Source organism: Cyprinodon tularosa, unplaced genomic scaffold (genome assembly GCF_016077235.1).
Source record: "Cyprinodon tularosa strain WSP-4 unplaced genomic scaffold, ASM1607723v1 ctg30, whole genome shotgun sequence".
NCBI lineage: Eukaryota > Metazoa > Chordata > Actinopteri > Cyprinodontiformes > Cyprinodontidae > Cyprinodon > Cyprinodon tularosa.
Window position 1 is genome coordinate 2492902 of NW_024039008.1, and position 130533 is coordinate 2623434.

Genomic DNA, 130533 nt, shown 5'->3' on the forward strand with positions numbered 1-130533 from the left:
CAAGGTTCTGGGGAATTGTCAACTGCCCAAGGAGAAATTTTTGATCAAATGCTAACCCAACTGTTTTTAATATTCTTTTTTGTTTCTGCATTTTTTTTATTTTTTTATTTATTTATTTATTTATTTATTTATTTATTTATTTATTTATTTATTTATTTATTTTTTATTTTATAAATTTTTTATTACTTGCTTTGATTCTGTTTTATCTTCCTGTATTTTAATCATGTAAAGCACTTTGCATTGTCTTTGTACTGAATTGTGCTATACAAATAAATTTGCCTTGCCTTGCCTTGGTAAGGGTGCACTTGTGCATGCAAAGTTTATCCATAGAAAAAAAAAAAAGCTCAATAGTGGTTGTGGAGAGCCGAAGAGGCCCCCCCCCCCCCCCCCCCCACCCCCACCCCCCCCCCCCCACCCCCCCCCCCACCCCCGAGCACTGAAAAAAAAAAAAAAAAAGAGAGAGATTTTATGACAACTCAGGGAAGATTTTATTTGTAGTTCATACACTTCATTAAGGCATTAGTTGGCTGTGTGGCTCCTTTGTTAAGTAGGAAGATTTCAAATCAAAGTTGTAGTTTCTCTGTGGTAATAGATCAAATTTAAACATCTATTTCATAGTGAAAGTCTGAGGAAAATCGAGACACTCGTGTTTTTTGGTTTGTTTTTAAATAAGAAATAATCAAAACAGCTGTCCTTTGGTTTTTGAGGCATTTGTATGCTGAAGTTCTTTACAGATTGTGCAGAGTAGCAGAGCGGTTCTACACATCAATACACCAGGTGGTTTCTGAAAGTTACAAGGCTATTTAAAATTATATAATTATACAGAAATGTACTGATATTTGAAAATTTGATTTGTACTTTTGAATACTTAAGTATTTTCAAAAATGAGTACTTTAATTTTAATTTAAGTAGATTATTGCATAACTAACTTTTACCTGTATTTGAGTAAGACTTGACATTGAGAATTAATACTTTTACAGAAGTACTACTGTTGAGTTAACAAAACATTGTTAGGAAAATGAGTCAGAATGACCATTTGTTTTTTTTTTCTCCTAAAACAGTTAAACATGGATTTAACAACAATTTCAGAACACTTGTAGCAGACATGGGCAATGTGGAGTCAACAAGTCATCTCCATGTCATGTATTGGTTCTACCCAGCCAATTAACCAGGTGAGTCCAATCTTCACTGTGAATTAACCTGTGCAGATTGGACTCACCTGGTTAATTAGCTGGGTAGAACCAATACATGACATGGAGATGACTTGTTGACTCCACATTGCCCATGTCTGACTTGTAGACATAAAATACTCAGCCATATGGTTCTACTAATGCTGTTTTGTGTTTTTTTTCTGTCCTTTTTTTGTTGAGGATAGTTTTATTTGTATCTTTTTCAATTTTCAGTTAGATATTCAGTTAACTTAGTTGTTTTTAACTCTACAGTTTTCTCTGTGTTTCTTCCACAGTTTAAAAACCTTATATATTGTGACCGTGTTGTCTCTGCTCTCTGCGGGGAGAACCCAATACCAGGTGAGATGGAAAAGCTGCATAGAATAGATGCTTAATCACTCTCACAGCATGAAGTTTTCCTTTCAGCAAGGACGGACTCTGTAACCAAATACATGTATTCATTGTGGGTCTTGAGAGATCAGGCAGTTTAAACATCTCAATATTTCATAGTAGAATAATTAACTGTAAAAACTGTGTAAAGGATCAAGAAGAATCAATGAATAGCAACATTACAATGATCGCACATGAAAGTTTTAATCGTAGATAGACTGGACTAAAATTCTCACTCAAGCAAAAGTGTGAAAAAACAGTGAACAAAAATGATAAGTCTCATACAAACTACAATGACAACCACATCAACAGCAGCAAAGGTAGAGAGCGTTTTCAGTTAGAGGAACAGCACAGCTGGCCCCAAACTGCCAGCATCTCTCCCCACAAAAAATAGCTCTAAATAAAAAGGCAACATGTCAGACAAGAAGCTTCTCTTTTCTGCTAACTTCCTTTACTTTTTTTCTGTATTTCTAAGTACCTCCTGTGCTGGAACTGTGACGGCTCTGTCACCCAACAGGGACTGCCATGACAGTTTGGGCGCTCCGTCTCCTCCGTATGCCAACGGCAGAGCTGACTCCGCACTCCTTCACCGCAGTCACTTCTTCATTCTCTTTACTGCTCCTCATCTTCATCTTCCAGATGCAGAACTCCTGTGCACCGTATTAAACAGGCTAAATAAGGACGAACGTTTAAAAGGCAAAGCCTTTGAATGTACCCCAGTTTAAGTCAAAAGGAACAGGAAAGACAATGTTGTACTGCTGCTTTCTGTTTCACCTGAAATCAGACGGTGTCTTTTCTCTTGTTGCTTTATTCTTTATTTCTTTGAGGAAAACTTCGGCAAACTTTAACCACAAACTTTCACACATGGTAGATGTTGGAGTTATTTTTGTCCATATTTATAATCATTTGTCTACCTGACAGCTGATTCCCAATACAATTGTTTAAAAGATGAAATAAATCTTAAATTGGAGATAGTAATCAAGTCCTGAGAAGATCTTCTTACTAACTGAACAGTTTAATTTGATATAATGACGTAAAAATACAATTTCCACTATTATCAACTTATATTATTTTGGATGAATCTTTATTTTGTATGTCATGGAGGTTTATAGTAACAATGATTGCATTCCTGTAGGCTAATTACACAGCAAGTCAGCTTCTGAGAAGTAAGTATGTGAGATTTGGAGGTAAAAGGGATCTCTGGTTGTTATCTAAACAGTCAAAAACAGTGGTAAAGAGTTCTCTGAACAGTTGCTTTTGAAGGAGAAAAAGCAAGCGTCATCATCCATTATTTGTTCTATCATTTGGGTAACATATAAAACTTAGTGTCTGCTCTGCTACATACATGAAATTTAAAGATGCAAATTTGTTGTGCAGACTCTGATCTGATCTTGAGTTTCACTGACCTGACTACAGTCCAGTTTGAATGAAATGAAATATATACAGAAAAGAAATACAGCTTGTTGAGTCCAAGATAATCCAAGATAAATGAACAACAATCAACGCATAATTCGTTTGCAAAACTGAAAATCTACTGTTTTTCTTTCCTAAACTACAACATCAGTTCATCATTAAATATATGATAAATGTCAGTTGATCATTTGATTTATTGCTTAGTGCTATTTAGCTCTATACTATAATTATAATATTTGCTCTTTTTTACAGTAACAGACAAGGGACCTAGTCTGAGCAGAAGTAGAGTTGCTCTTTTGGTTTCATGGTTTAGGAACCAGACTGCTTGTCATATCAGAATGATAAACATGACAAAACCCTGTTAACAATCAGCACACTGACACTCTGACTTGGTCAGCATAGACTGTGTATGTCTGCCTCCAGGTCTTAGTCCTCACTGTGTGTGTCAGGCTCAGTGACAACTCAGTCACTTTAGGTTTTAGCTGCAGTGTTTGCCACATGACTGCCCGGCCAGTCCTTCATGTATGAGGACATGACACAGGACAGCAAGAGGTGTTTTTTTTCTCTTTCTCCTTCTTTAAATGGACTATTTTACAGGCCTAATGGGACACTTTGCTATGGAGGGTGATTAAGTTGAGTAGTTATGAGAAGCAAGTATTTAACCTTGATGTAAATCAGAAGCAGTTCTTCATGAAGAATCACAGTAACATTTTCACAAAGGAGTTAAGGCAGATAATGGGGCAAAAACAAGCAACGTTTAAAACCGCACATCTTCAGAACCTTACCTTCAGTTTTAAAATGATCATATTTAGTCATCAGTGTATTGATTGATTGACTTTATTGATCTCACAGTGGAGAAATGTATTTATTTTTTTTATTTTTTTATTGATTGATTGATATGAAACATTTTTTGTATATTTGCTATTACCTTGAAATAAAAAGGCCTAATTTGCTGTAATATAGCGGTTTAGGAAATCCTGTGGTATTTATTATGGGACTCACAGTTCCTGAAACAACTACCTCAATAAAACTAGTAACTACAAAAACATAGAATTTTTGTCATTTTGACGAGGAATAGACATGTTTATCTGACAGATGTTACAGAGGAAGAAGTGTTAAAGGTTATCATCCTGCTGTTAGCTCCTGGTAAACAAAAACAGGATGTTTGGAGGAGCAAAATAAGGAAGGGTACATTAGACACATAGCCTGTATTTTCACTGTCTGAAATAAAACCATAGTACATGTTTGCTGTTTTAGTTCCGTTCAGTTGACCTTAATGAGCTTTCAGAAGTTTACATGGGCCACTTCTTCCACCGAAAGTTGGCCGACAAGGATTTAAAGCCCTGAGCTTTTTTTCTTTTTATCTTAACAAAAACAAAAATAATAGAATTTGTTTTCTTCTCTGTTTTACTAATCTGAAAGGCAACAGTGTTTTTTAATAATATCAGCCTTTATGATAACTGATATATAGAGAAGTATAGCTCCAGTCCAATGGGCAGAGGTAAGAAACAGAAGGTATTACTTATTTCCTGCACCTACCTCAGCGTAACTTTCACCCCGTTGCAACTTTAACAGCAAGAAGCACAGAGCTAAGGGGCAGAAATAAATCATAATAAATAAACCGTGACTAAATAAATAAACTGTGCATTCCAATCCTGGGAAAACAGTCCTACCTCCAGAACAGGACCTTTTATCATTGGGAAACCCGAGCGGATGAAGTCATATCTTTGTAAGCTTTAATGCACAACATAGGAGTAAAAATAGAGGCCCACCTGTGAATACATTTAAGGGCGGCATCATGATCAGGTACATGATGTCATGTTAAAATAAAACAATAATCAGCCAGAAATGTAGACATTCTATAACTCTGGCTCATCCTAGGCAACAGTGTCCAAATGTCAAACTTTCAACTATTCCCACTATTTGTCCACCTATAAACAGCATGAGCTTCAGTCATCAAAGAGTTTTATTTAAGTCTAATCAGGTCACAATTCGAGACTCTGCATCACTCTTGAAAACATCATATTTGCACTAAATGGAGAATTTCCAAATCCTTTTAAATAAAACTCAGTGTTCTATTGCATTTTGCAATATACTGATTTATTTATTTTGCACTGCTATGAACCTTCCATATCAATGCCTTTTGCATTTTGATCACTGTTACACTTTTTAAATGGAAATGTTAATTTCACTGCTAAGCTGCTAATTCACTGTTGAACAGCTGTATGCATTGAAATTTCGTTTTGTATAAACTCTGTGTATACAAAATAACAATAAAGTTTGTCTAAGTCTGTCTAAGTGTGTTTGGTCTGAAATAAGTGTGCAGGCCCAAACAAAAGATGCTGTATATGCTGTCTGGAACTACAGGGTATGTGTTATTATTCTTCTTAACATGGGTCTTTACCAATACGGGCTTAAACCGTCACTCAAAAGTCCATTAATTCAAAAGCAACATAAAATATAATGCACTCAGTGGCCGAATCTTAAATAGGAGACATTCTATTATATTGTTTGATGAAACTAAAACTGAAGTGTTTAACCCATCCAGGAATGAGAGCTGTGAATAAGCTTCTCTATAAGCTCTATGATACAGGCAACAGACTTCTGTTCAACAGTTTGTCTGTCTGTCCCTATCAAATAAACGGGGAAGCTCGAAGGGCAGCTGTTAAGTCGGAGGGGCAGTATCATGATGTTTGGACATGTGCAGCAGGAGGGAATGGGGCACTTCACAAAATGAATGGCATCGTGAACATTATGTGGGAATGATAGACAACATACATCAATGTTAAGGATTGGCCATAACTGAATACTGAGTTTGGATTAAAAGAAAACGTGGATAGGAGCTGAAAAAGGGAGTGTGAGTAAACACCACCACACCACTAACCCCTATCCCTGAGGCCTGTTTTCTTTTGGCTTTTGCTCTAAATTGGACTGTGGACTGGTGCAAAGATACTGTAACAGCCTAATCGTGAACGTGGAGAAGACAAACGAGATCATCTTGGACTTCAGGAAGAACCGGCCTAACCACGCTCCACTGGTCATCAACAGCTCAGCTGTAAAGGTGGTCAACAGCACCAAATTCCTAGGGGTGAACATCACAGACACTCTCACCTAGACTGGAAACACCACCTCACTGATCAAAAGAGCACAAAAGTGCTTGTACTTCTTGTGGAAGATGAGCAGAGCCCACCTGCCCCCACCCATCCTCACCACCTTCTACAGAAGCACCATAGGGAGCGTTCTGACCAGCTGTCTCACTGTGTGGTGTGGAGGCTGCAGCTCCTCAGACTGGAAGAAGGTGAGAAGAGTAATGAGAACAGCAGAGAAGATCATCAGGGTTCCTCTTCCCTCCATTAAAGACATTTCATCCCAGCTCTGCGTGTCCCGAGCCCGTAACATTATAAATGACCCCTCACACCCCCACCATGGACTGTTCTCCCTGGAAAGAGACTTCGAAGCATTCGATGCAGGTCCAGCAGATTCCATAAAAGTTTCTTCCCCACTGCCATTAGACTGCTGAATGTTGTGTAAAATGGGATATTTTATTTATTTAAAAAATAAAAATTATGTTATAACTGTAAATATACAGTCATATGTTTATATTACTTTTTTTAAATGTATTTATTGCTATTTTTCAAGGCTGCATTTAAAAAAAAAAAATTGTCTAGAGCTGTTTTAAACAAAACTTTTTTTGTGAACACTCGTATACAAAATGACAAATAAATCTGTCTAAATTAAAAAATAAAGCAATAAGTTCATATATATTATTCTAAATTTAAAGTGTTTCTTGATATCATTTTGATTTTCTTGCTTGAAAAACATAAAAAATTAAGAGCAATGATTACTCTTAAGATTTATAGGTAGAACGCCAAGCACTGAGGTTTACATTAGTTACTCTAAATTAAGCTGTTCTTTGAAGACCTCACCACAACTATCAGAGAGAAGGTCTTTCTATATGGTAAACTTTCACCTGTATTTATAAAAGATTTTGGTTGAAATGTGATTGATGTATAAAAGTTAAAATACAGTTATTAGAATCAACTGTGTTCACCAACTTTGGTCACAAAAACAAGGAAGTTCAAAGAAGTTCAGCTCTGCTACTAAATGTTAGACATTTCTCCATTGGGGTAAGGTGGGGATACATTTGTTGCATTTCAAGCACTGATCGCCTACAGGGGTCCCAAAATAAAAACAAGGAACTCCCTTGTGGCTTTTTATTTCTATACATTTTCACTTCCAAGAACAGAGCTAGGCTCAGCACGCTGTAAGCACTTTGTCTGAGGCTTCTTAATACTTAGAATCTGGACTGAAAAGTGCCCTTTTGAGTTTTCTTCCAACATTGCTGTCTTATTACATTAACCCTGTGGGTTCTGTGGGCTGTGTTTCCAGTCAAGACTGAGTGGATCCACCGTGTGTAAGTGCTCCGGGTGCAGGAAGGCAGTCTGTGGTGTGGCTGCGGGCCAGGCCGAGTGGAATAATTGATTGCCCATTGACCCTCCACTGCCACTGCGGACAGTCCTCTCCACTGCATTACTGCACAGACTGAACAGCTTCTTGACTTTGTGCACCTGAGAAGACAAAGTATTCAAAGGAGTTATAAACAACAGAAGTTTGATTTAAAACCACTTTTATGTATTTTGAATGTGATATGTTAGAAAAATGGAATACCGGTGTCATGTACAAAGTATAAAATCTCCTGAAAAGCTGTTTACCTACGATTTTTTTTTACGTGTTTCTAAGGTTCTTTTAGATGTTTTCTTGACTACATATAAAAAATAAATCTATATGTTTATTGGTGGGATTCCTGCAGTGATGCCACTCAATATGGACTTGAGATTAAAGCCTTCAGAGATTTACATCTGTGCATTAAATTAAGATGTTATAATCGGAGAGCTGTCATTATCTTGGAGCTGATGACTGGCTTAATTATCCATTTCATTCACCTGTCTAATTCTGCCCAGTTCCCAATCACTGCTCATCTGATCCACCTGCTCCTGCCTCTATTTAGGTGCTTGCTCCCAGTCAGCAGGGCCAGATTATTCTTGTTCTCTTTAACCAGTGGTGAGTGTTTTTAGAGTGCGTTAGTGTTTCTTATTTTCTGACCCTGACCTGTTCTGCCTCCCAACCGCTGAGCCTGCCTGTTTCCATCTGAACGGTTTATATGAACTGTCTTCGGGCTCATGGACCTCCGAGCCTTCCTGCTCCTGGCTTGGCTTTGAATTCCTGGACCTCTGAGCCTTTCTGTTCCTGCTCTGACCTGGCTTTGGAGTCCTGCATGTTCTCTGGGGCCTTGAGAGATATTATTGTTCTGCAAGCAAACTCTGGGTCTACTGATTTAAAACATCTGCAAGACCCTCAAAACAGAGATCTAGACACCATCTATTTCTGGTTCCACCAGGTCAATAAAGAAAGTATTTTTTGGTGTTGATACTATTACTGTGGTTTATTTGTGCATATGGTACATAAAACTACAAACCACAACTGTAACCAATGACTGGCTGATTGCTGAATCACTGGCACTTAGAGACAAAAAGAAAGGAAGTGAAACATGAAGGGAAACGACAGTGGCAGATTGAGAGATTCAGCAGGAATTGAACCACTCCCTAAAAGCTTGACTAAGTAAATCTTCTGGCGCTTAACTGACAATAAAATAAGGCAAGCAAGACATCTGCAAAGGGAGTTAATATAAGCAGATGAGACCCTGAAAACAAGCAGAACATCACAAACAGAAAATTAAATATCTATAGTAAAATACTTTTTTATTTTTCTCTCACCAGCCTCAGAATCTGGACAAGATTCCTCTTTTGAGGGATAAATCAAATGTTTAATTTTAAACTCTTAGGTGAGAAATAGGATCTTTTTCTTTCATTTAAACCCCTCATTCTGATTGTTTTCCAGTGCATCATTTGTTTAGTTTGTTTGTTGGTTTATTACAGTATTTTCAAAGCATGGGACAAGGTTAGATTTGCTGTTTGGGCATATTTTCTCCTGTGATAGCATGTTTAAATTTGTCCACTCAGCATGCAGCATGTCAGTGTGTTTGAATGTGTGTGTGTTCTCAGTATGGAGGCAGGGTACACAGCTCAGTCAGGGGGTCGCAGCGCCAGCGGTGCCAAATTGCTTTTCTTGGACGTGTATGGTGGGGACCACTATAGTGAACCCCCCCCCCCCCCCCCCCCCCCCGCACCCCCACCCTTCCCGTTCTAAGTGGGGGGGGGGGGGGGGCTCCAGGCCCCTGGGTCACTAACTCTATCACCAGATCAAGAGTAATAATTATTAATACCCCACGAGTGTTAACAGCACGCAGGTGATTTATCAAAAATGTCGATTACGTTTTGCACAGGGTGACAACTTTTTATAGCTGAGCACGTCCCAAAGGAGCCGTTCTAAATGGAGCACGTGGCTTCAAGAGGAAACTCACAGGTTTCTAATAAATAAATACAAAATCTGGACACAAACAGCTCAGAATCCCTGCTGCTGTCAAAAGTCTCAGATCTACATGAATCCAGATGAGGATCAAGATCAGAAACGACATTGAACAGAAATTAAAAGTTAATGAAAGTTTAAAAATTAAAGATTTTGAGATAAAATGTTCAACTTACAGGTCAAGTTATAAAAACTTTTTTATGATTTATAAACTGGGGAACTGCTTCTTTAAAATACATGATAACGTATTATTGTCTGTATACAGTGGCTTGAAAAAGTATTCATACCACATTAACTTTTTCCCATTTTGTCACATTACAACCACAAATAAACATATTTTGTTGGACTTTTTCATAGATTTCATAAGGTGGAATATAAATATGAAGTAGAAACGAAATTATACATGATCTGTTTTTATTATTTTATACATAAAAAAAACTGAAAAGGGCACTGGGCAAATGTAATCACCCCCTCTATGTCAAAGCCTTGTGGAACCATCGGTTACAGATATTACGGCTCAGAATAGAGCTCTGCAGATCTTTTAGGGCCTCTGCCAGCTTGGCTCATCTAGACTGGCATTTTCCCATTCTTCTTAGCAAAACAACTCAAGCTCAGTCAAATTAGATGGAACAAACGTTTCCAGGTTTTGCTACTCTTTCTCGATTGGGTTTAGTTCTGGACTTTGGCACATTTTAAAGTGTCTGTTTTGTTGTAAATCATTCCACTGAAGCGCTGGCTTTATTTTTAGGGTTGTGCCCTAATCCCATCCCAGCCTCAAGGCTTTTGCAGAATCCAACAGGTTTTCTTCCAAGCTTATCCTGCATTTGGCTCACTGTATCCTTTCATTAACTCAGACCACCTTCCTGTCCCTACTGAAGACAAGCATGCCCAGACCATGACGTCTCCCGTCTGTGGTCACCTACAATTTTGGAGAGGTGCAGCAGAGTGTCTGCGGCAGGGGCGGGGGCACATTTGCATTCACTGTGACACACACAACCTGGTTTCCTAGTATAAAGCAGCCTTAAGCCTATAGCAGCATAACTATAGAGATATAGGGTAACTTGAGCCACTCTAACTATAAGCTTTATCAAAAAGGAAAGTTTTAAGCCTAACCTTAAAAGTAGACAGGGTGTCTGCCTCACGGACTAAAACTGGTAGTTGGTTCCACAGAAGAGGAGCCTGATAATAAAAAGTTCTGCCTCCCATTTTACTTTTAGAAATTCTAGGAACCACTAGTAAACCTGAAGATTGAGAGCGAAGTGCTCTGTTAGGAACATAAGGAGCAATCAGCTTTATGTGAGAAGGAGGATTTTAGATTCTATTCTAGATTTAACAACAAGTCAATCAAGCTAGGATAGGAGAGATATGATCTCTCTCTTTAATTTTCATCAGAACTCTGGCTGCAGCATTTTGGATCAGTTGAAGGCTATAGCTTAAGGACTTCTCGATAGTAAAGAATTACAATAGTCCAGCCTTGAAGTAACAAATGCATGGACTAGTTTCTCAGCATCACCCTGGACAGTATATTTCTAATTTTTGCAATACTCCAGGAGGAAATTCTAGAAACCTTCAGTGTCTGATTAATAGCTCTTCTGTGGAGAGACTCCCCTTAAGCTGTGGGTCTCTGCAGTTCATCCAGAGTAACTATGGGTCTCTTAGCTACATTTCAAAACGTTTTTTTGTGTGGAAGTTTAGCAGGAGGGCGTTGTCTATGTAGATTAATTCTATTTTCAGATGATGGATTGAACAATGCTCTGTGAGATTTTCAAAGCTTGGGAAAGTTTTTCACACCTTTAAACATCTCCATAACTTTATCCCTGACCTGTCTGGTGTTCTCCTTTGACTTTATGGTGCTGTTTGACCAAAATCAACCAACATCTGAGGCCGTCTCAGGGCAGCTGTATTTGTACTGAGGTTAGATTACACACAGGTGGACTCTTGACTATTTATCATTAGCAATCATCAAGCAACTTCTGAAGGCAATTTGTTGCATTCAGGGAGAGAAGGGATGCATTTTTGCACTTTTGCAAACCACACCAATAAATATTTTATCAGTAAAAAATCAATTTCAATAAAAATCACTGCAAAAAATTAAAATCTCGGTGAGTCATTTTTTTCTTAAAATAAGTGCCCTTTTTCTTTAACTTTAGGCTTTGCTTATGGAACACGACAATTTACAATTAAAATAAGAAAGAACAATGCCATTGCCTTATTTCAATAGCATATTATCTGATTATCCTATTTTAAGAGTAAAAATACTCATGCCATTGGCAAATCATCATATTGACCCCTTAGGGATCTATACGAACACTGGAAAAACAATCTAGAAATAAGTAACATTTTCTTAAATTACGGGTATTTACCCTTAATTCAGAAAACATTTCCTTATTTCTAAATACTAATAATTTACACTGCTTCTTATTGTTTGACAGATAATTATCTAATTTTCCATACAATAGGTTGAAAAGTTGAAAGACGATCATTTCACACCTAAAATGTTAAGGTGTGTGAATAAATTTGAGGTTTCACTATAAATGCTAAAATTATTTTCTCATTATCAAAAACAAACAGATGTAATTTGCCAAACTGTTTGCTGTGTGTTTTTATTAGTCAGTTGTAAAAGTGGATGAATGTGAATAAAATAATTTAATTATCTTTGTTGGGTATAGGTGAGCAGATTTTTGCTAGGTTGCTAGGTTTTTTTGCAGCATAGGCCTACTGCAAAAATCTACTTTTATGTTTACATAATTGCATCTTATCCCCTTATGTTTGAGATGGAACCATTTAGTAGTGATAGATGATGGGGACACAATCGGAGAGAAAGTTTGAGGTTTCCGACTGTCCAATCGGTCTGTTCACCTTTTATTGATCTGCTGAGTTGGAATCTAAAGTGAAATAGACTGATTAAAAACAAGTGTCTCAAAACAAGGATCCATCCATCATCTGACACGCTTGTCCCGAGTGGGGTTGCGAGGGGTGCTGGTGCCTATCTCCAGCAGTCAACGGGTGAGAGGCAGGTCACACCCTGGACAGGTTGCCAGTCCATTGCAGGGCAACACAGGACAAACAACCATTCACACACACACACACCTAAGGACAATTTAGAGAAGCCAATTTACCTAAGGACAATTTAGAGAAGCCAATTAACCCAACAGTCATGTTTTTGGACTGTGGGAGGAAGCCAGAGTACCCGGAGAGAACCCATGCATGCTCAGGGAGAACATGCAAACTCCATGCAGAAAGACCCTGAGCCAGGAAACGAACCCAGAACCTTCGAGCCGCAGGGCAGCAGTGCTAACCACTGCTCCACGGAGCAGCCCAAAAACAAGGATATGCTATGAAAATATAATATCAAAATAAATATGTCTTCCACCAGAAATGGTGCTATTTCCCAAGGAATATTTAAAACTGAAAAGCTGATCTTTTGTTTCATCTTAATTATTTGCTCATCCTTAATGCAGACACAGCTGTGTTGCTCAGATTTGGGTGGGAACTTGTAGAGAAATGCTAAAAACTCTCAAAGGGTGAAGCAGTGGAGAGCAGTGGCCTATAGAGAGCATGGTGTGTGCCTACTGGAGTGACCGCAATGTTCACCTGTTCTGAGGTCAGACTCATTCTGCAGTCCCTGAGCAAGATCCCTAAACCCAGAATGCCCCCTGAGTTCAACTCAGGATAGCAGCTCACTGTTCCACCAAATGCAGAGGACAGATTTCTCCACTATAAAGACATGTTTCCTTTCTCCTTGTCTTTGCTTTCCACAGACATAACATCTGGTTAGGCTACCTAATTGTATTTGAATGAAGATTCCGCCTATCATTAACCCAGCCTGGCTTTAGAATGTATAGCAGTATTTCTTTCTTTTTTATTTGGAGTTTTGGATGCTCAAGCAAATTATACAGCCATAGAATACATTTTAAACCCTTGTTTTTTTTCAGTTCCTTGATCTAAAAGAGAACAAGGGTGGTTTAATCATATTTCCATGGTTGTATGCCAGTACCTGTGTTTTGGAAAGTTGCTCAGCTCAGTGGAAAGAGGTATCTCTGGTTAAACTGACCTTAAAGTCGTCGAACTGGTTGTTTTCATAGATGACAGGAGTTGGATATTTACTAGTACTTCTCTTTGATATTCAGCACTGAATAAAAAGGGTATACCAACGAATCGGCTTAATGCATGTGCTAGTATGAAGGTAAAAAAAAAAAGACTCTTCCAGGATTCTGGAAATCATCAAACAAACTTTGTGAAAATAAATTCCCCAAAGCTTCTACCTGCTGAAGTGTTCAGCAGCAATGCAATGGTGAGGGGAAGGAGGTCATTATCAGGTTGATTAAAAGGATGTGAATCCATCAGCTGCTGTTTGTCTGCACTCTGTTTATGACGCGCAGATGCAAGTGTGTGTGTGTGTGTGTAGGTATACTGTAGGTAAGCTGAGCCGAAGAGACGCTGACTGTGTCAAATCTCAGCAGCAGCAGACGCCAGAGACGCACCACAGCCGCCCCCCCTGCTTCCATCTCTGTTTCCCTCCATCCCTCCTCAGTCGCTTTGTTTGAGCTCAGATGGACTCTGCCCTGATTTATAGAAAGAAAAGCCCTCAGAGTAGTCACAGTGATATCTCTCTCTACCACACACACACACACACAGTGAGCCCCCTTCAGTCTACAGCATACCACCACATCCTGCCTCAGGTACACACAGACAGACACACACACGCTTCCCATCTCAGTGCGAGGTGACGGCTGTCACACAGCTCAGCGTTTCCTCTGAGTCAGCAAAACCAGGAAGAGGAGCGGAGTGATGGAGAGGCTGAAGAGGAAAAAAAAAGAGACCAAGAAAAGAGATATAAGGAGAAAATTAAGATTTCAACTCAAAGCTGAATGTTCAACCCATAAAAAGACTCAGCAAATTTTAGTTAATTTGGAAAGTTGGATTGCAGAGATAAGAAAGATGCATGCACTCTTATCAGCTAAAAACATCCATCCTTATTATTGCTCTATTAAAAGATGATGATAAATGAACACTGACTAATTTTGAACTGAAAAATGCTGCTTTTCAATTTCGACCAATCAGCTAAAGGATGTAATTAAATTCATTAAACAAAATATCTTAAAGATAATGATTTGGCAATTATGTTATGTCATATCAAAGGTGTGAAAGCTTGCACAGCAAATTAAACAGAAAAAAGCTGTAACAGAGAAAGGAAGTTTTATCTATTAGAATGTAAAAGTCATCACCAAATCCACAGACTTTTTACCGTCTAACATTTGAATTTAGTTTTATGATATCATATTGGAGCTCGATCGAACACAAATGATGCATGAATTATTTCTTATTTAAATCGGTTGTGTTAAATAACATTATTTGATTTTTGTGCTTGTTTGTTCTATATGTGACCTAAAATAAATTTCTCTTCTCGATTTTCACAAAGAGAAATAGTAATAATGATGCAGAATAAGGGTTTGGCTCAGTGATAACAGCTGACTACATTCATACATACATACAGATATATATATATATATATATATATATATATATATATATATATATATATATATATATATATATATATATATATATATATATATATATATATATATATATATATATATATATATATATATATATATATATATATATATATATATATGCATTCTAAAAATAAGAAAAATTCTAAACAAATCAACAACAAACAAACTCTAATGCCAAACTACAGTTTTTAATAACGATATATAAAGTTTGGCATTAAAAGCCACACCAGAGGGTCAAACAGAAAGCAGCTGTAGCTTCAGTGACGCATCACTGACCTGCACCCATCCCGCGGTCTCCACACACAGACAGACACACACAATTACACACACCGTTTCCTAATCACACACTCCGTCACGGCGGGTTATGATCCGTGTTTGAAGTGAGCCACAAGCCGCCGGACCTGACGGCGGTGTCACATCAGCACCAACCCTGGATGGCGCTTGTCTCCAGCTTTGCGCCCCATCTTACGGCCATAAACAGACCCATTTAGGGCAGGCACGGGCACGAGAACGCGTGCACGCTACCCTCCCAGCACAGAACAACAAGATGTCACGAAGTTATCCCGAGGTGAACAGGGAAGTTTAATGGTTCAGAGGGAAGCAGTGAGCTTCACACAGCCGTCTGACTTGGAAGTTGCGCGCAGAGGCCCGCAGTCAAGCAGCCGGAGTTTGGACAGGGCAGGGAGGGTTCGGTCCTTCTGTCTTTCAAAGACAGAAACACGCGCAAACAGAGATCTGAAAATGAAAGCAGGGATGCAAAAGGTCAGATCATCCTCTGCCCAAACATCCTGCGCTCTGATGCGGGGCGACAAACCAAACGCGGCCCTCTGAGAAAAGCTCCGGGTTCAGGCTTCACCGGGTAGAGCCTCTCTTGAAAACAAAAACGAGGGGGAAAAAACGTCTAAAAAATAAATAATACGATATGAGAGTAGGTTTTATGATAAATTAAATATACGTTGATATTATTAACATAGTTGATATTGATATATGTAAATTATCTAAATAATAAAGCATGTTTTATATGCGCGCAAAACCCGTATCACTAATTTCCCCCCCCATTTTTATTAGATAAATCAATTAGAGATATAGGCCTATATTATGAATATCAAATCAGCTGTAATATGGATTAATTTAGAACGAATAGCCTATTTTAAGTTGCGCATTTATTTTATTTTCATAACTTTTTTATTATTATTTTCTTCTAACAGGAACATCTTAGGCTGCATATCATTTCGGAAATTTCTATTTTCGTTTTTTGTAATTGTTGCAAATCCAAACCAAGTTCCGATGTCGCTTATAGGCAAAAAATAATAAATAAATAAAATAAATAAATAAATAAATAAATAAAATTGATTAAAAAAGATAAGTACAAAAAGTAGCACCGATAATCTCTGATAGAATGTTCTAAATAATTTTATTTCTATTCAATTAATTTATTCTTCTTAAAATATTATTGATAATATTTAACTTTTTGAAGAAAACCCTTTGTTGTAACAAGCAGACAGCAGCAGTGTCACAGATTTGGGACAGAACTTTTTATTAAACAATATGAAAACAAGAGTTTCTCAAACACTTTTTTTCCACTTTGCAGATGTTTCCACTTGCTAACAGATCAGGACAGGTCCGTTAGATAAATATAGAAATCATATGTACAGATATACATCCACAGCACTGTGCAGAAGTCTGAGTCCAAATACCGATCCAATTATACTGATTTTCAAAGGTCTATTAAAAATGATTTATTTAATTGGTCGGAAATTACTGTAAATTCTATGATAGATTTTTGACATGAAAAAAACGATTTTATTTTATTCAAACACCAGAACGCTTCTGCACAATATTGCACATATATCTAGGCAGCAGATGACACACGAACTTGTTGACAGAGTAATGATGGCAAAATGTCCCGTTAGTTTTTCTAACAATCAAGCATCCTCCCCTTCTTAAGACACCGGGCTGCAAGGGAAGCCCCGCAGGCCCAACAACTCATTATCTAAAATGAAAATTAAAAAACACAGAGAGAGAAAATAAATCATTAAATCTTTTTAATCTTCAGATTGGTGCATAGAGTTTTAGCAGCAGTCCTTTCCCATCCTTTAAATCAAATTTACATCCAGGTTAAAAACAAAACATATCTCCAGTTTGCTCTTTAGTGCAGGTTCAACATGTTCAGCAGGAGGAGGAGGATACCACAGACAATTTGCATGCTGTAACATACAAACATTTGGATTAAGACATTTCGAAGAATCCAAGCAACAAAAGCCTTAAAAAGAGCAAAGATAAAACAACACAGATCACTGCTTGTTTTTTTCTCTACATAATATATACAGGTGGAAATAAATACAGTCTAAAATCTGGCTCAGGTAATCTCTTTTTGTCGTTTTTCTTTTCCTTTTAAAACAATAGAAAAAACTGATTGAAAAAAGCAAGTAGAGACGCATCCATAAGTTTTGCAGTGAAGCAGATTGTTTTTTGTTTTTTTTGTTTTGTTTTTTTGCACTTCAGTTCACACCTCTCGGGGGGGCTTTTCTGCATACCCAGACCTTACAGATGGCAGAGGAAGGGATGCATGGATGGGGGAGAACCCATGGGTCATGCTTTCCATACATATGTGGAGGGGATTTGGCTGAAGGTTACCATACATGTCCTGCATGCAGGGTTGCAAAAGGATGAGAGGACTATTACACTTGCATTACTGAGAGTCTCTGCGTCACAGCGCATTCTCCTCCAGCGGTCTGTGCTGATGCTTCTGCCTTCTTCTACCACAAACGCAGCGCTTTCTCTGGATTAAGACAGTCATTGGTTTATAAGACTTCTGACAGGAAAAGGGTCTGCAGACTGAAAGTGATCCCGTGTGCCGACCTGACTGGTTTGTTGTGGACTTGCAGAAGTTTAACAACTTTAAGACTCACAGATGTGACGCTTGTGCGCACCTAACCTTTATTTGTTAAGAAGATGAGATTAAACGTCTTTTTTTGTTGAGGAATAACCGTAAACACAAATCAGAAAAGATCTTTAGAGTCAGAAGAGGGTAGAGGCAAGGGCTGTAATGTCTTTCACATGAAGTAGTCGGTGCTGGCCTGTTTCCCAGACGGATCTCTTGTGTTCGCGGGCCCACCGGAGTTGTAGGTCCGGCTGGCCAGCTTCTCGTACTTCTCCTTGTACAGATCCCGCTCTTTGACAAGGCGCGCCACGTCCTGCTTCAGCTGCTCCACCTGATTCTGCAGGGTGCACTTCTCGGTCTCCAACATGTGCCGCTGCTGGACGCGCTTGAAGCGACAGGACTGCGCGTAGCCGCGGTTCTTCAGGGTGCGTCGCTTCTGCTTCAGGCGGATCACCTCCTCCTTGCTGAAGCCCCGCAGCTGCCGATTCAGCTCCCGCACAGTCATGCTCACTAGCTGCTCGTCCGAGAATCGGTCCTCCAGGCGGCTGTGGTGGCCGTGGTGGTGGTGATGGTGATGGTGGTGGGCCTGATGGTGGTGCGCGGCCGAGGTCGCGGACAGGTCCTCTCCGACGTACTGCTGCCCGCGGAAGCCGTCGTAGGCCTGGTGATGATGGTGGTGATGGTGAGCGTTGCCTATCAGGGCCTCCACTGCGTCCTCCGGGGTCAGATTCAGCGCCTCTGGGTTGATGTGGTGCTGGTAGCTGGGGATCCAGTACAGGTCCTCCAGCTGAGGCTTGCCCGTGTTGTTGTGATTGTTGTTGCCGCTGCTGTTGTTGCTGTTGCTGCCACCGTTCACGCCACCGGGTAGGCCCTGGTTGGGCTGCGCGCCCGGGCTCGGAGCGCAGAAGCTGGGCGAGGAAGGCACGGAGGAGCAGGGGGTGCTGATTGGCGTGGAGGACAGTGAGCCGGAGGGCAGGCGATGACAGAAGCGGTCGGCCTCCAGCGGCTCCTTCTTCACCTCAAACTTCATCAGATCGAAGTCGTTGACGTACTCAATGGCCAGAGGGCTGTTAGGCAGCTCCGCGCTCATGGCGAGGTCGGTGGCCATGTCAGTCCATGCGACGACACCTGGCCTCACAGCCAAACCGACAGCGGGCAGATTGCGAAGGGAATTAAAAGCCTGTATGGTGTATATAGGCACACGCACACGCCCGGTGCGTGGAAGTGCTGCAGGCCCGGTGGGTGGGAGGAGAAACTTATAAAGGCTGCGCGTTCGACAGGCCGCTTCTATATATAGCGGAGCGAATATACGTCCGCATGTAAATGAACTTGTACACCTGCCAGTTCGCCTCCGCTCGCAGCTCTTGTTGACAACTTATCCCAGGTCAGATGAAGGCTTTAATAGCAGGAGCCCCTGAAGCGGCTGTAACTGGAGCCCGCTGACTTTGGAGACACCGGCTTGTGTTGTCCTCTCTTCACTTTGCAGAGCGCTCTCTTCCTGATTTACTGCCCCCCTGTTCTCTCCCGCTCTCTTTTTTTGTTTGTTGTTGTTGGTCAGAAGTATATTCCAACCATCAGTCGTCTCCCTCTGCTGTTTTAGTCACAACAGCATGACCAGGCTTCGAAAGTTTCTCACTTAGTGCACATCGACCGGTGCGCAGGCGTGCGTAAAAGTGTGTGGAAAAAGTCCCAGGAATCAAAACTGTCATCTGCAGGCACCCCTGTTTTCGAAGTTCATAAAAGTCTTAGATGAAACATGAAAGTTGGAGGTCTTACTTGGAGACAGGAGCTGTTCCTCGTTATTGTCCTTAGTCCATATTTCTAATGGAAGCTCGCATCTCGCCCTCTCCGGGTCGCGCTCCTGACCTTAACGTGTTGATTGTGTGTAAAATCTTACTTAAGAGGTGATAAATTCCACTGTTTTGTCTCTAACTATCCTCTAAAAGCACCCCAAGGCTTCCAAGTGAGAACCAAGCAGTATCAGCGAGGCGCTGAGAGGCAGCCTCTTATAAACAGTGCGCCCCCTTCGCGTACACCCGACCCTCCCACTCAGAGGGGCGACGGGCCAATGGGAGGACAACACAGGCGCGTGGTTTAAGTGAGGCTGTTTGCTCCGTCCGAGGAGACCAGAGCGGAGCCGAAGTAGGCGAGGGAAGCGGAGCGCGCATCAATGCATGCATGCAGGCAAAACAGGTGCTGCAGATCCCCCCCTCTAGTGACCAAGCCTGCGCTACTGCACGGCGGAGCTCAGGGAAACAGACTCTATGGGAGATCCTCCGGGATAAAAACAAACAAACAAACTTTACTTTGAGCAGAAATTATTTTTGCATACAGCAAAGCGAGGTATTGCTCATAAATATGTCTCCAATTAGAATGAAATTAAAAGAAAACTTATATGATTTTGTTAATCCACGTTGGAGTCAGTGGAACTCCATATATGGTGCAAAAAAAGGCTTAAAGGTATAAATTGGGAAATTTCAAACATATAAAAAACATCTGCTGTAGTTCAACGTTCAATTTTCTCTGTGATGCAGTATTATACTGATTATCTTGGTGTACTGTACACAATGCAAAGTCTTGTACTAAATTTTATTGTACTGCAAACCAAATTTTGGGTTTGGTGATTTCAACCAAAATAACATAATTGTCAGTCATTGCACTCGGATTCTGTAAATTGATTCTTTAATAGAAAGAAGTTTTCCACAAAATCAGCTGAGTGATTTTGTTTGCCTTTTACTAAACCAGTAGTTTTCAGCTTAAAGACCACCTGAAAAGTTTAGAAAAGTGCTAATATTTATTTTTATTTATTTGTGAGAACCGGAAAAATAGTTTTTTGTCCTAAACGCCTCCCCATATTTTTCTATAATTGTTATGGCACACTGTTCAGGGCAGCATTGAGCGGGGGCGGCTAAGTGTGGTGGACAAATATTTTTCTATTTTCTACTCTTTGACTGTACAGGAATCGTCTCTGGTTCCAGATTTTAAACACATAAAACCCTCTATATCTCCTCCTTTCCTCTCCAGGTCTTTATCTTTTCATAGAATATGTGTAGATTTGTCTGTGCATATTTACTTTTATAAAGTGCAAAACAATGAATAGGGATTCATCTTTACGGTTTAAAAAGTGCGACTTACCCACCCGATAGAAACCACCGGAATCGTAGCAGTTAATTAAAACTGAAACATCCAAGTTATGAAGAGCAACTAACGAGTTTATGGCATTGACTAGATGTAATAACTTTGTTTTCATTGGTTATTTGGAAACTGATTCAGCAGCTTAGTTTGTTAATGCCTTGAGACAGCTTGGCTTTAAGGAGCATTAATTAGAAGAGATTTTATTTAAATAAACTCAGCTTAGACATAATCAAATGCTGAGTTGGATAACTTTTAATATTAACCTTGTTTAATTTAAGCAATCAAATTCAAAAAGGGAAACTATATTAGATTCATCATAGAGGGATTATAGACCTATCCATCCATCCATCCATCCATCCATCCATCCATCCATCCATCCATCCATCCATCCATCCATCACGTGACAGACATGTCACCAGTCTGTCACGCAACACAGAGACACACAACCATGCACACACACGCTCACACCTACTGTAAAGACAATTTAGAGAAGCCAATTAACGGTCAATTTTTTTGGGCTGTGGGACCTAGAGAAAACCCACATACTGTATGCACAGGGAGAACATGCAAACTCCATGCAGAAAGACCCCGGGCAAGAATTGAACCCAGAACCTTCTTGGTGCAGGGCAGTATCTTATAGAAAATTAAAACCTAAAGTTCACTTTCTCAGATATCAAAATAACTCCAATAAAAACATAAAAATGATTTTAATGGAAAAATGTTGTCCTACATAACACATGTAAAGAACTGTAGTATTGGCACTGAATACATGGTTTTGGTGCCATTTGCATAAATCACTGCATTGATGCGGAGCAACATGTCAAGGTCTTCAGGAAGCATTAAACTCATCTTTATTGGTTCCGGTATTTTCTTATCTTCCTCCTGACAATACTGCATGGATTCCGCGAGGGATTCAGGTCAGGCCAGACTGCTGGCCAGACAACAGTGATCCAATTTGGCAGAGTGGGCAGGTACCAGGCTATGTAGGAAAATAAAATCGCTATACAGTTTGTCAGCATCTCCACTTGATGGAAATTTAACACTGAACCTATAACAACTTGAGTTCTTTTCCTCTTTACCCTTTGGCTCTAGGGTGTATATTTTCAAAATATAAAGTTGAAGTGATAACTCAGGAATACAATTTAGTTATGTTTCTACTTAGATAATTCTTATGTAGTGTCTGCTTTAAGAATATTTTACCAAGAAATATTACTATTTTAGCCCATGTCATGAGTTTGAGATACTAAGTTTAATTTACACTTTTTCCTTCCACCGAACTATATAAATATAAAGAACACTCTGTGAACAGCCAGCTTGCTTTACTAAAACCTTTTGTGCATTAGGTTATACACTACTGTTCAAAAGTTTGGGGTCACCCAAACAATTTTGTGTTTTCCTGAAAAGTCCCACTTATTCACTACCATACGTTGTGAAATGAATAGAATGAATTGATGCTCCAGAAACTCAATCTGCTCAAAGGAGGGTCAGTTTTGTAGCTTCTGTAACGAGCTAAACTGTTTTCAGATGTGTGAACATGATTGCACAAGGGTTTTCTAATCATCAATTAGCCTTCTGAGCCAATGAGCAAACACATTGTACCATTAGAACACTGAAGTGATAGTTGCTGGAAATGGGCCTCTATACACCTATTGCACCAAAAACCAGATATTTGCAGCTAGAATCATCATTTACCACATTAGCAATGTAGGCTATAGAGTGTATTTCTTTAAAGTTAAGACTAGTTTAAAGTTATCCTCATTGAACAGTACAGTGCTTTTCCTTCAAAAATAAGGACATTTCAATATGGCCCCAAACTTTTAAATGCAATAATTCTCTATAGGGCATAAAACAGCTCTCTATCAAAAATAGGTTTATTGGCTTTTGTAATATTTTTATTCTGTGATAAGCTGGATTGTTGAACTTCATTAAGTCATGCTATCAACATGAATAGAAAAAATATGGCTTGGTGTAAGAAAGTTTATGGATTGTATGAAGATACATTTTAACTATGTTGTTGAGATACACTTCTGTGTGTGTTTATAGAGCACGGGTTTTGAGTTCTCTGTTTTGTTGCATTTAATATTAAGATAAAAAGATCAGGTTTAACACAAGGCTAATTGATCTTCTTATTACAAACTTAGGCTGAAATAAGAAAACACACAGTATTAGGATTCCTATCCTAATCCCACACAGAATTAGTGTGGGATCAAAAAACACTGCAGCATTTACTGTGTTTCAGGATAGCAGAACTCAGAATTAAAACTCCTTATTTATACATTTCAAAGCAATGATCTTTTGAATTGACTGCACCTGCTTTTTGTTCTCTAACTGTAGGGTATAAATCTCTGCTTTTTATATCCACTTATCTCCTTTAGGGCCTTTGATACCACAAACCAGCAAATCTATCAATCACTGATCGATCAGCCTCTGCCACAGGAATCCAAAAATCAATCTGCATTTCCGCAGGTCTGCTTGGCGCCGTGGGTGTGCGTGGGTTAAGTATGATTGGGCAATCCCGGCAGGTTTTCATTCCCAATTAACTACATCTCATCCAATCGAGCCGCAGCGGCCCCATCAGGAGCAGATATCTCACTATGTTTTTTTTTTTTTTGTTTTTTTTTTTATTCCTGGGTCTGGGCAGCTTTCAGGTGAGGAGGTGGCGGGGAAAGATGTCGATATCGCTGATAAGCATCAAAAGGAGCAGGACTTAAACAGGGACCTGCCTTTTCAGCAGCGCCGCGGGGCCCCCAGGGGGCCCATCTGCGGCGCGCGCCCTGGTCTCCATCCGCGGAGGAAAAATGCCGATGAGTGTAAAAAAGAAACAGGTGGCAGTAAGTTTAAATTGGTCAGATGTGGAGAGGAAAGCCTTGCGCAGCTGCTGAGCTTCATTTCCAGTCCGAAGCGGTCATGAAATATACCCCCCCACCCCATTCAAACCTGCTGGCAGAGACGAAAAGGAGGATATGAGATGAAGAGGCGGAAATCATATCAAAGTATTTCAAGTTTAGGTGCGCTAAGTCATTAGAATAGGCTTTTTCTGAGCTGGCCATCAAACGGCGAACTAAGCAGTCTGCATTGAAAAGGCGCAGCTAAGAAGATCCAGGGGCCCCTTTCATTGTGAGGGGAGGGAGGGGGGGTCCGCGGCCGAAGCTTGGGACAGAAATATTAGAAGTCAGGCTTTTTCTTTGTGCTTTTTACATATTACTTCGCTGCAAATGCACTTCATGGCGACTTAAGCAAAAACGGACATCAGCAAGGTGGAGGATCTTTGCTGGGCTTTAGAGCCAAGGTGGCCCCGCATCACAGCTACTGGAGGGGGCCCAGGGTTATCACAGGCCTGGATGGATGGATGGGGGGTGGGGGGGGCGTCACTAATGCTGCAGAGCAGGAATCAGCTTTAATTTAAAGTTAAGGATCATCTTTCTTAATAGAGCAGGAGTTCAGGCTTTGCTTGGTGTCTCTCACACCCGTTTAAAAGTTTTGGTGTTGTTGATTAAAAACATGTCATTTTAAGAACTTATTTTAATCTTTATTGAACTTCAATCAATCCAAGGACAGACCTCCTAAAGTCAAATAAGAGCCAATTGGAAACAGGTGTCTCAGGTCAAACATACACTGATTTATTAATATTCCAGTTAAAAAGATGCTCAGACAGAGCGGGAATAGAGAGCATGGCAAATCACTTCAACACAACTTAAACAGCAAGGCATACACTGGAAAAATACATTTAGTCATATCTGAACTGAATATTTCTTTAGCAGCAAGAAGGTTCTTGGTTTCAATCGTTAAAAGAGGCTTTGTGTGAAAAGTCTGCATGTTCTCCCTGCATACACGTGGATCCTCTCTGGGTACTGTGTTCTTCACACAGTCCAAAAATATGCACACTTTTAGGTTAATTAGCCCTTTGGTGTGTATGTGCTTGTCAATCCTGTGTCGCCATATAAAAAGAGACAAATAAAGTTTTACTTAGTGATAAATAAACACCAACCATTGGTCACTCAAAAGTGCCTTTGGGGGTGAGTGGTCAAGCTCTCCTTATAGATCCAAGTCTATCAGAGAAAAACAAAACAAAAAACAAAACAAACAAAAATAAATGTCAGAATGGCACACGGATTATCAGACATAAGTATGTCAGGTCAGGAGACAGATCACAGGCTCATGTGGATTGTATCCCACAGGGCACAAACCAAGTACAATTCAATTCAATAACAAACTTCCAATTTAAACGACTTTCAATCTCTTAACTTAATTAACCTAAATGTTTGTCTGGATCGATTAAGCAGGTTGTATAAATCAATTTATGGGATATTTATAAAGGCCTCCGAAGTTTAAGTTTCTCCTGATTAGTTATTCGTAAATTCAACAACTAATTTTGTTTTCTTATTTTATTACTTTAACAGTACAAACAACAGTTACCGTATTTGCAGAGGCCAGGAGGGTTTTAGTGTTATGTCGGACAACATTCTGCCGGAGGTTTCTTCCTGTTAAAATGGAGTTTTCCTCACCACTGTCGCTACATGCATGCTTGAGGTGAGGGATTGCTGTTGAGTCAATAAGTCGATGCGATCAGCTGGTTTTCCTTAGAAAACTAATCTGACAGCATGATTGACATGAATTTAATTGATATTTTGAGGTGGCGGAAACTGGAATCTAAACAAAAACTTTGGAATGGAAGACTGCTTCTGCATAGAGTGCCCATCAAGCCTGGAAACAGTGCTGCAAAACTCAGTCTCCTTACCAAAAATAAATTGTGTCAGTATTTCATAGCTCCTGTGAAGAATTTATATCAACCTGTCATGGGCAAGTGTGCCTCACTGATTTGTAGTTTTAAATGACTTAGTCGAGCCATTGTTTTGCAAGGTTGAGACTGCTTTGCAACTTGCAACAATAGATAACTTTACAGACAAGAGCTTGATGCACAACCTGTTTGATCGCTTCTCTTGGTAGAATTGGGAGACATGGTTAAAAGTGGTTATAGCAGTATAACAATCCCAAACACACATCCTGCCTGCCTTTGGAACAAAGTATTGCAAACAGGAAGCTTCTTGACTGAGCATCCCCTATAGCTTGTTAAAAACTTCTGGACTAAAGCGTAGAAGCCATAGACCTTTAAATAGGCTTTAAATTCAACCATCCATAACAAGTGAAAATAAACTTTTAAGTGAGCGAAGGTGAGTTGAAGAAACAGTGAAAAACTAAGAGGCATATGAACGCAAATCACACACATTCAGCCAAAACGACTGTCCAGCACACACTCACACACCATGAAGGATCACAGTTGACCTTTCTTTTCGTCTTTCCGACTCTCGGAGGACAGATGATTTCTCTCCCTCCGACTCCTCTCCATCTCGTGCGCTTTTACTAAAAATTGAAATATTGATCTTAATTAGAGTTTGCCGAGCTCAGCAGCTTGCGTTGAGGGTTTTAGACACGAGGCAGCAGACATCTGTCCAAGGCACTTACATCTTCAGCGCAGGAGTAGAGCCACGTGGGTGAGGAGGAGGAGGAGGAAGGGAAAAGAACGGGTGGCAAGGAGAGAAGAGTGATGGCTCCCTGTCTCCTGCCTTTTCTAAGGAACATGTCCAGCTCTCCATCTCTGCTCGCTGCTGTCGATACATCTGAGAGAGAAACGAGCTAAAAGTGACACACGCACACATACAAAGACGGGCACACACAAATCCATCCTGTCAAAATGGATTCAACATGGTTTAGAGGTGTATGACAACCTGTTCAAGAACAAAAGTTTTACCAGTCAGCTGTTTTAAAGATGGCACTCCAGATTTTACAGTTTTCAATGTTTGCTGCAAAGTTACATCATTCTATAACGGTCTGAAACCACAAGCCTAAAAAACAGCATTTCTACTGTTAAGCTGAGCATTGTAACACTGCGATAAGTTTCCAGTTACAAATATGCTTCGGAGTGCATTGTTTAGTTTATTGATGACCTTTTAAATCCCAGGCTTGACATAAGGATGTTATGCTGACAAGAAATCATGAGTGGATGGAAAAAATTCTTAATATCTGTCCGAACAGCAAAGGATTAAAACCTCAAATGACTCTTAATCAGTCCAAACAGACACCGGCAGGTTTTCATCTCCAGCTCTGGTCATCAAGAAAGTTCAGTTCAATATATATATAAAAAAAATTTAATCCATCCCAAAGGGAAATAAATGCTTTAATTTATTTGTTTCTTTTTTTTTCTACAAGTTGCAGATGCTAACAGCTGTAAGCTTGAAGGCTCTTCTGTAGCCGTCTGTCGGATCTGGAGAAGTATTTGACCTAAGACACTAAAAAGGATGTAAAAACTGTTATTATGTCTCATAGTTATTTATTACATATCCGTGATGAAGTGTTATTTAAAGTGTTTGTTCCAAGTGATCTCTTCTTAGGAAAGAACTGATGAGAGAAAACTTAAGGATGTAAACCCAGAATTTTCCTTTACAAAATGGTGTTTTTGCCCTGACCTGAAGATAGTATCACTCATGGAGAGCCACTGATCGACCAACACAACAGCTTATTTCAAGAAAGTGGGTACATGTTTATAGCCTGGGTGCCATTCTTAAGTGCCAACTTAGTCCCGCCCACAAGGTTTGAGGTCGGGAAGTTCGGTCTGGCATTGCTCCATAGTAGCGCGAGTATGATCGCCCACTCTCTGGCGATCCAATCAAATTGTCAGGGCGGGCTTTATACGATGATGGACAGATGATCAACAGTAACGTAATCAACCACGTGACCAATGCGCGCTTGGGTGACAACAATAATGGCTGCCGCTGGAGAGTTTAGGTGAGTAGATTCTGCTATTAGGTCTGTTCTAGAAGATATCGACAGCAAATTAATTTTAAAAGAGGAACAGAGAAACGCGATCAAGGCTCATCTTCTTATTCTAGGCGTGCAACTGCACGCTTTGATTTTTGTTGACAACAACTATGCGTCGCTTAACATACGTCACGCACGTCATGCTCTTATTGGTTGTAGGTCTATCCAATTGAGTGCAGAGGCATTTTTTTCCTGGTTCGTTCAAAACACGCCCCATAATCACAGCTCTATGGAGCAGTATCAGACTCATATTCTGACTAGGGGTGGGTATTGCCAAAGAAGTCATGATTCGATTCTTATCACGATTCACAGGCCACGATGCGATTCTATCACGATGCATCACGATACTTGAATTATTGCGATGCATTGCAATATTTTCTCCTCCATGTTTTGTTTTTTAATGACTCGGCGCAGTATCCCGCGGCCGGAAATGCTTGTGACACAATGCAGTGTGCGTCAACACATCCGCAGCGACATCTACTGGACTGGAAGTTGTATTACACTTGTTTTTGGCTGATGTTCGTCAAACATTCATGCAATTTTATTTATTAATTTTTTTTAATTAATAATCGATACTTGGCGTCAAGAATCGATGCAGTAGATCACGAAAATTAGAATCACGATACATCATCATTACGATTATTTTGCACATCCCTAATTCTGACTAGAATTGAGTAGGACTACGTCAGGCTAACATGTTTATTCGACTAACCTCAATGCCTGAACAACTAAATACAAAAAACAATTTTTAGATATTTGTATTTTATATTGCATGAAAACTGATATTTTCAATTCACTTTTTAAAAATACTTTTTGTGGTTTACTTTATGGGAGAGGTAAGCCTGTTGGGTGCAGGGGGTGCTGGATTAAAGGTGTAATCCAGAAGCACTTTGGTTGTGCTGTTGGTTCTAAAGTGAGATTAGTTTTTATACCTTTTAAAGACAGAGAAATTGCTCAGAGTGGATTTTTGTGAATGTGTGGATTAAATAAGGAACAGAGAAGAGTGCAGTCATTGAACACAACAGCTTTGAATTTGGTGATCAAAACTCTAGAAGGAGATGTGCGTACAAGTGAGGAGTTTCCTTGAGGGAAAAACCTGAAAAGTTCAGAGGTTACTGGGACCAAACACCATCACTACAGTTTTTTTCTTTGTGAATATTTTCACGAGGAAAAAACAGGCTTTAATGCCCTTAAGGCATGCCAGTAGTGGTGCAAGGGAGAAGGCTTTCTTTTTTTAATGGGCATAAATATCTGACTATCATCAGCATAGAAATGACAATAGATACGTACCATACCTTGTCAGGATGGAGCCATGGGGCAGCAAATGTAATGAAAAGAGAAGGTATCCTAAAACTGAACCCTGTGGAACCCCATAAGGAAGAGGAGCGGAGCCCAAGGCTCATTCTCACACTTCTATTGAAGAGATAAGGCTTAAACCAGTCCAGTGCAGTACCACGAATGCCAACAAGGTGGTTCATTTCCAACCACTAAAGTGACATTAGAGTCACTCTAGTGGTTGGGAAGACATTAGAGTGTTTTGGTCCAGAGTGTCAAAGATTGTTGTCAAATCTAAGAGGACAGGAATTATATGGTCCCCAGAGTCATTTTCCAAGAGGATGTCATTACCAATCTTAACAAAGCTGACTCAGTGCTATGCATAGATTTTAAAGCACACTCAAACACCTCCAGGACACCATGTTTATCTAAAAATGACTTGAGTGTAAACAACATTCTCTAAGATTTAACTAATAAAACGCAGCTTAGAGATGGGCGTGGAGTTAGCCATGGTGCTGCCATCAAGACCAGGTTTTAGCAGGGATTAGAACACGCATGCATGTTTCAAACTCAAAGGTACAACTCCAGAGGAAAGACTACTGTTTATAATGTCCAAAACTGACTGTCCATTAACAGAGAACACTGATTTCAGGAAACTGGGGGGAGAGCGTCATGGGGAGAACCTGGTGGCTTACTGTGGCCAATCAGATCTTCTACAAATAGATGTTTATACTTAGACAAGTTTTATTGTCATTTTGTATAAACTGTGTATAGAAAACAAAATTTCAGTTAATGAGCAGCAGCCTAGCAGTTAAATGAACATTCCAATGATAGAGATAGAGGCTGAATTATAAAGATATTGGCTCAGACTCCTCCAGAGCTGCAGAAAAAGTAATATGAATAGATGGGTCAGATGCAGGAGCAGTCCTCCTAGCAGTAGCCACTTTATAAAAAAAAGTTCAGGAAGCTACCACAAGCCCGAGAAGATGCCTCCCATCTGACAGGCTGGGGGGATTAAAAAGAGCAAAAATTTCGCTGCAGAGGAGAGAGAGACATAATTTTTACACCTGGACATCATAAGGAGGGATTGTTTTTGTACACTGCAAAAACAATCTAGAAATAAATCAACATTTCTTAAATTAAGTGTATTTTCCCCTCATTTGAGCTGGTAAATAAGATGATCTGCCAATGGAAAATGTATTTTATTATTAGATAATATGCATTTTAAATGTAAATTGTCTTGTTCCATTGGCAAAGTGTATCACCTCCTCAATTCAAGAACAAATTCACTTATTTTTAAGGAAAATTGACTTATTTAGATTTTGATTTTTTTCTAGTGCACAGCTGTTGATATGCAGACATCTAGATGGGGACAGGATGCCGTCTGCCTCAGAGATTTACATTTTAAAACATTTTAGAGTATTTTACTATTTAAACTCTATATCATCGGGGCTTAAGTTAATCGTAAACAATTGAGATAACGGTACCTGAACATGTTTTACTACATTATAAACTAGACTGGGTTTTTGATAAATGGTCTGGTCAGTTTTAATTAGCATAACATAAAATGAGAATAATCTGAAACTGCATGATTGCTTAAAAATACTGCATAGAAGGCACATCTGTCTAAAAAGTTTAAAGGTCAGAAAAAATGTAAAAAATAAAATTTTGGGTAATTGTTTGAAGTAAAAGTGAAATTTAGCGTAAACAATAGTGATAAAGTATACTTGTCCTATGACAATATTAACTAATGTATATCTAAAAGTTAATGAACTACACTACAAAAATGATCTAAAAATAAGTAGAAACTTCTTAAATTAAGTGTATTTACCTTTAATTTGAGTCGGTAAATAAGATGATTTGCCAAATGAATTAGTATTTTTACTCTTAAAATAAGATAATTAGATAATATGTACTGGAAATAAGATGTTTTATTTTCTTATTTTAAATGTAAATCATCTTGTTCCATTGGCAAAGTGTCTCACTTACCTCTAAATTTAAGAAAAAAAATTCACTTATTTTTAGAAAAAATAACTTTAGATTTGTCAATATCAGGGCACAGAATCTAAAACATCACCATTTTTAACTACCAGCTGATTTAAAAATAAGCATTACAGAAACTATGTCTTTTCATCATGGAGATGGGTTACCACACATAAAATGCTCAAGTAATGAGAATACCTGCATTCACTTCACCTGCAGCTGTGATCAATACCACATTAGATGGAATTTCATTTTGTACAGCTCTCGTGACATTTCCATTTCTTAAAGTGAAGCAGTGATTAAATGTTAACATTGGAGGAAAAAAACATGGTTAAAAAAAAATATTGATGCAGAGGCTGGCATCATTTAGATTTCTGTTTCTCTTTTTTAACATTCTGCTTTTTTTTCCAGTTTTTCTTTTACAATTTTTTTTTTTTTACATTCATTCTGATTACGATGGGGAAGAAGTTGTTTTGGGACCTGCTGGACCTGCATTGAATGCTGCGAAGCCTCTTCACAGAGTACAGCAGGGAGGGATCATTGATAAAGTTACGGGCTCAGAACATGCAACGCTGGGATGAAATGTCTTTTATGAAAGAAAGAGGATCCCCGATGTTCCTCTCTGCAGTTCTCACTGATTCCTCAGCTTCTTCCAGTCTGCGGTGCTGCAGCATCCATACCATAGAGTGAGACAGCAGGCAGAACGCTCTCTATGGTGCTTCTATAGAAGGTCGTGAGGATGGATGTAGGCAGGTGGGCTCTCCTCATTCCTCCACAAGCACTTTTGACCAGTGAGGTGGTGTTTACAGTCCAGGTGAGGTTATCTGTGATGTGCACCCCCAGGAATTTGGTGCCGCTGACCACCTCTACAGCTGAGCTGTGGATGAGTAGTGGAGCTCGGTTAGGTCGGTTCTTCCTGAAGTCGACAATGATCTCGAGATCAACTCGACTCTGATTACTTTGAGGAGTGATACACTGAAAGAATTTTGGGAACAGACAACTTTAATCTCAGCTATGTTTATCATTTGCCTTTAACTCAGACCAGGATAATTCTTGATTTTGAGCTCATTGTGATTTTAGTCGTTTGATTTATTTTTATTAGATTTTATGAAGAAAAATTTAAACTTTTTGCATCAGACCATATGAAGATCAGGTTTTAATCAACTTTTGCTTTGAATATAGAAAGACTCAAGACCTGATTGGCTTCCAAGCTCCTTACATTAGAATGTTACGGTAATTATTGGATTCAAAACGGGTCTTCTTGCTCAGATTGGCCGAGAGCAGGATTTTCCTGGGTTCACCCAAGTTTTTACTACCTTTTAGAGAAGGTTGTTTTTTTTTGGTGGAGAACGGCTCAACCTGTCCTGTGACTTCCCCTACTGTGACTGAATGATTGGTAACTTTGGATGGATGGTTTATCCATGATAAGCAGTTACACTTAGGAGGCCCTCCAGGTGGGTATGAGAGTAGATGAACTTGAACATATTAGAATATAGGCTTAGGTTACCTTGTCAAATGTAAATTAAATGCTGAAACCGTGGTCTTGAGTGAAAACAATTGATATATGTTTTATTGTGACTGTAATTGATCCGTGATTAATGTGACTATTTCATCATCAGGGTGACTGCTGATTGTTTATTGCATGGTTCTATGATATTGAGAGATTTTTTTCACATATTGCTTCAGGTTTTTCCTTCTCTTTTGATGTCCTGATTTGAACATACAGAAATGGGTTATGGACATACCAATGCTTGTTTTAAAGTAACTGTAAAAACCCTAAAAATACCTGCCTGTTAGGTGTTAAGGCTAATGTTTTCCAAGGAAGTTTATCTAATAAGGACAGTTCTTTCAGGATAAAACGTTATCATCTTTATTATGTACATATCAAAGATTTGGGATTGAAATGGGATCACAGTGGATAATTTTGAACAGCGCGCTCTCTGTCACTGGGCATTCAGAATGTCCCTTATCTAGAACACTGCATAATATCTAATACATAACCATTATAAAGTGTTATTTAAAGTTTTTTTCCCCCAAAGATCTCTTCTTAGGAAAAAAATCGAGTAGAGAATGCTTATAGCTGGAAACACAGAGCTTTCCTTTACAGTCAGAACACCTGTTGTAAGACATCCTTGTTATTTCTTCAGTTGATAACATCTATGGCAAAAAATTTACTAAACAGACTGAATTTGTAAACTTTTCCACTAAATAACAGGTATGGCATGTTTTAAAAAAATTTCTAAATATTATATTATAAAAAAAATGGACCTTGGATCGCTATCATTGACCTCCCCATTTTATGTAGTCCATATGTTGGCCCCGAACACTGAATTCTTTCCTTTTCTTTATCAATCTACAATTTTAAAACCAGTGAATCCTAATGGGCTTGTCCGTCATCTTTTTTTATACTTGACTGAGGATAAAGTTTTCTTTTTAAAGAAATTAATCTCAAATGCAATTTTTTTTTAGCATTTTTTTTTATCTGGATCATATCATTTTTCCTTGTGCAACTACTAAACACTAAGGTCTTTATTAGAGTTATGCTTTAAATCTATTTTGTAACTGTAGAACATGCAAACACTGCATTCTTTACTATTTGGGAACTTGTTAACCACCAGTTTTATAACATCTGTTTAATTTTGTAACATTTAATATGGTGTGCAGATTGTGATATGTTAATCCAGGCTGAATGGGGCTTTGGTGTTGATGGAAATGTGCGGCTGCTGCATATGTCTGGAATATAACTGTAATTTTAACACATGAGGATGAAGAGAGACGGATTCCAGTCTGCAGAGAGGCTCTCCTCCAGCCGGTCGAGGGGTGAAGTCACTCCACGCTCATATGTCCCCTCTGCACCGGCTACTTCTGTCACCTCTTCACGGATGGAAGTTTTCACAAACACGCTCGGATCATGTGACGCAGAAACGCAGACTGCCCCAATCATTAACACCGCCACACTCCGGCTTACATGGAAATGTGGGGAAGAAGCATGAAGCATAAGTTCATATTTTATTTCACTTTATTTCAAAGCTACACTGAAGGGAAAAAATTAAAATTAGACAAGAGACAATAATATAGGAAACATCTGTGTACAGAGTAAATAAAACTTTCTGGCCCTGAGTTAAAGGGATTGGCACTCATAAAATCTCAGATCAGCAAGACATCTCCAGCTTCAGTCTTTCTGGTCTCCAAGTCGAGGTTTGATCTGCAGCTTTCTCTCTGTGGGAGAACACAGAAATGAAAAAAAAAAGAAGCTTTAGTAAAGATGAAATGCTGTATTGTGTGACTGCCGCTGATCCAGTTCTTGTTGGATCCTGTTGAAACACTGAGCGATGATGTCTTAGCTGATGAGTAAATGAAGAAGAGAGCGGGACAGCGGGATGGATGGAGGAGCGTGCAGTGATACATCACGCCTGAGCTCATTTAAGCAAAGTGAAGAGGAGCTTGCTTGGCCAAGTTCTACCTTTGATGAGGCTCTGGGTGGTGCAATGTGTTACTCATGGAGCACACAGTCATTAGTAATACTTAAGAGCCTAAAGCAGCTGGACCGCAGGCGCAGAGGGACGAGCAGGAAATTTCTGCTCTCTGTCTACATGCAGTGATGTTTAGCTGGTTTGGGGGGTAGGTGTACAAACCCATGATCAGAGAGTGTGGATGAAAAACAAGAAACAAGAGAAGTCCCCAATTTTCCTTCCATTCAAGCACATATTACAGTCATGGTCCAGATGAAGAAGGACCAATAAAAAAAATAAATAATAAAGATGTAAAAACTAAAGAGTTTGGTTTATAGATGCTTTATACGTCTGAACGGTTCCAATAGTTCTTTCACAAGAAACGATGAGTGATACACATAAGTAACATGCACACACTCGAAGGGAAACATGTTTCAAATCTTAAAAATCCTACTGAATGCATGTTGTTATCCGTGAAAAAAGCACCTCTCCATAAAATCCTGAAATTCACACCAAGCAGCACAATGGACAGATCCATTGTGGAAAAATATCAGGGACAAAACTTTGGACATGCACAAGGATGAATGGCTTCCAACATCAACAATAACTCTGGTGAGAAGGAAGCCATTCTCTGTGAGATTATTAAGATGTACGTTAAATATAAAATAACCATTAGGGGTCGTTGTTCTGGAGCTCCATGAAGGCTCTTACTTTGGGGAAACAATGAGCAGGAGTAAAGCTAGGAAATGATCTACTACTACAAGGAAGGAGCTTGATGCAGAGTCGACTAGAGTTAGGTAACACTCTATGTCCCGCAGACCTTTGCTATAGAAGGTATCTTAGGTTTACCAGTAAAGATCCTAATGATTCCGCAAAAGGCTTAGAGATTAAATGCTCTGGGAAGCTAAGAGTGAAATCTAGCTAAAGAAAACTCTCCATGTTTAGAGCAGTCATATCTCCACACTCATGCAAACAAGGTGAAGGCATCATGCTTTAGAGCATTTAGCCATTAATGAGTCAGATGACATCACCTTATGCAGAGGCTAAAAGACTTTACAATTTACCCTAAACTCTTGAAAAAGAATCTTCTGCAGTCAGTATAATAAACATCGACATCTTTAAAGATGACAGTGGCGTAAGACCCACAGAGGAGGGAGCAGAGGAAACATGGAATAACAGCAGCAGCTGAAAACTAGCAACCAAGAAGCATCCAGAAAACTTAAAGGATTCTGAGAGTTTCTGGACAAATAAAATGCGAATCAGACCTGTACTGTGTAGAGGATGGTGACCAAATATCTAGGCTGTTTAATGTTCTTGATCATGTTTTGATATTTTTTCATAGTAATTAATCGTTTCAATACTGGGTTCATATTTATTGCCTTCTTAGATGAAACAAACCTAGTTGGGTCCTAGTTTTTGGTTTGTTTTTAGTTTGTCCGCCTTTTAAGACCACAAAGAATTTCTTATATTATAATAAATGTCCTCTTAATGTAAAAGTAACTGACTAAGAAAAGAAGAAAAAATGTTTGAATAAATTTCATTTTAAAGACATCGGAACAAATATAAACTATAAGAACTCTGCTTCGCTTCTGTTTAATTTTATGTCCTGGATGACTGCTAATCTACACCACTGTGTTTGCATTACAGTGAAATGAATTCTATCAATTTGAAAAGAATTTGTATCAATACAAGTAGTTATTGTTCAGACCAGTGTCTCTTGCAAAAAGCCAGATGAGAATATTTGTTGTAACTTGAAGCAAAAAATAAATTAATAAAACAAGACAAAAAATTAGGTTAAAAATATTTATTTTATAGAAAAACAGCCCCTGACACCTCCATGGATTTGAAATAGGCTGATGTGGTTAGTGGGTCGGATTTTGTTTCTTTTAAAAACCTAATTGAAATAAATAAAATATCTGTGGGTCCTAGAAGTAAAAGCAGAGTACAGCTGATTTTGTGGATCCTCTGGATTCATTACACATTTTCAGTCCTATTTATAACACAATATAACATTTTTCTTTCCTCATTTCTTACGGGAAAGGTCCTGCTGTGGCTCATGTTTGTTTAGCTTCCGTCGGATGATGGTATGAGCATGTGCGTGCCTGCCCTGAGCAGATGGACGGTTTGATCCCAATGTTAGAGAGGTGAGAGTGATCGGGCCAAAGCGGCCTCTCCCCCAATCCTCTATCTGTCAAATCTGTCAGCAGAGAGCCCAGCCGAGCTTTGGTTGAGTCCAAAAGCTAAATATTATTACCTCTGTGCTTCGTCCACAGAGGAACATCACACTGCCTGATCTGACTGACCCCAGCTTCTGTTTTAAGCTCAGTGGGAAAACCAAAAGATTTTAGGCTGATTATGACTTAAAATATTTAAATGTGTTCAGTCCTCATTAAAGACTAAAGGTCTCATGCAATAACTCCTTCTATGAACAAATCCATTCTTAAATTGTTCTAACAAGTTATTTAGGATAAAAATGTTCTCCTATTTCTAATCTTCTCTCAGGTAAGAACATTTAAGGAGTGCTCTAAACTTCATGTAGGAGTCTTGCACAGTCCAAGCCCAGTTTTTCCCTAATTGACTATATTTGCTTTATTTAGAAGCAATTGTCTATTTTATTAGTCTACACTATATAGTATGCAACTCTGCAATTATAAATTACATTTTAGATGCTGTTGACAGAAATATTGGTCACTACACTTGCAGATGCTAATGGATTAGATATACTTTATGGATCCCTGCTGGAAATTAAAGTGCAGCAGCAAGGCAAGGAACACGAAAAATAACAATAAATTGGTTCAATATGTTGTACTTTTGTCCAAAGAAAGAACAGTCAGAGATCAAGCTAAAACTGATATAACATCTGGAACAGAGAAATGATGGAACATTTAGCAAAACTCCACTAACAGTAAGACTTGCATTCATTTCCCTCAATGACAGCTCCTTGGTTTTATTATTTCAATAAATGCAGAGCGTTTGGGTCTGTGTTCATCAAAGTAGAGTTTCACTTGTTTATGTTTATGTATGAAAGAGATGGACAATACAATGAAGGGATGGCAGATGTACGGTATAGGTGTGTGTGTTTATTGAAAGGAGATTTTGTAGAATAATGTGTCGTATTGGTTGATGGTGAACTCATATTAAAAATGTACAACATAGGTTGCACCTTGCCTCCATCAGAAGTTTTCAGAGACTGTTTTTGGATCAAATAAGCTTTTTTATTATATCATTTTTATTTTATTTTTTATTTTATGTTTACCTCTCCAACAGCTGTATTCACAGCTATTTCAAATAATTTGTCACTTCTTTGCTTTTTACTGATTCTTAAATGCTGCTGCTCAGCTCTTAGTCAGTAGATCCTCAATCTTCAACCCACTAAAGTCTTTATTCTTCGTCTTAAGGCCATTTCTTTGAATGAAAACCTGACAGTATGGGAAGCATGCCTTATATGGCATTATGGGGGTGGAACAAACGCTCACGGACAGGTAGTATACATCAGGTTTATGAAGATCCTTGATGATCATTTACTGAATCAAAGACAATGTTGGCATGTTCGTAAAAGATACAGAGATAAAGTACGAGAAATTTACAAGAATACGAAAATGTTGCTGCATGAGGCCCATTTTTTCTAAAACTAGTACCTGTAGACACACCCTGATGTTAGTCAGGTTTAATAGATGTAAAGAATCTTTTATTCTAAAATATTAATTATGATGTGGATAAATTAAGATACACCATTAGAAAATTTGTTTTAAAAACAAAAAATAAAAGTTTAAAAGTGATGTTTAATCTCAATCTCCTTTGTGGAAAATAAGGTGATTATTTACTTAACCCATTTCCAGAGATCTCACAGCATCTCAGTGAGATGACGGCCTTGCCTTTGGCTCTGCCCAGAACTCTGCTATATTCTCTCTGGGTACTCATTCAATTTACTGTAAAGTTTTAGGCCAGAGTCGTATTTGTTTGAATCCGCTTCAGCTTTATTAACTCTTACAGATGGTCAAAACTATTCCTCAAGCAACCACTGATGATACACGGTAGAACGTTGATGAGTCTAGTATGGCTAGTTGGCCTGGTCCTACTGCTGCAGATCATTAATGTCACCACCAGCTCTATGGAATGTTATGTTTGATTTACATAAAATATCCGTCGTCGGAGTGTCAAAAAAAGTAAACCTATCTTTCTAAAGAACGTTCTTCTAGAAGTCCTAATCTTGATCCGTGCTCTCAAGGGAAAACACTGCTCTGGCTTACATGTGTTTTTTACTCTCATTGAAGTTAAACTTGGGCATTCTCCATCTGCAGTGATTCACTGATATATGAATAGTTGATAAAACCCTCATGTAGCACCTCTTGTGGTGGTTTTGATTTTTAGACTTCTTTAAACATCTTACAGCCTTGAAGAAGCTGCTTGGACAGCAAGAGCCAGGCATGTTCTTTGCTTGAAATGTCTTCCTAATTTTTGTATAGTTTCTATATACTTAAAAAAATATTCTACAAATTATTATTTTGAGACCTCTTTATATCCCTTAATACAGATCAGCAGCTACAGTCTTTTATTAGGATCATCAGTCTGCTCTGCATGACTGTTTCTTTATCGTTCAGCTTGGTGGTAGACTTACCTTTTTTTAATGGCATTGTGTTTGATTCTGAATGACAATGTATTTGTTAGTTAGCAGTGTTATATACCTTTGACTTGTGTTGCATTGTTAAGTGGTGAATGCGGTGCATCTGCTTCCTCTGGTGAGCTGGAGAGAGAGATGAAGGATGGCAGAGCTAGAGGACCTGCAATGGGTGTTCCTGGAGCTGCCTGAACGTCCTGCGGCATTACAACAGAGAGATGAGGCCTAGAAGAAAGAAAAACAGATTTGTAGGAACCACAAAACAAAATAAAGAGTTCATTGGTTACAATGGGCCAGGTGTAAGATCAATCTCGTTTTCTAACCTCTGCATTGGCTCCTTAGAGCGAACTTTCTTGCTCGGAGTGGCGGAGGTGCTCCCTGCGTTTCGTTTGAGCCGCTGGCGGTGCTGCAGTTTACAGCGAGAGCCTCGTGGACAGGAGCCGTTCTTAGAGAAGTCCGGACACACTAGAGTGTGTTTCTTCTTACACTAATGAAGGAAAACACCCAAAGTTATGTTATTTTTCAGCATTTAAAAACACTGGCAAACCAATACAGATTGGTTACTATGGCCAAAATACTGGTTAACTAGTATAGCAACTTTCAGTAGTTTAAACCAGGTCTCGTACAAACAACCACTAGATTGGAAGGCAAAGTCTTACAGCAAACGCCATTTGCCATTATAACTGAAAGCAGTGCCCCGCTCATATTCTGATCATGATATTGTTTAATATAACCAAATTGCTTTAAAACAATCAATCTATTCTTAGAATATATCCAAACGTTATCCAAATGACAGCAGCTCTCCTAGAACCTCTCACATCTTGACTGAATACTGAGGCTGTTTAAATGCCTGTTGAAGCTCTAGGGTGAGCTGAACCCCTTGCCGAAGCGGTTACATGATACGGCAGTGTAGCGAGGCTTCGAAAGTAATCAATTTTGGCTCCTCCCTGAAATGAAGCAAAACTTGATACGTGCTTCGCGGAAACACACCTTCCACTGCTCGATACACGCCTCGAGGCCTCGGCTCATTTCATAACATCAATAGTTTGTTCAATTCTTTCCAGACAGTGATCTCTGGTCAGAGCGTTTTGAGCGTTTTTTTATTTTGCCAAATTTCATACACAAGACACATTAGCTTCAGCTGTTTATGTACTTGAGACACATGTCCTTGTCTAAATCTACTCGCGTTAATTTTATACAGCTAATGAAGCCCTTGATTGATTGCATAGGGAGTAGAACAACACAGAATTTGGAAATGTTTGCTTTTAAGCACAGTCATGACAAGGGGTTGAATAATTGTAAAACTGCATCACTTTTTTAAAGCAGGACTTCGTGTTGATTCCGGATAAAACTTGTAAAAATTAATGTTATTTAACTGTGTATACCGTTCTTCTTTAAAATGCCTATTGCAAACAAATTTATTAAACTTTGCCTAATCTAAAGTGGGGTTCGAATAACTTTAGATGCGATATCAGTTCAAATTTAGCAATGTGCCATCTACCCATAGGGTGGCACACAGCAATTTTTATTTAGCCTTACATCACTAATTTACGACTTTACTGCAAAACATGATCACTGAAGCTTAACCCAGTGAATATAAGACACACTTGCTGGCAGAGTTTAATCAGTAAAACTAAACAGTAACTTTATTACAGAGTGACTCAATCAAAAACACAAACATCATCATTGAGACTGTAAGTTTTTTTTTTTTTTTCCTTTCTCCCAGGTTGGGCTCTAAATTGCACCCTATCCCAAACACATCTCAAGTCTCCGCTAAGTGCGGAGCCCATTCCCCCCATGTCCTGCTCTCCCTCCGCTGGCTGGCGTCGGGGCTCGCCGGTGCACTGGTGGAGCACAAGGTTTGGGGGTGGATGCCCGAGTGGCTGCTGGCTCATTCCTGGCGGCCTCTCCGCAGGCCCCGGCCGGCCGGGGCCTTCGGGGCTCCTGTCTGGGGGCCCCTGGGGCCTCGAATCCCTGGGGCCCAGGGCCGGATTCACTTCAGGCTGGCTGGCTGCCGGCGGAGCCCGCGGACTCGTCCCCGCGGCTCCCCGGGGCACCGGCATTGCGTTGGCTGGGGGGCTTCCTCAGGGCTGTCTCTCCTCCTCCCTTGGTGGGGGTCTGATTTCCTGGCCCCTCCTTGGTGCCTTCACTCTTGGGGTCCCTTTGGGCGTCTGGGGCTTTGGGTCTCCCGGCGCTGGACTCAGTGCTCTGGGGGGGCACCTCTTCGGCTCTCCACAACCAATATTGAGCATTTTCTCTATCAATAAACTTTACATGCACAAGTGCACAAACAACTACAGGTAGTTGGTTCCAGGTACTCAGAGATTCACTTCCATTCAGAAAGCCCACATTCATATCTTCAGGTAACATAGAGTACATGTCAGACTAAATAATACTACCTTAGCGATAGTTTCAAGGTGTTGCTTTATTGTATGTCTCGTACCATGTCTTGTGCTACCATGTGCTGTTTTTTTTACATCTCTTTGCAGGTGATGAAGCAGACTGAAAATGTTTTGTCATTGTCTCCTTTCTATCTCCTCTTTCCTTCATCTTTTCTTTTTTTTCTTTTTCTTCTTCTGTTTTTCCTATTCTGCTCTATTTACATTGCATTGTCCATATAAACTGTAAAACTCCCTGCATAATTATAATAAAGTAATTTATATGAATGAAACAATTGGAACACTATGGCAATTGCCATACTGCTACACTTGTGAAAGTAAAATCTGTTGGGCTCCTTTTGGCATCAAGACAATTATTCTTACCACATTGCCAGACAGGACACTGTTTAAAAAAAACAAAAACAAAACACAAACATCTCATCTCATGCACCTAAAATATGAAGTGTTCCTTTTTAAACATTCTTTCTGCAAAGCTGGTTCAATTTAAAGAGATTAACATAATCTTACTACAAGACTGTCTAAAGTGGACAGTTTTTGGTAGGCCTACAGTTGCACGGGAGATTATGCAGATTGACTGGGGGCCTCTTTCTGTGAAGAAACGACCATTAACAGGGTTTTACACTCTGTGGAATCTTGGAGATAGTTGATCATTATTTGCTGCAATGTGTTTGTGAGTAATTCCAATCAAAACACAAAGAAAATATATAACTTTTAGGATGAGATTGTGACCAAATCAAGTCAAACAATGAAGATGATTTTTTGTCCTTTTACAGTGTAAACCGACCAACTCTTAAATCTTAAAACGAATCTTGAATTTTTCTTGAAAGTTTATCCATTTTGAAACCAACAAATCAAAAACACAAAACATGTAAGCAGATCTATATTTTGCATTAAACTTAAAGCATTCTTGTGAAGCCCTTGATGATTTGTTGGCCCCAAACGGCAGCTTAGTTTATTGGCCTTGGGCCAGCTAAGTATTTTGGAGATATTTCATGGAGTAAACCACAGATTTTATTCTGACTCAGCAGAATTTGTTGTTACAAGGCAAGTGAGATACAAGACAAGAAGCTGAATGAATAATAATAATAATACAGATTTGAAAATTGCACACTGAAACAATATGCACTGAAGTTTATATTGGGGGCAAGGAAGTGTAGGTCCAATAAAGAGTAGGTCCAATAAAGGTTTCAAAGTAATTACATTTTAAACCTGAACAAGATTTACTTCATATTAATCATTGTTGAAAAATTAACAGGTGATGGCATGCTAAAAGAGTCTGTATTCTAAGTAACTGCTTTTATAGTCACATCACCTTTTAATGTATAATTAGAATAAGTTGTTTTAATTTAATAACATTCAGAAGAGGGCAGTGCATGGGAGTGTGAGCGTTCGCACACATGTTTGCAGCTGAGTGTGTCCGAGTGTGTAATACGGGTGTAAATTGGTAGCTTCATTCTCCAAGAGATCTGATCCCTCCCACCTGTCAGAGAAGCTAATTATATTCACTCCGGAGTGCAGGCTGCCCAGTGTGTGTGTAGGGAAGAGAGATCGATTTTCCAGGAACATTGTGGACTCTGGGTCCACTCCCTCTGGAGAGTTTTGGGGGCCCCAGACTCTGCTATCAGAGCCCCTCTCACCACCCTCACACCCATGTTCCTGTGCCCCTCTGGGAGACAGGGCGGGCAGGGATCAGCTCGCTGTCAAATGTTTCTCCGGATCATCTTATATCCCTTATAGCCTGCGGTTTTGACGCAACATTTCACTGAACAAATCATTGCTGCCGCAGGTGTCAGAGATGACAATCGTGCTCTGTTTGGTTCAGACGTCACTACTCAGCCCACTGAAGGCTCAGATGTTGTGAAACATTTTATGGCTTTGGCTAAAGAGATTTCTAAAAATAATATCTAAAACTCACCAGTGATGTTGCTGTAGATGTAAATGAAAAAATATATTGTTCACAGCCATGCACAGATTTGTGCAACTAAATCTTAAGATGGCCATCAGCTTTTGAACTGCAGCTGCAGGTTTGATGCGTTATGTCATAAAGAGCTTTTTTTCATGCAAAGTTTCAAGCATCTGATACCTGCCTTTTTATTTAGACATGAGTAAACAAATAATATAATATATAATATATTATAATTATATAATAACAATAATAATAATAATGATATATTTTCATATATTTGGACAATTTAACTCATACAGCCAGGGTAAGCTGTTTTTTTTTAAAAGCATTGTAAAGCATTTTTCCCTTTGGACAACTTTTGGAATGCATTCTACGGAGCCCCTAAAGGGACATAGAGGGAAAAAAAGAACTTTTGCGAGATCCCACAATAGTTTTGCAAAAAGTTATTTTTTCCCTCCATGTCCCCTTAGGGGCTCCGTAGGATTGCATACTGACCTTGTCTCTCTTCATTCATGTAATGTCGTGTTTTGGGACTTCTCTAGAAATTAAGAACCTCTCCAACTCATCCTCCATTGTTGTAGCTGACACATGGGCGTATTATCTTCCCATAGCAGTACACTGTTGTGTGTCTGTTTTACTTCCGGTTCAGTGACATGGCAAAACGTTTTGCGAGATCTCGCAAAAGTATTGTGGGATCTCGCAAAAGTTTATTTTTTTTCTCCATGTCCCTTTAGGGGCTCCGTAGCATTCAATAAAATATGTTGTCTTTTTTCCATTATAAGGCAAAGCATCCTCCACAATTATATGTAACCACTGGGGATATTGTTCAGAGCATATGGCATATGAAAGTCCTTGATAATAATGATATTGATAATTACAGAAGGAGATTGTTTACCTATTTGAAATGAGGACAAAGGGAAAAAAAGATTAGCTCTAACACCTTGCTTGGTTTAAGAGTGAGAGATTGACAGGTTAAATCCCTTCCTCCTCCTATATCCCCCCAATATCATGTGGTTGTAAATAGGTGTTCAGTAGAATAATTACATCATTTAAATAAATATAAATTTATATTTATGCCAGCCCTAATAGTTTCTGGGTCAATTTTGCAGGAAAATAATATCAAAATAAAGAATCAAACGAACAGAGAAATAGTTCAAGCAGAATTCAAATCTACATTCTTTCACGGCTCTTTTAGCCTCCACACCTAAGCAGAAAACATGCAAGTAGAAAAAGAGCACAAGTGAAGACCCATGACTTCTGAGGATCTAAAGGTTAAGTGCAAGAACAATGGCCAAGTATCTCTTTCAGTTTGTCCTGGTATTGTTAGATGTTACAGGAGTAGTACAGCGGCTATCCTGTTGGCAAAAGGGCAATGTGCAAAGTATTAGTAGGGAGGCTGTCCATACAGTCAGTGGAGATTTTGCTGTAATAACTGTGTAAAATGTGGGGTTATTACATCCAGTTTCTTGGTAGGTTTCACACCACCAAAAAGTAAAGAGTTTTCATAGGTTTGGACTGTGATGGGTTAAAGCTGAAAGAGCGTGACAAACAGAAAGTGTCTCAGTCCACTATTCACAGCTCCATACATCTTCATTTTCATAAAAAGACAGAGTGGGAGGAAATGGGAGGAAAAAAGGCTAAAGTGAACAGAACATCTTTATTCCACACCAAGTTAACAATTTTCCACTTGATTTAAGGAATGCTGGGATGTCTCTGGGGCCTATTAGAGGGCTCTCTGCTGGGCCAAAACCAGGAGGAGTCAGCACATTCACTAAAGGAAAGAGAGAGCGAGTAAAAGTAGCAAGAAAATGAGAAGGAGGGAGGCTGAGAGATGGCAAAGACCGTAAAATAAAAAAGGGACCCCACATGCATTTACAACTCAGGCATTTAGCCAACACTCATTGCGAGCTGCTCACAGAGAGTGGCTGCAACAATAAATGAGCCCAGATTGATACATGATCATGCCGACCACAGTGAAACACGCAGAAAAATGGAGGTTCATTGTGTCACTGCACTTCAGGTTGTGATCAGCGGGAAATTAGCTTCATCTACATTCATTGAAATGAAACCATAGCTTTGATGCAGTGGACGTGCCAAAGCAGAGAACAGAAAGAAAAACTGTTGAACAGTGCTGCTGCCAAAAAGGGAAACTGATCTTTGTTTTTACTGCACTTTCAAGTTCTATCAAACGCGAGGCAGCACGCGGTTTAATTTAGCATCCTTAATGGATTTACCTGTCAATTACTAAATGCTCTTTAAACTTAGAAAAAATAATGTTGCAGCAATAACAACCTCGTTAGAACTTTCACTAGTGCTCAGCACAATGCTATCTTGGTGTTGATGTATTTGTGTCCTGAAGAATGCAGTGGAATATTTAGAATAGTGAAGAGCAATGCAACAGAGATCAGAGCTAACAATGCAGATGAGCTGAAATGTGCTTTCAGAGGAACCTGGGCTGCTAGATGTCAGCAAACCCGGAGTTTATGAAGTAAATAGTGATATATATATACACACACACAATATATACAGGTAGAACAGTCAGTTTCTTCAAAATTTTTCCATCTATGTAAACCAGCTTATTGCCAGGACTCATTGACTCTCTGCAATCCTCACACCGAGCATGCATGTAGCGAGTGTGGAGAGAAAAACTCCCTTTTAACAGGAAGAAACCTCCAGCAGAACCATGCTCAGTGTCAAGAGCCATCTGCCAAAGCCGACTGGGGTTTAAGGAGATGGAGGCAGTTAATGACATAAATTAAACAAGTTATTTGGCGCTTGGGCCCTGGCAGAAGACTTTAATGCTGTGAATCAACATTTGCTTGGATGAGTAACCCAGGAAAAGAATTAGAGTAGTCTTTCCCCCTGAAGGCCTAGATACTGGTGGTAGAAAAAGCCAAAGGGTGAGTTGGATTGAAAATAATCTGAGTGAGGGAGGACATGGGGTGAAGGGATTCGAAAGTTAGCTTGCGTACAGGAGCGAGAGGCTAGGCCAGGAACTAAATAAAAGGGATTGTGAAAGATGATTGGCTTCGGAGAAGCCAAGTTGATTGGCTGGAGCTCATCAGTGGACATCACAGATGGTTCAGGTGACGTTGATAATAGTCTTCCAGATTGAATTTTTGCTTAAGCTTAATTAGTTTGATATAATATTGTAATTTTCTGAGAAAGTGAATATTGCGATTTCATTAGCTGTAGGCAAGAATTATCTTAAGCTAACTGAAACAAAAGCTGAAAACGTTTTCCAAATCACTGAGTCTAATGAACGTTTTCAATATACACCTACCCACCCATATACACCCCACCCACCTACACTTTACTAAGCTTACCTGTCTATCTGCTCGTTAACACAAATTTCAATTTAGCCATTCACATGGCAGCAACTAAATGCATATAGGCATCTAGACATGGTCAAGGAGATCTGCTGCAGTTCAAATCGAGAATCATATTGGGGAAGAAAAGTGAATTAAGGGACTTTGAATGCAGCATGGTTCCAAACGGGCTGTTTGGAGTATTTTAGAAACATCTGATCTACTGGGATTTGCATGCACAACCCTCTCTAGGGATTACAGAGAATGGTCTGAAAAAAAGAAAATGTCCAGTGAGCCAAAGTTCTGTTGGAGCAAACGCCTTGCTGATGCTAGAGGTCACAGGAGACAGGTCCAAGCTGATAGAAGACAACAGTAACCCAAACAACCACTCGTTACAACCAAGGTATGCAGAAGTGCATCTATGCACAACATGTCAAACCTTGAGGCAGATGGGCTACAGCAGCAGAAGACCACCGCTTCTGTAAGCTAAGAACAAGAAACTGAGGCTACAGAATTGCAAAAATTGCAAACTAGAAGATTTAAATGCTGCCTGGTCTGGTGAGTCTGCAACATTTAGATGGTAAAAAGGTTCAGTTTGGTGGTGTGATGGTGTCTGGGATATTTTCTTGGTACAATTTAGTACCAATTTACCATTGTGTCAACGTCACAGCCTACGGAAACTTTAGTTAGCCTAAAGTAAAGTCAAATGCCTTAAAAAGAACTGTTATGTATAGAGGTATGAAAGCATGGAATTTACTGCCGAATTACATTAAACTGATAACTGATTTAAGGAAATTTAAAAAATCATTGAAAGAACATTTATTAAATATAGAGGTAAAACACGATTAGGACTGTCTTCTTCACTTGCTGTGCTTTGTAGTTTGTTTTGATTAGTTTGGATTGTTTCTGTTTATGTATATGGGTATATATGTATATGTATATATGTATGTGTATATGTATATATGTATATGTATAGATTATGGGAGATGTTGTTTTAATGTCCACATAATTTTATTTCATTTGTAATTTTTTTATTTCATGTTTTGTTGTTGGACCCCAGGAAGAATAGCTGTAGCTTGCTACAGCTAATGGGGATCCTAAATAAACTAAACTAAACTAAACCTAAGTATTGTTGCAGACCATATCCATCGTTTTATGACCACAGTGCACCCATCTCCTTTTGCTTCTTCCAGGAGGATAACGTGGCGTGTCATAAAGTGTGAATCATTTCAGACTGATTTCTTAAACAAGTTCACTGCACTCAAATGGCCTCCACAGTCTCCAAATCTCAATGCAATAGAGCACTTAGAGAGATTCCCACCATCGATGTGCAGCCGACAAATCTGCAGCAACTGTGACATGCTACCATGTTAATATAGGCTAAAATCTAAGGAATGTTTCCAGTACTTTGTTGAATCTATGGCACAAAGGATTAAGGCAGATCTGGAGGCAAAATGGGGTCCAACACGGTACTAGCAAGGTGTACCTAATACCATGGATGGTAAGTTTATTAATCAATTTAATCAATGAATCAATTTCATTAGGATGCGCTGTAGAAAAAATTGAAATACACAATAAATACAAGCTAAATATAGAAGCTTTTAGTAATTATTAGGAGGAGCATTAAAACTTTAAGCCACATTGCAAAAAGAAACAAGCTGGTTTAATACTCAGACTATCTGCCTGAGTTGAGCCCTCAGTCAGCTGCCTGTCTGACCTTTATGTGGAAACTCTATCATGAAGGCCTGATTGGTGAAGGTGATGGCTGACCCTCTGTATGACCTTTCCTGTCCCCAGAAGGTAAGAAATCTGCCTTTTTGACTTTTGGGTTCTTTCTCATCTCTCTCACCAAGACCTAGCTTGAAAACTCTTAAGTTTAGTCCAGATCAGAGGAGGATCCTTGTGTTTCCTCTTCTTGCATACATTCAACTTCCCATATATCAAAACAATGGAGACCAAAGAGCTACATGCAATGAACAGGGCTGTAAACTAAGGATGCAAGTCATGGATTAATGAGTTAATTAAAAATTGACTGATCTTACTGATTAACGATTAAGTGATAAGCTGTAATAAATACAGACTGAAAAAAAAACAAATAGATGTTTTCTTAGTCATTATTACATTTATGTATAAGAAATAACAAAACAGGAGCCTATTAGGTAGCTAAATAAAACAAAGATGACTAAAATAGGTGAAACGCTTTGATTTGATTTTCAAGGTAAAGACTATTATCAAAAGACAGATTATGTCGCTCTAACATGCTGTCAGATTTTTTTTTTTTTACGGCACTAGTGGCTCGTTTTTTTGACAGTAGGCTGACAGAAAAGATGAGTATGAGAGAGGGAGAGAGACATGCAGGAAAGGACCACAGGTCGGATTCAAACTCGGGTCACCCGCGTTGAGGTCTAAGGCCACCGTATATGGGTCATGCATGCTAACCACTGCACCACCTGCACGCCCGAGAGCAGGGTTTCTTTCAGCATGATAATCTCAAAGATTTTAGATTAAAACTGATATATCTGATATTAGCTTTTTTGCTGAAATCAGACTGTTTCCCGATATGAATATCAAAAATTGGTTATCCCTAGTAATAACATCTGATCCATTTTCAGAGGAATTAGGATTTACCAGTGTTCAACTTTGTGTGTTATATCTAATGGTGTAAATACTGATGCACTAGTTAATTTTTAAATATTTCTATTTAAAAAAAAGTCTAAAACCAGATTTTCACGTTGTCAATATGGAACGTAAATTGTTTCATGGACAACTTGGATCAGCTTTATCCTGTAAGACAACATTTGAAAAACGTGAAGAAGCTATAAATGCTTTCAGGATGCAATATTTTTTTTAAAGAAAATAGTTCTTCACAAGTTTAATGCTGCTTCACAGAATTTTACAACACATACATTGTTTTTATAATTAGTAACACTAAAAAATGGTTTGTAGATCTCTCTTTAAGAGCTCAGCTAAAGTTACCTGAGGTGATTTTATTTTAATCAATGAAAACTTCACTCAGCATCCTAAATGCTGTGAGTGACGCATTCCTTTTTAAACTAAAACATTTAGAGAAAGAAAGTTAACATTTGAGAGAGAAAACAAAAAGTAACAAACTACAGTCAGAATTATTGCAGTACAGAGTTTAGGGAGATGTGGTTAGGATAGAGGATGAGACAAAGCCAGAATCAGGCAGGATGAAAGAGGAGGAGGAACGAAGCCGAAAAGCAGACTTAACCCCTGAGCTGCTGTGGTGTCTGCCTGCTCGGCTCAGAGTGCCATCCTCAGCAGTTTTCCCATCTATAATTACTGCCTGCTATCCATCATGCAGCCGCCAGTGGCTCACAGCGAAGCGCTCCGTAAACACACACACAGAAGCACTCAGGCACAAACACACACAGGGGAAAATCACAGAGCTAAGCACTTCAGCTAATAGAATAAATATTAATATCCCTTTTGTTTTCTATACCCTCATTTCCCCACGCACCATTTAAATGAAGTCTGACAGTGTGAAAAAGCATCTGTTTCACACTCAAAGATGAGCAGAGAGGGAGGGCAGAAGGGGGAGACAAAGGGAGTTAAAGCCTGGGAGGGGGAGTAGCAGAGGGGATGCTTGAGGAGGACAGGGGGATGCCGTGTGTGAGACAGAGACAGTGTGTGTTTGAAGGATGACTCGGCCATCTCGAGTCATGTGTAAGTGGCTTTCTGTTACCCATCAGGCCCTAAATATGTCACTCAGACACTACAGTCATGCCATTATGGACCAGCACCCCCTGCAGCTGTTGCTGCCAGTGTGTCCCTGCATGTGTGTTGGTTACCAGAACACTTGTTTACCTAAGTCTCATTTTAACTTCAGTGGAACCTAATATCTGTTACACAATAAACCTGTTTGTTCATCTGAAGAGCGCAGCCTAAAGGAAGAGCTCTGAAATTATATATCAAGTATTCAGAAGTGAGGGAAATGATCCAATGATCATTTGAAACAAGGAAAAAGCTGAAAACAAAACAAACTAATTTCACCTGACTAAAGAAAACAGTAAAGGTGCTGGTCCCTGTGCAACATTATAACTTCAGGCGAACTGGAATCACTTGATGAAGACTCTCAAATAAAAATGTTTTAATGTACAAAAATGTGTATGCACATTATCTAGCCAAGACTTGAGTAAATATCGTTTGAATCCTATAATCAAATTCTGCCAATCTAGTTCAGCTCTTATATGGCAGACCTGGATATCTTTGTGCCATTCAGTTGGCCATTGATTTTAATATTTAAAGTCTCACCAACAATTCAATTTGAGGTCATTTCAGTTTCTATGTGTGAAATTAAACTTAATAAGGTTTTTGATATTGTTTTGATTTACTGGGTTTTTACCTTCTCTCCTTCGGGACAGTAGCCTTTGACAAAGTCTTCGCACACTTCAGCTTTACGAGACACGTAGACATGGCTATAGGGACAGTCGCTGTTGTTACAGATTCCCTTCAAAAAGTATGAACACACTGGCATCTGTGGATACATGAAGACAAGAGGTAAGCAATAACAATCCAAGATAGAGTGACATAAATCACTTCATATTTCACCATGCTTTACAAAAGTACACATACTCTTTGAACATCTTTTGTGATGTTAGAGCATCCTTCTCTACAGTTCAAGCAGCAAGACTTTCGGGGAATGTCTCCACCAGCTTTCCAAATCAGAAGCTGCAGGCTTTGCCTCTCTTTATTTTTTTGACAAACCAGTTTCAGATCCGTGAGATTAGATGGGATATTACCTTTTTAAGTCTTGTCAAAATTCTCAATAGTATTTATGTCTCTACTATGACTGGGCAGTTCTAAAACATGGTTATGTCTGATCTGCAGCATCCCATTGTATTTTTTGGTTTTAGGTCATTGTCTAACTAAATACGTAGCCTCTACCAAGCATCAAGTCTTCAGGATTTCCGTGTATCAAGCTCTACCTAGTTATCATAAACTCAAGACAGACCCCGTCTCTAACTATAAAAACACAGGAGGCTCTGTTTTAAAAAGGGTTTAAAGTGTATTTTACAAAATCTGTTTAATCCACACATATTTGCACATATGCAGAAGAACTTTTACTCCGACCTTATTCTCCTTTATCTTTCTGTGTCCCCTTTGAGTAAACTTCAGACTTCTTATTGCTAGATATGAAGAGTACACAACTTATAACTGTCCTAAACACGACATCTCCATCATGAGCTGTAGATCTCTGTAGCTGCTCCAAAGATACCAGGGGCCTGTTGGCCACTTGTCAGATTAAAGGTCATCCTACCGAGGAGGGCAGTTTAAATGGACAGTCATCGTATGGTAGATGTACAGTTGTCATTTTTTACCTTTTGTATGACAGCTTTTCCAGAGCTCTGTGTGATGTCCTGCTCTAAGCTTCACAACTTTTTTCCATATGTGTCTATTTTACTACTTGATCTTCATGATGCTATTTGCCCACTATTGACCCCTTAAATACAGCTGAGGTTCCAAAAAACAACTGCATTTCTAGCTGGAATTGAATCATAGACAAAAAAAAAAGTGTTTATGTTTTATAGGACATCTAAAGATAATTATTTGCTCTTGAATTTGTCTGGAGGTATCCAATCATAAGGAGTTTAGGAAGTTAGGGGATTGGTGGCTAGTGGTTAGGGCACTGCTCCCCGGGCGCCGCACAGTGGCAGCCCACTGCTCCCCAAAGGGATGGGATAGATCACGGGTGTCAAAGTGGTTCCAGTAAGGGCCGTGTGGCTGCAGGTTTTCTTTCCAACCAAGCAATAGCTCACCAGACTCCAGTATCTCATCAAGTCATCATGTTCAGATTGGACTCACTTGATGGGATGACTGGAGTCTGGTGTGCTATTGCTTGCTTGGAAAGAAAACCTGCAGCCACACAGCCCTTTCTGGAACCACTTTGACACCCCTGGGTGAGATGCAGAAAGTTCATTTCGTTGCTTTGTACTTGTGACAATGTAATGACAATAAAGTTTAATTCTAATCTATTCTATTCTATTAAAGATATGTGCATTATTACAGGGGGACAGCTTGGTGTTCTTTTTTTTCCACAATAGGGCTTGCATGTGGGTTGGCTGGTGCATGATAGAAAAGCAAATTGTTTTGATCTTAATCTTTCAGAAGGAAAACTTGGCTGCAGTGATTTGCTAAACAGTTTCATGAAGACAGAAATGAAACATAAAGCAAATGACCGGAGTAATAGAGGGTGAAATTACATGACTTTGTAAACATACATGCGGTTCTGAAACCACACCACTGTCCAGTTCCCTACAGATGAGTCCCACGAGCTGGCCAATCTGTCACACTGAGCAGCTAAATAACCTTAATTGCAGCTGACAGGAGCAGCAGGAAAGTGGATGTGCGTCTTGACAGCATGTGTGTCTGTGTGCAGAGAGATGTCCTGTTTGACATGCAGGGGGAGGAGGGGGGCTAGCTCTAAATATACCACAGAGGGAGTTCAGTGCAGGGAGATGGGTGTGAGAGAGGCTCCACCTCACTGAGATGGGATCTCTTTTACCTAATTAACTGCTACAGAAATATTTATTCAGGCTGCAGCTCGGCCAGCCCTCATGATGTGTTTATGTGTCCTGGATGCGTGGACAGACCAGGGCCAGGGGTGGACAGGCGGGTAGCGTTCCCTGCTGTGGAGGGAGGGTGCGAGGGGAGTTGGCCGGAATGTATTTGGTTTCCAAGTATTTGTGGCAGCTGGAAGGGATCTTGGTAAGATAGTGTGGATATACAAGCCTGGATATCCACACTAGTGCCTGGATCAAGTTTGGAGAGGTGCAGGATGCATCACCCTAGAGCTGCCCCCACTCTTCCTATGCCCACATACAATTACCCCGTCTACTTTAGCCGTGTACAGCCCCACTTAGGGGCTCTGCATGAAATAAGAGTGGGTGTATCCCCTGGAGGGAGGGACGGGCATTTGCAGGTGAGGGGGGCATTGCAAACAGACAGCTGGGCTCTCAGCACATACAGACAGCGGGCTGACAACCAACACAGGTGCTCTGCATTGTGGGACTGTGTGTGAGACGGGTGAGGCCAGCAGGGCACCTGTTGTGGGTTGTTTGTCAACACAAAGAAAGCTTTCACTTTCTTGGAGTAGCTACACTTTCTCAAAGAGGCCAAATAAACATGCTTATGCTTTTAAAAATCAGAAGACAATGATATAATTACTATTTGATTATAAAACAAATGTAATAAATAAGGTGATACTAAATAAGCAGATAACAAAAAAACAACAAAATTATTTAATTCTCTAACTTCTAACATGAATTTTTAGGAATGTTGGACCCTTGTTTTATTCCAACATTGCCTCAGTTCACTTCTGTTTGCAGAGATTTTTTTTTTGTACTGAACTCCAAAGTTCCAACCACATTTTTTTTTTGTGAGGTCTAAACTTTGACGGTACAGTTTCAAAAGCTAGATTCTCTTCTTTTTCTGATTACTTAGGTTTAAGGAGGAGTTTATAGTCCACTTAATGACTCCAGGGTGCCCAGGTCCCATGGCTGCAAAACCTAAACAATCACAACCTACAGAGCTTACTAAGCATTGTAGGACATGTGATGAGACCTGTGCAAATGCATACTGGTAAAAAAAAAAGTATCCCCCAATTAATAAATGTTTTGCATGAGATAAAATTAATTGTTACCATGCAACAACATAGCACATTAAAAATATGTATGCATCAAAATCCAAACAGCTTTGATGATGTTCTCTCTTCAGCTCCAATCCACCACTGGGTCATGCCTTCCTAACTCCACACCGTCCATGGAAACAGGAGCTGTGCCAAGAGACCAAATACGATCCACGACGACTGTACCCAGCAGCTTGTCATCTTACACCGTCACAGTGCACCAAAGCCTGGCCTTCGCCATGAAAAGCTATAAAACACTAAGTTGTCTGACATGTAGGCCATGATGTGGGTGTATATATTACCTTCTCTTTGGCAACCTTGTGGGAGAATGGGCATGTCCCATCCGCCTGCTTGCATGTCCCTCTCAGAAACCTGCAGGAGGGAAACCATAAAATGAAGTTTAAAAAAGGAAAGTTGTTATGTAATGAGGCAGAAGGTGTTGACTTTCCCAATCTTTTACTCAAAATAAATCAGTAACTTGTTGATTTAAAAAGAAACTATCCCACAAAACTTTAGGCAGCTAAGTCAGTTGCCTAGAGTCATTGACTTTTCAGCAAGTTCTCCTCCTCCTGAGTAATCAAACGTGGCTTCAATGTGCATAAGATTTTTTGTACCTACCTGCGCTTAACAAATCGCACATGTGATTTAAATTAACACCTAAAAAGGAGAATTAAACATTCAACTAGGGGATTTGGATTGAGCTCAATTGGTGTCAATTCTTTCCTTCACTTCCTATAAACTTATAATTTACCTAGCAAATAAAAAAAAAATAAGTAAAGCATATACTTTCAAAGGAGGAGATAAACAAAGGCAGCATTTGGCTCTATTCAGTCAGTCTTGAACCTTATTGTTACCTGGTGCAGACAGCCACTTTGTCCGGATCATGTATGAAGGGACAGCTTGTGCCACGGTTGCACTTGCCAAAGCGGTTGTAATACATGCAGAACTGCTTTTGGTCCTTTTTCTGACGAGCGTGTCTGATGATGGCAATGCTTCGCTGGACTGCACGACTGGAGACATTGACAAACCACAAAAATCCATAATAAACTCAACGTTTGAGGTAATGTGAGACGAGAACATTTATCAACCGAGTTTCTGTTTCAGCTTTGAACCATGTGAGTGTTTCTGGGTACCAGTGTTCCCCATATACTAATTTTAAAGGATTACTTCTGGACTCATAGTCCTGAGCCGGTGGTGATGAAAGGCAGTTAATACTGTGGGAGAGTGAGGAGGATCAGATGCAAACATGTTGGCTGGATTTAGTTTCATGAAGTTGCCGTCATTTTAAGAGCACTAACAGAATGACCCACATTTAACTCTTGATCATTTCAAACTTTGATTAACTTTCTCAAGCTGGTGCTGTGTAGGTAAAACAACAGGCTAAACAAGTGCTGTGGGCGTTACCTGGCTAAATGACGGGTCAGGGCAGGAGACGTGTGTGGACTGGAGGACTTTCCTGAGGAGGAAGGGAAGAAACAGATTTATGTTTCCACACAAAACACAAGAAACTATTTAGCACAAGAGATATGCAAATCTGTATTGCTCTCCTTTCTTTCTTTTCTTTGTAAAGCCAATTTGTTTTTTTCTCTCTACTACCAACAGTTCTTAAAATGGGAATATTATTATGCCATTTCCAAATGTAAACTCTCATTAGTCCATAGAGGATCATTTCCAAGGCCAATCACAGAGATGTAATAATGTAGCCAATGCAACAAGGACTTCTTGAGTTTTCAAAGTTTTAAAATGTAAAACCTTCACAACAGAAACCCCAGAAGGTTTCAGTAAAAAGAATTAGGTAAAAATCTTCAAATCTGATCATAAACAAATGTACTTAAAACTAAGAATCTGAAGTGTAATGACCGGCACTTTATCACAATACTAGCTTAACACCAGCTATGGAGGATGGTCAGCAGAGGAAACAATGTAGACAGTATGGAAAGCATGGTCTTATATGTTATTTTTGCAATTGTCTAGTTTTCCAAAAGTTTTAGTCTTCAATATTTGTAAAACTAGATCATTGAAATGAAATAAAAGCTTGAAATAATACTGGTTGAATTCTTCAGTTACTTACTGGGAAAAAAACAAACAAACAAAATAATACGAAAAATTATGGTATAATACGAAATAGAACATTTTCACAAGCACCATGAAGAAAGTTAAAGGATATCCAAAAGAAAAGTTTCCATCAAATAAATTCCTATATAATGTTTTGGTTAGAGTTGATTTCTTCTGGCTGTCATCTCAAACCCCATCACCTTGCAGGAGACCAAAACATCTCAGTTGGTTAGCCTGGCCAACAATGACCCTGACGACTCCCTTTTCAGAGGAATAGGCCAGTATCAGGTATTGCAGGCCAACAAAGAGCCCAATGACTCCCCATTACTAAGTGGTGGACTTGCAAATTGGACCTTTTTGGTTCAATTTGCAAGTTTTGTAAGCCATAACAAGGCTTTTACTTGTGCCACTCTATAAGCCTGGAACTCAAACATTCCTCCAGACAATTTGAATTGAGAAAGCTTCCTGGATTGAAAGCCAAACGTCTTCAAACTTGGGAAAAAAAGTCCAGTGTTTTTTTTTTTTTTTTTTACTTTTTTAACTTTGTTGGAATGACTATGACATGGATGGCTGAGAATCTTTACCACGTTCTATCTCAATAAATACTGAGAAATGTTTTATTTATTTAAACATAACCCTTAGAAGCCAACATACGAGCAATTTAAGCATTAAGAGATTATCCAGAATTTACAGCCTGACAGTCACACCAGTTCATAAACTCCTTCAAACTAACATACTGTATGTTGTGAAATATTAGCGCAATATTATAGGCAAGTACATCCACATGGTGACAAAACATGGCTGCATATCTGGATGACTTAAAAAGAAAAGTTCTTATTTATTTGTTTTATTTAAATACAATCTTCTGCAGTTTGAACCTCCACATGTCAGGTTCTCTTAAAGAAAGCGACCATCATTTAGTCACATCAGATGGAGCCTGCAATGTGTGTTTGTGTGTGTGCAGACCCATGCAATAAGAACTTGATAGGTGACGGGTTATTTATACTGTGGTGGATTGACACATTGGAGCCAAGACGAATCGTGATGTCCCTTTTAGTCTGAAGACATCATAAATACCAGGCAGAGAAGAAGGTGAGGGTTGGTGGAGGCTATGAAAGGACGGAGAAGGTGAGGATGTAAAGGCTAAAGTTTATCTTAATCATGCTTCTAAATTTGGGACCTTATAGCTCACAACGCTGCCCTCAAGGATGGGCACTTTAGGGTTGCTCAGGCACAGCATGGGGAGATTTCAAGACGTGAAACTGCAGCTCCTGTTGCACAGAAACCTGATGCATGTTCTGGAGGATGCAGGAACAGAGCGGGAGAGCACGTTGGGATGCCGGTCACGAGTTGAACAGCACACGGCTCTTCAATTTCACCTGAAGGTTTAGTAGAACAAGAATGTGGAAAAGAGAGGCAGGGAAGTGAAGTGGGGAAAGGCCGATCCGGGCTTTAATCTAAACCATGCACTTCTCCGGGCCCTCCCCCTCGCCGCTCTGACAGATGACAACTTTATTATTTCAGATGGCAAATACAGCCTGCTCACATAAGTCTGTTATAAAGTATGTGGACGAAGCTCCAGCCACAAACATGAATAAACACGGCCATACCACCTCAGGGTGTACAAACACTTACAGTCCTGGACCTCTGACAGCGGTCCAGAACAGAACTGGCTGTAAAACCCAAACAGGCTGTGATTTTTAATACCAACTGAAATGTGTCCAAATCACTATATTAAAGCTAAAAGAACTACAAACAGATGCTGAACCAGCAGCAAAGATTTGTGGTCCAGTTCACTTTTTCTTTTCTCTGACTGCTCCTGATTCACAGCTAAAACTGCAGCAATCGTTAATATACAAAGCAACAATGTTCTACTTAACTCTTACACTTTAAGTCTGCTTTGTTACCCACAAAGTCTGGCTATGATCATCTGAAATATTTGTTTGCGAGAGGGGTGGTTTAAAAAAAACAAAAAGTGGGTACAGACCTTCGTTCCACTGACTGGTTTCAAAGCAGAGGCCATGAATCATTGCTCACTATCTTGGGTACGGCTGTTCAAATGCTTCCTTTTTTTAAATTTTTTTTTTAATTATTATTACTTTTATTTTATTTTATTTATTTACTTATTTTTTTTATTAAATGCTTCCTCACACACAAACAGCAAACTGGTCGGTCTCACGGCAGCAACTCGGGGCTATTAGGTGTCCAGATGTGATCAACACAACTTTTTGAAATTTAAACCAAGCATCAGAATGAGAGGAAAATGCAATTGAACAGACTTTGAATGAGGTGCAGTTGATATTTCCAAATCAGCCATGGTTTCAAAATAGGGAAAGTCTATTATTTACTAATAACACAATATAATGGATTCGGAAATACATTAGAAAGAAGAGAAGACGTCGACATGACGGCTCCTGTGTGGATAAGAATTTTTCACTAATGTCAGACAACAGGTTTGTTCAAGATGTCAGAAAAGCAAAGAGTACATAAAAAATGTAAGAAACAAGGTATTAGAAGTAGAATATCATCTCTAAATGATGTCAAACCTCTATGCTGATGGACTAAAACACTTTGGGCCCCTTAGGACCAATAAAGCTCAATTTAAACATCAGATCTTTATCATCATGTCACAAATATCTATTAATCTCAGATGAATCTCTTTTGACAGTGAGCATACTGTACATCAGTGGCCCCCATAGTAATCATACCTCAATCAATATAGAAGCACTGAGATGTGGTGGAAAAAGGAGACTCCCATCATGCATTTCTCTGAGGCTAATATGTCAATCTAAGATACAGTCAAACCTGTTTAAAAAAAGTCTCTCAATCGCTAAAAAATCTATACAGCAACATCTGTGAAGAGTTTCAGTATGTTTGAAACCCGTAGAAGACGAGTTGATTTAATAAAAAAACAGAAGAAAAGAATATAGACTGCTTAATATATCAAGTATTTTTTGACACAAGACTTGGAAAAAAAACATCTCAACACTTGTGTGAGACTCTTGACCACCTGTACCTCTCCGGTCAATCGATGTGTGTGGCGCCACTGTTCGGGAAAGCTTATTGGCAGACACCCGGTACAGAGAGCCTCGGATCCAGCACATTTCGGGCCCAGTCCAGCGTCGCCCGGATGCCTGGTGCCTGTCGTGGGGACCTCGGAGGCGGTTTTGGAGGAAAGTCCTGAAAGAAAGAAGTAGAAAAACAAAAAGTGTTGCTTTTATATGATTTAGTTTAAGGGAAGAAGTGTGTAGTGTTCAGATCTGACTTTTTTTTTTTTTTAAATGTTAAAGAACGTTATCCGCTCATCGCCCTGTTAATTCCACACCTCTTTGTGCCCTCCCACCCCCACCTCCAGCTCTTCCACAATACCTCCCCTCTTTACTTTATGTTTCCCATCCTGTAGTCCCCCCTCCCCTCCTTTTCCTCCCATGTCACAGCACTCTGTTAAATTGCTCCTCTAATGGAAAGGACGGCAGTGTGGAAATGGAGAGAATTGAAAAGAGGAGAGGAGGAAATCAATGAGATAATAGGCAGGGCAGGGGGCCAGAGCAGCGAGGTTGGCCCCTACGCTGGAGTGTACAGACCTCACACACACACTCCAGCTACAGTATGTACAATGCACACAATCACAGCTCTCTGCATCCAGGATTCAGTCAGTGGGCTGCTACATGTGTGCGGGCGGTTGGACATGAGAAGCTGCTGGGTGGTGGTGGGGCGGTGCAGGGGTTATAGCGATAAATTGCGCTGTCCTGTCACTTCTATTTGGGGTGGATTGGGGCTGGTGTGCAGGGCGCCGTTGGTGGTAATTTGCTGCCGTATTTCAGATGGGCTGGAAATGGGTTTAGAGCGAGAGTTCACGCCTCCCATTACGGAGAAAAGAGAGGGTTACCCCAAACGCACGTCGTGCACAAAACAACCTGCATGGACGGCTGACACGTGCACAGCTGCTGCAATGCTGCAAATAACAGAGAAAAAAGTAAATATCAACTCTCAGCTGCGTTCACGTCCATGAAGCACCTGAGTGTGAGCCATAACTCAGCAGCACAGACACTCAGCTTCACTGCTACAAGATCAGTGGCTGCCCTACACGGGGCAACTGCAGCCAGGGGAGCCATAATCAGGGCTAATGTTGAAGCTCTTACTGCCACCTAGGGAGGCTTAAACAAGAACAGGGTGGCCCCCACAACCACAGCGGAGGTTAATGAGGATATGACATGAGTAGTTAACACAGGCAGCAGTTAACCCTGACACCAGGCTCTAGTCAGGGGGTGACCAGGGGTGTTAATGCTCAGTGTGTTCCAAATGTTTATTCACCAACTTTGAACATCAGAGTGAGAAAAACACTAATCTCACTGCAATCTGTGGTGGATTTACGCTTCATGTCATTTCAGAAGAATCTTTTCCCATTCCTCATCGAATCATCTCTGATGCAACTTCTGAAACAGGAATGTGATATTTGGACTACATGACACACGTCTCCCCTGCTTCCTGTTTACATCACTCACCCTGAACCTGCAACGGCTATGTAACCATGAATATAGAAGAGTAAAACGCTGGGTTGGATGGATGGATGAAACCTTTGACATAAGGACATTTCCTACAGAAAACATTTACTACAGTCAGTATAAAAGATAAAAGAGACGGAACATACTGTACAACAGCCGTATACTTAGCAACATATCTAGATAAATCTGTAGATTATTTATTTTGGAATAATAATCGGATAACCAATGGTTTCCAAAATAATTTTTACGAAAGTAAACCAGGTGAAACTAAAACTTTTCCATTTGACGAGTTCTGGATTTAGCATATTGATAGAGAATGCAAATTTTTTTTATACCTTTTTATTTTTTACAACCTTGTTATAACTACTGCTCTAAGTGAGTTTATCTGTCAATTAAAAGCATGTTTCTATTTTCCAGTTAACAATTAATCAATATCTAAATTAACTGACGATTTTTTCAATAATTGATTAATAATTACTAATCCGATCAATCATTTAAACCCTAAATATATCACAGAGCATTACTTTTAGCCTAATTAGTATATGGCTCTATAATTACAAAAAAATACTCCGTATTAGTACATAAGAAAATACTAGACCATATATACAAATCCAATTTTTTTGTTTTTCCTGAAGATGTTATGCGATATATACTTACATATGTGTATATATATATATATATATATATATATATATATATATATATATATATATATATATATATATATATATATATATATATATATATATATATATATATATATATATATACACATATGTAAGTGGTGGGCATAGAAATTTTTTTTTACCTAGACTGATCTAACTGGAATTAATCTAGATTAAAATTGCTAATTTCAATTCTGCCAAAGGGCTCAGTGAATCAGAATTAAAATTACTTTATTCATCCCTTGCAGGAAATTCTTTTTTTTTTGCAGTGCAACTGTTTACAGAAGAGAAAAAAATAAGACTGTAAGTACAAATAAGATGTAAGAATAAAATAAGAGAAGGGTAAGATTAAAATAAGATGAGGATGATATGTGTGTGCTACCTAAATAATAAGTAAAAGTAAAAAGTATTTGAACAGGTTCCTTAAGCCAGGTGGCGCATTAGACTAGGGGCTCATCTCCTGTTTCCAAAATGAATCACAAACTGCTAGAGAAAGCTTTTCTACTATGATAACTGGCGATGAAAATGAATAATATTCAATAAGATGTATTTGTGTTTAATAACTGTTTATTCAGATAAACATGAATTGTGAGCTGTAGGTCTATATAACAGGTCATATATCAGCATTCCTTACATTATGCTCATAGCTGTCTAAACTGTTATATGTTTCGATTGGCAGTAACAGAAATAAAGAGCTAGTGTTCTAGTGTCGGCACGTCTCTGCATTTCGCTAACGGCCAGTTAGAATTGGAAACTGTTGAAGGATTACATGTAAACCATTGTCAATGATAAAAAGCAGGGATTTGATTTGATACAACACCCTGTTTTCATCTCAGCTCCAAATATAACAATGATCTTAAAATGCTGCTCGAATACAGAACTTTAAAACAGCAATTTAAGAGTGAGTCCAAAGTTTGAAACCTCCAGCTATGCAAGGGTAAGGCAGCTGCTCCAAGGACAGCAAGAGGCAGAGTCCCTTCATTGTGTCCTCGGTCACCCTCTAGGCCACCTCCTGGTGGGACATGCCTGGAACAGCTCCCCAGGGAGGCGACCAGGGAGAATCCGAAAAAGATGCCTGCACCACCTTAGCTGACTCTTGTCAATGTGGAGGAGAAGATGCTCTAATCCAAGCCTCTCCTGGATGACCAAGCTCCTTTTGAAGGGCGAGCCATATGAAGAAGCTCATTTCAGCTGCTTGTGTCCGGGATTTCATTCTTTCTGTCACAATCCAGATTTCATGAGCATCGGTGAAGTTAGGAACCTAGACCGACCAGAAAATTGAGAGCTTGGCCTTTTGGCTCAGCTCTTTCTTTACCACAGCAGACAGTGTCCACATTATAGCTGCAGCCGCACTGATATGTCTATTGATGCCCTGACTCCTGAACAGGACCCCAAGATACTTGAACTCCTCCACTGGAGGCAGGAACTTTTATCCACCTAAAGGGGACAAAGCCACCTTTATCCAATCGAGAACCATGGCCTCAGAGTTGATTCTCATCCTGGCTGTTTCACACTGTGCAGCAAACCAGTGCATTCTGTAGGTCTTGGCAGAAGGGAGCCGACAGAAAAACCAGATTCTGAGTTGTGCTTCTAAAATGTTTATGTTCATGTATCATTGACAAAAGATTTTCAATAGAAAAAAATATCATTTTGTATGATCAAACTAATAAAATAATTTGTATTTAATAATTCTATATGTTAGTGTAAGGGTCTTCAATATTAACTCCTTTAAACTCACTGTCCTGCATGTCTTAGCTATGTCTCTGGTCCATGACACCTGAATTAAATGACTGCATTACCTCTTCAGCCACCGTCTAAAACCAGGAAGGAAAAAAAAACTAGAACATGAAGGATAGTCAGTACTGAAAATCAGGATTAAAGCCCACTAACTTAGACGATATTTCTAGTAACAAGCTATTACTTAATAGGGTCTCTAAAGTGTTAGTGATGCTTCACAGGTTTGTTGCCCTGTCAAGTTTGTACACCTCACAAACTTTCGGTCTCTTAAAAAAACAGGACGATGATGTCTGGAGGTCAAAGCAAAAGAACCTAAACTCATAATAAATGAACAGTGAGTAAAACCCGAGGAAAATAAAGGAAGAAACAGAGGACGGAGGAAAGGGCGTAAAAAGAGTTCCCTTGAGACAAGTGTGCTTGTGTGGGCAGGTGTGAGTGCGCTCAGCTCCGATCGGCGCGATGCACAAATAAAGGAGAGCACGATTCAGCACTACGGGAGCTGTTGATGAATGATCCGACTTTTGTTTTAGTGACAGGGAAGAATTTGGAGGGTCGCGCGACTGCTCAGAATAATGCTGCCCTTGTCTATTTGTCTGCAACCCAAGCATTAGTGAGCTCATATCGGGAAACAGTTACCCTTGAAAGAAAGCGCAGCAAAAACAGTCACCTGGATAACTCTGAATACAAGGACTCTTCTCCAGGTGCTTATCGGATACCAAGAGATGAACCTACCAGGAGGAGACTGGTGAAAGGAGCAGCTGAGGGAATAGCAGGGGGACTGTAAGCGACAGACAAATGACTAATGTGATAAGTAATGAGTAAATGAGTGAAGTGGGGGATAAAAGAGGATGTACAGGAATGAGAATGCGGGAAAAGGAGGAGAGAAGTGAAGAAGAGGGAGCGCGGCTTCACTTTATTGCCCAGTCTCTTACATCCTGTGCTGATCGATACTGAAGCACTAAAGAAGATGAGCGTTGAGGCCAAGCATGTGTGTACGGAACAGATGTACAGCATACACACTCAAACAGACTACACTTATGGAACCGTTGCCATGTCGCTAGCTTTGACGTATACATAAATGAAATGATGTGGAAACTGTGTGATAAAAATTTCCCAAAAGAAGCCAGAGAAAAAAAGCCAGAAGAAAAAAAAAATCTCTAGGAGTATTTAAGACAGCAGTGGATTTAAACAGGGAGGCTATGAGAGGGATGAGGAGACGCCTGGCTTGTAATTTATCCTCCAGAGTGCATGCTTTACGGCTTTCTTAATTCAACTCCTGATACTATTAATGGAGTTAATGTTGAGATTATATCTATTTTCTGGTGGCAGGGCCTGAAATACTGCAGCTAACCCTCCTCCTCCTCCTCCTCCACTTTCCCCTTTCAAACTGCCACCCAGCAGTAAATCACCCCCCGGCTCCACTATCTTCATACTAAAACTAGGTAACAGCATAGAATACTCGGTGGAGAGGCTCACCTCTGGTGACTTAAAGGAAATTCAATGGTTCCATCCAAAAAAAGAATGGACCTTCTGGTTTTTTTGTTTGGTTCATTCTTTTCAAAGTTTTCATTTGACTCTGGTACGGTATTAAGACACATAAATTATGTGCATAAAATTTCCAAGAGAGAACCATTTGAAGCATTCAAAACATGTAATATTAATTAAAATACCTTTAAAATTATAATCATAAGATTATCAATAGTTGAATTACTGAATCAGATGTAACATATCAATTTTATTTATGTATTATAGTCATGTTCTTCTTTTCATTAAGTGCAATTTATGTCCGTAAAAAAAGTATAGAGTTTTATTTAAAGAGACTAATATGGTTTCTAATGCATATTTAGGTTTAGTGAGACATTATTATCCATGTTTAATCATTTGCTTTCTGTTGTTGTTAAAGTTTAAAAGTGTTTTAAAATAGATGACGTTTCCTGTTGTTCTGTATCATTGATGATTGTGATGGGCCTCATGAAAGAAGCTTTCGTACAAACAAATTAATTCTTTACTAGTTTGAATGAGTGATTTAGGAGAAAATATTGCATTCACCATTTTCTCCTATTCTATTCTAGATTGACTTTATGCTTGGCTGTTACAAACAGGAAGTGGAGGTAGCAAACTATTGCTGACAACAGATAATGGACTGAAGTGTTAATGAATGTGCAGGAATCAGGCAAGTTGTAGATGCTTTATCATGTCAGCATGTATTAGCAATGGTATATAAGCCATTAAGAGAGGTAGAGATAGAAGTGCGATTCTAATCGTTGCATTCAGGATGCCGACACAGATGACAGTCATGTGAGGCAAATATTTGCTACGTCAGAATTTACTTGACAAATGTGTTTCTATCTTTGTGGAGAAAAAAAAAAAGTTCAAGCGAGCCTCATTTGCATTTGAAGAGACTCATCAAAATGCGTAATTATGCAGTGCCTGTGAGTGCTCTAGCCTCGATCAATGCCCCAGGCCCTAGAACTGGCGGGCCATTCACAACGCAGAGATTTGTTTTGAATTTTTGGATGCAACGCGGGCAGGGTTTTGAGGGCGTGACGACAAATTTGCACAATGCTGGAGAAAGCACAAGGAAGATGGCAACAGTTATTGAACTATTAGCATGCACTCCGGCATCAGCTGCTTTCAATGGAGCGCTCCATTGAAAGTTAAAAGTTCTCTTTTCTGTTGCAGTTGTTCAATAAAAGTACATTTTAAGATCATTTGAGGTGAGAATATTATACTAATTGTAATATAATAATTATATTAAAGCGTCACTATATGGTCTATTTAACGATTAAATGAGTAATGAAAAAAAAAATTCCGAAGTTGAGAGGACCGCGGCAACCAGTGGACCTCCGAGGCTAACGGCAGCCAGGGCTAACGGCAGCCCGTCCGCAGCGGCCTTCTCTCGGCATAGTCGTGAGTGAAAGACTGCTGGATCTAATGGCGATTTTTGACTTAGCTTTGGACTCAGTTTTAGAAGGATTAGACTTGGGGTTTTCCTTGAAACGTGAGCAGGAAGAGGCTCTTCGCTCATTCATTTTTGAGAAGGATGTATTCGCTGTTTTAACCACAGGCTGTTTGTTTACACTCCCCCACCAGCTTCCTGTCACACTTACCACATCACAGTCAGTTGTGCTCATTGGTCAGAGCATTGGCCAATAAGCACAGACATGGTTTGAAAAACAACGGTTTGTTCTCAACAATCTTCCATTGTGTCATTCATTGGGGCCAGACTAAATTACACATTTAATCTCACATTTAGTCTGGTTTATCAGGCTAGCTTGAAGAGGCATTACTGAGTTTTCAAAGGTTTCTGCCACCTGTGGTGAAAACACAGAACTGCAGCACTATCCTGCTTGTTCTCATAACGTGCAATTGTACTTAACAATGTTTTTTTTTTTTTCTGGTTTCTTTTTTCCACCCTACATGGAGATAGCATTGGTGTCTTAAGTTGAGCTCGATGCTGTTCGCTTCTTAGTATCGGCAAACTTCATCTTGAATATAACGCTTTGATTGTTTGCTAGGTCAGACACATCTTCACTCACATCCTTAGAACAGCGTGCGAATTTCCAAACCAAAGTAAATTCGTGAAAATAGGTTACAGGCTTATAGATACATGGCCACCGAACCACTGAGGTATCAGTCTGCTGATCAAAAGAGGTTTAAATTCTAAAGGGTCATATAAAAAGGCTATTGTATAGATATTTTTCATTGTAAGCTTACAGAATGTCTCTTTACAAATATATTAAAATGTATAGCTGTGAGAAGGTACAAAAGTATAAAAAGGACAAATTCATAATATATCTTTGCATGTGGTGAATATTGGGTTTTAAATAGAATTTTAACTACGTGGAAGCACATAAGTAATTCATAGCAATTTAATAGCTTTTTTACAACATTAGGTAAGACCTTACATGATGCCGTTTTAGTCCACTTTAAAAGAAACCCATTTGAAGTAAAAATACATCACCTTCAAAGAAAACGTTAGACACAAGGTGAAAAAAAGGAAAAACAATACAAGTTTTAGGATTATTTGAAAAACTGGTGAGTGAATTGAATATATTACACTTGAACAATATCTTTAACTGTAAACTATTTTTCATTAAAGTTCTGAAAGTGCCAACAAAGAGATTGCAGTTATAGCAACTGGATTTCAAACTATATGTCTTGTTGATTTTAGGCTGCTTTCACCTATAAATTAGTTTGGGTCAATAAAACTTTACAAGTAGCTTGTTTGGACCGCTGTTAATTTGCAAGTTAATGGCGTTCCAAAGTGTTATTGTGGAAGCCTGTAGCTGAAGAAGTTAAAAGTCTCATTAATTTTCTTCTCATAGTCAATGTGATCTGGCTTTGAGTTGCCATTAATTCACTGAGGCGTTGATCAGCAACAGAGTTATTTGTTAGATTATATTCACAAATGATTCATAGCTGCATTTAAAAATATTTGGCTGACTAATTAAAAGCACTGGCACAATATTGATGCAGGCATTAAAGATAACTTTAAACTTGCATTTGGCAGGTAAGCTGATGTTTTGCTAATTTAAATGTCAGCAATAACAGCGCTATATATTTGACCACATGTAACTACGATCAGGCACTGGGAGTATTGCAACCTGCTGACTTCAGAATGAAGACTCCTGAAAACTGAAAAAAGTGGTATCCAAAACTTGTAGCCACATATGAAACCACTGATACATTACACAGTAGGTCTTTACGGTTCAGGACTTGCTTCCTGAAATAATCCAAGTATCAGACAATATAACTGCTGACATGTGATGCTGACAATAATACTGAAGGATTTTTAGCTTTGAAAAGTATGTGATTTCTTTCAAAAAACGTTTAGGTTAACAGGTGGTTTAAAAAATATAAAATAAATAGACGCTGGAATTGGCGTAAAAATATCAGAGAATTTTATGAACAGATTATCACTACAAAACAATTATAACCTCTTTTAAGAGATTGAAAACCATTTTTTTGTTAATTAACTGAATAGTAAGATCATTTCTTCAACATGAAATAAAAAATCCAGTGCCCCGATTTATTTTTTAACTACTTATTCCTTGTTTTAAGTCGCAGCTGCTCTTTTTAAAGCAGAATGGGATGCAGTGGTGATCACCCACAGAGATAAGACCTGAGGACCTATGAGGAGGGATCAGTAGGTGTGATAGGCCAAAGATATAGAGCAGCACTCCGTAGTTAAGAGCAAAGAATATGAGCTCATGCACCACTCAATAGCATCAAACTGATAAAAGGAGCTGCTGCTCTTTGGAGTTTAACTGATAGATAAGCTTGAGAGATGAACGAGTAGAGTGGCCCCATCCCAGGGGACCCGACCTGTCCCCCCTCCCACCCTATCTCTCCCTTCACTTGTACACACATGGTGATATTTCACAGCATGTCAACGGGCTCAAATTGAAAATCCCTTGATGAATCAATATTTACTGCAGCAGCTAAATGAATAGTAATAAGTCACCAGAGGCTGCGGCCAGCCACGCTCCAAGCCCCTCTGTCTCACCAAATCTAGATTAAACAAATGATCACCCCTCCCTCACTTCCCTTAAAACCCAAAACTGAATCATGGAATAAACAAGCAAATGAAAAAGTTAGTAGAGAAGTACCTTTAAAAACAGTCGCCAACTTCAAAAATATCCGCAGATCTTTAATTGTGAATGGAGACACATTAAGCTGCAAAGGATAGTGTAGGTTATCTTAAGACCTTAAGATCTCATACTGAAATTTTAAATAAATCATTCAAGATTGTTGTTAAACTGAGGAAATATTTGTGTCACAAATTAATGATTTAAGGCTAATTGACTAGGTGGGAAATAGGGCTGGGTAATTAACTGAAATGCAATGCAATTGCAATTTAAAAAAAACTAAAAAAATTTTAATCGCAGCGCCATGCAATTTTGTTCATATAAGAGTAAGGCGCATACTATTACACTCAGCCCTTTAGGTGGTGGTAATTAGGGCTGGGCGATAATTCAATAACGATATATATCGATCGATAGACGTGTGGCGCAATAGAAAAAAAGAGGGTCGATAAAAGTTCGATAAAAAAGAAACGCAGTTTTCCTTCCTTCTCATTGTAGCCTAGCATGTAGGTTTATGCTAGTCACTGCTTCCTCCCAACCAATCACAATCGCGGACCCAGGCACGCCGTCACCAAGCGCCGCCCTCTCAAACCACAACATGGAGCACATGAAGCTGTGCAGCAAGGAGAGGCGGAGGAAATTGTTTCAAAGAAAGGTTTTTGTAGTTCGGCAGTCTGGCAGTATTTCGGTCATGGCAAGTCGGACCAAAAACAAACCACAGTCATCTAGAAAATGTGTCGGGAACCAGTGAAAACCAGTCTGATAACGAAACCAACTTTTTTTTATCATCTCAGCCGCTCACAGCCGAAGGAGTACCAGCTGTGTAGGCCCCGCCGCGGCTCTCCTCCGAGGAATCTTCGGAAAATATATATATATTTTCAGTTCTGGGCAGTTTCCCACGTAGTTCTAACAATTGAGATAAAAATGCTGAGGGGCCAGAAACTTCAAAGTAATAACTCAGATTAAAGCCGGAAACGGGGGCGGCGGTGGGGGGGCATTTATTTATTTGTTATATTTATTTTGGTCACTTTTCTGGTCACTTAAGTTTATTCTTTGTCAGTATTTAATAACATAACTCAGGTCTCTTAAGTTATTTTTCTTTAAAACAATTCTGTTATGGTTAAAAAAGTTGGTTAAATAAAGATTTAATTCGAAGTCTGTGTTTGTGTTTTTTATTAAAATTAAATCATTTAGCAATATTATAAAAAGTCCAGGCAGAGCTGCACATAAAATATGGTTTCAAATCTTTTCAATAATTATCGATATCGATCAATATGCATTTTTTTTATCGATAAGCTTTTTTTCTATATCGCCCAGCCCTAGTGGTAATACCCTTTAAGCGGGTGTGTCACCAAGCAGAAGTGATGAATGCATTGCAGCTAGCATGTAGAACTATGCATACGAATAGAAGTGAGCACTTTTCCCACAACAGGCAACATTTTAGCTCAAAGCAAGAGCAAAGTCTTGCGATGCTGGGCTCTGAAAAAGTACATTTACAAGGTCAAACATCCTGAAGACAAACATCTATATGTTTATGGCTAGCGCAAGGGAAAAAATGATATTTTGTTATTTGGCAAAATCTGTCAACCCTTGCCTTTTTAAGGAATCATAGCTCATGTTCCAGGCAACAAGTTGAAATTAACCAGAGTTGTACCAGAGGATAGGAAAAGAGGAAAAGCAGTGCAGTCTGCTGCTTTGCATAAATGGGTATTTTATTTTATTTTATTTTATATGGATAATGTCTTTTGAAGTACGAAAGTTATAAATACTAAAGTCATTCTGACACAGCATCTTATTTATTTAGCAAACACAGGAAGGGTTAAGTAGAGGAAAACTTATTTTACATGTCAAACCGTTTTAAGGGGATTTATGAAAAAGAAGAATAAATACTTAACTGTTAAACCTGCACAGTATATCTTTAAGTCAAAATAAACAAAAGGAGTAAAAACAAAGAAAGATATTAATGTAAAATAACACAGAAATATTTTTATTGTATCAATCAAGTAATTATGAAAAGCTAAAACTAGCTAAGACCTGCAAACTGCAGTCAAAAAAAAAACAAAAAACTTTTTAGTTCCTGAAAAAAACAGGAAATGCTGACAAAAATCACATGCTAGGTACGCCAATAATGCTAAAGCACCTGTGTTGGCAGACTTTGACCATCTTTGACCCACGTGTTGTTTGTCTTAGCTCCTTTGTTAAGATGCAATTCTTAGGTGCACAGTTTCAAACCCTGAAATGGTCCATTCTAATCACACAGTACTCTACTGCAGTATCAACAGCTGAAAGCGTTAAATAGCTAATGGCTCAGCCATTATTAAATAGTGAAGCATCAAAACAGAGCAGCACACCCTCGTGGTTACTTCTACAGCGCTTGACACTATTAATGCTACGGACGAGGCTCCCCTCTTAAAAAATCGACTATGTAATTTGGGATAAAACGTGCCGTCATTGGCCAGGTCACCTGACCTGGAAGAACGTATCGCTTTATGGCCACAGGATCTTCTTTAGCCATGGAACTAAGGCTTTTGCGCTACTATTTTCTGCCTGCTGGACTAATGGTCATGGCTGAGGCACAGAAAAAGTTTAACGGAATCGTGCACGCCGAAAAACAAGAGTCGACCTTGGAAAGGAGTTGGAGCAGGCTGAAAGAAGAAGCCAGATGTAAAACTGATTCTCTTTTCTCAACTTTATTATAAGACTGGTGAGTAAAAGCTTTGCTCCAAGTATACAGTTATATATCTTTGTTATTATTTTCAATGTTTAGTAGAAACAAAGCCAGCCTGCCCTAGCAGTGCTCTCCAGAGAGCAGCAGGGTTTCTCACGTCCCCCAAGGCAAACCAAGACACCTAGGTCTCCAATCAAAAGACATGGGAGGCTGGCCGGCTGACTTTTTGTTGACTTTTGCGACAGCACTGTGGCGCTTGTGGCCACAAGGATTGCTAGACGCAAACGTTAAAGGTCTAGCGTCCCTACTGGTCAAAATTTACATGGTGTGCCTTTAAGGAGGCTAACTAGAACACAAGTCAACGTAAACAAATGTTGGAGCCAAAATTAAACTGTCCATTAAGAGCAGTAAAACAGTAGTACCTCGAAGCAACCTAAGAAGCTGCTGTTATTGATCACTTAAGTAATTATAAAGGAAAATTATTTTAAAGAAATAAATTGTATAAGGCTGCTGCTGAATCCATTTTCATGGGCAAGATATTTATTTAGATTGTGAGAACTAGGATAAACCAGCCATTAGAAGGGTGCCCTGACTTTTTTTCTCAGCTAAAAACACATTAGTGTTGATATCCTTGTTTAATGTGGTCAATTTCAGTTTTTTTTTTTTTTTTTAAGAGCAATTCAAACAGTTTTTATTTAGATACAGGGGGAAATATACATTCTGGTCTTCTGAGCACAGCTTCAAAAAACTCTATAATTACTTTGACACCTGACATGTCACAGTACTTATAGAGAAGTGTGGCTGTAATGAGATTCAGGAGAAGATCCACCCATTGTGGGTGGTGCATACCTAAATAGCCATTTTCTACTCTTGGTTACTATAAATGTCCGGCCCCTGCTGCAGACGACTCGGATATAACATCATAGATTACCTTGCTGACTGAATCTTCCTTGCTCGCCAGGTGAGCGCTGGGTTGTACTGCGGAGTCTGCACACCACTGGTACCCGGACGGGTCACTATCTTGTAGCGTGTCCTGAACACTCGCTTGGAGGCGGGGCTTAGATGGGATGTAGAGACAGTATCTGTGGACAGCAGTAATAAGGAATGGATGAGTCTGACCACACACAAAAACAGAGGCCGCAGTAAAATGTATCCAGTCAGCACATCAACAAATGCACATTCCCATCATTTCAAACACACACACATACACACATACATATACACACAGATTTGAAGACTCTGGCAGGTGTGCTCTTTAATAAGCTTCACATATAAAAATGAAAGGGAATAACAGAGGCAGAATTTTTATGAGTCTAATAAATCATTTGCTCTGTCTTTCTGTGCTGTGCCTTCATCCCTCCTGCCCTGCCTCCCTCCTTCCTTCTCACTTTAAGTCTCATTTGTTATATCATTTTACAAATCCATCAGTGGAGAAGCAGAGGACTAGAGCGATTGGAATCGGGGGAAAAGAGGGGCCCCATGTGTTTTTATTTATTTATTTGTATGCATATCCATCATGTTGTTTTATGAAAGCCTGGCCTGGATGACACACTGAGACAAAAAAATGAATTTGCATTGTGGATAATCTGAGGTCCTGTGTACATTAGTTTACCAACAGAGAAGACTTCCCAGAAACAGTGAGTCTAGTGGAGTCCAAAATGTAAAGCTGGTAAAAGAAAGCAATTGGTTTTGTTCTTTTTAGTTACTGACACCTTTCTTTGCATTTGGTTGCTTCTGGTGTATGAAACATAACACTGCAGCAACCCACAAGTTCTATAAACTGTTTAGTCAGAACATGCTGGACTTTGTCCAACATGATCAAGTTAATTTTTTCTAAACATTTAAACAACTTAGATTGAATCAGGTTTAAGTAAAGTAAAACTGAAGTATTTATATACTAAAACATCCTGTATGAGTTAAAATCACCTGTAGCCCCAATTGTAGCACTAAAACTCCATGAACATAAGGCTTAATAATGCAGTAATTGAAATTTGAAAATTTAAAATAGCTATTTTAACTTCAACTACTTTAAAATTCTTTAAGTTATTCATCTTCTAAACATTGATCCCCAACCTCCTAGACAGACCTGCTTCTTGACTTGCTTGTAATTCTGAGATTAGGCAAGATCCAAAGGCTAACATTTGACAGATTTGAGTGTGTTTAATTATTACAGAGGTTCTGTGCTTGGTATAAAGTATCTTGCTTTCATACATGGAGACTGGCTTTCCAAAATGCAATGATAAACTCCAATAAAAAGGTAAAATTTCTACTTTCAAACCCTGTTTATGTAATTCTCCTGCTTGCCTTTACTCATTCTGAGCAGCAGTTAGAGAAAACATTGGTTCTTCTAATAAGCAAAGCCCGCAGTATTTTCTGAGTGATAAAAGAGGGATAACAGATGAGTTTTTGCACCTGATGACAAGCCCACTTTGTATTCACTTTTGCACAAGTTGTTCATAAACAACACAATCTTAATTATTGCCCAATAACAAAGCATGAAGTTCAGAGCTGTGATAAACAGGCACTAGTTTCATCTGCCAGATAATCCATCTCAGGTTAACGTTTAGCTTTGAACAAACAACAGTCAGGAGCTTTAACCGTCTCCAACACAAGCACATATAAAAGCTTTAAATAAATGTGTTAATATACCATAATCACACCTCTGTGATTCAGGCAGCACTAAAATAACCACCAGTATTAAATAAAGAGTGATCCTGGATTGACATTCAAAAGGTGAGAAAAAAGCTGGCAGCCTTACCGAAGCATTCAGTTGCCAGTGTGAAGGTTTCTTTTAGGCCAAATATAGAAAATAACAATTTTGGCTAATCAGATTTTTTTTTCTTCAAGCAGAAAAAAAAGCAGTGAAATTTTCAATAAGAGTTCAGTTATAGAGCGAGTAGATTCTCTGACATAAACACAATAACAGAAATAGATAAAGACCTTTGGATTTAGTAAATTTGACCAAAGATGATAAAATCGAAAACTTACTTAATTCAGATTGTTTATATTTTAAACCCATTCAAAACATTTTAAAGCTAAATATTTTTCTACTTTAAGAATTTCAGATGTTTTTTATTAAAATCTGGACTATAATCAAATAAAATGCCATACTGTGGCGGAGTTTAAAGACTCCATAGGAACTGTGTCGTAAACTTCATTGTAATTGCAAGAGTTAAAGGTAATGTGTTTGTTCATCAAAGGCAAGCACAGTGAAGGAAAAGAGGGCAGTGCTGCTGGTTTGTACGGGATTAGTTGCCAGGCTTGGGGTCCCTTTTTCTCCCACAATCCATCTCTACAACAGTGGGTTTGCTTTGGATGTAAAGCCAGATGACAAATAGGGCTTGTCAAAGGTATTGCCATGATTCCCACCTTGCAACATAGTACATGCCCACCCTTAACTTTCTTAACCTGCACTTCAATCTGTCTCTAAAACCTCCCTGAAGACATAATGATGGTTGCCCTCTTTACTCTGTGGACACATAGCTATTCTACAATGGCTGCTCCTTAATAGCATCTGGATGTAGTGTTTGTCCTATGTTATATATTTGTGTGTGTGACTTTATGTGTGTGTGCATCTGTCTGCTCCTGTTTTGGCTGTTTTGGAGTAAGGACTATTTTTCCAATTTCTCTATCAAATTGAGGACCGTATGCACCAAAACAAGACGTTTTTCTGGTCTTCAATTCCTATTTTGCTAACAGTTATATTTAGGACTAATGTGTGAACTGAGTTTAGGGTAACGTCTAGGTATGGTCTACAGTGCCTTGCGAAATTATTCAACTTTTTGACCTTTTTCCAGATTTGAAGTTTCAGACATAAATATATAAAATTGTATTTCTTTGTGTAGAATCAACAACACGTGGGACACAAACATGAAGTGGGATGAAATTTATTGGATATTTTAACCATCTTCCCTGTCTCTGCCGAATAAAAGGCCCAAACCATGATGCTGCCACCACCACCATATTTGACAGTGGGGATGGTGTGTTTAGGGTGATGAGATGTGTTGCTTTTTGTATTGTAGATTTTGCTTTTGTCTGACCAGAGGCCCTTCTTCCACATGTCTGCTGTGTCTCCCATGTGACTCGTGGCAAACTTAAAATAGGATTTTTTATGGATATCTTTAAGAAATGGCTTTCTTCCATAAAGGCCAGATTTGTGCAGTATATGACTGATTGTTGTCCTATGGAAAGAATCTCCCGACTCAGCTGTAGATCTCTGTAGGTCATCTATAGTGATCATTGGCCTTTTAAGTGCATCTTTGATCAGTCTTCTCCTCTTTTGAGTTGAAAGTTTAGGCAGGCGACCAGGTCTTTGTAGATTTGCAGTGGTCTCCATTTCAATATTATTGCTTCCATAGTGCTCCTTGGGATGTTTAAAGCTTAGGAAATCTTTTGGTATCAAAATCTGGCTTTAAACTTCTCTACAACAGTATCTTGAACCTGCCTGGTGTGTTCCTTTTTCTTCACGATACTCTACATGCTTTAAACATACCCCTAAGACTATCACAGAGCAGGTGCATTATACTGAGATCTGATTACAAACAGGGGGATTCTGAACTTCTGGCGAGAGTTTGCAGCACTGAAAGAAAAGGGGCTGATTCAAGTTGTATGCCCCATTCTTCTGTTTTTTTATTCAAAATGTCTCATAAATTTCGTTACACTTCATGATTGCGTCCCACTTGTTGATTCTTCACAATAGATAACATTTTAATATCTTTATGTTTATGTGGCGAAAGGCAAACACTTTAAGTGGGCTGAATACTTTTGTAAGGTGCTACTATGAGAGATTTGAGATGCAGGGTGATAGAGCCAGTATTTATTTTTTAGCTGAGATCAGACTGATTGTAATATTAATATCATATCTGGACATCCCTAGTCAAAACGTGGTCCTCAATACATATTGCAAGATTTGAGTTTACTGGTTTGTGGGAACCAAAGGCTAGTCCTAATGTGGTGGAAGCCCATTTTTAATGTCATGGTGTCAGTTTAGAGGTATGGTGTGAATTAACTTTAGGTTAAGCTTAGGGTTTGAAATATGCTGCTTATAGTTAGGGTTAGGGGTAATGAAATCGTTAGGCATAAATACAGTAAGTAAAACAAATATGAGTCAATGTAAAGTCTTAATATGGATAGAAATACAAACTGGTGTGTGTGCCTGTATGTGTGTGTTTGAATGCGAACGTGGATGGATGGACAGTGCTGCGCTGATTGTAAACCACTGCAGGTTGTGTTGGTTGAGTGGCTCTGGGGGCACTGGGGTCTCAATCTTCCACTGAAGGACCATGACCAATGAGCATGTGAACACAAACTCACACACACACATACACCTAGGGTCTCAATCTTCCCTTAATAGACCTTTGACAGTGGATTGCCTTGCAAGTGGCACTTGGCTCTGGGAAGACGCATGCAGCTTGCACGCCATCCATCTATCTCCCCTGATGCACCGTGGAGAATCCCCAGATAATCTACTCTTGCTGCCTCACCATGCACTCATTGCTCTGTCTGCAACCAGTCTGCCATGCAGTCTAAAAAAACCCGGCAGTTTCTAAATGTTATCCAACTAATCCCTCTACAGGAGGTTTTCTGCCACAGTCCAAGTAAGGGGAACATGGTTTCCCTAGGGACTTAATTTGTTTTTTTTGATTGATAAATATGTTGTCACTAACAAACACAAAATGCTATATTAGCAGTTTCCATGTTTTCTTCTACCCATGCAATTTCTGAAGGGTTAAAACCTTTATTAACCTAGGAGGCAACATTCTAATGCAACACAAATAAAACCATCACAATCTGCACAAACCTACATGAACCCCCATGATTACAGGTCTGATCCTCTTCCATGAAACCAGCTTAAAATCAAGTCAAATGTCTTTAAAAAGATAGTCAAGTGTTTCTTTGTCACCACATAAAAAAAATAGATAAAATAAAATAAAAAACAGAGCATCACATAAATGGATCTAAATGTGATAAACTATGTAGTTCCCAAAGATGAATGAATCTAATTCAAATGTTTTGGCCTTGGCTTTGAAAAAAGTTCTGCCTCGGGATCCTTCAGCCCTCTGACTGAGGCGGCTGACAGGTCAAAACTCTCAACATTCAATCCTCCATCCTCTTATGAATCTTCAAGAAGTGCCTTCTCCTGTACCTGACGGCTGATACCAGCAAACAGCGTTCTCTCTGTACCCCCTTCCTGGGACATGGCGATGGATAATAAATCTTATTATTGACAGCGTCTGTTCCCGCTGCCATTCCATGCGCCCCTCCCCTGGGGCTCATCTTCTGACTCCCACAGCTCCACGCTCTCACAGAAGACAGCCGTGTCATGCTTACATCAGATTTAACAAGGGAGTTACCACGATTTAATAACTCAGTGTGAGCCAGCACACAGATGATAACATGTTCTCTGCATGTTTGACATTCAGTGATGCTTTCCGACAGACTATCTGAAGGTGTCAGGAGAGTTTAAAGCCAGACCGCACCAACAGAGAACTTCATTCCTTGAAAAGCCTAGCTGGCTCATGGTGTATTAAATGTGTGAGCCATTGCTGTTTTTTTTAACACATGGGCTATATATTTGCATAGGTACTAAACTCACCTTACACATTTAAGAATGTATTTAGCTGTATTTGGTCAATACCCTGTATAAATTGTTTTAGAGAAATAACAGCCATCCCTCTTCTTTTTACACATCTGGCTATATGCGAAGGATTGTTATCTTGCCGGCCATCTCATCTGAATAGCTTCCCTACCCCTGGTGAAAAAATACCATCCTACAGCATAATGCTGCCACAACCGTGTTTCATTAGTAGGATGCTGTCTCTAGGGCAATGTATAGTACCATATTGCATCACACTTTGCTTTTTTATAGGCTATGATCTTCAGTATTGCTTTTACATGACCAAGCCATCTTTCATATGTTTGCCATGTCACCACCATGGCCTTTGACCAACTATAACAACTATATGAGATTTCTCATTGCTTTTACTCAATCTATTTCTCTACATGCCACTCTTCCTTCAATATATTACGTTAAATACTCAGTTGACAAAGTCACAACTTTGTGAGCAACTGCAATTTCAAAGGACCGGATTTTTCGAATCATAAAATGAGGCTCAAAGGGACATAGTATTTCCAAAAATAGAGGTCTCACAGAGAATATTCATTCAAGTAGACAAAAAGATATATAAGTGGTTTGAGGCAACCAGCATAAGTGTAAATTAGATGACTGACAGATGGTTCCGCTGCTTTTGGCTTCCTTGCTAAATTAACATGACTGCAAGTTAGTTAACACTCTAAGTTGAACTAAACATTTGTCTCTATCCAGCAACTCCACTTCAGGATTTGAGAGAAATACCTGAGGGTTTCAAAACCATGTATGCAGAGGACATAAGTTAGCACACACCGACAGGTAGACGAGGCCACCCACAGAAATAGAAGACCCCTGGCGTTTGCTGTGAGCAGATGATACCAGTCATGGTGGTAGTGATGTAATGTCATCTCACAGGGGCGTGTTTAAAAACAGAGAAGAGGGTGGGGGAGACACTAAGTGTGTGTCTGTATGTGGGTGTGTGGGAGGGCTAATCGTCCATCATCACAGTGAAACCATCAGCTGTAAACGACACCAGCTGACCTGGAAAACCTCAGGCAGACGAGGGAGAGGAGGGCAGGAAAAGTCCTCCACTTAAAGGGCTGTTGCACGAACTAAACAGCAAGAAACTGTGCAAGATAGAAGGAAAATACAATCTGGATGCATCTTTAGTTAATTTTTCAGTTGCATTATTTACATGTTTTTAGTATGACCAGGAGGTTATTAGCATGAAAATATGACGGTAAATACTGTAAAAGAAGTTTTAGCCAGATTTTAAGCAGATGTGAAAAGCTCGGAGAGCTTTTTTTTGGTGTTTTTTTAAGGAACTGATTTTTACTAAGTGCATTGACCCTCATAAAACTGAAAATCCCAACAAGAAAAAAAATCAACAAGGTTAAACATTCCCATTTAATAAGAGCACTTTATTACTAATTATTGGTTAATCTCACAACTTCAGTTACATACTGTATACATTTGTGTAAATATTGGATCTCATAAGTTCTGTCATAAGTCGAGGGAGAGATAACCAAAAGTATTCAAATTTGCTTAAGAAATGCAGTGATTTTACATTTAATTTAAGTTAAACTGACATGGTTCATCTGTGATTTTCCACATTGCAATCTGATTTTTTAAAATTTACCCATGGCCATTGGACCATGTTATCTGTTTGATGTCTTGAAAACTCTTAACTCAAGCTGGATCTGGGGTTCTTAAACTGAGTGTAATTAGCCATCCAAACCACTACAACAGATTCAGATTTTGCAAACAATGTTTAAACAGCACTTTAAGGAATCTGTATTTAGTCTTAAAAAAAACTATTTGTCGGTTCTTAAATTTATGCCACGAAGGCAGACAAACCCAAACTATAAGAAATAGGAAGCTTGTTTTAGTGTTGTGTTTCAGTTTTCATTGAACCCAGAATCAGTAAAACTAAACCACATTCATGTTTTTCTTTATTTGTTTTTTTTTTTTACTTAACCTTCAAAAGAAAAGATGAAGTTGTTCATTCAGTTATTTATTCAAAAATGCTCCACACACTCAAAGTCCTTTCCTGGCAATATTTTGGATTCAGAAACAGGACAAAATGCTCAACTTTTGGGAAACAAAAAAAGTCAGGGTTGTTCTCATTAAATACACATTTGAATAAACATTTTCATGCTCAAAATACATTAAGTTGTGATATTGCCTATTTTTGTCAGGTGTTTTCTAAAAAAATAACCTATGAACGGTAATGTTATTAATATGTTAGATATCAAACATTGGATAACATTTCACTGCACAGTTAGAAAGTCTACATTTGGCAAAAATTGCAAAAAAAAATATTTAGAACAATCTAAAACAATAATTAGAGTTAAGTATTGATGTTATGTATGGAAGGAAGGGTTAGGTTTAACTAAGTTTCCTAGCTCCAGCAGAAGGTCCGGTTAGTTTTTCTGTGTTTTTCTGAAATGAACCTGTCCAGCTCGATTTAGAAATATTTTAAAAAGATGAATGACTGTTTAGTCTTTATGTGTACTCCAACTGCATGAAATCAAACAGAAGAGTAAGAACATTTCTATAGGTAAAAGTGGGTTGAACAAAGTATCAACAACAGTGGGAGTAATGGCTGTGTGCACAACTTTAAACCATGACAAAAAAAAGGTATTTAACAAACAGATTTCTGCGGACATGAAAAAAGTCAGCAGTGTCTTTAGAGTAAGTAACCTTTAAAAAATATAAGTGTGTCCACTTCATTGAGCTTAGGTGCAATCGGCCTAAAATGTTACATAATATTATTATTTAGTACAATTTGAATCTATAGTCTTTTGAAAAATAGTCTCAAAATATCAAAAACACGATCATCAAGTATTTTTCCCTAATGTTGAGCAAAATGCAAGGAGACAGCATCCTTGATGAATAATTGAATACCAGATTTCATATGTACTTTTCCAGAGCAGCTGTATGTTCCTAAAGCCATAAAGAACATCAATACCGTAAATAAGAGATGATGAAAACATGCTTTACCTGTGAACTCAACCTTGACCCCGACCTGACCCTCAGACCTGCCAAAATCTCTAGCCTTGATCAACATTCAGTCACTTTATGATCTCGTCAAGCGGTCCCAGTTGGGTCCTGTGATGTTTGTGTGGCACAAGTAAGAGTCATGTCTGTTTAAAAGGATGATGCTGGCTGCCAATCAGCAGTCCCATTAGACACATCAAGAGGAAGAGCCTGAGGCTTTGTCCACTTAAGAACAACCATTATTACATAAGTTCCAAGTGCATCTATTTATGAGGACACTGGGTATGGATGTAGGTATTTGTGAATGGAAGGATAAGTGCGGCTCGTAAAGTGTTTTCAAGGAAAAGGCTAGACCACTTGGAGGTTAAGTGAAAGCATCCCGAAAGGACAGGACAATATTTCACTTGAGGTGTGAACTTCATCCCTAAGAGAAACGTGGCAAGATCTTACAGCACCGAACAGCCCTGGCAGGGACAGCAGTGACCAATGAAATCCTCCATATACAGATAGGTGGACGGATACTTTTCTGTTGAAAATTGGAGATTTAGAGAGGCTTAAAGCTGCATTTCTGAAAAATAGTGCCAATAAAGTAGCATTGTTTCCCCCTAATGTATTAAGCTTAACAATATCTAATTACAATTTTTCAAAATGGTTTTGAATGTTGAATAAACTCTATTTTTTCTACCATTTAAATGTTTGTTTCTTTTGATGAAAAATATTTTGGCGACTTAACAAAACCATGCAAACAGCATTGCATGAACTGTAGTATGTTTTCCATCAACATTTTAAGTGTTGTATATTCCTCAAAAGAGACTAATAATTACATAGGTAGGAAACAGATTAAAAGAAACTGAGAACAAGGCTGGGGATAGAATTTCCAAAGGTAATTTTTTCTTTCAATTTCAAAAAATAATTTCTATTACTGCAGCCCTAACTCTGTATCATTTATATGAAAATATCCCAATCCAAGCAAAATAATCCGGTGTTAGTTTTGGCCGTCCAGAAACTTTTTGTCATTTCTGTATTGTATTTTTTATTTATTTTTTTGCTGCAAACAGAAAAGGTCGGTGACATGTTGGAAATGTTGGCTGATGAGACCATTGCCCAGGAATGAAGCAATACTGAAAAGAAAGGACGCTGGTTTGACTCCATCATAATGAGTGATGGGTTGAAGACACATGTAGGACCCTGCAGATCGTCAGTCACCACACACACACACACACACCCAGACAGACAGACACACAAGGAGCAGTGGTGAATCACTAGTGTAGAGTTAAAGCAGAACTGAGCTTCTGGTTGCAGACGCCAGCATGATGCACATCCATCACGCTGCTGATTCTTTTGGATTAGTGAGTGATGAGCCCTGGTCAGCCGGTTGGACATTAGGTCTGAACTTCGGTTTTTGCCACATTGTGAGAGACAAGGACGTGATCTACAAGGCTAATGGGAGGATCTCTGGCATCATTCATTTGTCAAAGACAGAATGGAAACTGGCAACAGGTTTGAGAAAAGCAGAAGGAAGGATGTTTAAGCAGAGACACCATAGGATGCTGCTGCATTATATTTGTGGTGTTTCTTCCCGAGTTTTGAATTAAAGGAAGATAAATGTGAGAAACACAATAACTAAAAATGCCCTGTTTTTACAGGATCAATGTTTTTTTCAAAACACAACCAGAACAAAAATATATATATATATCAAAGACCTAACATCTTTTGCTTAAAAAAAACATCCTACTGATACTAAAATAGTTTAACATTATGATTAGTGCTACTTATAAATCTATTACCAGACAATTTTATCTTGATATGTAGACTTTGTAAATAAATATTAGCTACATTACTAGTTTTTGAGTGCTTATCTCCTGTTGATTTTCTGCTTTTTATATTGTTACATTAAAATATTATACCTACTGTTGGTTATTTAATTTCTCTCTGTAGCCTGCCTGAGATCTCTGCTCAATGTGGGCGACTGTTGCAATTTTTCCTTTTACCGCTTCAGGTGTAAATACAGTACAACACAAATACAAAAGGCTCTGTATGTTTCTCATTAATGTGTGTTTTGTGTTGGAGGTTGTGGATGAGTCTCCTCAGTCATACATTTTTTTTTAGAGGAGGAAAGCGGGGACGAAGATGTTGTGGAAGAGGACACCAGGGCGGCAGAAGCTTGGTTTGGTGTAGAAGGCTTACAGCCGTATGTTTGAGCCCTTGCCTCGGAGCGCTGCCAATTCTGTTAGCTCTACGCCTGCCGAAGACACAGACGTCCATCCCCGTGAACACTGGGACATAACTCAATGGGAAAGTAAATGATTCTTATTTCTTATTTCAACTGTTGCATATATTAGCTGCGACATATGAATCAAGATGCTATGACCGAAAAAATTTGCCATATGATTAGCCGAATTAAGGTGTACAAGCTGACTTATAACTAACTGACCTGCATAAGATAACAAAAAAACCCCACAGATTTTAAGACAGGATATTTTTTTTAAATAGAACTTTTCAAACATATTGTCTGATAAAGAATAGATTTATATACATGTTTAAGCCTGAATGATTTGAAATTTAAATATGACTTCCCTACGACTTTAAGCTCTGTAGTTCACTATAATTGGAATTTAAAACTACATTACTGGTTTGTTGAAGTAATCCCCATCTAAACTGATCCAACTAGTGACCTGGACATTATGAAATGTATAAACAACACTGAAACCAATGCAGGAAAAGGAGAAGTGAATCATATAAAATCACACCTTGAATAGTGAGGGGTTCTGCACCAATCAAGAATCATTTCAGAAAGTCCATCATGAATGTTAGGGGTCTATAAGGAGGTTCTACAACCAGTCCAAAGCATGTGTACACTAAGAATATGTGGCCTCCATGTGTTAATGTAAAGGTTTGCATGTCAAAAAATCCAAAACGTATATCTTTCCAGATGACCGGGGTCAATGAGGCTGATATCTGACCTCTGAGTCTGTGTGTAATGAAGAGGCCCGACTGGAATACCTAAAGAACTCATGTCTAATAGTTCTCTTTGGCCCATGGTCTTGATTAGCTCTAAGAGGAGAGGTCAGGTTCCTGACACTACAGAGGTGAAAAATGAGGGTTCATGGGTTAAAGGTCAGTAGGGACAAAAGGGGAAAACGAGGAAGACTCTGGCCAGGCTTTGGTGCTAATTTGGTAAGGGCATTGAGGTCAATGAGCTTCACTCTCCCCTTTCTGATTCTGAAAAACAGCAACAGACGCACTGAGCAGGGCTGTCTAAGAATAAACAGGCTGCTTTTAGACTTTTTCTTTAGCTAATTCTCTCTCTAGGAATTTGCTTGTTATTTGCTCACCCACTGCAGCTCAAATAATCGACTATTTTGCAGGTAGTTACGTTGCGTTGTTACGTTGTATGTCTACATATGTGTCCTTAGCACTTTTTGCCCTTGTCTTGTGCAGCATCCTCACCCAGCCATTGCCCTCTCTTCCCACGGTGGCACTCTGGGTGCAGCTGCCAGGGCCTAATTGGTCCCTTTGGGCCCAGAGGGAGCTGCCAGCGGTCCACTAAAGTGCTGATCACAACCAAGAGCACTGGGCATCTGCTAAGAAACACTACTGCTGAACCGCTGGCATGAATACCCAACAAACTCACACGCACAGAGATTCTTATACACATGTATGTAGCCATATAAACAGTGAAAGGTCTTTGAAAGTCACCGCAGGCTACAGTATAACAAGACTTGATCCAGCAAAAACATAAATAAATAGTTTTATGATTAAAAACAGGATATTAAAAAATAAATTATATTTATACATTTTTATCTTGCTTTTTATCAGATTATACAACTTTAAGAAGCAAAGGTGGACCTTATGAGAATCTATGGTATACTTCATAATATAGAATCCATTTTCACCCTTTTACTTTTAGGTTTAGTGAGGTAACTTTCTTACAGGTGACTTTATCAACCTTAATGTAAACACATAAGATACTAGTCAACAGTTCATAACTATTTTTTAATCTTTAAAGGCTATTCCTAATTTTACGGCAACATTTGCTCTGTTATATTGTAAAAAAACAGGATATCTCTGAATACGTACAGTACAAAGAGTGGATTTACAAGTCTAACCTCAGAAATGTAGCATTTATTTGAGTTTTTTCATCATAGTTTTCAAAATACAAAAATAAGAATTGTATACACTAATGATTTCAACCGTGTACACTTATTATTTTCTGAAATAAGAACCAAAGCACTACAAACATTTCTTTATGGAAAAATCCTCCTTGTCACAGTTTTGGTTCCGTTTAAGTTTCCTTTTTGAGATTCATTTGGATCCAAGTTTTTCTTTGTTTTCTACTTTTATTAGTTTAAATCCTATTTTGTGGTGTTTCCTGGATGTATTTGAGTTCTTGTGTATTCCTTATTTGCCCTGTTGTGTCAGTCTAATTTTCCCTAGCTCCCTTCAAGACTCCAATGCCAACACCTGCTCCCAATCTCCTGATTAGCCTGGTCTTTGCTTTTCTCTTCCATATGTACACCTCCTGTTCAGTCACTTTTGGCTGGTTTGTCTTAATTTCTTTTTGTGAATATTCCTGTTCTCAGTTTTTTTGGATTTATGTTTTTGGATTTTAATTCTGTTGAACTTTTTGGGATAATAAATCTGCTAGTAACCTCCTTCAGCTTCAGTCTGCATTTGGGTCCTCCTGTCAAACCTCCACCCCACTGTGACACTCCTGAGGGCCCCTGGATTGTTATCTATCAGGTTTAAAAGGTACTGCCAATGGTCAACATTCCAGTTTGATTGGTTTAGTAATGTGGAATTTATTTTACTTTCTGCTTGACTCTAGACAGAGTGTCTGATGTTACATATCAGGGGTTGTTAATAGGGTGAACTAGAAGTAAACACATGATGTGTCTGCTACATATTTTGTCTGATGGCTCACAATGATGATTGCAATTTATCAAAGCTATGTTCTTGTCTTCCCTTGTTTTACAATAAGTTTAATTTTCTTTCTCTAAATTGGAGTTTATATTATTAATGAGGGCTGTTTGGGTAATGAGTCCAACATTACTGTCACTGAACAAGATGATCAATAATATCCGCTCGTGTCCCTGCAGAGACAGAGTGAAGTATTTAACAACTGAGACCCCCAAAGACATGACACAGATTAACCAAACACACATCAGGTGTATGCACACACAGGCACAGAAGCTCTGTGGACAGGAGACAAATTAACCACTTCCAAGAGAGCAATTCACAAAGGAGCAAAGGACAATAAATGGTCAATGATCGATACTTCCTACTTCACGAGAGCGCCCACACAATAACATAAACCCAAGTACATGAACAACAAAACATCCAAACAAGTGCTTTAGATCCTAGTATAAAGTACAAATTTCTCCATTAGAAGATCTTTAGTGATGATATTCTAATCTTTCAATGATATGTGACAATGTTTTTCCCACCTCCTCCATTTATAAAATCCTTTTTAAAACTGAAGCTACAATGACAGGAGACAAAGTAGCCACTTCCCCCTGAGCAACTCACCACGAACCACAGAAAATGAACTACTCCAGATCAATACTGTACTCTCTCATACAGTTTATGCTGTCTTCTCCACAACTGTGTAGCTAAACAAGGCACGCTGCATAAAAATATACTAAGTTTACAATAGGTATAAAATAAGAGAACATCTGTTTGCATTAACTAGAATTTAAAAGCTAACTAGACTTTTATGTTCATCCACAGAAAGATGTGGTTGATCCAGGTTGATCTCTGCTTAAGATTACCCACAACGTCTAAGATGGATTTTAGAATAACTAAACAGAAATAAGAAACTGAAAATAAAAAAAAATTGGCATGGCTATCACGATTTATATTACCAGTTCATAGTCTAGGTTCATATTTGTCTTTACATGATTGGCCAATACCAAAGCATAAAAACTTTCAACCCTTCTTAACTATTTCTTTGTCCTCATTACTTTAGTTCTTCAACTTCAAAATGTTCAAGCCAATTTAAGCTCCTTTCAAGGGATGTATGTCTCCAACCGTGGGTCCTTGTAATTGGGATCTCACTCATTGGTAGGGTTGCTTCAATAAAAATGATGGTCTTGCCAAAAATAAATTGCCTATTTTCAATGATTCGAAGCAAACATTCCCAGAGTGGTTTCAAACTTTAGATTCTTCCATTACCACATTTCTCTGGAAAGATAAACCTTATTATTAGACAAAGGAGGATTAGATCTGCCTAAAGTCTAGCATTACTTCTTAGCAAATAGGCTAAATTGCTAAAAAACAGCTCACAAGATGAGTCCTGATTAGATGTTGAACAATTTATATCATCTAATATTAGTGTGGCAGATCTTCCATTCATTAGTTTGAATATATAAAGGCATTCAAGTTTGACATCTTTAACAGCTGCCGTTTGTTGACCAGTGTCTGCTGCGGTGCCCAGCTTACTCTGGGTCTGTCTGGACCCTGCTGGCCCTGGGGCCATTGAAATGGCAGGAAACATCCTTTTTACATCGTTTTGCAGGTGCTCTCCATAGAGGGGCACACTGTCAATGAGGAGGTGGAGGGAGGATGGGGAGGGGGACCGTGTAAACAACTCAACCGGTTTGTCCCAGTCTTATGTGTTCTGAAAGCTGTCTCCCCACCCAGCATTGCATTTAGGAAGCTTTCAGAGGTGCCTGAATGCAATGGTGGGTGGGGAGATCTCCTCACGTGGTGGAGGGAGGATTGGCTGCCTCTTGGTGGGATGCTCCTCCAGTTGCTTCCCCACTGGAGTCCTGGATGGGCAGGCAGGGGGTTGGCTGGGGGCCCCCGGTCTAGGTTGTGGTCTGCCCCAGGTGCTTGGCACCTTGCTCGCCTGGTGGAGGGTGTCTATTAGAACAGGGTGCCTATTGGGGTCAGTAGGAGAGCTGGCTCCCAGGAAGAACTCTGTTCCCCAGTTCTTTGTTCCCCATCCCAGATGCTTCTCCTCAACTGCTCAATCACACCACCACACATTTGGAGCTTTGGGATGAGATCATGACCAGGGTGGGTCCTCCCATGCTGGTGGTGGCCTATGCCCCAATTTTAATAAACACCTTAGTCAGCATAATTTATAATATTTCCAAAACATAAATATGTCTTAAATATGTATATGGCACTGGAGGTGGGTCAGGCTTTCTGGCTTTGCTTCTTGTGCTCACAACCAACTGTGATATTTGGAATGCATTTAGACACTTAGGGTTTAGGATGGGTTTTAAACACACAGTAGTCCAACTACATCCGAGCAAGAGGGGGGCTGGAATGGGGTATTTTCACACCTCTGTTCTTTCGCTCCACCTGGGGATGGGAATGGGTCCTTGGGGTTGGTCATGGCTTGGCTGTGGTTTCTGGTTCTCCCTTGGCTCTCGGCCTTTGGCTCCTGTTCTAAGGCTTCAGTATCTTGTCCGTCTACTGGGATGGGGAGAAACCTCTGTTTCATAGAGGTTAGGTTCAACCATTTGCATTTCCATCTCCATAACACTGTGTAGGGGCTAATCACCTGGTTAGCCAAAAAAGAATTAAGGAAAACTAGGCAGGGTTTTTACATCATTTCACTTTAGTATCCTAAAGTTGCCTAAAGTTAATTCCCTTGATTAAATTTAGCCAAAACATTAGATATAAAACCCCCAGCAAATTAAGATCAGTTTTTCTTTCACAACAAGATACACTCAGAGAAAAGAAAAACAACAACAAAAACAACAACAAAAAAGCTAATAACTTTCAAGTTTACCTAGAGACCCCGTCTACCGCCATTTTGAAAATATTCAGAAAGCAATATCTGCTGGTACATGTGTAAATAGTTGCTCTATGTAGACTGTGCAAATGTATCTCAGACCTGGCTGAACATCCTGACCTACTCAAAGCTAAAAACTCATAGCTCATGCAAGACCTTCAGACTTTCCTGCCAAGTTTCCTTTGGACATGCAAGTTGCAACAAAATCCTAACCTCTCATCTTCGGTAACTGACCGGTGTTTCCTGTTGAAGTTATAAAGACCACCAACAGTTAAACTAAAAATAAGAACCAAAAACCTGCCAGGTTTTTAATTACAATCTGACTTCATTTCATCTTTATATCTTTTCAGCTGATAAAACAGTTTTGATAGCTAATAAGAAATACAACCAGATTAACAAACACAAGTTATTAGTAAAATAATGGGAAACATGCAAAAACCTACAGACTCTTAAAAAAATTGTTTCAAATCGAATCTGCCTATGTCATCAACAATTAAATCAAATAAAAGGAATTGCACCTCTCTTTTCTTAAAATAAAACCTTGAATTTAATTGAAATTTGTGAGATGTTATGAGCACACTGTCTAAGTTTGAATTAATATACCTTAATATGTATGTAAATAAAAGTGACTGGAATAATGCCAAACTACTCCTATAAATAATAATTGATTGCAAATCATAAATTCATCCAGGAAGACAGGTGGTCTTCTAAATGTTGTTACTTTATCTTCTTACTGCTCTGAACAATGAAGCAGTATCATTAGAAATCAGTTTCAACAGGTTAATGACCAGCGATAAGAAATCAGCTTTGAAATTCCAGATAAAAAGAAAAAAAAAACTCTAAAGGAAGCCTTCCAGGAAGCATATCGTATCACTGCTAAACTACTTTCAATGTGGATAAACAGAAGCTTTCTGAAGCTGAGCCCGACTACCTTCTTGAGTGCTTGTATCCTGGATCTGATTATTTTAGAAACTGTCTTTCATGATCCAAGGTGAAGCACTTCAATTAAAATGATCCCTTTTCAGCTGAGCTCTTTTCTCACAAAAAAGATTGATGCGTTGTCTCTCTCTGTAATTACTTTTTAACAGCACACATAGAGCCCTCATTCTGATCATTCTACACTTGGCCACAAATTGCCTGAACAGCATGGTCACTTAGTTAAGATACCTATGAGGTCACATAAAATGTGTATTTTTATCACAAGCTTAGTAAAATCAAGCTTTTATTTGAGGTGGGAAAGCTACCAAATAAGATGCCTTGTCCATATCTTTGCCAAAATAGGGTTTAAAATTAAATCTGGAACCAAAATACTTGACTTTTCACCAATACCTAACTATACATGTTTTCTGTGTTTAGGCCTTTTGGCAGGTGAACAAATCTTAATTGTTATAGTTTGCTGTAGCTGTTATTATTATGACGACTGTAGCTCTTATTCCAAATCTGACCCAGACCCATTTTTCAATGCCAAACCCGCTGGCTAGCCAGGGGTAGGGAGCTGCAGCATCCAGCCCTGCCCTCACCATGCCGGAGTGGTTACTCTACTACCAGAGATACCACCAGCGCTAATGCCAACTCACTGACAGCCATGCCCAAGAGAGTAAAAGTAATTCTTAGGATTAGCATTCAGCAGGGGAATGAGCTGCTCCAATGTGCATTCAACAGTTACAAAAGGAGCTGCAGACTCAATTACTCTGCTTCTGTTTAGAGCAATCCCAACTAATTAAATACCCCGAACATTAATTATTCAGCTAGAGAAATGGAAGTACTCCTGACGAGAGGGGAAGGAAATGAAGGTGCTTAGGAGAAGAATAATTGGAGGGGGGGTCTTCTGTTCATTTCTGGCTATAAAACAATCTGCACTCAGCATGGTTAATCAATAGAACCTAAAAGGAATAAACAAATGCATACATTATTTAATAAATACAACAAAAATGTTGTACATGAACAAAGCAGAGGGTAAACAGAAGGAGATGCACAAAACTGTGATTTAAGAAAAAGAAAATCTATCAGTGGAATATAACAAAGCAAGCCAGCTCTACTTTCTTCAACCAAAGACAATCAATTCATGATACTTTCTTATCAGCTAATCTTTAGACTAAACAATAAATGTCAACTAAAACTACACAAGCAGGCCCACTTTGGCATTGGACTCGGGGTTTTGCCATTTTCGATAATCCTTCATTAAAGATAGCACCCAGGCCAATCTTTTTGGTCCTTTCTCAGTTGGAAAACAACAGCAAGATGGTTTATCTACCTCCCAGAATCCATAAGCAGCACAAGACTTCTGTATCAGGATGGATCTTACAGCAGGCCTATCTATATAAAGTCTGAACTAGTCGTGACCACGTAGTTGTTTAATCGCCCTGTAATGTTTGGCACACAGCCGTCAGGTGTAATATCCAGGATATGACATCACTAATGCTACCCCTAAGTCAGGGGTGGGCAATTCCAGTTCCTGAGGGCCGGTATCCTGCAACTTTTAGATGTGCCTTTGGTTCAACACACCTGAATCAGGTAATTAGATGATTGAGATGACTGGAGGAACTGACTGCATACTGAGGAGGTAACACAGCCATTTCATTCAGGTGTGTTGGACCAAAGAGGGATCTAAAAGTTACAGGAAACTGGCCCCCAGGAACGGGAATTGCCCACCCCTGCCCTAAGTAAAAGTATTCAGCTTATTTTTTAAAGCTATGTTTACATGCGCAAAATATCCCAGATCCAATATGAACCTTGGTTGATCTGAAATTTGAAATTTCTGTTTACATGGACATCGAATAGAACGATTTGATCATGATGTGTGTATACATTAATATTCAATCACACTAAATAATTTAAGAATGCACAGAACCGTCTAATTTTCTTTAAAAACGGCACACTGACTTTGCAAACATGTGCAGTGGAGAGTATTCTATTACAAAGGTGTACATGGATACCAAGCAAAATGGTGATCAGCAAAATCCAAATCTGCCTCTTGGAAGTTTATTTCCAATCGTACAGAATTGGATTAGAATCTTAAGTCTCACATGTTTACATGAAATATTTTTGATCTGATCAGGACTTCAAGCTGAATATTTTTGTCCTTGTAAGCGTAGCTATAATAAGTTTTCTGAAGTTTGCATACAATTTTAGCTTGTGGAATGTGTACTACCATAAAACACTGTTCTGTCCAAGTCCAGTCCCTGAGAGGCTTCCTCCTGCAACTTTCAGAGGCATTTCTTCTCCAACACACTTGAATCAAATGAGTGGCTCTTTACCAGGCCTCTGCTGAGCTAAATAATCTACTGAGACAATTCAGCCATTCACTTCATGTGAATCAGAGAAGAAATGCATCTAAGAGTTGCAGGAAGATAACATTCAAGGACTGGGCTTAGACAACCCCTGGGAAACATTTGATACTCAATGCTATTTTTAGATACCATAGAGATCTAAAAATTCAAAATAAAGGCCTGGTAAATATTTTTTACTTTGACATGGAACATGCTTTCTCGAGACAGTTATGATGTGAGTGAAACAACTGAGCAAACAAATAACCTCTATGTAAACAAAATTAAGGTTGTCTTTTTTAATGGGAAAATAATCCAGAAATTGAAATCCAACAATAGCAAAAAATAAAGACTTTCATTGATATCGATACTATGACAAATGAGTATTGTATTCAGACACAGCGTTCAAGTATTGATCTTTTTGTCAACCCTGCTAAGATGAAAATAAAAGACAATAGAATGTATGTATTTTTGAAGCATGGTCTGCGTATGTTATTCCACGCCACCACACAAGAGGAACAATCACGATCTAGCTGTGGGTCTAGATCTAGCTGAGGCAGTACGGAAGTGGAAAAACGCAAGGGGTAAGTTTGTGCGACAATGGAGGGGTGAAAAAGTGCAGGGATCCAAGTCGAAAGGCTGGTCCATCTTCATGAGTTGTTTCCACAATGCCGGTTATACAAACAAAACAAGCCTGTTTAGAGCGGAGGTAATTTTGACCAATCAGAGGCCTTCTGTCTGCAGTCACCTCAATTTTGGAGAGGTGCACCAGAGTGTCTATGGAAGGGGCAGGAGCATATTTGCGTTAACTACAACACACAAGCAGACAACCTGGTTTCTGAGTATAAATCAGCCTTAAGGCCTCCATACAAGGTCCGTGTGCGCTAACCACTGCTCCACCGAAGCACACCCTTTTATATTTCTTTTTTAGGCATACAGATCCAGGTAATGCAAAATCAAATCAAGAGAAGGCATTAACACAGCAGCAAAGACTGGCCAGTTGAGCCTTGGCTTAAGGACTTGTTGCTTAGACATAACAGCAATACTTCTGATTGTTCCAAAGTGGGTGGTTGTGTATGTAGGTGCAGGGTCTGAAGGAAGATTACACCATGCTTTGTGACTCAATCAGTCTGCCTGCAAATAAAAGGTCATGCATGTAAGGGGGGCTTGAAGTATCAAGTTCATGAGGTTAAAATGCTACTAAAGGTTGCAGGGACAAGTTAAATACCAATGTAGCTTTTAAAGAAGAAAAAACATAAATGGGAATCATAAGTTTCACAGAGATACTTGGGAAGATGGGAATGTAGGATTGATAGGGGAGCTGTCTGGTTGGTTCAGTGAATAACTCAACCAGACAAGAATAGTATCAGTGGGGGAATGAGGGGGGGATTTGGATATCCAGGCCAGCATGACAGAAATGGAAAGTTGGATAGGTTGAAAAAAACAAAAAGCTCAAGATGATGAAGCGTCCGGTTTCTTCACAGGCTGGGGTTATGACCTGCAGCCTGGCTCTGCGACTGGGCTGGAGAGCCAGGCTGAGCAGAAGAATTATTGAAGGGCATGCAACTGAGACGGGCACACAGAAGTTATGAAATAGTTAGGATAATTTGGGTCTTGCACTTATTAATGCTTCAATGAGTGACTCCAGAGGATCAAAACGAGAGATACACCACTGGAGTCTGATCAAAGAATGGCTGTTTAACCTTTTTTAGAAAAAGGTGTGAGGAAATGTCTGCATGCAGTATGTATGCAACTACTCTGTGGGAATCTTTGCACAGCCTAGGGAACCTTTATTGTACATCTTGATCCTTTTCATAGGGTAGGGAAGTGTGATTTGAGGTCCAAGCTGACAAACACAGTCAACACCTGAAGTAATAAAAGAGCTAAATCTATTTCAACATTTAATAGCTGAGACTGAAAAAGAAATACCCAATTCATGCAGTTAGCTGTAATAAAAGAATGTATTACCCAGATAAAAAAAAAAACCTCTCCTAAAAACTGAAGCTAGATCAATTTGGCAGTATTTAGGAGATATATGATGAAATTAAATCCTGTTGACGTAATGTCATGCAGACTCTCGTCCCTTTTTTTGTCCCTGCAATGTTGTTAACAAGTCATCAGCTACAAGATACAGTTAATCCCTGCTATGGTTTGAAGGTGGGGTTTCTGGAATAATTTCAATACTTAACATGATCAGGTAACCGGAAGACTCCTGTTAATTTGCCTGGAGGTTGACGCGCTGTTGTTTATCACCAGGCAGTGCTGATCATAGTTTGGTTGTACAGCACCAAAACAAGGTTTGGCTCTAACAGATGCAGCACGCACATTGTTGGCATTAGTTCTGTAATATTATACACCCTGTGTACCCTGTTAAAAACTTCACTCATTAATTTAAAGAGCAATTTTTACGCCTGGTTTGTATTGTGACCAGCAAGGAAACAAAGTCACTGTGCTAAGTCACTGTACTCTATATACTTAGAACGATCCAGTCAGTGATTAACATAATAACTGAGACTGTTGCATCAAACATTTTCAGTTCATTACTTGTAGAAATTAATGCATTTATTTTGACAACTGTATTCTAGTATTTTTTTGAGGAATTTAGTATTTTATATTGCAGCAATCTCAAATTTCTGAGAGTTTAGGAGTTTAGGTTGCCATAAGCCATAAACCTGCTGCACTGTGCATATAGATTTATATGGAGTCACTTTGTTTTATTTCACTTTGAAACCATATTTTGATTACAATTGATTGATTTAGCTGTGACTAATTTTCTCTGATATGCCTTTTCCTTGAAGATTTCCTTGAAAGTTTTTGACCTCACTAATCACGGATAATGTTATCTGTGCTTATATGTACTTGTTTGGCGTGAGCGACCAGAATAAAATGCCAAGAGCTCCTTCCCATGTGAACACCCACTGCCCCGGATGATTATTATGGAAACACATCAGTGTGTGCAGACATATGGAGGAGAGCTCGCTCAGATTAGGTTACTGTCACAGGGTCGCCAGAAGAGGGGCTGAGCAGCAGTACCAGCAGGCTCTACAGCTGACAAAAGGTAGATTTATGAAGCTGCAACTTATGGCCTCTGACTTTCCCCTCCCCATTACCAGAACAAACACACACACCCTGATGTAACACAGTGAGTAGCATTTACTCAGGAAATCTAAAGAGTTAGTCATTTTCAGTCCTCCATAAATGGCGTTTGCAAACATTTTGTTTTTCAGTTTATGTAAATATGTTATTTAATATGATACACTTTCTGCAAAAATCAACCCCAACTCTGTTTGCAATGGAACGTCAACCCAACATTTAAAACAACTTATGTTTAAGTAAAATCAGAAGTCAGCTGTGCTGGCAAATTATATTAACATACTGTGCGTCTGCATGTCAGCACATTTACATTAACTACTAGCCTTTAAGTGTAAGTAAAATACATTAAAGAGAAATGCATTGGATGAGTTAAGAGTAGTTGACTTGTAATAAAATAAAAACACTCACATGACATTCAAGTGTTTAACAAGCCTTCTGGTAACGAAAGGGTAAACTTGATTCAAGATTTCTGTCTATTAAGTCCTCCTTTATAGCCAAGAACTAATTACCAGTATGCCACCAGAATTAACCTGACTCTGGATTTGCTCCGCATATCCATCTGGAAACCTGCCGTAGAAGTCATTTTGGGAAGGGGCGAAAATACTGGTTAGCTGATTGGCCTATGTTGGTGATAGACGGGCCAAATAAACCAATCCGATCAACGAAGCATATGACGTACTAGCAGAGCTAAGAGGAACCAATTGATAGATCAAACTCTTGCCGAAACCAGTCGGGAGAAGAGCAAAAACATCTTTTCCTCTGAGAAAAGCCTCCAGAGCAGTGTTTTGCTCTTCTTTCAGTGAAGAAATACTCTGTAATTCCGATAAAACTTGCTCGATAGCCACGCTAACGCTGGTTTCATCGGCTGAAGCCGCCATGTTCTTTAGACTGAACTGTCGCGCTTCTCGTTGCGTCACACCTACACTCGCCTGAAAGCCAACGCTGATTGGACATTCGTTTGGTGAACGGCTCCAAATTTTTCTCAACGGAAAGTCTCCAGACTGATTAGCGAGTGAAATCTTGAAAGCTCGTGAGATCAGGATGGTCTCACGAGGCTAACCAGATATGCCACCAGATTGCCTTATGGATTGGATAACAATTTGATACAATAAAAAGAATCATGAAAAAAAAGCTCTAGACACAGAATTCAAAGTCATGATTAAGCTTTATAAAAAAAACTTGTCTATAAACTGCTAGATCTAGGGGTCAGCCCCCCGTGACCCTGATAAGCAGCAAAAGTTGGATGCATGGCTTTATTATTAAAGAGATCATTATTCTTTCTTTTTTTTTTCCCATCATCATTATTGTTTCTAATGGGTCATATTTAGTGAAGCATGCCAATGTACAACAGTGGCATTCAATCAATATAATTATAACTAGATTTACATTTAAAGCATTTAAATCTGTCTTAAGTTAGATTTCATAGCTGTTGGGCTCTTCAGATTAGAAATGTAAAAAGAATGGTTTAGTTAATTAAATGAATCTCTGGCAAAAAAAAAAGAAACAAAAAAACAAAACAAAATAAAAAACAGAGGATGTCCAGTAGTGAAGATTTTAGGAACCGTGGATTCACCAGTTCAATGGGAAGTTCTCGCTAGCCGAGTCGTTTACCAATAAGTGACACATGTTGCCTGCCATGTGTTCTCAAATAATTAGAGGCCTCTGCCTGCATCCTGTTAGGTTTCTGATTTATACAGACAGCCTGACTTGTGGGTCACTCCTCTAGATACCAAGAAAACATTTACCTCCTTAACTGGGAACGAGTCACTATCATCCCAGGGTCAAGTTTCTGGACTCAATAGTATTGATTACACATTTCAACACATACCAGTCACTCCCCTCAACATACAGCGTGCTATTTCCCCTCATGAAGACGCGTTAGATGATCTGAGATTTTATTCAAAAAGACCCACATAAGCAGTGAAACAAAAAAAAAAGACAGACTTAGACAATTTTCATTTTCTTTTTGTATACACAGAGTGTATACAATACAAAATTTTAATGTGCACAGCACTCATGACATTTCCATTTCTTAAAGTGCAGAAGTGATCAAATGTAAACTATTTCTGTACTTATTTAAAATCAGCAAGCTAAACCAATGCTTTAAGTGTTCTCCACAGTCTGGGTTCACAATGGAAGGCCAGGGTGTTGGGCTCAAATGAGTAAAATTTTAATTATGGCCAACTGACAGTTTAAAAGCTGCCCAGAGTTGAGAAGGTACAGTGTTCAGATCACTGGCATGCATAGCCCCTCCAGTCTTGAGAGGTTAATCAAAATGCCAAATGTTACAGTGTACCAGCGCAGAGAGCTATACTAAGCTCATCCTTCACAACACATCATCTTACATGACAAACAGAATCATTCAAGCAACATAAGAGCCTACAGGATTAATGCATGCAGAAGTTTGTGCTCTGATCCGCTGAAATATGTGAAAGTTAAAAATGTAAGGTCTGCACAACCTCTTTCTGCAGAGACAACTGCAGTTCCTCCCTAAATCATTATGGCAATGCAACAAAACTGGATATGTGGTTTGTCGCGTGTGTGGGCGCACATGTCAGGGGGAGCATGTGCGAGAGAGACAAATGGTGACAGACACAAAGAGAAAGGAAGCGGCTAAAGGCCATGGACAGAAAGAGAAGACAGAGATCCACCTGTTTGACACAGGGAGCCTGAGAAAGTGAGCAGGAATGAGCAGAATGTGTGCGAGTGTTTTCGACCGGCCGATAATATGATCAGGATTGGCATTTAGGGAACTGTGTCAAAAAACAGCTGATGGGATCATTATTCACACAAACTATCACTATTATTTGACTTATAAAGGACCTGAGAGAATAAACTGATTCTTAAAGCAAGCTTATAGCAACTGCAGTTATGTGCAACAGGTTCACACAAACAGCCTTTAAGTCCTCTATAAGCTGCCTCAGTATGTATGAGGGGAACATGCACGGACATGCGCGGAGTGTAAATGTGGGACAGTGAGTCAGTGAAACCAGACTACAGGACAAGTGGTCGTAGTGTGAAGGAAAAGTGGGAGAAACTGGATCAAGTGTGAACCAGAGAGTGATGCAAATAAACAAGCAAAAATAAACAAATGGCTGCCGAGCCAAGATGAGGTCAAAAAAGGAAACGGTGGATAGATGCACAAGTCACAGACTTAGAAACATACCGGCTGCCAGGACGTTTAATAATCAGTCCGTAAAGGCATGTAATAGCGGCTGCTGCAGGAACTCCTGTAAGCCCTCTCTGCTTCAGTTACATGTTTTTTTTAATAGTTCATGAAACTTTACAACAGAAGTGGCGACTGGGAGGTGAGAGACACACTGAGGTTCATAATAGGTTTTAACTAGAGGTACATCCATAAGGCTTTCCCAGGCCACTGCAATTTATAGTGTTCTATTAAAGTCTGCCATGACAGTTTTAAATTTGCCAAACTTTTACTCTTCTAAAGCGATAAAGTTTAAAAATAATCCACTGCAATTTCTTTAGCATGCATGGTTGATTTAAATCCAACAAGATTGAACAATTTCCAAGATTATTGTAAATTATGCATCAAAGTCGATGTCCTATCTGATAACAAATTTAAAAAAAAATGCTGTTTTTAGATGGGTTCAAAGTTCAGAACTGTAAAGGGTTTTAAGTTTTATAACCTTAACTAAATAAATGGTCTAATTAACAATTTGTTGCTGATTAACCAGCACAGCCCCTGTTTAAAAACACTCAATGATTACTACAAAAAGTCATTGGTTTTTGCAAATCAATGTGATGTCAATGATGCAAAATAATTACCATGAAATTTTAACTCCGTTTGGACTTAAATGACTTATAACAATGACAATCAAAGGCAACATCAAACTTGCTGTCGGATACAGAGTTAGAAAAATGTCCATACGAAATTCAGCATAAAAACATATAGATACAAAAGAATGGAGGAAAAAAAAGTAGTCCAAACATGTTTCTTAACATCTGCATCATGCAACAGAGAAATGCTGCTATGAATATTCTGACATCTAATTTATGCACAGAACACCCTGAAAAATGTAAAATGTAAAGTCATAACTGTCGGTGAAATGCTCATAACTCAGTTTAAACTTGATCAATTTAGCAGAAAACATCAAGTTCAGTGAGGACTATCAGATGTGATGCAAAATGTCTGCTGACTGTCCAGCATGTTTGCATTTAGCCTTTGCCAGCCAGACTAATTTACGTCATGTACAAAGCATATTCGTCTGGAAAGGACAAGGTAGCGCCTGATTTCATAGGCAAGGCTATCAGAGTCAGTGCAAACAGTTTAGAACAAATCAAATAATGGCATATGTGATGCAAAAACATCTTTTCTTTTAAGATTTTTTTTTAAATCATCCAGATGTTAAAATTTTAATAAAAAGCAATTTCAGGGCCTAATAAGGGGCATCAATAAAACATTGCTCTGTTGCAGTTGATATCTTGACTGCAGAAAATCACTGTTGCATTATGAACCTGCCTCCTGTGCTGTGACTGGTCTGGTCTATAGCCTTACCAGACTGACTTACGCCCCATGTAAGCCAGTCTGGCTGGCTAGGATAGTGTGCCTGTACTGTATGCTCTGATGCATGAATACATCAGAGATGAGAGTGGAAAATGTCAATGAGATAGGCCTCCTTGCAAAACAGCTCTCCTGATTTATGGAGAAATAAATGGGATCACTGCAGGCAAAGCACCTGGAACGCAATAGGATGAAGAGAGGATGGTGAGGAGCAAATATTCCCAGTGTTCAAAAGCTTTTAACGGTATTGACACCATCAACCTTTTTTTGTCGTGTAACAAATCCAACCGGAAAAGAATGCCTTGCCTGCTTCAGGTCCGAGAGAAGTTCCTGTTTCAATTTGAAGAGTTCAAGTGTGTTATACACTTGTTCAAGAGTATAACACACTTGTGTTATACTCTTTACAACAATCTATTGTTGTGAAGAGAGAGCCGAGATAAAACAAACAAACAAATGTCTTAATGTACCAGTGGTACATTGGTGGTTCCTACCCTCACATATGGTCATGAAATCTGGGTCATGACTCGAACAATGAGATTCTGGATACAAGCAGCTGCAAAGAGCTTCCATTGCACGGACAATCACCAAGAGGAATCCCTGTTCCTCATATCGAAAGAAGTCAGTTGAGGAGTCTTAGACATCCTTTTTGAAAGCCTTAGAGGTATTCCAGACACATCACGCTGGAAAGAGATCTAAAAGAAAGGGCAGGACGTGGTGGAGGGACTATGCCCCTCGGCCAGCCCTTAAAGCTTCAGGCTTTCCCCAGAGGAGCTGGAGGAGGTGTCTGGGCATTTCTGCTGAGACTGGTGTTCCTGTGACCCAGTCTGGGATGAAGCAGTTGATGATTACTACGATCATGACTACAAACCCAAAACAGCAAAAACATCTTAGTGGAATTTTGACTTATAAACCAAGACAGAATATTAAAAAAACTACAAATCATGCTTTAATATTTTTATAAAGGACAGCTCACTCTTTCTTCCGGTCATATTTTGCAGAACCACTATTTGCTCCAATTACAGCTAATTTGTTGAAGTATTTGTAAAACAGACTACCACATCTAGAGATTGAAATGTTTGCTCATCCTACTAGAATATTGCTCCTGATTTAGCTCCATTAACATTCCTATGGACTTAGACTAGCTTCCCTACTGTTGTTAAATAAAAGCATCCCAAAACATGCACCTATAACCATGCTTGTCAGTAGAGATGTGATCAAGGTTACATTCAGCTAGTTGTCCACAGATAATGTTCTATATGCCGTTCAGCGTTGCTCCCATCTGACCAGGGCACCCTCTCCCACGTTTCTGAGTCCTCAAATGTCTTGTGGTAAACTGCAAAGATGACATCTGGTTTTCTTTCAACAATGCCATTTCCTCTATAAAGGCCAGGTTGTTAACTAATAACAGCATAGAACAAGTGAGTAAAGAGACGCACTGTCTGAGGGAAAGGGAGGGAAAAGCTAGAGTTTAGATAGAGACCTAAGACGCTCCAGAAGCTGTTGCATGGGGCCTGAAGCCGCATGGCTCAGCACTCTTCTTCACAGTTTTCCGTCCATTCCTGACATTTATCTGCTTTATTTGATTATCTGGGCTCCGTGGGCGCCACTAGGTACATACTCCACACACACAAACACACACACCATCGATTCATTACAGTCCCAACTGCTTGCTAAGGTTTATGCCCTCTTTAAATTAAACCAGAGATAACCAAGCACCTCAGAATGCCAACCCCCCCCGTTAAGGTGGCCAGTAGGCTCAAACCAGTCATTGAGGAGGAAATTAAGAAACATTGTTTGTGAGTGTATTATCATGCATGTGTGAGTGGTCATAAGGTTGTTTTTAACGGGCTCATCTATAGGGACTCTGCTTCCCATCATTAGTAATTCAATTTGCTCTTTATTAGCGGCTCTTATCAGAGTCGCAGACGGCTACGCGCAGCTTCCCTCGCTCCATCTTCCTCTTCACTCACCCCTGCTCCACCTTTCCTGAGTCTGAATCTTAACACCCGTCTTTAATTAGGGATGCACATGTTTCTGCTGCATGGCGTTTAGGTTGTTTGTATGGGATAAAAGAGGTGGTCTGAAAAATATCCAGGCCGAGGCAAGAGAATCCGAGCGCTCGACAGAGAGCCATGAGGAGGAATAAAGCCTAATGTTAATAGTGATGGCTTTTCTAATGTCTTCTGACTTCACTGAGAATGGGAGATTACACCAAGATGGGCATGAGGCGTGTAGGGTGCGCTCAGAACGACCGGAGGGTTGGAGGGGCCAGTGGAGGGAGAGACAGTGGGAGGAGGGGAGGGCTGTAAAAACAATGATTGCTTTCCATCAGGTTAGGCCTATATTCTACAGTTCGTTAAAACAATCCAATTTGCAAAAGGATAATTATGCATTAGCTCCTTTTTATCTGCTGAAGGGAGAGCGGTGCCATGGCTTGATAGCAGCAGCTCCGCTCGCATCCACCTCTGCAAATTACCCGCTATCGGCACTTGTTCGCCATCACGGCTGAATTGGGCAATCAATTAACACCCCCGGCCCCTCCACCTCCCTGCTCCTCTTATAATCTGTCTGTAAGCCCCTTCTGTGGCAGCAGGCCCTAAAAAGCCTTTGCAGGCAGGTCATGGATGCTATTTGCTGCCCTCTACTGGAAAAGCCACAAACTGGTTCAAATATGTAATATAAAATCGAACTGACAAAACTGGAAGTGAAAACTACAAAACAAAATCAAACAGAAATTGGTATGTAGGAAAAAAACAACAACATGGACATAAAAGTTTAAAAGAAAACCAAAAAAAAAGAAAAATATGGCATTGTGTTCCTTTAGCTTAAACAGAGATGTCTCTTCTCAATCGTAACAACAATGCAGTTACACCTCATTTATCTTAGCAACACTCCCCCCCCCCCCCCCCCCCCCCCCCCCCCCGTCATTTTATTGTCATTATACTGTCAAAAGTACAAAGCAACAAAATGAACTTTCTGCATTTAACCCATTCCCTTTGGGAGCAGTGGACTGCCATTGCGCGGCGGCCGAGGAGCAGTGTGGGGTTTAGGTTCTTTGCTCAGGGACCCAGAGTGGCAGTCTGTGGAAGTGGGGCTAGAACTTAAAAACTCTGAATTCCAAGCGCAATGCCCTAACCAGGCCACCACTCCCCTGAGTTTTGTCTTTCTAACTTAGTTTTACTTTTTGTTTGTAAAATAATCTGAAGGATCAGTTAGTTCCCCAAAAATTTAGACCTGAGAAACAAAAAGCAACTGAATTTTAAATCAAAGAGGCCAAATGTTTTCTTCAATAACAAATGAATTGTAATCCAAGTTGATCTGTAAGAAAATAAACTAGTGATGGCTAAATTAAGACAGATAAAACCTCATTTTGAGGCAACCTCAAGACCCCAAAGAAGGGCCTAGACTTTACAAACTGCTAAATTACAGGAGAAGAGGGTGGGAGGTTTGAAAGGCAAAGTCTCTTCCTTCTTATTCATAACAAACTCTGTGTAAAAATACTTTCACCTTATACCATTGATACCCGATAAGCATTGCTTTTAGCAATAAAAGCTTCAAAAACTGTTTTATAAGAGCTGATCAGTGTGGAATGATTAACTTTAAACTCTTTATTTTCTAACTACTGCAGTAAATTAAAGCTAGATTTAATGTGCACCAGTGCTGCAACTGCAAGAGTGGATATTTGGCAGACCAGAATTTTGTTTGGAGCGATACATAAATAAATGCATTTTATACGAAGAAAACATTTGGAAACATTATTGCCTCACCTTATAGAGATCTAACTGGTCAAGATCCTAAAGCTCAAACGGAAGGGTGCAAACATCTGAATTGACACATCAAAATGATGGTCAATGATTTTTAATGAGTGATATTATTGTCCTAAAATTGAACAATAATATATTTTGAAATAACATGTTTACTTAAAATCACAGGTTTTTAATCTCTTTGTTTCCCATTTGAGCTTGGTGACATGGCTTAAAAAATAAATACCCCACCAAATCTAACTAATTGATTTTCTTTGACACCTTTAGTTATGTTGAAAAATGGCTAAAATGATTCTAAACAACTATTTTTTCAAACATCCCTTCTGTGAGTTGACCTAAATTAAAGTACAACTAAATCACAGTGTGAATCATGCTGATAAATCAAGTTTGCAGGCTTTGCCATTGAAGACAATGAAATTATGCCAAACCGGATGCTTGCATGTAGAGGTATTAACAGTTATGAATATACATCTAAAAACAAACAGTGACACTCTGAACTATGGAAGTGCACCAATAAATAAATAAATTCTTCATCAAATGGAAGTTGGATTAATCAATAAAATCAATAAATCTCTCAGCCTTGCTTTCTGTGATTTCAAAAGTAGTTTATGAATCTTAAGAGTTCAAGTCTGACCATTAAGCCTTTAAGGTCTTAAAAGAGAAAGGATCAAAAACAGTTATTTGAAATAAAATGAAAATAACCCTTTGACTAAGAAAATTGTCATAGGGAAATCAACGTCAGCGTCATTAGCTGCTAATCACGCAGACTACATTTTCTTTCAATGCTTTCAAATTATTTGTGTCACTTTTATTAGTATTTGTATTACGAATGTAAAAAAAAAAATATAATATTTTGATATACACCTGGATTATATATAGAGACATTAAAAGTGATTGGAACTAAAGCGGGAGCAACAATGAACAGGAACATATAAGTAGAGCAGAAAACATGAACCACAATCACTAATCAAACATTTTGAAGAAAACTAATATTTAATCTGTTTAAGCTGCTAAAGTTAAAACAGAAATCTGTCAAATGACATCTCAAAGCCCTCTGTTTGACTGAAACATAATTCTATTTGCTGCTAGAAGACAAAAGAGCCACAGAATCCTAGATGGTAGGACTTGAAACCAGCAGTAAAAACTGTTAAGGTTTACGGGATTATTTAGCAGCTACTTTTAGAACAGCTAAACAAACACATGTAAAAGTTAGTTTATAGTAATTGCTCCAATTTTGACCAGAACAGCAACTCTTAAACAAGAAATCTCTGCTTATTTATCTAAATTGATAAAACAAGGTTAAAATGTGGGACAACAAATGATCAACCTTAAAAACAGGCTAATGTCAAAGCATCTAAGTGATAAAACAATTCAGGGTCAACTGGACTACAAACTATGATAGCTTCTTTCAATTCATATCAGTTACTTTACAGGAAACTGGTCCATCTTAAGTACCCTGATGAGCGTTTCTTACTTTTTGACGAAGTGGGAGAGAGGCGCCTCAGCTTGTGTCTGCCAAAACAGACCAGTTCCCTGGAAGGTGTCCTCCGAAGGCCTGCAGGGCTCCTGGTGATGGTGTGCAGGCGACTACGTGGAGAAAGCTTTCCTGAAGCCAGACTGCTCACCCTCTCTGATGAACCGACACTGAAGGCAGAACATGGAGACAGAACAGAGAAAAAAGGTTTACCCTGAAGATCAGAACAGAGAGAGAACCACACTGATGAACACGAATATCAGTAAACAAAAATGACCGGTACATCTCAGAAATGAAGAGGAACTTATTCCAAGGATATAATTTTAAAAATGGAATTTTGTAGATTGATCTTGATGTTGTCTATGTATGCATTTCACACTGAGTAAGTTTGTAACTGTAACTGAGTAAATTTGACTTATTTCTGTTCATTTCTTATAACTGAGCTAATTGAAAACTCTTCTTCTTGGAAAATTAGAATATTAGGTAAAAAATATTTAAGAAAAGACTTTAAAAACAGAAATGTCTTCTGCTGAGTTGTTCAGGGAGCTTTGATAGCTGCCTTTAGCTTATTAGCATGTATCTCTCCTCTTACTTTTTGGATATACTCAACATATTCACAGTTAGGTTAAGTTTAGGAGAGTTTGTCGACCAAGAGACATAAAATGGGTCATTATTGGGGATAGACACGTATCAAGTGTGGACAGGTACAAAGTCCTGCTGTAAAATGAAATATGTATCTCTATAAAGCTGGTCAGCATTTTAAAGCTTAATATCATGGAAAAAATACTTTATAATTGTCTTATGCAATAACATTTTAAACTGCATATAATTTATTTTAGTACCTTTATGTAGGATCATTCATTCCTATCCAAAACTGTAAATGAACTGAATCTATACAGCACTTTTTTGCTATTACTGACAAATCAAAGCACTTAACACTTAACCCACATTCACCTGATCAAACTCTCTATACATAAACTAATCAGCAAACAACTCAAGGTTAAGTGCCTTGCCTGGGGGCACACTGACATTTCACAAGAGGAAGTTGGAGTCAACCATATAACTTTCGGATTGCAAGAGGACTTCTCTGCTCACTGCTCTTAGGTTACTAGAGATATTAACATAAATAACCTTTAAATATATATCACTTGTGTTCAGAAGAGGATTAGGGCAAATGAAAAAAAAAAAAAGTTAACTGATTTTTAAATTTTATTTCAGTTTAACATGGGAAAAACAAAACTCTGACTTTTTTCTCAGAATTCTGACTTTAATCTCAGAATTCTGACTTTTTTCTCAGAATTCTGATTTTAATCTCAGACTTTAGGATCTTAATGTAGATGGGCACCATGAAGGAAGAAATGTGGGAGCACTCAGCTTCACTGACAAAGATGCGAGTTGCTTGAGGTGGCCACCACACATTGGTGGAAAATGACGGAATTAGGCAACTTTTTACGTGCCCGAGGGGTCCCCTCATTAATGGAGGAACAGAAGGTCATTAAAACAAGAGAGCTAGTCTCTAAAACAGACATGGCTATGGCTTGATGCTAACATGTTTGTTAGCTGTCAGAATTCTGAGAAAAAAGTCAGAATTCTGACTTTTTTCCCATATTAAACTGAAATAAAATTAAAAAATCAGTTAACTTTTTTTTTTTTTCAGTGGCCTTAATCCTCTTCGTACTTATGTGTTTTAAAGATATTTGTATGCTACACTATTCCAAATTCTAAGTTATGGAAATTGACTTTCTAATCCCTTTGCTGCCACCTTCTGGCAAAAGAGAGCCTATCTAGAAAAAACTAGTGTGTGAATGTACCTGCAGGGAGACTTCCTGATGATTTTCATCCTGCTACGGAGCTTGAACCCACCAGGGGAGGAGCGGAGGTAAGCCCTTTGAGATAAAGTTGGAGAAACATGTCCGACCTTTAGCCCTTTGTTGCTTTTCTCTGCCGTCCAGTGAAAGGCAGATCTATGGCTGCCGGCTGCTGCGGTTCCTGTCAGCGACCCTGCTGTTAACCCTTCGGCCTTCCAACGGTAACGGCTCACAACTGCTGAGCTGGCAGATGAAGCTGTGATTCCCTTCTTCAGTCTTGCAGGGGGGGTGGAGGCTGATTTAAGCTTCTTGGCAGCATCTCTTCTCTCCAGGACTTTCTGAGGAACAGTTAGGGCTTTGGGAGACAACGGTTTGCGCTGTGTCTTGGGTTGGACTCCAGAGGATGAAACCCATCTGTACTTCGAGGTTTTAGGTGCTATGGTGACAGGACTGAGTTTCCTGGGAAACTTTTTAGGCGTTTTCTTATTTAATGCACCTGATAACGGACTCCCAACTGAAGCTTTAAGGGCCGATGCCTGAGAAGTAGTAACTTTTTTTATTGGTATAGAAACAGAGCTTACTGCTTTCGGCTCCAGCTCTACAGTCTGGCTCTTCACCCAGGTGAATTTGGATTTTTGTACTGAGGGTGCATTAACCTGTCCTTGTGGGGTTTGGGATGAGAGTTTTGATTCCTTAGAGGGAGAAAGTAGAGCCGGTCTGGTGGGATCACTGGACTGAGTTGGTATACCTTGAAAATTTTTAGTCCTGTAAGTTTCTAGACTGGCTTTATTGCTCAGGGAAGGCTTGTTCTGCACCTGAATCCTTTTCTGAGAACTTATTAAAGTGTTTGTTTTAGCAACAGATGAAACATTAAAGGAAGCACTTGTTTTCTTTCCTGGCAGGATGACAAGTCTGTTTTCAGCCTTTTGATGACCTTCCTGAGTCTTTGGTGCATTTTGATGGATACTGGCTCCACCTGAACTTGAACCTTGCTTTTCAGAAGAAGTGTTTGAAGGTGCTGTTGCTGTTCCACTCACCCCCATTAGCCTGCCAGCAATTCCCTCTTTCTTCTGAGTGAGATTCCCTGATAATGAAGTGACAGTTTTGGTGAGATTGGTTTGATTCTCTCTGCTGCATGTTGTTGCAGGAATGCTGCCAGCTCCATATTTGGAGGCTGATGGATGAAGGGGATTGGAGGGGGCCCCTGATGGAGGTGGCCCAGAGGACTGGGGGGCATTATTCCTCAGAGAGTATGTTTTTTTCCAACTTCCACGGCTCTGAGGAGCATAGGGCTTCCCACTGGAGCTATGAGGCTGGAAAACAGATGTGCTGAAACTTCTGCCTATGGCTGCTGTAGAAACTTCAGGTTGCCTCTGCTGTGCTGCGGTGATTGGTTCATCTCCATGGACGCTCTTATGCTTATTGATAAGATCTGAGAATTGACCATTTTTTTATTTAAAATGACTTAAGAGACATACAATAAATCATAAAACAGAGAAAAACTGACACAAATATCTGGGAGTTTTTTTCCACTCATTAAGTTTATATCTTGGATGTTAAATAGTTTTTTCCAAACCTGAAATCTGAACAGGTCCTTCTTAAGCTTACATACTTACATAGGTGCTTACATACCCAGGCTGGGATGCAAAATCCTCTGAATTTGAAGTTGGGTTTTGAGACTGAAAATGCACACAGTTAGTGGAACCATCTATTTATGAAAGGACTAGGGGGGATATGTGTCGGGTATCTTTGACGTTATGGCTCCACACAATCACTTACAGGCCCGTATAAACAGGGGTTTTGCTTCCTGGAGAGGCCACAAGATTGTCAATTCAAACCTCAGACAGTTAATCTGTGGCTTTATCAAAATTAATTGAATTCTAGCTCCTAGTTTCAATTCTTTCACCTTTTATAGGGTCAACAGTAGCAACTCTATAGTGGGTAGGAAAGGACGTCTAGATTGCAGTGCCAAATTCAAAGCCTTAAGCCTCCCAGATGTCATCATATGCTGAAAACGCATATGATGGTGCTACACTAATCTGATACTAGTCTTCCATAAAAAAACAGAGCTTAAACAAATGTAGAGAACTGTTGGAGCTCTCCATTACACAAAGCAAAGCATATGAAGGTGTGTATATGAGTATGTCATACAAATTTATTTTGTTAAAGGTATTGTGGAGGATCTTAACGAATTTATAAAAAGGCCTGCCCTCTCCCCATAAAAGAAAATGCACACACAACCTTGAACCTATTCCCTAGAGGGAACGCCTATTAAGCACGTGCGAGAGCGTGCACTAGCCCATTTCTCCTCGTGCATGCTCTGTTTAAAATTTGCTGTTTGCATCGCTCATACAATCTTACTCTCAAAATCTTACTCTCAATTTTTCCACTATGTCAGACTCATCACCGGTAAGTGAAAATGGAGATGAGCATGTAGGACGACCTTACGTAAACATATCACCAGAATGTTTGACAATGAGGAGGACCACTTAATTAGACGATCCACCTGGAAAAAGGACATCCTCCACTATACCTTTAACATCTGTAAGGTGGGCGGTCCCATACCTGCTGTCATGCAAAGCATTGTGGAAGTACTTACAGCTCTCTAGCTCCAGTGAAGGACATAGCGAGCTCCCTATGCTATAGAGGAGCTATTATAGGAAGCATACAAGCTCCCTCCTACCTCCTTCCATAAGGATAGCACACTTTCTCAAGACTCCTGACCCAGCTCCGCTAGTCCTTACCGGTTTGATGCATTGAAACTCTCCCTGAGCAACACCCCATAATTCCCCTTTGGGATGACATCTTTCATTGCAATTTAAACTGCAGTAACAAAAAAGGTGATTACTATCATTGTTTAAGATAATCCTGATGGTTTCATCTGTTGTAACAAAGAACAAACTTTGCAAATCTAACTTTTTAAGAGATTTCTCATTCATTTAAGGTTAAATATCCTAACAATATGGAATGAATATCCTGTCATTTCTCACACTTTAATTTTGGTTAAAGATATAAAGCCATTGTACCCCCTGGGAAGAAAACATAATCTTTATTATCTCCAAATACTTTAGGTTAGTTTTGTCATTTTCCAGAATGAAAGTATCTTATTTGTTTAGGGTTTTTTTTAAAAACAATACACTTTGATTCTCATGTTCTTAGATGTTTCGTTCCTTTTTTCCTTCTAAAATGAAGAAAGGTGCATTTAAAAGCATCGAAGTGCAGTTTTTTTTTTTTTTTTTTTTTTTTGCTGGATGTCTTGGATGACTGACAGGTTTCACTACTGTTTGTTTTTTTTCATTCCATCAAAGAAGACTACCTATTTAAGAAGATTTAAGAAGACTATTTAACCAACATTAAATAGTTGATATAAAATTAAACAAACTCTAATGCAACTAAGGGGAAACAATGGTTGTTTTAATTTTGATAAATTAATTTATCATCTAATTTGATTCTCTCAAACGCATTCAAGTACACAGAACAATAAAAATTATCGATACAACACAACTCTTTGCCTCGAAAGTAACAAAATATTTGACAAGCCAAATAAACATCTATGTTCGCACATCAAAGGCATTAAAGTCCTTGAAGCTAATCTAAGCATAAAACCAACGGTTAACGTTTCCATCTAAACGGTGTGAAAAGAAGCTGCACAGCACTACAGACATCTGATGTAAACACAGCAAACAACAGCAGGAAGGTTTCATCCCTCGCTGGTGTCACAGAAAACATTATAAAATGATCAAAAAACAGAAAGAAACCTTGTAAAAGTTCAATCTGCCTTTTCAGTGCCTCTCTCTCCTCCATGTTTACGTCCAATGCACCGCTACGTCATATCCTCTTGAGTCACGTGCAATATTCTGACCAATCACAGCTAAAAGATGCCGCACTATATGCCCTCGCTCTTGACTTGCAGGCATAGCCCACTTGCAGATTTTTGCTCTCTCGATTTAAGTTTTCATAAGATCAGCAGACATTTCTTTCAACAACTTAGAACTTTTGTTAAACACACCCCTTCCTCATTTGCATAATGAGGCAGAAATGCATACAGAAATAAAAAAAAAAATACAAAGGAAGACTAAAACAGACAAAAATATTATCAAATGCACATAAATAAATAACAAAAAAATAAGTAATAAATAAATAAAGTTGAAGATAATAATGGGCAATAAATAAGTAAGGTAATTATTACAAAGGCAAATAAATAAAGAAGCTAATTAAAAGAGATATATACATTTATGTCTCACTGTATAATTTCATTTCTACCTACATTTGTTTGTTTATTGTATTTTGGGGGCAATTAATTATATGCTTATTTATTTATTTATTGGACATTTATTTATTTATGTATTTATTTTTTAAATATGGCAGAGTTAGTCCTCCATATTCTGAAGGACTGGTGTGGACATGACCCATCAATAATTTCAGTAGACTTTGGCTCTCAGCAATATGTGGGACACATTTCTAAATTTGATTTTGCTGCTTTTAAAGGAGGTTAATCACTGATGTAGCTGGAAGGGAAAACCATCGATCAATACACATTTCTCTGGTTACGCCTGTGACCTAAGCACTGGGAAAGATAACCTACATAAAAATAATGTTTAACATAAAGTCTGATGAAGATATTCAACTCGATCTCAAATATAGATAAAGTCTGATGCGGAAATGTGGACGAATAGCAAAAACGAGGAAAGTCTCCACAGCCTGCCTTCAAGACATTACTGAGGGCTGCAATTCCCCTCTGCCTCTCAGGATAAGCGTTCCTACCTGTCAACAGATTTAAAAACATCTGTGTCACTGACATTACTCCTAGTTTAACGCATTTTAACAGAAAACGGCGCTAGAGGACAAAGTCCTAGGTGTTCATATACATATTTAGAAGATTTAAATTGCGTTTCCGCGTTTTGTCGCGTCTGTCGGAGCACCGTAAAAACTGCTGCGGGGTGAAAGCGAAATGAAATGAAAGGGGAAGTGAAACTTCAGGCAGCTGCTCGGACGTTTAGCGAAAACAGCTTCGAAACAGCAGAGATTAAACCCTAAAGCAGACTCGGTAAGTCTACAAACATATCCATTAGTCATAAACTCTCTAAAAAGTTCAGTTAATTTTAGGTTTATTTATTTTATGACACTAGTATCCCAGTGTCGTATTACACTTTGCAATTTGCTAACGACCTAGCTGCAGTGTTGCCAAGCAAATAATTAACCCTAAACTAAACTTGTCATTGTTTTGTGTCTCTGTGCAGAGCTCTGCTATATCTCCAGGGTTGGACAACATGAGCTCTTCAGAATATGTTTATTTCATCCTAACAGAAAAACCTAAATTCTACTACAGCGTCAAGCTTGGGAGTTTATGGTACATACGGGAGTTCAAGTATAGGTTTGAAACATCCAAGCGCAGTCCTCCCACAAAGTTACCAGTAGAGTGTTTAAACTCGAGCACCGGTGTGACTTGTGATATTGAGATAAAATGCTTAAAGAAACTCGATGCGGATGAGGCTGACCTCCTGTTGGCCTGCCAGCCTGAGTCTGAGAGGCTAAACTGGATCAGAGACGGATATGCTGTTCTGGCAGCCCTGGAGCTCACCATGGGAACAGATGTGATGGTTGAAGAAGATGGACAGATGTTGAGAGGCATCATTCGCTACATTGGACCCATTGTAGACCCAAGCTATCTGCACCCTATAACAGGAAGATACTTTGGAATTGAACTACAGGTAAACTGACCTTTTTTTTCTCTCTTTTATGGCTTAATGAGAGCAGTGGGCTTTATGCTGCCTTGCAAGTTTTATAAACCTGGGTTTGAATGGAGACAAAGCCATTCTCAAGCACAAATCAAGGTGCTCATTTTGAGCCTTGATTGATATTTATTTATTTTTTTATATACCGTATATTCATGGTGGAGAATCCTGCTTCACATCAGTAGGTTGAGCCAAACATATTCAAATTGTGCAGGGTCATCTCTGAGCACACCATTTCACATTACTGTCACCAGTTCATCGCAGTTCTTCCAGCAGTCCACACTTTCTCTGCTTCTTTTTCTCATCATCTTCTCCTTTTTTTCCACAGCAGGTTTGCCTGCTGTGTCTAAAAGTGGCTCGCAGCATCAACCCAGACTGTCACAGGTCAATGGCTAATTTGCATCACGTGTAGCCTGGTGCTGGACGCTCCAACTTTACCAGTGCTGTCAAAAGTTCACACATTTGTTACTTAAGTAAAAGTATAGATACTGCAGTTTAAAAACACTGGTAAAAGTTGAAGTATCAACTCGACCTCTTTACTCAAGTAAAAGTGAAAAAGTATGTGCTCCAAAAACTACTTAAAGTATAAAAGTATAAAGTAACCTTTAAAAAAAACAGCCAGATTCCACTATATGAATTTTAAAGCTCAATTGTTCAACTATTTCGCAAATTTCTTTGAGATAGGGCCAGGGATGAGGGAGGTCTTGTTGGTCTCCGTCTCCATCTCCCGATACGCTCTCACCTGTGACCGACGTTTCAGGCATTTCAACATCTTTTTCTGAATCCGACATTGTAGCATAGCATAGACAATTCACCTTTGCAGTTTGAAGAACAACTGCTTGCTACTGATGATTTCCTTTAGCTAACCAATGAGTGTTCGCGTTATATGACTCATCCAATTACACTAATTTTCACTAGATGTGGATAGCACCAATGATCTGTATTTGATATGAAATAAATATTTATAAACATAAAACCGAAGCCAAGAGTAACGAGTAACATTTGTTTTAAAAATGTAGGGAATAGAAAGTACAGATACTTGTTTGAAAATGTACTGAGCAGACGTCAGAAGTAGGGAGAAAAATAAGTAATTGAGTAAAGTATAGATACTTAAAAAGTGTACTTAAGTATAGTAACAAAGTATTTGTACTTTGCTACTTGACACCTCTGAAGATGAGGCTGTTACTTTTCTATCATTGAAGCATAACATATTATACACATAAATGCAATCACCTTGAATTCGGTGGTTTTGCCAAAAATACAGAAAAGCCACCTTTAGATGGTTGATGCATTTCATATAACTAATTGTCATGGCTGTGCAATCATCAGTAGTGTTGCAGCTGTGCAGAATCGGCCGATGCTGATACCGACACCATCTGTTTAACATTGGTGGGTGTGTGTGTGTGTATATGAAGAACTGCATACTACTTGAATGTAAAACAATTGCCATCATGGCTTTGTCAAGCTGCTGCCTACCTTTGTGAAGAAGGAAAAAGACTGATACAAAGGGAATCCAGTAGAACTTTTATTGCCCACCTGGAATGGGTGACAATAGTAGATTAAACTTTGGCTCTAAAAAATGGTATTGATGGTACCGATACCACCATTTTAGTGCTGGTTTGGGGCCCTGCCCTATACTGGTATCGGTGCAACACTAATACTTAAGCTAATAATTAAGGTTGGTATGGGCAGGCAGGTAATGAATAAGAACACCCGCTTGATTTGTTTTCATGTAAAATCCACGTTGTCAACAATAACTTCTATTAATTGTTTATGTGGCTGCAAAACAAGCCCAAACCAGCTACCCAGACTTCTGTTAATCATCCTGTTATTTCCCATTTAATTGCAATGTGTGCCTTCTCCAGGGGAGGTTTGTATGAAATCAAATCATTTCCTTCCCAGGTTAATGGATGAAAGCAATGTTTTACTGTTTACTGTTGTCTTTCAGTCTTGGCAGGATTTCAACAATCAGCTGTATGATAAAAGCTGCAAGAAAAAAAAAATCTCTTCTTACAAGGATTATGAAAATAATCTTTGTTTTCTGAGTTTTAGTACATTGTTATTACGTGTTTTTCATTCCCGTTGAAGCACTGTGCACATAGTTTCATTTTTGTAGGGAATGCATGGTTAGATTTAGTTTTTGGCAGTGGCAGTGTAACTTGTTGCTCCTCTGTGACTGTTTTTTTTTTGTATTAGACCTGATTTAGGTTTCTGATTATATCAATTTTGCTATTAGTTTCCTATGTGCTATAAACACGTTCCATGGCACCAAAAGGAAACATGTTAGTTGTTTAACCCATTTGGGAGGATAAATTGATTTAATTATTTATCCTAAATATTACCTCACAAAACCATGACTTCAAAAGGTTAACATGTTATTCTTAACATGATGTTTCTTGAAATATAGATATTTCATATTTGCCAGTTGCTCATGCTATGTGCTTTTATTTCTGACACATATGAACATTATCAGTTAAAAAACAACCTTTTTTCTCTTCCTGCTACCACACTTAATCTGGATTACATTAATTGCCCTTTATCCAGACAAGTTTTCCAGTATTTCAGTACAGTTTATATCAGGTTTATTAATGCTTCCTTAATTATTGGTGTTTCAATGTTTTCTGCTCCAGTTTTACTGTATTAAAAAAAAAAAAAAAAAAAAAAAAAGGTTACCTGCATCTTTCTGAGGTCTGAGTACCAAGAAACTATTGAAGAACTCACAAATGGATAACTTAAAGTATCTTTAGGTTAAGAATATTTTACAAGTAGTGATGCGACAGATTTGTGCTTGACATCAATTTTTTTTGTGCTAATCTTTGATCTAAAGGGAGAAGACAGAGGGAAGGGAAATACCGATGGGACCTATGGATATCAGAAGAGATTCTCTTGTGAGAAGAACTGCGGCATTTTTGCCCCTTTTTGCAGAGTTAAACCTTCGGCTCCCACCCTTCATTCTCCCTCCAAGTCTGACCTCCATTATGAACAACAAACACAAGAGATATTTCCAGGAGACAGCGTCATCTTCTTCATTAAAGACAAATGTCACTGTGGTGTGGTACTAGACATTCAGGAAGAGTCAGGAACACCTATGGTTAGGATCTCCACAGTAAGTAAATTTCCATTCTTAATTCAGAGAACTGTCAATTCTAAACATCAAACCTAGTAACATTAAAAAGAGATGCGTTTTCTAATTCAAAGTAAAAGAAATAAAAGGAATTAAAATATATATATATATATTATTGGTTCCCAGGCCTGGCTTGTGCAGCTGGTTTGGTTTGGTCAAAGGGACCCGATATTCTGCTTTTTGCTCTTTGCCATTTTGTCCCATGCTGCCTTGTTGACCACAAACGTCTACTTGAGGCAAATGGCTGAGCTTAAGAGGGAGCTGGTGGGAGATTACAGTTTACCTTGTGCCAGGTTCTGCTGTTTAGGGGGAGATAATTCTGCAAAGCCTGGGATGTGATGCAATCAAATGGATTGTTTTCGATTCTCCACAATAATCTTAACTTAACAACAGTGTTTATTAATAGGTTGAATTTGAATTCAAACAATTGACTTTGAAGCTATCAATACCAAGGGATCAAATTGACATATTTTTCTATGTATATACATTGAATATGTTAGTTTTGTATAGTTAAAATAGATGGGGCACCCTCTTGTTTTTATTGGGGGACTAATTTGACACAATAAATGGTTTAGTTTTTTTTACATTATCTTTGAGTTTACTTCTCCAGATAGCCTAAAATGCTCTGCTTAAAATTGCCACATACCTTAAGTTAAACCTGCTTCTTCTTAAACACGGACTAAAGTTATTCACATGATGTTTTCTATTTGTCTTTTAGGACCTAAAGGAGAATGGAAGAAGAGGGGTAGAAATTAAAGTCCCGCTCCACGATGTCACTAAAGGAGAAATACCTTCAGGTATCAGTAGAAAGTTACTTGTCTATAGCTGTTTTCTCTGTTTTTATTCAAACTGATTCAGACACTTTCTTTGCACTGTAGGGCCTGAAAGCATGGATATTGATGCTCCAAAAGTTGAAACACACACTGATCAAAGCATGAGTCTAAATTCTGCGGTGGAGGTGACTTTAGCGAAGGGGAACTCTTATGGGATTGTCCGCTGGATCGGCAACCTACCCAACCGTGAAGGCATCATGGTTGGAATTGAGTTGGTAAATCCATTTACTGATGCATATTATTAGATTTAATGTAGTATGTTTACTCTCTTTACACAATAAATGGCTCAAGTGAGACTTGTATGATGTGAGATATTGGAAAATTTGCTGGTTTACTTTTCCATCTTATAGAGATAATCAGGTTCTTGGGTTCTTTGTCTTGGAGGATACAGTATTTACAGTAGTTCTATTGGTTTTGGCTCTTTTTTTAAAATTTATTTATTTTTACAAATGATCGAAATGTTACCCCTAAGGTTTCTGATCAATTTAAATCTGTCTACAGGAGGAGGACGATGGCGTGAGCGATGGTACCTTTAAAGAAAAGCGTTATTTCACCTGTCCTCCAAAGAGAGCATTGTTTGTGAAGCCGCAGTCCTGCCGTCCTGATTCACGCTTTCTGAACATACCAGCCAATGTCAAGAAGATGCCAGAACTGGATAAAAAAGGTCAGTTCAGACTTACAGTGGTTGTTAGAAATTTCTATTGAATTATCAGAAAGAAAACAGGTTTAAATCTTTATTTATATAAACTGTTTTTGTTTGATGCAGTGATTATAAAACATACAACTTCAATAACTTGTATAAGTGTGAAGGGAAAAAAAAAAGTTTTTTCTTAAAAAAAAAAAAAAATAGATTTTTGTCTATTTTTTTGTAATCCAACTATGAAAGCATTTTTTTCCTTTTTTTTAAAGTGCACAAAAAATATAATTTTACTCTTGGATTGCAGTGACGGTGCCATTTAGTTGAGCAGGATAATTTTTCAAATTGAGTCACACTTATACATCAGAAATCTGTTTCTTAATATCTCAAGATAATTTTTTTTTGGGAAGAATATTTCTCTTTTAATAAACAAAGCAGGAATATGCTTAACTTAAAATAAATAAAAGGGATTGTCTTATTTGTGTGCGATAACACAAATGATCCGTATGTTTGCAGTAATGGGAAGTAAAGTTAAAGTTTTAATAAATAAATGTTTTTTTTATGATAGGGGACTTAAAAATAAATGCCAACTTGGCTGACTGAATTGTTATGCTTTCTTTCATTTGTCAGTCAGTTTTTGGGCATTGACACTTCAGACATTATGATTAATATTTGGAGGAATATCTTGTAGTTACATGCCATTGTGTCCAAGTTTTACCAGCTTCTGAATTTGTTGTTTTGAGATTTAAGTTAAAGATTTTTAAAATCATGAATCCAAAATAAAAATTAGAAGTTAAGGGCTCCTCTTCAATATTGAAACTTAAGCAATATACCAGCACCACTAGCATTAAAACACTCCCACAGCATGATGCTACCAACACCATGCTTGGCAAATTGTGAAATGTGAGGTTTTAAAGACTCGAATGGCCACTACTGTAAGTTTCCTTTCACTGATTAAATGAAACTCATGAATTACCTCAGTTCAAATGTCTCTTGTATTTAATCATTTGTCCTGTATTTGGTGGATCTGAACTCAGTCGATCATGTTTATCTTTGTAAACAGAAGAAGATGATGATTATGGCAGCACAGGGAAGCTGGAGACAGTTCCTCCAATCAGCACAGAGCAGGTCCACCAGCTTCTGATTGGTCGGATGAAAGGGATCCAAGGACACTGTAACTCCTGCTACATGGACGCTGCCCTCTTTGGGTCAGGATCACAAATTTATGATGAGAAGATAATAAAAAATGCTATAATGTGACTAAGTCATTGCTTTGAACTTGTTGCTAGGAAAGAAAATTACATGGTGTCCAAAAATATTTAAAAAAAGGTAAATATGACTAACTTTTAAATGTATTTCTCACTTTCATGCTCAGATTGTTTTCCTGCTCCTCTGTGTTGGACTCCATGTTGTTCAAATCAACAACTCCTCAAGACGCTCCAATCCAGAGAATATTGCTTCATGACATTGTAAACCCTCTCCGCAGGTGTGTGTCTGCATTTCCCCTTTTATTTCTGTTGCTTGGGGGAAACAGAAATACGTGATGAGTGTTTTGTTTGCAGTAAGGGATTCGTTCTGGGACAAAACATCATGAAGTTTCGGGAGCAGCTGCAGGATCACGGCTATAGTCACTCATTCACCACTGAGGAGAAGGGTCAGTTTGATCCTAAAGTTAAAAACATTCCGTCCAACATTCTGAGATAAAAAGCTAAAGTAGAAATGTGTCTTGTGTGTTTCAGATCCAGAGGAGTTCCTCAACATAGTGATGCACCACATTCTTGCCCTTGACCCTCTGCTGAAACTGTACTCTTTCCTTTCTTCCTATTCTTTGATTTAACTGGAAAATACTATGGATAGGACTTTTTTCTTTCTCTCTTTATACAGGTCAGCTGCTGGTAAAGTACAGGAGAGCTACTGCTACCAGATATTCCTGGACCAGAACCACAGCCTGATTCTGCCCACAGTCCAACAGCTTCTAGAACATTCCTTCCATAACGCAGGACTCAAATTGGCAGAGGTAAGCTCCCAGTTTTATTTTGTCATGAAAGAGTAGGTTTGTTCATAGTTCAGTTGTTAATTGAATCAATCAAGCCACGTTTTGTTTCTGTAACTAAGGAAAATAAAAGGTTGTAGATAAATAATTTCAAAGTCATAGAAGGTAATGGCAGAGAATGAATCATCATCTTATTCCCTAATGGAAAAACACTGGCTATGAATCAAATGCACAGAATGCAAGGTAAATACAAAAAGAGCAACAATGTGACCGCCAAGTATCTTGAAATGACCAACAAATACGATAAAATGAGAATAAAACATTAAATAATAAAAAAGATATATCTGAAAAGAAATAACTGAAACATAATACTTAATTAAAAACGGCACTGAAATGAAAAAATTGAATCTATATTTAAAATTTCCTATAAAAAAAATTTCTTTCACCTTCCCTCATCGATAAAGGATGAGATCTACTGGTTTCATTTCAGCCTTTTTGAGGCCCCCTCTTTTTCTGCCATTAGGTGCCGCTGTTGAACATTTTTCTCAGCGAATCCTCTTTCCTTATTTCCCTGTCTTTAAACCTTAGGTGCCTTCCTGCCTCATCCTCCAAATGCCTCGCTTTGGAAAGAAATTCAAGATGTTTGAAAAAATTATTCCGTCGCTGGAGTTGGACATCACCGACCTCCTCTCTGAAGGTACGCTAAAAACACGTCCATTTGAGCAGAGATGATGCAAAACATTGAAAAGAACTCAGTGTGTGTGTGTTTCAGGTCCTCAACAGTGCATTGTGTGCGGACACTTGGCAGTGGAAGAGTGTGGAGACTGTTTTAAAGAGCCAATATTCAACCCAACAGGATTTAAAGTCTTCTGTAAGAAGTGTTCAGCTCAGGTGGGTTGTTTAAACTTCTGAGTTCAAACTAAAGTTTATTTATAGGGCTACCTTTGAAAACATCTCCTTTTGCACAGAAAGCTATGAATGAAATGGTAAAATACAGACTATTTAAATATATGTATGTTAATTCCCTTAGTAGTATATTTTTTATTGTTGTCCTTCATCTGAGATTAATTAACCTCCTTTCATAGCATGAATTAGCTTTTTTATGTCCAAAAATATAGAAGTTGCATTTATACGATGTATGCAGCTACAGATTGTAAGAATAATGCTCATACATTGCAAGAGATATCAGAATAGGGATTTTTGTTTTTAAAGTTATTTTTGTTTTGTGAGGCTGGTCCAGTAGTTATTCACACAGCACTCAGCCAGCATCACAAGACCATCTGCACTTTATCTGCTGCATCTTCATTATTTTGCATTTGTAGTGTACTCAATAAGGTCATTTTTGAAAATTTTAATGGGGTCTGTATTTCTCCACAGGTGCACTCTCACCCTCAGCGCCACTCTCATCAGCCTGCAGCTCTGGAAATACCTAAAGGCTACCTCGGCCGTGGCGTCCCTCACACACTGACCAGAGACCGCCTGGAGCTGTTCGCCGTGCTCTGCATCGAGACCAGTCACTACGTGTCCTTTGTCAAGCATGGACCAAACAAGGAGGACTGGATCTTCTTCGACAGCATGGCGGACAGACAAGGTAGGCGTGGAGCTTTAATGCAGCATTTCTCCAAACATAACAAGTTTATTTAATTTGTGTGCTGTTTTTAGGAGAAAGAGACGGCTTCAACATTCCTGAAGTACAAGCCTGCCCTGAGGTGGGCATGTACTTGGAAATGTCTCCGGCTGAGTTGGCAAGTCAGGTCCCGCGTAACATGAAAGGCGTGGCCAAGCGTCTCTTCTGCGATGCCTACATGTACCTGTACCAGAGCACGAGCATGTGTCTCTATCGCTGAGGGGACCCGGTTTCTGTTTCCTGCTTCCTTTAATTTACTGATTCATTTTTAAGTTACTGTGTGTGGTAATTTCATACAAATATTTGCAAACAAAAAGGAATTTATATAAATATTTTATGTCTAATGCAGGGAAAATACTTTCAGGCTTGAATAATTTATAGTGATATTATTTCACTTTTGTTATATGAGTGAAGGACAAACTGACAATTATTTCTTGATGTAATTTTTAAACTGAAGGGGAAAAAATGGTATTTGATAAATATTTTTTTTTTTTTCGCTGATCACATTCCATCACATTTGGCAGTGAGTTGTTTGAAAAAACAAATTCAACTATTTTCACAAAAGCAGTAATACAGCATATAGCAGAGGAAATCTTGGCAATCTAATATAAAAACTGAAATTGACCCTTAATGAAAACATGTAAAAACTGTGTTTATATAGAAAAAAATGCTATTTCTTCTAAATGCTTTGGAAAGAAAAATGGTTTCCTTTTGTTCTGATTTCCTTAGTAATGTTATACTTTGGTGTAAATCTACCATGGGGAGGGATGAAAAACTGCACTTAGAATGGCTGCTAAAACGTTTATGGAGACCTTTTCTATGCTGATGTATGTTAATTGCCTCTCATTGGTGTATATATGTTATGATAAACCTGTTTAAATCCATACTGATTTCTATGTGGATATATTTTCTCTTTAGCCATACAGGAGAAGTCCAGTTGCTATGTGCCTCTTAATGTATTCATGTAAACATTTCAGTCGGTTATAGAAGAAATTAAGCAGCCTTGCTCAAACATTCCAAGCAGGCGATTGATATCCTGGCCTTAACCTTGGGGCGACCAGAAAGAAACAACTATCTAACAGAGGTTGATAATTTGAAGCAGGTGATCTACAATCTTGTTTTGATCATGATTCTTATCTCACGACCATAGCTGAGGGTTGGCATGCTGATGAACCGGTAAATCTAGAACTTTCACTTTTACCTTCGCTTCAGATTTACCACAACGACCTGGAGCAACGCCTTCAGTTCAGCAAATAAATCCTTGAGGGGTATTTCATAAAACTTGTTCAGAAAAGCTAGACTTAAACGCACAGTTCTGACACATCTTTGGCACAAGTCAAACCAAGATTACTGGGTTTAACATAATGGACACCTGATTTGATTGTTACTAATTCAGGACAGGTTATATTAACTGGTGTTTTCATTCACATGAGCAGACAGTGCAGTCGTCACAAGAGTTCAATGAGAAACCTAATCATATATAACTGAAAATAAAAAGGAAATACTGATTCCACGAATAGAAGGGAAAGGGTTTGATAAATTAAATACATGAATCGCCACCTTTTTAATTGCATTCAGAGATTTCTCCAAATATGTGATATTTAAGCAGTGTTAATTTTAACATTTTAAACAAGTGTCAATGAAATGAGAATTTCAATGATTTTAGTGAAAACGTAGTCAAAAGAATATTTACCATTTTAAGTGCCAAACTGCCTTTAATTAAGATGTAGTCAACAGGAATCTTGTTAGCACTAAAAAAAAGTTATTTCAAAATAAACTCTGATTGGTCAAATTATCTTTATTTCCACAATCAACAAAAAGATCCAGGCTCTATAAATCTGGGCCAGATTTACTTGTTCAGTTATCTATATTTATATGAATCGTAAAAAAAAAATAATTAAAAACTAATATAATGAAGACTGGGGTGGGTTGCCCTGCGTGAATTTACCTTACTGAGAAAAATGTACAGGCCTCTGCAAAGTGTCTGGGAACAGATAGGGCCTAAAAGGAGCTGTTCTGTGGGAAAGCTGCAAGCAACTAAATTAACCCTTTAGAAAAAAAAAGGGTAATTTGATCCAAGAAGAAATGGGATACTGGGTAACCCCTCTCCCCATCACCAGGTTCATTTTAAAAGGCAAAAAAAAGATATATACACGTCTTAATAAATGATAAATTCCCTAAATGACTGTGTTTTATTTTATTGCATGATTTTCATTTGATGACATGCAGCTTATAACCGTCACTGATCGTACCGTACATTTTGACCAAGTGATGGCGCTAATACCCTTTCCTTCACCTACTGGGCCCTCTGTGTTGGATTCAACAAAGAAGACTCATATTCTGAATTTAGCTGGCTATAAAGCTGGTCCAGACCAGGCTCTGTTCACTGGGTTTTGGAAATCCAAATGACAAAAGAAATAAGCCAGACATGGCCTGCTAAGCGTGACTTAGCTGGCTAAACTAAGAAACATTTTATGAAACACCCCTCTAGTCTTCCTTACCTTCTCACAGTCTATTCTACTGTCAAATTCAAAAAAGACACAAAGTTTCAATGTCTTTCTAATGTATTCAGATTCCTTCAACTTTTTTCATATTACTATCACAAACCATGATCTACTAAGTAGATTGCAATTTTATTTACTACACTAAAACAAAGTAGTTTATGTGTAAAAAAAAAAAAAAAAAAAACACCCAAAACATTTTGATACGCTTTACTATTCAGCCCCCTTTATTCTGATGCCCCAGATAAAATCCTGTGCAACCAAGAACAAAATCCCACTGTAGTTTATTCTCTAAGTAAACACTGTATCTGTTCAGTAAATTTCTCAGGTTTTGTTGGAGAACAAAGGGAACAATGAAGAGGGGATCATCAGATAGGTCAGAGTTAAAGCTCTATAAATGTTATTGAACATTTCATTAGGTAGCATTCAATCTAAGATCTAGAATTTGCAGATCTTATCTGACTGTCTTTTATGTATTTAGTCAGATAAGATCTAAACTGTACCTCCTGTCCTGCATGAGAAATAACACTGCATTTCACTCTGAGAAAGCTATCATTCTGTCCAAAGAGGCTGGTTGATGGGATCGAGTGCATTTGATTCATGGTTAATTCTGGATCCAAACTATTTACAAGGTAGAAAAAACATCCATCCATCCATTTTCTGTCAGACTTAATCCCAGCCAGGGGGCTGCTATCCCCAGCAGTCTACAGGTGGGGTACACCTTGGACAGGTCACCAGTCCATCGCAGGGCAACACAGAGACAAACAACATTCACACCTAAGGAGAATTTATAAAAGCCAGTTAATCTAGCAGTCTTTTTTTTACTGTGGGAGGAAGCTGGAGTACCTGGAGAGAACCCACACATGGCATTGCTAGGGAGAACATGCAAACTCCATGCAGGGAAGTGCTCTCCATGCTCCATGATTCTCCATGCTGGGAATCGAACCTGTAACCTTTTTGCTGAATGCAGCAGCAGTGCTACCCACTGCCCTACTGAGCAGCCGGTAAAAAGTACAAAAAACAATTTAATTTCTATCTTCCATCTGGAGAAAAACCCTTATAATAAAGCCAGAGCTACACTGGAAGGGTTTTGTTAGTAATATGTTTATACACTGCCTGGCCAAAAAAAAAGTCGCCACCTGGATTCAACTAAGCAAATAGGTACGAGCCTCCTATTGGATAATTACTGCATGGGCGATTATGTTTCAGCTGGCAACAAGTTATTTAACCCCAACTTGTGCAATGACTTGCTTTTCATTTCCCTGAACAACCATGTGGAAAGACACATCCCGTGGTCGTGGAAAAGATGTTAGTCTGTTTGAGAAGGGTCAAATCATTGGGATGCATCAAGCAGAGAAAACATCTAAAGAGATTGCAGAAACTACTAAAATTGGGTTAAGAACTGTCCAACACATTATGAAAAACTGGAAGGATAGTGGGGACCAATCATCTTCAATGATGAAATGTGGCCGGAAAAAAAATCCTGAATGATCTCGATCGGCGATCCCTTAAATGTGTGGTGAGATCAAATCAAAGAAAAACAACAGTAGAACTCAGGGCTATGTTTAATACTGAAAGTAAGAGCATTTCCACACGCACAATGCGAAGGGAACTCAAGGGTTGGGACTGAACAGCTGTGTAGCCGTAAGAAAACCACTAATCAGTGAGGCTAACCGGAAAAAAAGGCTTCAATTTGCTAGGGAGCATAAAGATTGGACTGTGGAGCAATGGAAGAAGGTCATGTGGTCTAATGAGTCCAGATTTACCCTGTTCCAGAGTGATGGGCGAATCAGGGTAAGAAGAAAGGGAAGGTGAAGGGATGCACCCACCATGCCTAGTGCCTACTGTACAAGCCTGTGGGGGCGGTGTTATGATCTGGGGTTGCTGCAGTTGGTCAGGTCTAGGTTCAGCAACAGTATGTGCTCAAAGAATGAGGTCAACTGACTACCTGAATATACTGAATGACCAGGTTATTCCATCAATGGACTTTTTCTTCCCTGATGGCACAGGCATATTCCAAGATGACAATGCCAGGATTCATCAGGCTCAAATTGTGAAAGACTGGTTCAGGGAGCATGACACATCATTTTCACACATGGATTGGCCACCACTTAGTCCAGACCTCAACCCCATTGAGAATCTTGTGGATGTACTAGAGAGGGCTTTGTGAAGTGGTCAGACTCTACCATCATCAATGCAAGATCTTGGTGAAGAATTAATGCAACACTGGATGGAAATAAATCTTTTGACATTGCAGAAGCTTATCCAAACAATGCCACAGCGAATGCGTGCCGTAATCAAAGCTACAGGCGGTCCAACAAAGTATTAGAGTGAATTATCTTTTTTTTGGTGGCAACTTTGTTTTTTGGCCAGGCAGTGTATATACTGTATGTTTTCTTCAAATGACCCAAAACTAAAAAATTAGGATCCTCTGCCAACACATAAAGTGTTACGGTCACAGCCTCTATCCATCCAGTATAACTGAATTTAAGATATTTTATAAAAATGAATTGGCAAAGATTTCAGTCTTCAGATACACATCACAAGGTTTGAAGCAGTAACTGCAGCAACAAGTTAAGCTAAGCCTCAGCCCAGAGAGCGACCACATCTGAGACAAAGTTTGAGCTGATGGAGTCAGACTGAAATCACAACCAAATCAAAGGTTGCTTTTGTTCCCTTTAAATTGTTATTAGTGCTGATTCCTTGTTCAACCGTTTTCCCTTGTTTCGTCTCAGCCTCCTGTCTCTGCATGAGCTCATGCTGAGAACAAAATTGGCTCCACATTGAGTCTGAAGTCTGGTCTCCAATCTGTTTGGAAGGTTTTGCTGATTAAAAACAATATGTCATGTTGTGGTTTAAAGCCTTTTCAATTTGATAGGGTTTTTCTCAGGCAGGAGTTGACCAAACTGTTAATCTGTCATTCTGCTTTTCCATAAAAAATAGAATAAATATAAAACCCAGCAGAAATTGACTCTTAGCACTTCTATAACGATTTATATCACTACAGTGACATAAAGCATCTGCTACACTTGTGGTAGGCTATAACAAAATGCTGTTGCGATGGCTTTGAAGTGTCAAATATGCTACAGCATGACATGATTCGAATACACACAGAGCTTTTTTTTCCCATTAAAGTTCAGAAAGTGGTTGACTCAAGTTCCCTCTGCCTCATGTTTCTTTCAAACGGTGTCTGCCTGGATATTTGTCTTCGATCTGGATGCCTTTGATCCTGCTGTCTGTCTTTGTCTCGCTGTGATCAGGTCTCTGAGTGACCTCTAACTCTAGTTAGGAGTGCTGAGCTGTGCTGGGTGCGTTCTGCTTGGAGTTGGGATCTTTGCTACACTCGAGGGGTTAGATCGCAGAGGAGGAAGCAGCCTTGAGTCTTAAAACAAAGCCCTGTAACTTAAAAAAGGAAAACAGGCGTCCTTTCATCCAACATGCTCAGCATATTCACAAATATGCAAAAAAATCCACTGACCCTGCAGTTGTATTTACAGAAGGGAGGAAGATTTTTGATTGTCAAAGCAGTAAAGTTGGTCTGTTTGTTGAAAGAAGATAATGTCACGGTAATAAATCCCACAGAGCCTGAAAATTCAAACATTTTATCAAAGCAAATAAAAAAAAAAAACAGCCGGATCACAATAAAGTGACATTCTGGAACTGTAATGATTTTAGTTTTTTTTTTTTTTTTTTCAGATTTCTTTCTTAACAGTGGTTGCTAAAGAGTAAATCATAACTCTGATGTCTAACTTCTTATTTTTATTGTTCTTATAATCTTATCTGGTGAATTGTAATTGTCGTAGTCTTATGAAATTGCAGGGATTTACAACCACAACCACAGCTGCCTGGGGTCTGAGAACATATCCTATTGGACAGTTTAACAAAAGCATAATAATGACAAAAAACAGCATGTAAGTAAACACAAGCCCTGTTTATTTTAGACCACTGCTCTCATCCTTGGTAACAGCTCTAGGGAAACTCTTTTGTTGCACAGAATCTTTTTAAAATTTTAAAATACATCCTGCAACTAAAGATTATTTTGCAAATCAATTAATCTGTTGATTATTTTTTTAGATTAATCAATTAATATCCAAAGCTTAATGAAGAATCTTTAAGAAATTAAATCAGGTGAAACAAAAATATATATTTTTTTGGTAGAAGAAAAATATTTTTTTTAACTTAAATGCAAAATCTTTAAATACCGGTAGGTTTCTACAATTTTGATATAATTACTGCTCTAAGTGGGCTGCTCTGTCAGCTAAAAGTATGTTTTACAGTCTCTATACTCAAGTTAGTGATTAATCTATTACTAAATTAGTTGTTGTATATTTCAATAATCGATTAATCCGATTAATTGTTTCAGCCCTAATCTAGTGTCAAAATAAAATAAAAACAAACAACAGAATTTTAATTTGCAAGTTTCTGATGGAGCATTTTAACATAAGCAAGCCAACAATGTATAATTTATTGTAGAACAAAAGGAATTATGCTTAAATATACAGTTTGAACACTTCATGCCAACAGAGACAGAGTTGCCTCCATATTAGGAATGACTGGAAGATGGAAAAAATTCCACCATTCTTCTACAAACCCTGCCACACAGCAGGTTTCTGTTTTCCCTTCTTCTTGATCTGAAATTAAGAAATATTTTTTCTTAATCTGTGGTGTCTAGTGCTGCCTCAGTTTGTTTCATTCCAAAGGTTTTGCTTCAACTCTTCCTGCCAGGGTGTGAGCATTAAAGGTATAGTGGAGGTGGTTCTTATTCTGGGTGGATCATCAAAATAAGTCGTCCTCTTAATTGTCAATAATTCTGCTGATATGTTTACATAAGGCAGTCCTACAGGCTCGTCCCTATTTTCACTCACCGGTGGTGATGCAAACAGCGACTTTTAAACTTAGCATGCACAAGGAGAAATGGGCTATTGCATGCTTGACACAGCTGTGGAGAGGGCGGCTCTTTTCAAAAACTGGTGGAAATCCTTCACTATACCTTTAAACAGATGCAGATATTCTGGTTCGTTTGAGATTAGCTCAATGAACCTGCCCTATTAACCTAATTGCCAGCTTAAACAATTGCTCAAATTTATAAACATGACGTCACAAAATAAAAATATAGGTGCTCAGAATCACATCACATCAGAACATCCGTGCATGAACACAGAAGGCATCATTTTATGGCATGTGTTGATTAGCTTGTATGAAATTCTGCAGAGCGTGGTGGGATTAACAACAGCAGTAAAAGACACTCATTTAAGGGTTTATTTCTGTTTTCAGCAGCTATATATTAGCAGGATTCATCAAATGGTCTCAGTACCACGAAAATGTAAAGCAGGCATTTAGCTTTTTCACCATTTAGAGTGAACATCTCCCTCTTTTCCAGTGATTACAATACATGTTCTGATTTTGTTTAACAAATGAAGCCAGGGTGACTTGGTATTTCTATTAAATTCAGTAGAGTGAATATAAACACAACATATACACTGCAAAAAAACAGAAATCTAAATAAGTAATTTTTTCTTAAACTAAGTACATTTGTTCTTCAATTAGTAAGTGAGACATTTTGCCAATGGAACAAGACAATTTACATCTAAAATAAGAAAAAGCAACTGCATTGTCTTGTTACAAGTGCATATTATCTAATTATCTTATTTTAAGAGTAAAAATACTCATTCCATTGGCAAATCATCACATTTACCCACTAAAATTAAGGGTAAATACACTTGCTTTAAGAAATGTTTTACTTATTTCTAGATCATTTTTGCAGTGTATCAGGAATAAATCTAGTCTGAGTCCACACATTATCTCTGTTATTTGATCTGAACATGTTGCTCCTCATAGCGTTCAGTCAGGAAGCCTCCAAGCGGGAAGGTCATCAAATACCATCCGCTTTACCGACTGGAAGCCAGAGCGACTTCCTGCTGTTGAGGCTGGCGGCCACAGATTCTGAGAAATGAGTGCTTTTACTTACCTTTTCATCTGTTAGACTTTGCTTTATTTTATTAAGATTTTTTTGTAGTAATTTGTACATTTATTCAATTCCTTCTTGGCCTTACTCTTATTATGAAATATCAAATTTGCTGAAAAAAATAACACAAAATGTCTTGCAAAACTCTAAATTCTTCTCAAAATGTTTCCCAACCTATTTGTCAGGGAGGTTAAAGACCAGTGCAAGGTATTTCATGTTTTTTTTTTTACCTTTTTTATCAATAAAGTGTCAATTTGTGTTCTGTTTAACTTTGATGCTATTTAATCAGAAAAGCCTCTTTCATATGTTTGCTTTGTCCCTTGGTTCTGGCAAACTGTAAACAGGTCTCCCTTCAGGCGTTCTGCAGCAGCACCTTTATTTTTGCCAATGTTCCATAAAGGAGATATTTGTGAGGAGTAGGACAACTAGTTGACCTTGTATACGGTCTCCTACATTAGCTAAGGATCTCTGCAGCTACTCCTCCAGAGCTAATGCTCTCTTTCTCCGGCCTGTCAGTTTAACTTTCCTGTTAAAATTTCCAGTTAAAAACTGAAGTGTTTGGTAGGATGTTGAACCTTTGATATCCTCTGATAAGCCAGCTTTATCTCTGACCTTTCTGCTGTGTTCTTTTGTCTTTGTGATGCTCTCTGCTCTCTAACAACCTCCTGAAGTCTTCATAAAGTATGTCTGTTTACTTACTGGGTGACACCTGAATGTTAAACGGTTTCACTGAATTTTATTTAGGCGTAGCAGTAAAAGTTGAACAGATACGCACAATCTGATCAGGTCAATCAGGTGTTCTTTTGCTTTTTAGAAAAATATTTAAAAAGCACGTCTGAAGCTCTTCCTGTTTTACAGTGAAGCACTTTATTATGTCAAGTCACAAGTTTTTTGGTTGTAAAGTGACAGCATTTGGAAAAAAAAAATGCATGGTGTGAAGTTTTTTGTAACAAACTTGAAAAGTAATAAAGTTTTATGGAGATCTATCTTACTTTTGTTGTACTTTTCATCAAATCAATATCACCAAAACTTCCTCTTCTCCCACGAGATGTAAAGTTTTTATGGCCCCCTCCTATTTACAAGAGTTATGACTTTGCCAGCCATATGGTCTTTCAGTTACTTAGCACCATTAGCAATCATAAAAATGTCATTAAAGCAGATGTTTTGGCCTAAAACAGCAGACATTTGGAGGGTTTGTTATGGCTTATGTCTTCCCAGAAAGGGACATTTATTTGCAGTAGAAGATGTGATCTTTAAATATTAGTACGTCAGCACATAAAGATCATGACCCAC

The 130533-nt window shown here is 38.8% G+C and overlaps 3 protein-coding genes and 2 long non-coding RNA genes across 6 annotated transcripts; 2 read left to right on the forward strand and 3 right to left on the reverse strand.

Moving 5' to 3' along the window:
• Nucleotides 1–7058: 7058 nt before the first annotated feature.
• Nucleotides 7059–14195, reverse strand: LOC119787673. The gene is made up of 3 exons (XR_005281350.1): nucleotides 14063–14195; nucleotides 13813–13963; nucleotides 7059–7540 (listed from the first exon to the last, which is right to left on the reverse strand). It is a non-coding gene; the product is annotated as an uncharacterized LOC119787673 (long non-coding RNA).
• A 2245-nt stretch (nucleotides 14196–16440) lies between these two features.
• Nucleotides 16441–19800, reverse strand: mafaa (v-maf avian musculoaponeurotic fibrosarcoma oncogene homolog Aa). Its single transcript, XM_038291653.1, has one exon. It carries the CDS (start codon nucleotides 18910–18912, stop codon nucleotides 17977–17979), a length of 936 nt encoding a protein of 311 aa, XP_038147581.1. The 5' UTR covers nucleotides 18913–19800; the 3' UTR covers nucleotides 16441–17976.
• A 14214-nt stretch (nucleotides 19801–34014) lies between these two features.
• Nucleotides 34015–110664, reverse strand: zc3h3 (zinc finger CCCH-type containing 3). 2 transcript variants are annotated; one of them, XM_038291798.1, is made up of 12 exons: nucleotides 110584–110664; nucleotides 106829–108257; nucleotides 105018–105187; nucleotides 72494–72644; nucleotides 59416–59579; nucleotides 55749–55800; nucleotides 55199–55354; nucleotides 54647–54716; nucleotides 51063–51194; nucleotides 39407–39570; nucleotides 39151–39308; nucleotides 34015–34232 (listed from the first exon to the last, which is right to left on the reverse strand). In XM_038291798.1, the coding sequence occupies exons 1-12, from the start codon at nucleotides 110627–110629 to the stop codon at nucleotides 34186–34188; spliced, it is 2739 nt and encodes a 912-aa protein (XP_038147726.1). In that variant the 5' UTR covers nucleotides 110630–110664; the 3' UTR covers nucleotides 34015–34185. The 2 variants fall into 2 exon arrangements, with proteins under 2 accessions (XP_038147726.1, XP_038147725.1); XM_038291797.1 differs by having other exon boundaries at nucleotides 59410–59579.
• On the forward strand, nucleotides 53581–54844 carry LOC119787761. Its single transcript, XR_005281360.1, has 3 exons — nucleotides 53581–53639; nucleotides 54161–54298; nucleotides 54434–54844. It is a non-coding gene; the product is annotated as an uncharacterized LOC119787761 (long non-coding RNA).
• Nucleotides 110665–111558: 894 nt separating the features above from the next.
• cyldl (cylindromatosis (turban tumor syndrome), like) lies at nucleotides 111559–121658 on the forward strand. Its single transcript, XM_038291779.1, has 15 exons — nucleotides 111559–111872; nucleotides 112066–112536; nucleotides 115388–115666; nucleotides 116403–116481; nucleotides 116563–116732; nucleotides 117019–117181; nucleotides 118218–118362; nucleotides 118530–118640; nucleotides 118717–118808; nucleotides 118894–118957; nucleotides 119039–119171; nucleotides 119736–119844; nucleotides 119920–120038; nucleotides 120525–120738; nucleotides 120810–121658. Exons 2-15 carry the CDS (start codon nucleotides 112096–112098, stop codon nucleotides 120992–120994), a joined length of 2304 nt encoding a protein of 767 aa, XP_038147707.1. The 5' UTR covers nucleotides 111559–111872; nucleotides 112066–112095; the 3' UTR covers nucleotides 120995–121658.
• The last annotated feature ends 8875 nt before the right edge of the window (nucleotides 121659–130533 follow it).

Excerpts from the sequence above, each read along its gene's own strand:
- cyldl (XM_038291779.1), top strand. The coding sequence starts at position 112,096 with ATGAGCTCTTCAGAATATGTTTATTTCATCCTAACAGAAAAACCTAAA. Across the intron at positions 120,039-120,524 it reads GTAAGAAGTGTTCAGCTCAG|GTGCACTCTCACCCTCAGCG; the intron begins GTGGGTTGTTTA and ends ATTTCTCCACAG. Across the intron at positions 120,739-120,809 it reads CAGCATGGCGGACAGACAAG|GAGAAAGAGACGGCTTCAAC; the intron begins GTAGGCGTGGAG and ends TGCTGTTTTTAG.
- zc3h3 (XM_038291797.1), bottom strand. The coding sequence starts at position 110,629 with ATGGAGGAGAGAGAGGCACTGAAAAGGCAGATTGAACTTTTACAAG. Across the intron at positions 108,258-110,583 it reads GCAGATTGAACTTTTACAAG|ATCTTATCAATAAGCATAAG; the intron begins GTTTCTTTCTGT and ends GTCAATTCTCAG. Across the intron at positions 54,717-55,198 it reads AAAGTGGCTGTCTGCACCAG|GTTTCTGAGAGGGACATGCA; the intron begins GTAACAATAAGG and ends TCCCTCCTGCAG.
- mafaa (XM_038291653.1), bottom strand. The coding sequence starts at position 18,912 with ATGGCCACCGACCTCGCCATGAGCGCGGAGCTGCCTAACAGCCCTCTG.